This window comes from Panonychus citri, unplaced genomic scaffold, assembly GCF_014898815.1.
Source record: "Panonychus citri isolate SS breed McGregor unplaced genomic scaffold, ASM1489881v1 Contig00011, whole genome shotgun sequence".
NCBI classification, from domain to species: domain Eukaryota; kingdom Metazoa; phylum Arthropoda; class Arachnida; order Trombidiformes; family Tetranychidae; genus Panonychus; species Panonychus citri.
Window position 1 is genome coordinate 1 of NW_026515416.1, and position 101,252 is coordinate 101,252.

Consider the following 101,252-nt stretch of genomic DNA (forward strand, 5'->3'; position numbering starts at 1 on the left):
AAATACCTGCCGTTTTCAGGTTGGCACACTGAAAAGAACAGTTGCCAGGTAACTTTAAATAGTAAATATTTCTAAATAATTAAATTGTTAAATTATTAATCAACTTCCAAACCAACACACACAAGCAAACTGAAACTCAATCAACTTACAACAACATCAACAAGCAAATAATAGTCCCTTATTTGTATATCCAATCAACGGAAATATGAAATTGAGAGAAAGAAAATGATTTTCTTTTTAACCTTCCTCTTTCTACAATTTTCAAATTGTTAATTAATTAGAGGTCATAATTACTGATAAATTAGCCAATTCTTCAACAAATTTGTCTCTTTCTCTTCTTTTAATGTGACAATTTGTTAATCACCATCGTCATTTTTTCTGGTCAACATTAAACTGTGGTCAATGAAGTTGATAAGTTGGTCAAGCAAGGACTCGGCTTTTGGTTTCAAGTTTCGTAGTGAAAAAAATTATGATTAAGATGAGGTTAGTTGATTTTGTTTACGCAATTTCAATTTACTAATTGTTTCCAATTTTTTCTCTTAATTTAGACTGGTTGTCACATTCTACAATTATGGTTGATCAAATGTGCCAAATTAATTCATGTTAAGAAGCTGGTTAAAAGTGGATTAACCAGATAATCTGAGTTACCACCTAAATTAAACTAATTACCTGGAAAATGAATTGATGGTCTTCTAAAAGTAAAATTTTGACAATTGGACAAATTCACATCACAATAACAACAACAATAATTGACAGAAAAGGGCAATTGATTATTATGCTCACATCATCAAGATTATCACATTGAGAAGGGGAAATAACAACAACAACTGATTACCGGAAACAAGAAAAAAAAACCAACAATTAAATTACTCGACTCACATACAAGTGTGAATGTGAAAATTAAATGTAGATTAAAAAAATATTGTCCTAAATTGTATTTAATCATACAATTGTTACGTTTTCTACCTTGATTGTAATTGTTAATATCTGACCAAAGAAAAGCTAATTAAGCAAAAATAATAATAAAGTCTGTAAAAAAAAACAATAATAAATTAAATTACTAATTTAAAGTGACAATAAATTCTTAGTTGATTAGACTTAATTGATGTTAAAGTTTTTCTGTCCCAAACAATTAACAAAAATCCACATTCAATATGAACAATTACAGATGATTAATTTTCACCTTCGCAATCAAATACATCATTTAATTACGAAATGTAAGTTACAATTTAAAATTCCCCCGTTTAATTGTTACCTGATTTTCATTTGATTGTTTAATCAATCGTAATAAGTTGTAAGTCATAACCGTGATTTAAATAATTTCAACACAATAAAGGGTTAGTGATGTGCGATTGATAGATTTTCCAATAATCGATTGTGACGCAAATTCTTCATCAAAATCGATGATCTTCGATTTCTGTCGAATAAAAAAAGACACAGGAAAAGAAAGAGAATCAGAAAAGAGGGAAACAGTTCGATGGGAGGGGAAGTTACGATGGAAAAAGAAAGAGAAAAGAAAGAGACTGAAAATCGATTTTTGGTTCGCAATCAGCGACATCGAAATTTCCTGCGATCATTGATGATAATCGTTAATTTGATGATCGAAAGCAACAACAACCGTTAGTTATTAAACGTTCAACTGTCAACCAAGTCACCTTGTCCTCCTGTATCATAGTTGTTTGTTAATTGTGATTAACCTAATTCAATGGCTTCGTTACTTGTCAAATCATCAACAGGTAAACAACGATCACCAATTAAAACGAAAGACAGTGTTGAGATAGTCCAAGAATGGGACAGTCAATTTGATAAACAATGGAACAGCATGAAAGATGATTTAGTTCAACTAAATCAATTAGCTGATAAGTTAATTGAGAACAAGGAATTGGAAAATGCTGTTTACACCGTTCTAGATGATTTCAAGATCAGTGAGAAGGTAAGATTTGATTTGATTGGTAATCGTTTTCTTGTCTGAAAATAATCAAATTTGTTTTTCTCTCTATTTTCCTGAATAGCTTTTGGAAAGTATTTGTAAATGGATTTACGCTTACAGGTCAAGTAAATGAGAAATTACATCAATATGTACTTAATTATGTTCCAAGTTTAATGTGCCTTCTATTACAATCGAGTGTAATTCCCACCGAGGGAAGGAAAAAGTACAAATGTGTCGAGGCGAGTTTACTAAATATCTATAATAAGGAGATTGTCGATGAAGAGGGAAAACCGAAAAAAGTGACCATGAGAATTCCCGATCTGAGTAAACCATCAATCTATCACAATACACCTTTGAGTACTTCGTCACCGGGACCTGCTAATCTCACCGAACAGACTTTGAAATTTTTGGAAACTTCGTTACCCGATAAGCCGATTCCAACTTTTGGACCTTACGAACAGGTTGAAAGGTTACATGCAAGTAACCGAAGTAAAACAATGACCGTTCTGGTTCGAGTTTATTATCAAAATTTAAATTATGTTAGTAAAAATTCATGGAAGGTCATGTGTAGGGTCGCATTGAAGTGAGTCCTCTTTTTTTTGTACCTGCGATTTTCATGTTTCATTTATTTTGTGCTAACGAAATGTTTTGTTTTTTTTCCAGATTGTTGAAAATGAGTGGACCAAGATCACCCTCTGAACAAGCTCATGCCCTTTCCGTTGCTAAAGCGGCCGTGGCAGCGGCAGAGAAAACACCTTCAGGCGTAATGACACTTAATGAAATGTTCGGTGTTGGTTTGGCTCGAATTCAATTGGAAAGTCCTTGGTTCGTTGAGGTGCTTCGTTGTGTCTATGTTTTCCTCTATAACGGAATAACTGACCTTGGTACGAAAGTATTACAGCAAATTCACAATCGAGCGGTCAAAGAGCTTTGGACTGATGTTTTGTTGGTCAGTACAAATTTTTGTTCGAAAATTTATTGAAAGTGATGTTCAATTGATAATAATTGTTTCTTTTTTCTATCATTTTCAGATTTCAAATGCTATGATTCATTCATTTAAAATTGACCCTAATCCAAATGCCGATACTGAACCCGATCTTTCAGGTAGTCGAAGTGATGTTCGATCGCCAATATCAACTATTCTTACTGCGACAGCTTCCAATAAAACGCCAACAACAGCGGCGACTTTTAAACCTTCAAAATTGCCTGAGGACATTCCGATCGTCGGTGGTCCAACTCCAGAATCTTCAACTGCCCCTGAATCCGATGAATCGAGAAGTGCAACTTTATCACCCGCTTCTCGACCAGCGTCTTCCATGAATAGAGATTAAATGAGCTTCATCAATTTAATTATTTCATAATCTCAATTGTCAAATAGTCTTTACAATCATAACAATTTTAACTGTTCTTTTATCAAGTGTTTTTTAATCAACTAACTTTTCTCAACTCAACTGATTAAAAAAATTTTTATTCTTTCAAAATAAACAACCAACACGAAATGTAACTTGTTTCATTGATCAATGTCCAATCCAATCGATTGGTAATTGATCATCTCAATCATCACTGAAAACTCTTAGTCGATTTACCAATTGATCAAAATTATCTCGAAAGATTTGATTGTTTAATCAGTTGCAGAAAGTCACAGACTTAGTCCATTATTATTATCATAATTATCATTTAAATCAAACAATCAAAAAGTATCTCATCTCCTTTTGAACTTTTGCTGCTTCAATCAGTAAATCAAAACAATTTATTTTTCACTCATTAATTTAAATGCATTCAGGAATAAAGAAGAATGAAAGAAAAAATTCAAATTCTGTTTGGAACATTAATTTCTTTTTTAATTCTAAATTAAATTTAGCTGAATTATTTTCTTCATTTTAAATTCTAAGGTTGAGTTTAAGGTTCGAGATTATTGATCTTTCCCTTTTCAATGTTCTCTTTCTTTTTTTCTTTCTTTTTCATTCTTTTCTATTACTCATCTGGATCAAGTGATTGTCAATATTATCCTTTTAAATTGTCGATTCTTTCACTTTTTGTGCTGATTACTTTTCTTTTTCTTCGTTAATTAAGTAAATTCTAGTAGATTAAAGTTCCAATTTTATGTCTATTAATCATTTCTTTCTTTGATTGGTTCATTTATCTTTGTTTGGTCAATTGTTTCTCTTTTGGTTTTCTCATGCAATCTCATTCTACCTGTTCTGTGTTGTTTTGTTTTCTTCTTGATTTGATTTTTGATTTATAATCTACTTTTGATTGTTTTTGCTAATCACTTAGTTGGATTAATGATCTACTTGAATATAAAATCGCATTTCAAAGGTTAAAAAAAGGATGGAAAGAAAAATGGAGACGAAGACCAATATAGATTCTTGTGAAGGAAATGGATCATCAACTTTACCTTTCTTCATGTTCATCATCATTTACAGCAACAAATTCCATTACCAGTATTACCACAGTTCCAACCTCAGCATCAGTGACAAACTGTAATACCTCAATTCCAAGTATTATTGTAAATTCAAGTTCTATTACTCATCCTGATTATAATTCATCAATTAATCGTGTAAATGATGGCCAATCTAACCCAAGTGAAGAGGATCTAAGGGAATGGACTAGAACATATCATATGAGAACTCTGAATTTACTCAATTTCCCCACCAATGCATCTTCAAATCGAGTTAGCTATCGTAGTGTTATGAATAGAGCTCGAATTGGTATTGTTACAGGCGCTGCGAAATCGCTTAATGTACTTAGACAAGCTCTTCAGAACAGTATCAATAACGAGATAAACACTATTCTACAAAAATATATTGAAAGATACTTTAGACCTTCAATGACTAATATTAAGAAAAATTTCGGTGCTAATTCAGGTAATTCATCCAAACCAACTCATATGAGAATCAACCATTGAAATTTCTTCCTACAACTTGATTAGATTTCAAAGTTCAATATTGATTATCTTTTGTATGTATTTCTTACATGGATCTTTGTTTTCTCATTTTCTTTAGTTTCGGAACAACATCTTCAAGCTGCTTGTCGAGAAATTCTTGAGGAAGCTAAAAAAATGTACATTGGTAGTGCATTAAATGCTTGTAGTCCTCTAAATGGTGAATTAATTGAAAACGGATCAGATTATGAGAATAATGTTACAGCTCCGGTTACAAAGAAACGTCATCATGGTGATAAACGTCAATCTCACCCGCAAATCGCTTCAATTTTAGACTGTGAATCAGATTCAGAAAGTAATTCACAACATCATCTTCGTCCGCCTCCAATTAAACGGAAAAAATTGAAAGGTTCATCTGGGGTTGGAAAGGCTCGATCATCGGGTTTCGCCAATAGATTACACTTTAAAGGTAATTCTGGTTTCGATATTAGGAGAGAGGGACCTCGATGGGAATCAAATAGGTTAACCACTGAGACTAAATTTGTACTTGGATCAAAGGCCAACAAAGCTTTAGGTTTTGGTGCTACTCGAGGTCGTTTATATACCAAACACGCTGATCTTTTCCGTTATATTGGCGATCATGATGATAAACATTGGCTCCATGAACATGGGTTAATGCCACCGGCTGGAGGTAAAGCTTACCTGATAATTAAAGAAGATATTGAGAATCTATTAGAATCAGATGAATACCGAGGTGCACCCGGAGTCGACGGTAATTCCATGGGCTGTGGATTCACTGTACCAGAGGCAATGATCCTGAAAATGAGACGAACCATGGACGCGATGAAAAACGAAAGTGAAATGATGAGATCGTTGAATGAAGCTCGTAAACCTCATGTTATACCTCGAGTAACAATAGAACCCGAGCCAATTGGTGAAAATTGTGATGTCTCATCAGATGTGGCGAGTAACAATTCCAATGCTGGAGGTTTAGATGATTATGAGGTGGAAAATGAAAGTCGTGAACCCTCACCAGTCGTTCATCTTGATTATTTAAACTCAACTGTTGGTGTTTCATCAGCTAATGGATCACCTTTTTCATCCCTTTTACCAACCGATTTAAGTCCTAATCCTGAAATGTTAATCTCTCAACTACCCACTGACCTCAGTTTAACGTGAATTATTTAATGAAAACAAAACATTTATCATCTTATTTTCTAATTTAAATGATTTAATAAAATCGACAATTTAACTCTCAATTGGATGTGGCGCCTTTTTCCAACTTGTCAGATCTTTGGAAGAGCAAAAAAAGTAAACAAAACTTGAAACATTTCGGAAGCTTTTCAATCAATTGTTTCACTGATTTTCCATTGAATAAATTATCTTATTGGTAATTTATTTCTCTTCTCACAACAATTAGAACCACCAACATTCGAGCAGATTCTTAATTGTGAGCTTTCTGTTGATCAGAAGAGAAATTAACTGATTGAATCTTGTCCGTTTCTTTGCATCTCATTTTTTTTTGTTCCAATTTCTTGAAGATAAATTTTCTATTCTAATTGTTTTTTTTATTCGATTTATATTATTATTTTTAATTGTTCTTTGTGTTCGTTTATATGTAAAGATGGATTCTCGTGAACAAATGAATGCGACGATTCAATCAACTCTTCAATGGATTATCACCAATTACAATGTGAATGAAGAATCAATAGGAAAAAGTAAAAAGCTTCTTCATGGTTTAATTAATCAACTAGATGATCCTAAATTATCAATTCAAAGATTGTACCTGATTTATTCAATTTGTGAACAATTGGGTGATGATGAGGATAAAGCTGTTAATTTTTTAGCCACATTGTTTCCAGTTCCATTGAGAAAAAATCTTGCCTCTTTCATTGGACAAATGGTTTCACTGGCAATTGGCCTTAATAGTAAATCACTTCACAGCTTCAACAATTTACTTGGATAAAGAGCAAATTAAATTAAGTGATTACGATATTAAACAATTACCATTAAATCTGGCGGAAAGTAGTCCATCTTTTGCTGCTGTTCTAATTGACAAAGGTTTCTTCAATTCTAATCAAAGTTCAACCACATCAAATTCACCGGAAAGAAAATGATCTCAACCCATTTACTTACTAGATGGTTAATATCTCTAAATGAATGTAACAATCAAAAGATCATCTTTAATGGTCAACCTTTAATACGCTATTCACTTGTTGGTCAAGGAAAGGAAATTTGATTTACATTTTCACATTTTAGAATCAATTGAAAATAAGAAACTTCAACAATTATCAACACCATTTGTCATCGATATTGCAACTCTATTATCTAAACGTGGAGATGATGATTTAATTTCTAAATTTGCTCATGTATTAATTATCGGAGTTCAAAATGGTATTTGTAATGCACTTTCGTCTAATCAAATGCGTAACAAATTGATTGCTCTATTTCCAAACAATTTACTAATCAAAGCTTTGGTCAATATGAAGATTAAATAATCATGGACACAATCAAATCATCCAATCAAATTGAAACCTTTCACAATTGACACCATCTCAAGACAATCGATTATTTCACCTAATTGTTTCAACTACATGCATATTCATTATTTTTCTTTATTCTATTAATAATTCATTTGTTTAAATAATTAAAAAAAAAATAATTGAATAGAAATTGTTATCATAATGAACATTTCGATTGATTAAATTTCTTTTCCAATAGATGGCGTTAGTTGTTATTCTTTTTTTCTTATTATTGGTTCGTCTTTACACCGATAGAGGGAAAACTGAGAATTGTATTGAGTTTATATTTTTTTCTGGATTTAATTTCTAGGAATTGTAAGATAATTTTACTTTGACAATTAATTTAAATTAATTATATTGTTTAATTGTATCTCATTGTGTTTCTATTGTGTAAACAACTTGATATTATTTATATCGGATTAATCCAATTACTCGGTTAACATTTAAAAAGGTAAGTTTTGTTTTCCTTCTCTATGATTCCTCTTTTTTTTTCTTCTCTCCTTTTTCTCTTCATCTGTCTGCTTTTCTCTCTCTCTCTCTCTCTCTCTTTTCTCTTTTTGCTTGAGGAGGAGTTGAAAGTGTGTATGTTGTGTAAAGGGGAGAGAGTGAGAGGTGAAGAATAAGAGGAATAAGAAAAAAGATGAGAAAATTATGATGAAGATATGATTAGAATTTGTCAATTTTCTAGATGGAACAAATTTTTCTATTCTAATTTTGGTTAAATTTTGTTCGTTAAATCAATGACAGTTTTTGGTTAACATTCTACCGGCAACCAACTTGTTTTCTTTATCATTTTCCTTTCTCTCTCTTTCTCTCTTTTTCTAGTGAGATTTTTACCTTCACATTGAAACGGTTTGGGTTCCCTTTTGATACTATTTTCTCTAGAGTTAATATCTTTGTTTACTATTGCATTTGTACCTTTTTTTTCTCACATAAAATCATCTTCATCTTGGTAGACAATTTTGTTATGTTTAAAATGAATTTCTGCTCATTGAATAGTGAGAACAACTAATAGAAGCCATTTTATGATTTTCTCCAATTTCAAGATAGATAAGAGAGTCTGTTAGAGAATTTAGTGAGCCAAAATATTTACTCATTTTCTTATTTTTCCCCTTCTTTATCTAGATCATATATTCAACTAATTATCGGCTAATAACTTGTTAATGATAAAGAAATTTCTATTTTTTGGAGAATTGAAATTACATAATAGTCTATTCAGCCTTCCGATATTCATTTGAAAGATTTCATTGTGGTTAGACAGGAGGAGCTAATGAATTTGGGATCACTGATCTTTTCCTTTCCTGTGCTTGCTCTCTCTCTTTCTTTCTCTTTCTGCTTTTTTCAAATTCTCACTCTTCTCTTTCTATCTTTCTTATTCTCTCTCTTATATTCACCTATCTTCCATTATTATTGCTGAATGGCAGCCCCATTAATTGTTTGGTTTTTTGTCTCTTCTCATTACTCTCACTTCTCTCTCTCTCTCTTCTTTTTCCTTTCTTTTCCTATCTTTCTGCATCTCTTTCTTCATTCTCTTTCTAAATTTTTGTTTCTCTCTCTCACACACTCTCCATCTTTCTGTTTTTCTGTCTACAGGCTTAAGGAACAAGTTATTATTGCATTACCAATTTTTAATACATCACTACATTCTCAACCATCATTACTATTATTATTATTATTTATGGTATCAAATCAAATGTAAATTGTGGTAAATTGTAAATTGTCAATTTAATTATCATAATTTAATTGGATACATGGTTCTTAAAGAAAAACAGTTGATAATTTAAGGTGAAATATCTAATGTTTACATTGCCGGTCTTATTGTGTAAAATGTTTGTATGCTGGTTGAGTTGTTTATCAAACTGAAGGTATTGATTTCCCTATGTCAATGGGCGATTACCAATTACTTGGTGATGGTTTTGGTAAGTAGATTATCTGATTGGTTGCAATCAATTGTTATATGATAATGATGATGATTATGAGAATGATTATGAGAATGATTAAAACAATCTAATAATGTGTTGCATTCTCTAGGATACCATCCAGGTTATGCGCCAACTGGTAACCCATCAAATAATAATCCCGGAGGCCCGAACATGGAGCAACCCCCTGGACCAAATAACGCGGCAATGGCCGCAATGATGTCGTCAAGTGCCATCGGAGGTAGTCCTGGTTATGGAATGATTCCTCCACATGGTGAGTTTCTTTCTGTTTCTTAAATGTCACCATTTGAGTGACTATTGAGTTTGTCTATTAGATGAAATGAATGGATTACAATGGAATTTTTGTACTATAGAACAAAAGCTTATTATCCATTTAATTGGTTTCAATTTATATTCAACTGTCAGTCATTTGATGGATCAAAGAATAGAAATAGAAACAAATATCCAATGAAATGTTTTCTGTCAACTTTGCGAGGGATTTTTAATTCATTTTTTATTTTTTACTTTCTCCTTTTCACTTTTCACTTTTCACTTTATTCTCTCAGGTGCTCGTGGTCATGGGCTACCTCAAAGATCTTTGCCCCCTTTTGGTGCACCTTTACCTATGCCTCCAGGTTCAGTACCTTTGGGTGGTCTCGGTGATGCGATGAAAGTTCATGATCAGTATGCAAGTAGTGGTTTTCCTGGAGCAAGTTCACAATCGGCCATGAGAAGTGGTCACTATCCTCAGCATGATTCTCGTTATGGTCATCCTAGTAGTGGTTATCCAGGTGTTCCAATGGGAAGTGGTCCTGGTGGTCCATCATCTCTTGGACCAATGTCCCAACATAATGGAGGGATCGGTGTGCCTCAGTCCAGTTTAACATCGTTACCTGGTTCCAGTAGTTATCAAACTCGTGGTCTAATGAGTGGTTATAATGATCAAAGGATGTTGTCACCGATTCTAGGACCAGGTTCTGGGAGTCCATATCCAGGACCTTATCCTTCATCATACGGACCAATACCAACAGGAGGACCTGGTACAAGATTATGGCACAATCAAGGAATGAGTCATTTGCAACAGCGACCTCCTTATGGTTATAACACTAGTGGAGTGGGTCCACCACCTCCATCTTCACTCGGACCTCCAGGACAAACAAGTAGTTCTCGTAGTGGGCAAGGACCACCTCCATCTCCTTTCGGGCCTGGTGCCAGTGATTATGGCTCATTGCATTCACAGCAACCAACTAAGCAACCTCATCAGCCTCCAACACAACAACAACAACAGCAACAACAGTCATCACAACAGCAGCAGCAACAACAACAACAACAACAATCACAGTCACAAGCTCAACCCACGAGACCATATTACAGTACTAGCAGTGGAAGGTGGGAGCACAAAGTTCCTCATTGACTAGTTTCATTCCATCCGAACCTCCATCACCATATTTAACATCTTCTTATAGTCAAAATATAAGTGCATCACAAGGAAACTCAACATCATCCTCATCATCCAGTGGTAACAATGGTGGCCCTCGACAACCTCAATCTCAACCAGGACCACCTTCTCATTACACATCTTTAGGTTACCCTGGTCCTGGTCCTGGTCCTGGTTCTGGTCCAACGGGAAGTGGTGGTGGTGGCAGCGGGTCAACAAGTGGAGGAATGATTGGTTCATCAGGTTCTAGTAGTAGTAGTGTCCCTCCAGGGTCAGTTAATTACCCAGGACAGCAATATCAAGGATACAGTGTTAGTCAGGGGTATAGTGAGACTTCAAGTCGGCTTTCACCTTATACAATGAGCTCTGGGTCGACAGGAGGTCCCAACACTGGACCCAATAGTCCAGGGTATCGAGCGCCGTTCAGTGCAGCATCTCTAACTAGTATGTCACCTCGTCGACCAACACCAACACCGCCTGCAGGGTCACCGATGCCGCCAACATCACGGACACCAGATCGAGGGTCAACTACGATTTCAACGTCAGGTCCAACAAGCAGTTATCCAAGTTCGGGTTCATTAACAAGTCCTAGTGGTCCAGGACTTTCGCCTGGTAACAGTTCAAAATCCAGTGGATTAGCTGGTCCACCAGGTTCATCTTCGTCTCATAATGCATCGTCATCATCATCATCTTCATCTTCACAAGTCCCACAGTCCCAATCATCTGCATCTTCATCCACATCTCATGGTCCCTTATCTTCACATCAATCAACACCAATTAATAGTCTTCAACAATTGGAACAAATGGTCATGCCTCACCTTAACTCTTCTTCTTCATCCTCCTCATCATCTTCAACAGCAGCAAACAGCAGTAATAAAATCAACTCAATATCTTCAATAATCTCATCGACACCATCGTCATCATCATCCAACAACAGCGCTTCCAATCCTTATTATATGTCAGGAAGCAGCAACAATAATATTCATGGTTCACAGAAAGCAGATCAACAACAACCATCGAATTTGTATCCTCGATTTCCATCCCCATCTTCAGCCTCTTCTGGTCCAGGAGGTTATTATGGAGGGAACTCGGGATACCCTCAGAGTAATTCATCATCATGGAGACCACCACCCACCGGGTCAACCATCAACTGGCCCAGGGTCAAACTCCATGTCCAATACTCAATCTCAATGGCTTCTTCTGTCCCTTATTCACCAGCATCTCAAATTGATCAACAACAACAACAATCATCTCAAAGTAAAGAGGTTCCATCTCCTGGTTTATCACGATCATTAAGTAAGTCACTTGTTTGACAATTGATTTAATTGTTTCTACTCGCGCTCTATTAGTCAATTAGTTATTCATGGTTTGTGATGACATTTAATCAATTAGATTTCAAGATTTCAACATTTCCAGATTCAGGGATTAATAAACAAAATGTCGTCATTGTAAAATAATTATTATAATTGGTCGATAAGTGAGGTGAAAATATTCAACCTTTGAGTTTAAATAATACAATAGTAATTATTGATTAGTCTGGAAATTATAATTGATGATATTTACGTAATAAGTTATAACTTTTAATCGATTCTTCAGTTTGTCTTGTTCATTTTATTGATAATTAGATCCTTATTTTCTCTTTTTCTTTCTTTCTTTCGATCTTTCTTTCTTTATTTTATTTGTTTCTATTTCTATTTCTTATTATCATTATCATTATCTTTTTCTTTTTCTTTTTGTTTCTTCTCTCTTCTCTCCTTAGCATCAACAACGTCAAGTAATAATTCAAGCTCAATGACTGGACAGCAATATTCAATGTTCGATAATCAAGCATATTCATCAAATTCATCTTCCATTGATAATTCAAATTATCAAAGTCAATCAAATCCAAAACAAGATCTTGTTAATAAGAATGTCATGTCTCCTCGAACACCAGGATCCAATCAGCAATCTCAACCAATGTCACCATTTAACTTTAGAAACATTGATGCAAATAAGACTTCGTCTTATGGATCTCCACAAATCACCAAGGATGACAGTGGATCTGAAAGTAAAAGTGATAATGGAAAAGCACAAAGTGATGGATCTAATTCAAATAATATTTATAGTGTGTTAACAAGTCCCGCCAACGCTGGTGGTGATAATAGAAGTGACAAGACGAATACATCATCAAGTGAACTGACATCGAGATCATCACGAGATGATCTAAGTGCTCCTGGTCCTGGTCCTGGTCAGTCGACTGTCCAGTCAATGGATCCTGGACAATATCATTCAAACTACATGTCAGGAGGTCCTAGTGAATCGAGTTACAATATGAGTCAACAACAGTCTCAACATCAACCTCAACATCAGCATTCACAACAGCAACAACAACAACAACAGTCTGATGGTTCTAATATGTACTCTAATCAACCTGGAGGTAATCAATCACAAGGAAATTGGGATTATGGTAGTGGATATAATCAAAGTTATGATATGAATATGACAAGTGACTCGAGTATGAATCAGCCTTACATGGGTCCTGATTCAATGATGTATAATCAAAATTATAATCAAGGTCCAGGAATGGGACCGATGATGTCTAATCAAATGAATCAAAATGAATATGGAGGTAACAGTGATATGAATCAATCTCAACCTTATGATCCTTATGGAGATACATTTGACCAAGAGCCACCAATAGCCAAAAAGAAAGGAAAAGGTCGTCCAAGGAAAGATCCAGCCGAGCCGAAGAAAGAAAAGAAACCTCGAGCTCCTCGAGCACCGAAAGGAGCGGGTTCAAGGGGCAGAGGAAGGGGAGCAAGAAGCTCTCCTGAATCTCGTATGGGAGCATCACCTTCAATGATGTCCGGTCCAATGACACCAAATTATGATGGATCTTATTCAATGGGAAGTAATCCAGGTGACATGTATTCATATCCAACACAAGGTCCTGGTGGTCAAATGCCAATTGACCCAAGTATGGGTGGAGGAGGAGGAGGACCAATGTCTTATCCACCTCCACCACCGCCATCATCATTACCACCTCATCCCTCGCATGGTTTGGGTCCTCAAGGATCTGATATGTATGGACAAATGGATAGTCTTGGTCAATTGCCTCCCCCCGATTTTCAGTCTCGTCCAGATATTCCAAGTGAAATGATGTATCCACCACCGCCATCTCATGATCCTTCAAGGATTCCGGGAAACGATCCGTCGGCTTATAAGCCGATGCCACCAGAAAGTTCAATTCCTTATGACTCTCAACTTAATCAACAACAACCTGTTCATCCTTCTCATCCCTCTCATCCACCACCACCACCACCTCCACCTCCTCAATCATCGTTACCATCACAACCAATAAGTGAACACACTGACTCGATGCAACAGCAATCACATCTTCTCCTCCTCCTCAACAACAACACCAACCGCGTGAGCAACAACAACAACAAAAACAAGAAGATGCAAGTTTAGAGTCAAGTGAAGAGCAAACGGACCAACTTGGTGGTTTGTCCTCAGAAATTCAGCCCGAAAACAGTTTCACCAAAAGTGTTCACGATGAAAACATTAATCAATCATCTTCATCGGAGACAATTGCAAGCACAACAAGTAACGATGGTCAGACGGAGAGACAAATGACAATTTAAATATTTTCGTGATCCTAGTTTAACAAGTGATAACTTTTATGGTATAACTGGAGATGACAATTCTCTTACTCAACCTGGAAACATTAATCAAACTGAGGTACAACCCGAAGCACAAGCGTTGGATGGACATGGAATTGAACACTGCAAGTTGAGTCTTCTTTTCAACCACTACCACCGCTTCCGCCTCCCCTCTTCAAGGAGCGACACCACAGTTACTATCACAAGCACAACAATCAACTCAATCAGAGGATTTTTTATCCAATGAAGTTGTATCATCATTGGGGCAAAATTTTCCAAATCAAACTTCAACTCCTCCTCCGCCAGTTGAAGTGCCTCAACTTCTTCCACCTCCTCCAGAATTACCCACCACACTATCTGACAATACATGTGACGATGGTGTAGTTATCAGTAAGATGGAGTTTAATGAAGAACAGACTCCCGCAAGTACTCCCGTCAAAAGAAAGGCAAAGAAACGCAAAGCCAAAGAGCTGAAAGACACGGTTCCTTTTGACGAGGGTCCATTCATGAGTGAGGGTGGACATCAGACTTTTTTCTCGGAAGATGGTCAAGAAAACAAGAAAAAGAAACGCAAGAGAAAAAAGAAAGATGAAAACGTAGTTAAAAGTGAAGATACAGCTGTAGAAGGTGGAGAAATGGGCGAAGTAGGTGAGGGAGGTGGAGAAGGAGGAGAAGGGGAGCCAGAGAAGACGAAAAAGAAGAAGAAAAAGAGAGTCAAGAAGAAAGTGGTCGAAGAGGAAATTCCCCTGGAATACCCAGCCGAAGATACGACTCTTCCCTCGGAAATGATCGGAGAAGGAGGTGAGGGACTACCTGAAGATACAACGATCGACGGTGATACAACTTTAAATACCACCGATGGTTCAGCAAGTAAATCAAAAGGCAAGAAAAAGCGACCCAGCAGAGCGAAGCCCAAACTGAAAGATGGATCTGGTAAGAGTAAGAAAAAGTTACCGAAACTTGCGCTTAAATTTGGTAAATCAAAGAAGCGAAAGCGACTGGGGTCATCTGATGCTTCGGACATTGAAAAGACTCCACCACCATCTCCAATCGAAGATCCTTTGGCCGACTCACTCAAACGCCGATCAGCTCGTAATACTAAGCGACAAAAGTACACGGATGATATTGATCTTGATCTGTCAGAGGAAGATTCAAACAGCGCTGAAAAAGGCGAAGGGGCAAGTGGCGAGAAGAAAGTTTTAGATTCTCATGTTCAAGTGACCAAAATCGCCGAAGATACGATGGTCGTGGATAAGATCATGGCCTCGCGAATGGGCGAGCGGGAAATCGAGGCAGAAGATGGAGAAGAACAAATTGCCGAAGGACAAAAGATCAAAATCGAAGAGTATTATGTCAAATACAAGAATTTATCTTATCTCCATTGTGAATGGAGAACTGAAGAAGAACTGGAAATGGGAGATAAAAGAGTGAACCAGAAGATTAAGCGATGGAAACAAAAGAAAGAAAGTGAAATCGACATAAACTTTTTGGACGATGAACCATTTAATCCTGATTATACTGAAGTTGATCGAATCCTGGATGTACAAGAGATCGAAGAAACCATCGAAGAAGAGGTTGAAATCGGTGAAGATGATGAAGATTCCGAGATGATACCAAAGTGGAAATTGTTCCAGTTTTAATGAGTGAAAAGAGTGAAGGTGATCAATTGAAAGAAGGTGAAGATGCGAACAAAGTTCATAAATCTGAAACAACCATTGACACCGAAGTGACGATCGCTCCTGTAGAAATTATGCCAGAAGCTGATGAATTATCATCTAAAATCGACGGTGATAATAAGTCAGATGAAGATCAAAAGACTGAAGTGAATTCTGAAACTGATGAGAGTGAGAAACAATCATCAGAATCAGAGACTAAAGTTGATGCAACTTCTGTTGAGGAGAAAGACGAAGACATCGAAATGAAAGATTGCAAAGATAAAGATGGTGAAAGTTCAATCAAAGAAAAGGACGAATCAGAAATACTCGAGAATCTCGAAGAGCCATCGAAAGATAGTAAAGATGTCAAAGATGATGAAAATGGAAATGGAAAGAACAAAATGGATTCGGTCGATGGAGAAAATGACGAAAAGAAAGATGTCACTGAAGAGTCTAAATTGGAATCAGACGAAAATAAATCAAACGAAGAAGTGAAAGACGAAGAAAAGACTGAAGCTTCTTCTGAAGTGGAATCGAAGCCTGTGATTGTTAAACGCACAAAGAAAGTTCTGAAGAAAAGAATAGTTCGTCATTATTTAGTTAAATGGAGAGCGTTACCTTATGAAGAAAGTACTTGGGAACTAGAGGATGATTTGGATCCATTGAAAATCGCTCATTTCTGGAAGTTCAAAAGTCCACCACCAAAAGATAAATGGAAACCAAAGAAGAGACCAAAGGCCAATGAATGGAAGAAATTAGATTCTTCTCCTGTCTACAAATCAGGCAACACTTTACGAGAATATCAATTAGAAGGAGTCAATTGGTTGATGTTTTGTTGGCATAATGGGTAAGTCATAATTTCACAATCATAATGATGATACTGAGTAATTGCTAATGTTTACTTTCATTTCTAATTTTCTAATTAATGTTTGTCATGTTTGTTTCTGTTTGCTTAGACGTAATTGTATTCTCGCTGATGAAATGGGTCTTGGTAAAACCATTCAGTCGATATCTTTTGTGTCCGAAATGTTCCGATTCGGGATAACTGGACCTTTCTTAATAATCGTGCCTCTTTCAACGATTGGTAATTGGCAACGAGAATTTGAAACCTGGACCGATCTTAATGTGATCACTTATCATGGCAGTTCTGCGAGTCGAAACATGTTACAAGAATATGAAATGTACTACAAAAAGGAAAACGGTGAAAGATATGAAGGTTTCTTCAAATTCCAAGTGATGATCACAACCTTCGAAGTGGTTCTAACTGATTGTTTGGAACTTCGGAAATTCATTGGAGAGCTTGTATCATCGACGAAGCTCATCGTCTCAAGAACCGAAACTGTAAACTTCTTGAAGGTTTGCGACTCTTAAATATGGAACATCGAGTTCTCTTAACTGGAACTCCCTTACAGAACAACGTTGAAGAACTATTCAGTCTACTGAACTTCTTGGAACCAAGTCAATTTGCATCTTCGGAATTGTTTATCGCTGAATTTGGTGATCTCAAGACGGAAGATCAAGTCGATAAACTGAAAGCTCTTCTTAAACCGATGATGTTACGTCGATTGAAAGAAGACGTAGAGAAGAGTTTGGCTCCCAAAGAAGAGACCATCATCGAAGTGGAACTGACCAATGTCCAAAAGAAATACTATCGAGCTATTTTGGAAAGAAATTTCCAATTCTTGACCAAAGGAAACAGCAAACAAAATATTCCCAATCTAATGAACACCATGATGGAATTGAGAAAGTGTTGTATTCATCCTTATCTCATCAATGGAGCAGAAGAATCAATAATTTCTGAATACAGACAAAGTAAACCGGACTCATCGTCACTTTTACTCGATGCTCTTGTTCATGCCTCAGGTAAACTTGTGCTTATTGACAAACTGTTGCCTCGTCTGAAAGCTGATGGACATCGAGTTCTCATCTTCTCCCAAATGGTCCGTTGTCTGGACATTTTGGAAGACTATTTGGTTCAGAACAAGTATCCATTTGAACGGATCGATGGACGAGTTCGAGGTAACATGAGACAAGCAGCAATCGACAGATTCTCGAAACCAGGTTCTGATCGATTTGTTTTCCTGCTTTGTACTCGAGCTGGTGGTTTGGGTATCAACTTGACCGCTGCTGATACTGTGATAATCTTTGACTCTGATTGGAATCCACAAAACGATTTGCAGGCTCAAGCTCGTTGTCATCGAATCGGTCAATCGAAAATGGTTAAAGTGTATCGACTAATTTGTCGCAACACTTACGAGAGAGAAATGTTTGACAAGGCCTCATTAAAACTCGGCTTGGATCGAGCTGTTTTACAATCAATGAACAGTAATGCAACGGTGAGTGAAAATGGACTATCCAAAAGTGACGTTGAAGATTTACTCCGAAAAGGAGCTTATGGAGCGATAATGGATGATGACAATGCCGGAGATAAATTTTGAAGAAGACATCGACCAGATTTTACAACGACGAACGCAAATCATCACATTGGAAAGCGAAGAGAAAGGAAGTACCTTCTCTAAAGCGACTTTTGCTGCCTCTGAAAATCGATCGGATATCGAAATCGATGATCCAAACTTTTGGGAAAAATGGGCCAAAAAAGCGCAGCTTGATGTCGAAGAAATTACCGGTAAAAATGATTTAATTGTCCAAGAACCAAGACGAAGAACACAAACGAAAAGGTTTGGTCAAGATGAGCAAATGTTGGAAATTTCTGATGCTGATTCAGTGACGAAGACGAAGAAAATGTTTCGAATCGGACTCGTGGAGGAAGAACCAAATTCAAACTCAAGAAAGGTAAACGAGGACGAGAACGAGACGACGAATTCATGGAAGACTTTGCTCCAGGTAATTGGACTAAAGCTGAATGTTACCAAGTCGAAAAGGGTTTACTTTGTTATGGTTGGGGTCGATGGGACAAGTACCTTGAAACAGGAATATTCAAGAGACACATCACCTTACAGGATGTTGAACATGTCGCGAGTGATAATGTTACAATGTCTTCAAAATGTGCGAGGAGATGATAAGAGGAAAGAAACATCTTTTATTGGGAAATAATCGCTCCAACTGATTACAAGATGGAAGAAGGTAAAGGTAACAAGTCAACGACAATGGCCGAAGACGAGAATCAAGAACCATCTCCAAGTGGGTCTAAAGAAGATCAAAGAAATCAAAGAATCAACAACAACAATCACCTCCTGTAGTTCAGCAAATTGTGCAACCAATTGACTCTTCGGATCCCTTTTCAGTCTATGAATGGGCCAAAGAAGATTTTTTCAATCCCGATCTTTTGTTGCCGGAAGACTATCGAAGTCACATCAGTAAAATTTGTAACAAAATTCTGCTTCGTTTCAAACTGTTGTGGTACTTGAAAACCGAGATATTTGGTGATCTTTGTGAACCAATCAGCAAGGAATCTCTTGTAGAAGCTCCTTTCTCTCCGCCAAGTAGGGATGGTTACCCTGGATTACCTGGTTGGTGGGATGAAGATGCTGATAAATCCTTCTGATGGGAGTATTTAAACATGGTTACGATCGTTACAATCGAATGAGACTAGATCCCGCCTTGTGTTTCTTGAGTCGATGTGGCCCACCCGATGGAACTGCTTTGATGGCTGAATTAACATCGGACGATATCAACAAAGAGGAAGAAGATGAAACAGAAGCTCCTGAAGGTGTTTCTGTCAATGAGTCGGGAGTGAATGAAGAGCTTAAAGCGAAAGAGTCGAGTATTTCTGGAGAAATGGTCAATCCTTTCCCATCGTCTTCTGACCTTAACAAGAGATTCCGAAATCTCATCTCGGCCTATCAACGTAACGTGAAGAAGCAAGAGCGACTCGAACGCAGTGCTGCTGTTTTGCAAGAGAAGAGACGAGAAGTGGCTCAGAGAAGATGGTCCAAGAAAGATGACTCTGATTTCTATCGAACTATCATCTCCTATGGTGTCGATTACAACAAAGAGACTGGTCAATATGATTGGTCTCGTTTTCGACTCATGTCCAAATTGGACAAGAAATCAGATGAATCTCTTACCGAGTATTACAAGTCTTTCTTTGCCATGTGTAAAAAGGTCACCGGTCGTCCTCTTACAGACGAAGAGGAAAACTACAACTACCTCGTTGATCCAATTTCAGAGGATAAGGCAAGTCGAGCTCTTGCTCGAATTGAGCTTCTTTGTAAAATTCGCGAAGAGATTTTACCTCATCCCGAACTCGATGAGAGACTTAACTTGTGTCAAATGTCAATTGATCTTCCTGATTGGTGGATTTGTGGTCGACATGATAAAGACCTTCTTGTTGGTGCTGCTAAATATGGTCTCAATCGTTTGGATATCAATTTGATGAACGATCCTGAGTTATCATTTATGAAAATCTTCCGTAATGATGAAGCAGAGGCAAAGACTAAAGTTGAATCCAGAAGAGATACAACACTTGAAATCAACAAGATTGAAGCGAAGCCAAAGGTTAAAGAAGCCAAGGTTGAAAAGCAAGAGGAACAACTGAAAATCGAAGAGATCGAGAAGGAAACAGAGATCAATTTAACCACCGAAAAGTCTGTTGTTGAAGAAACAGCAACAGATGAGAAGATCACTCCAGCTGAAGTGAAAGAAGAAGAAGGAGAAGGAGAAGTTGACAACAAAGAAAGAGAAACAACCAATGACTTAATGGAAGAATCTAAAGACTCTGAAACTAAAGAAAAAGAGTCAACCGAAGCTGAATCGATGGAAGTTGATAAGATTGAAGAACCAAATGACAAAACACCTACCAAAGAAATCGATGACGAAAAGGAAGAAAAAGTCAACGAAGAAGTGACTGATATGAGCTTAGATAAAGACGAAAGTGCAAAAGATCCTGAAAAGGAAGAAAAAGAAACTTCAGCGTCAGAGAATGAAGAAAAAGATCCTAAAGAAACACCAAGTACTGAAGATAAGGACGAAACCTCAGTCGAAGAAAAAGCTGAGCAAGAGTCAGAAACAGTTGATAAAACAACTGATGATGAAAAGAAAGAAGAAGAGAAAGTTTCAGCTGGAGAAGAAGAAGAAGAAGACAAAGAAAAGAAAATTAAGGACGAAACCAACGAAGAAACTGTTCTACCCGGCGAAGAAAAGTCAGTTGAAGAAACTGAAGATGAATCTTCAAAGATCATCGATAAAATAAGTGAGGAGTCAACAGCTGATAAAGAATCTTCTGAAGATAAAACTAAAGAAGATGAAGTCCCTATGGAAACAGAGAAATCAGTTGACGAAATCAAAGAAACTGATGAAACTGTTGAACAAGAAAAGGACAAAGAAAAGTCTCCAAGTGAAGTTGAAAAAATGGATCAAATTGAAGAAAAAGAACAAGAACAAGTAGAAGAAGAAGAAGAAAAGACTGAAAAAGAAAACAAGGATGATAATGAAGAAAATGGAAAACAATCAACTGTGGAATCCGAGGAAGAAAAACAAGAACAACAAGAATCCAAGAAAGAAGAAGAAGAAGAGGAAATAAGAGAAAGTAAGATCGAAGAAGATGATGAAAAATCCATCGAAAGATCGAATGAGATCGTTAAAGTGGTCGAAGAATTGAAAGAAAAGATTGCCGAAGAATCTCCATCAAAAGAAGAAGGTAAAAGAAAATCAGAAAGAGTTGTAGCTCGAAACACCCAAATGGAGATCACGATTATCAAGAAGGAAGTGTCGCAAATGGACTCGAAGGCTCCATTGGTCAATTCAGGCAGCATTTTAGAAAACGATGCTTCTTTCTTCAACCAATCGACTGACAATTTCGCAAGTCGAGGTTTCATTCGATGGCCAAAAGAACGAGTGTTAATTGTTCGATTGGAACAAATTTGTCACTGCGTCGATAAAAACGATTGGCCTTTCGCTAAACAAGCTCTATTCACAGCTCTTGCAACTGTACCTTCAACACCAAGTATTGCGACTGCCGATAGTTCACCGAGAGCGGCATCTCCTGTGAGCATTTCCAGTATGAGTAGAGAGGCAACTCCACAACAAACACCCGACAATACACCTCGACATGAGTCAGTTTCACCTTCACCTGATCCATTTATGTTTGATGTCGCTAATGCTTCTGGTATGATTGATGCCGGAGGGCGACTTCGATCTCGAGGTAGACGACGAAGAGGTCGCTATGAAATGGAACATCCGGAAAGAGCTAAACTAAGAAATTTACTACAACAATCGGACAATAATATTCAATCCTCAAAGAAAAACATGACTCCCAATATGAGCTCCATGATCAATACTCCTCCTCTGTTGCCACCATTGTTTTCAATGTCACTTCAAAACTTCCGAAATGAACTTGTTAATGAGGATAAAGGTTCATCTCTTTGATGAATCGATCTCATGGTTCAGAGGGTCGAAGTAAATCTCATTCTCACTCTCACTCTCACTCACATTCTCACCATCATCTTCCAACTGTAGTTCATCCATTCGCTTCATCATCATCGATTAAAACACCTCTTGCACCACCCATTTCCGATCTTCCAAATAAATCGTCTTCGAGCAAATCTTTGGGAGCTCCTCCCGCTGCTCACTCAGTTTCCAACACCAAACGAATACCAAATCTGGACACCGTTGACCTGCGATTCACTAAGCCTGTTCCTGGAATGCAACACATGAGTCCAGGATCTAAACCTTTAGCAGCTCCTGATAAGGTTGTTAAACGATCATCAACACCAGTGTCTCTTTCATCGGTACTTGACCTTAGTGGTCCAGTAAAGAAAGATTGTAAAGATGATGATCCATGTTTAACATCACCCACTTTCGGTAAAAAGGGACAAACAGGTAAACGTACTGGAAGACGAATTGATGATCTTGCTAATAATTTATTACAAAGAAAGAAAATGATGCAAGAGAAACAAGATGATCCTGTGCCTGAGAGTAAACCAACACCATCACCTCGGGACATGAGGGCAAGATCTGAATTGGATAAAGTAGAAACTCGATCATCTACACCAAAAGATCGAACTCGAACTCCACCCGCCGCTCATTCCTCATCTCGATCATCATCAGCTTTATCTGCATCTCTTACTCGAGACTTATCAATGAAACCTCCAGAAAAGACAAACTTCCCACCACCGAAAGTCAATCCTCCTCGTTCTGGACATAGAGAATCATCTTCATCTTCCTCTTCATCCTCTCGTCAACATCACCACCAACAATCAGTATCAGCTGATATCGCTGGTAATTTAGGAAAGGGAAGCTCATCTAAAATGGATAAAGCTTTTAAGGAAGATGCTGTACAACAATTAAAGAAAATCCTTGCTGAAAATCCCGAGTTAATGAACAATCCAACCTTTGCCTCCGCCGCTGCAATATTATCTGGAGCATCGCCTTTAGCTGCAAATGTGTTAACTTCCACTTATAATCAAAACAAACTACCATTAGTTTACTCGTTGTTTTCACTCATTAATTTTTCATCTTCACTTTATAGACTCAGTTGTTGGAGTTACCAGATAGTAAAAAACGAAGCTCTCGCCGTTCTAAGCCCGATAATACACCCCAACAATCACTACCGAAAGTGCAGCCGATTCAACAACCTCCTCCAGCTTCATCCTCATCTTCTCATTCTTCATCTCTGCCAAACTTACAAAATTTGACTGAGAAGAACACATACCATTGATAAACAAACTAAATGGAAAGAAGGTACGTAATTAATGTTTTCCATATTTATATTTGATTAATAATCATCATTATTCTTTTGATTTAGCTCACTGGATCAAAAGCTCCAACTCTCAAAAATTACCTGATTTTCTAAAAAGAATCCAATGTATGAAATGGACCCTAAATGGGCCGCTCTACTCAGAGAAAACCTTCCAGCTCTCAAAGCAATGGTAAGTCACTTTACTCATCCCTTTTGTTGATTTATCTCAATTTTACTAAATTTTCATGTGCAATTTGAATTATCTTTCAGTCTTCACAACAAGCACCTAGAGATCCACCTCCAACAATTCGAACTCGAACAAGTGACCGAAAGGCTGGAGAAAGTAGTAGATCTAAACACAGTGATTCGGGTGTTAGTCCACGAAGAGCAACAGCCGCCTCTCTATTGGCCAATCAAGCAGCATCAAGTTCTGCATCTGCATCATCAACAAATACACCATCAACTAGTTCTAGTTTTGGATTCCGCCTTCATCATTAGCTCCATTTAATATCAACCTAATTTACTAAACAGCTATGCTTTCCAAAAGTTGTTGATGGATCCAAATAGTTACATGTCGGCAGCCGCAGCGGCAACTAATCCCAGTCAATCTTCCTCAAGTTCCCGTAATAATAACAGTGTCTCAACTTCATCGACCGCAACATCTTCCACCAGTTCAGCTGCCAATGCATCGCAAATGCTTTTCCCATACCCTGGACTTTCAAACATGGGACTAACGAGTTCATTACTTGGTCTTTCCGGTCTCAATTTCCCTGGTTTGGGATCTGGTTTCAATCCGATGTCCATTGGTGACTTTGGGGGAAATGAAGGTAAAAGACGGACCGAGGATCGAGCAGTCAAGAGAAGGTAAAAGTGGCGGTGGCTCCGAGAAATCAAGTAGCAGTCATAAAAGTAGTAAAAGCTCAAGTTCCAAAATCAGAATCAGAACCAAAGTCAGAGCCAAAATCCGAATGCAAACTTGGGACTAAATCCGAGTTTGAATTTGAATGATTTATCCAATGCGTATCGATCATTTCCCTACCTCTTTCCATATTACAATTCCCTCGGACTCGGGAACATCCCAATGAGTTCCCCTCATTTCGCATCTTTAGCGGCGCAATCAGGACTTATGAACGGATTAGGTAACATGCCAGGATTAGGCACAACCGCATCTACCTCAACAACAACAACATCTGCTTCAACCTCTTCATCACATGCTTCCAAAAGGGATATCCTCTTCTTCCGGCCACTCCAGATCTAAAACAGTTCAAACTCATCAGCCAATGTAAAAGCACCTTCATCGTCGTCATCCAAACACTCAAAAGCTTCTGCATCACCCTCGTTGTCCATGAAGAGTCCACCTCCTCCCACTTTACCCACTGCATCCACTTCATCATCCAGCATATCAACACCTAATGCCCACCGGCGGATCGTCAATGGCTCCTCCATGAGCGGAGTCTCGGGTCTCGAGACTCTGATGACGAAAGTCTGAAATCTCTGATGGGACAAGAAGACGATGAAGATGATTTGAACGGTGAACTTGAAGATATGCATGAAAACCTTGACACTGACACCGACATGGACTCGGGAGCAGATCACGATGGTGCCAATAGAAGAGGGAAACAACGGCGGTCAACATCTTCGGCGTCGAGCATGAAATCACCACCGACTGTGAATAAGGGAAAAGTGAAAGCAAAAGCTTCCAGATATTTGATTAGATTAACAAACGGAGGTGATAATTTGTAAACAAAAATCTGTGATAATTTTCATTGTGAGCAACAAATGCTTTTTTTATCGACTCTCTGATCATCATGATTACCATTGAAGGCGAATTCAGCATTTAAAAGGCTGGACAATATCTTAATCTCCTCACGACAACTTTAACTTGTTTAACAATTAACTAATTGCTAGTGAACTCGAATATTATTATTATTACTTGGGTAAACAACCAGAGCTGCTCAAAAACCAAAATCAACTTAATCATCGTTTATCTTTGCCCTTTCCTCTTGTTCATAACAATTTTTATCTTAGTGTTTCAGGATCGACCATTTGATTGCATCTCTTAACCATAACACATCCCAACCTGTAATCTCATTCATATTTAAATCATCTGTTATATTGGACATTTGCGAAATAATCTGAAGCAAAAGAAACGAAAGATAGATAATGTTTCATTTGTACAGTCTTTTTGCTAAGAAAAGATGAAAAATTGATTCTTTCAAACCTTTTTGCCTAATTATGTTAAATTCAATTCTACTGAAAGTTCTTAACTCGACCTTTTTTAAGTTGTAACATTATCTCCATTTCGATCATCGCTGCTGTTGTAAATCGCTCTCTCACCACATGATCATAATCATAATCATCCTCATCATTTCCTCTTTCTCTCTGCCCTCTTCTTATTACTCTCCAAAAGCATGACACCATTATTATTATATTCTGACCATCCAATATCAAATTTAATGAACATCGGACATTAATGATGTGTTGATCAATTGTTAGATTGAAGATAAGGACCAATCGTCAACTAATCCAATTGTTAACTAACATTATGTCTCGATCAGCATCTTCATCCTCATATTTATCATCCTCATTATCATGGAAAAATATTCTCATTTGCATAATCATCTGTCATTTCTCATTTTATCCAGTATCACCACCACCATCATCACCATCATCATCATCATCATCATCATCCTCATCCTCATCTTCATCATCATTTTCATCGACAACAACATCAACATCTTTAGAACCCAAAAAGCAACAATTGAAAAGCCCCAATTTACCATTTGCTGGACATTTTTATTTCTTCCCTCACCTCGAACCTTTTCTATTGCCGTGTTTAATTAATTATCTCTGATTGATATATAATATTGCTTGTTTTTTTCTTCTTTCTTTTATTTCCATCCCTTTGTCTGCGTTCAACTGACGCAAACAAAAAGATGCGGCAAATGATCGGCAATAATCCTTGTCCATCCCAAGAATCAATGATAATTTGTCCAACTGTCCCCGTCCCAATCCACCAGCAATTGATGTATAAATACAAATCTCTTGACCACTTCTACCAAGAAAACAATGTTCCATTGGGCCTAATGTATTTCATAACAACAACTAAAAGAAAACAAAATGACGCAACAACAATAAGAAGACATGAAAAAGAAAAGAAACTGTCACAATCTCAATCATCATCTTTAATCAACTACCACACCCACTGTCAAATTTTCTCATCCCCTTAATCCCCTTGTAAATCCCGTGACTATAAACTGAAAATAAAACTTGCACTTAGTGTTTAAATTTAATGTCTCCATTTTTGTCTTAACAATTACAATCTCGGGTACATGTAAATCAATTGAAGATAATTTGTTTATAATAATTAAGAAGATAAACACAAGTAACTCGACAATTAACAGTCGATCGGACAACCGTCGGTCTATCGGCTCGTTCAAAATTAGACTTGACTAGTTCAAAATAAGTTCCATCACTTAGAACCAAACACCGAAGTCGAGGACATTTCAAACGAATCGCATCAACCGCTTTGCTTGATCGATCTGAAAACCTAAGCGTCTCCGCGTCCCAACGGGCCTCGTACCTTTCCAGATTAGGACAGTTATTAGCGATCCCGTCGATCAGTGAATCAATGTGGACCTTTGATTGTACTTTTTGACAACAACCTTCGGGCATTCCCATGACCAGAATCCTGGAGAAAACGAAACAGAAAAAAGGTAGCAAAGTAAATCATCAGCTGAACGAAAAATTAAAAGAAAATTTCAACAATAAATTAATACTTTATGTTCTTGATTAAAGGAGTGACCGTTGTCCAGAACTGTTCAGTTAGATGAGGAATCCCAGATAATTGGAGTCCACGTAAATATTGACCTTGAATCTTAAGGAACTGAAGTAATATCTCTTCCGATAAATTGGTATTTCCATCAACATCGAATGCGATCAAATTTTTAGTTGTTCCTCTTTCCATCATTTGACCTAAAACAAGGTCATTGAAACCATCTTGTTGTCCAGCGCCCAAATAGCGAAGACCCTGAATTCTGGACAACACATCAATCAAACAATCAGTTGATAATTCACAAGCAGTTATATCCAATTCTTGGAGATTTGTTTTTTCCCATTCAACGGCTTTAACGTGTTCATTTTTCAAACCTAATATCAAATTGACAATTTAGCCAAACAATTAACTCTCATTATGATCAGTACTCTCTTAGATTGATTTACCTGTGTGTTGCATCAGAAGACATTGTAACCTTTTACATCGTTGAAGTAAAAGCTTCAAAACTGATCCGGTAAATTTGGTACAAAAATTAAGAGAAAGACACTCCAATTGAATACAATTGGAACTGAAAGCTTCAACGTGAGAATCATCAACGAAATTGATTCCATACAAATTGACAATTCGTAAATTGGGTACAGCGCTTTTCAATTTGTGGATGTTGATCACTTCGTAAATTTCCTCTTCCTCCTCTTCAACTGCCTTCTCGTAAGTACCAATCAAGTGTAACACTTCAAGTCCATTGATGAAATTGTAAATCTTTCTCATAAAACCCTCCATGAAAATGACCTCCGACAAACAGATACACATTGTCTTCAATTTAGTTGGAAATGAGTGAAGATCATTGAAATCATGCAATTGCATAGCAGTTGAAAAATCTAATAACATGTGAGTTAAATTGGGACATTTGTTGGCCAATTCATGGAGAACCGTGTGAGTAATTAACTCCATGGGTAATTCAATGTACTTTAAAGATGGACCTAGAAAAGATTTCAAGAGGAAAACAATTAGAAACTTATTATCATAATCGATAAGATTTGTTTGGCTAATCGAATTGCAGAAAATGCAAGAAGCAAAACTAATCAAAGATCAATTTACATTGGATTTTAACACTTGATTAACACTCAATTAAAAAAGAAAGTTAAGTTTTTCCTTGACAACAATTTACTTTTTCACTCAATTGTTTGAGATTAACAACAAGTGAAAATTAAGCTTAATCCTCACAATTAAGATTTAAAACATTGTAAGTATCAATTGAAAATCATGGGAAAAAATTAAAACCTGATTTACCTTAAAAGGATTAACAATTTACTACCTTAATCCCAAGGAATTAGTTTTAGAAAACTTTTATCCTGATTGATTGAACTTCAAATGAAAATATTGCCATTGGGAATCTTGTTGGTAAACAATTGAAAAGTAATTACATTGGTAATTAAAATGGACAATCAACTCTCATTAGTTTGGAAAACAATTACAATAACAATTGACTTAATTATCACGATAATTAAGCAAAAGTTACAAAATAAACAATTGATTCCTGGGAAGTGATTAAGGAGAGAAAAGTAACAAGTTTGATTGGAGAAAATGTAAACAAATCAAGAATATGACCAATTAAGAGATGAAAGAAAGATGATTAAGGACAATTAAAGAAGATAAATTGTTTACCAAATCGAATGGAAATCAAAGCAAGAAGAGCTTCCATTGAGTTTACATGGAGACCAGAGATTTCCGGTCTCAGAGAAACATGAGACCAGAGCCTTGAATCGCACGAAATGATTCGCCATTTTTTACACACTCGACCGATTCGAGCGATTTCCCGATGGGGAAGGTACGAGAAGATCTTCAAGAGCACTTTATCTGGAAGCTTATCAACTGTCTAATTAAGGGATGGAAACAATTAATCCACAAGAGAACAATTAACTTATATGAAACTCTTACCGTTTGATGATGAGCTTGAAGAGTTCCGTTTCTTGTTGCTGATCCCATTTGCTGATTGTTATCCTTAATGTTGAGCAAAGCGGCCGAAGAGACATCTTGTATTCCTGCCCACATTTTGATCAGCTCACAATTAACTAATTCACACAATCACGATTGTCTCACTTGTATTACTTTTCCTTTTGCAAGCGAAAAAGATTAATAAAAATTATTCTATTTATAGTTAATTTCTGTTAACTTGATTGACTTATAAACACCTTAATCGTTTGGGTTAATGGTTAATCACTAATACAAGTTGTTAATTTAATTCTAATTGTATGAATAACAACAGATTTAAACATCTTCTTCGTCTAGTTAATTGTTACAACTGAAAGACGAGAAAGAGAAACTTGTTACCTAAATTTTACTTTTCTTGGCGAGTCTCTCATTCCTCTGAGTCTCTTTACACAATTAAGTGTTTTGAGTTTTCGAAATTTTTCAAATTCTATTATTAGAATTTTCCTCTGATTATTTATCTATCATCTCTTTCTTTTACTGGTTGTGAACTATTTTATGATGATCAAGATGAAGAAAAGAGATGATGGTTAAGGTGGTTGGGAGGTGATTAGAATTTTACATTCGACAAGATTAACAATCTAATTTCTTTCATTCTTTTGGTTTGAGTTGCCCGATGGAAAATCAATTGAGATTTCGTTAATCGTTGTATATTAAGAATTTAATTTTTTTTGTTTCGCTTTTGAATCTGGATTATCAGGGTGATCTTTTTTTAATCTTTTTTTCATATTGGATTTTTGCTGTAGTTGGTCATCTCAGATATTTCCAATGGAGAGAGAGAGAGAGAAAAAAAAACAATGAACGTAACATGATTCCATTTGCTTATGATGATGAATTTTGTTGCTTTGTTTACATAATTTGGTGTGAGTGTGTGTATGTGGTGAGTGTATTTTATGAAATCAACGAAAGAAATGGGAAGATATAAAGTATTTGGCAGAAGGGGAAGAGAGAGATAGAGAGAGAGAGAGGAAGAATATTGGAAGGAAAAAGGAATATAGAATAAAGAAAATAATAATAATGATGATATGAAAATGTGAGATGTGAGTGAGAAAAGAGAGACAAAAATAAATATGGCAATCAGATCAATTGGTTCCAAGAAATTCATTTTCGTACTCCGTTAGCATGTAAGCCAGGTTGTAACGACGTTCGTTATTTGTGTAGAAACTGCGAACATGACTTTCACTTTTATTACCAACTATTTCAGCGATAGCTTTAAAATCTTTGCCGTGTTTTCGAACTCCTTGAACGGCTAATAGAGCTTCCTCATTGGTCCATCGAGCGTTAATTCTTTGGGATGGCTGAGTGGAGAAAAAGTAAAACGAAAAATGATATTGAATAAATTGATTATGATAAGAAGCAAGTGAAGGTTTAAATAGGATGTTAACGGTAATCAATAGAATTGGAACTGGAAAAAGTAGGATAACTTACCGAAACATCAAGTCTCTTTAATGTATGAGCAGAATTAGTTTTGGTTTTGATTTGACTAATATGCGCTTTTAAGTTTTGTACATTTCTTTTTAAATTTACAATTTCATTGCTCAGTGATCTCAGGAAAGCTTCACCCTGATCTGGTGGACCATTAACAATTGTCATCAAATCGTCAATGTTAATTGACATACCACGAGGAGGTTTACGTTTACTTTTCATTAAATTGGGTCGACTTGATCCAGAAGGATCTTGTTTCCTTGTGGTTATATTTTTCATTAGACCAGTTCGTCTCCAGAAAGAATAACATGAACGACATAAGACACCTTTTGAAGTATTGTGAAACTGTCCACTAGCTGTTGTAGCACAATTGGAGCATCTTGTTTTACCATCGGGATTATCTTTAGTATCTCCATTGTTACTAAACTCATTTATTGATTCATTTTCATTGTCGGATAGACCATCTGAACCAGCTTCACTTCCATCTTCTTTCTGAACAATAAACCGGCGAGCTTGTCTGTCCATAAGGCTAGTTCTGCTCCTTGTTTTCTTCCATGAATAATAATATTTAACAAGATTGGCAATCGACTTGTCTGGTAGCTAAAAGATGCGTAAGAAGTTGGATGTTGACATTATTGACAGAAGGAGGGGGGAGAGGAGAGTGAAGAGAATGAGGTTCACCAGTAGAGGAAAGAGAAATAAAAAGCTATTAGACTCGAAAGTTTGGTGAAAATAATGGTGGAAATGAAAATTTACCATTTGTTTAATCTTGTGGAAGTGTTTATCATGGAATTGAAATGCTTGCTCGAATAACACTTTATCTTCAACCGACCAGTCATCAGGCAAGGGAGTAAAATTTGGTAGGTCTGCAAGTGCAGTTTCAAGATTATATTTATGCCAACATAACATACCTAAGGCTTGTTCAATTTTGTAATTATACTTTTCAAGACAAATTTGGATAAACTCGTCAAGCTTTTCAGGAGGAATACCATTAGATGGAGACCAGATAAGGACGGCATGTTCAGGCTCATATTCTGGTGCAGGTTTGGGTAGAACGGTTGAAACCTCTGGAACAACAGCCTGATATTCACTTCCAACCCTCATTGGATTTAACATGAAAGTCTCCATTTTGTGTGGAATTTAATTTAACTGTTCATTAAATTAAAACAACAAAAACAACAACAAAAGAAAAAAATTTTAATATTATTGTTTAGATGAACATTTGGTTGAGAGAAAGAAAATGATAAAATTAAAATGGAGGAAAAGAACAAAATACGAAAATTTGGCTCCATCTGTCGGCCGTTTCACGGGCTAAATTCTAAACTTCAAAAGCGCGTAAAATAAACTCAATGAGCAAAAATTCAGGAAAAAATCATTTTTAGAATAGAAATTCAAAGCTCAGTGTCAAGTGGAGTGTCTCTTATGGAATTGGGAAAATAAGATGTTTTGAATGAACCAATTAAATGAATTGGGTTGTTTCTATTTAGCTGGGAATTTGGTCCTTCCAATTGTAACATTTAATCAAATACTTGACACTCTAATCATTTGATTGATTATAATTTATTTATTAATTATGATTTTCACCTTTATCTTTAATTGTTAAATCCTTCATAGTAAACTTAGCTAAGTTTCTATCATTTATAAATTTGTAAGTGATTAAAGAGAATTTAATACAATCAAATAATTTATCAATTTACTCTTTTATTCATTATAATCGATTTTGAGAAGTTACATTTCGGTATAAGTGTAATGACAAATGTTCATTTGTTTTGGTAGGTAATCTTCTTGTTAGGATCATAAGGTGGTCGTAGATCAGGTTGTGGCTTCGAGAGCTCATCAAGTTCCGCTTGCTCTTTAGGACTCAAAGTAGTTGAAGGTGTACTGGGTGCGGAAGTACCTAAGCCAGTACCTGGAACATATTGGTATTCTCGACGAATTCGATGATCAGAAGAACCTGCACTTTTTCCAATCAACATGGAAACAGTTACAATCACCATGACGAAGATGAAACTTGAAAATTGGAAAACTTTCATTATTAGATTTTCTTTAACTCGATAACAATTAAATTAATAGATAACAATTCACTATTTTCTTCTTATATCACTGATAAATTTAAACTGATAATTTAACAGTGGAAAATTCACTTTTTATACTAAACTTTTCTGGTAAATGATCAAACATTTATCCAAGTGCAAATAAAGTTGATTTCCGTGAGTGAGTGTTTCCGTATCCTAAATTAATTAAACGTACCTCTATTCTAATGAGATAATATCTGAAATAACACCAATATTTAATCATTTGCAGGTAACAAATTAATTGAACAGTAGGTGCATCTTTGTAGGGCATTTATATAGTGACTTTCCCTATTCTCGAAATCTTTATATGAAGATTATGATATGGTTTGGTAAACTAACTACAGTAAAAACAATACATCAACCATAATAATCAATGGATAATTTTTTTCTTCGCTATCAAATTAATATAATCATAATTATCCAACATTCCGGGAGTAAAGGTTAACCAAAAGGCTTCTAGTAATTTAATACCAAAGGAGTATGATGACCAGTAGTGGACAAACACAATAGGAGTGAGAAAATTTTTCCAAAAACTAATCTTAAATTATTATATTCTCATAATAATAAAGAGATGATGATGATTAAGGAGAGAGAGAGAGAGAGAGAGAGAGAGCAATCAACCAGCCGAAAGGTAAACAAGTAATTCAGTTAAATTGCAAATGTTTCTATGAGTAAATCAATCGAAAAAGTTAATCAAGTTAAACTTAATTCTGTTATCAATTAAAAGGATATCCGATTAGACGGAAACACAATAAGTTGATTGTTAACCATTGGCTTTGAAATTATTAAGTAAATCCTGTGGATATTAAGATAATAACAGGAGAAAAAAAGTGGTAAAGGGTCAAAACAGCAAAGAGCAAAATAGCAAAATTTAAATCGATTAGATTGATAAACTATATCGAACAATTTATAATAATAACAAATTAGCGGCTGAGTCGAAATTCATGTTACTGATTAATGTAATTAATTAACGTAATATTTGGTTTGTTTTGTTTTGTTAGATTAGGTTAGGTTAGGTGTCACTCGTAAACGGGTCTATTAATGAAAAAAAGGCCCGGAGGGCCTAAGACAATCAAACCAAATTTGACACTTATCACATGCCTGATCTAATCCAAGTCATATTTTTCTGTTCTCTGACTCAATGCAGATAAAAATTTGAGTTTCAATGAAAATCGTATATCACATCTAATAACTAAATTTTGCTATTTTGCCCTTTGCTTATTTGACTTTGCTGTTTTGTCTTTTGCTTTTTTGCTTTTTGCTGTTCTGACCCCAAATCATTTGATAGCGAAGAAAAAAATTATCCATTGATTATTATGGTTGATGTATTGTTTTTACTGTAGTTAGTTTACCAAACCATATCATAATCTTCATATAAAGATTTCGAGAATAGGAAAGTCACTATATAAATGCCTACAAAGATGCACTACTGTTCAATTAATTTGTTACCTGCAAATGATTAAATATTGGTGTTATTTCAGATATTATCTCATTAGAATAGAGGTACGTTTAATTAATTTAGGATACGGAAACACTCACTCACGGAAATCAACTTTATTTGCACTTGGATAAATGTTTGATCATTTACCAGAAAAGTTTAGTATAAAAAGTGAATTTTCCACTGTTAAATTATCAGTTTAAATTTATCAGTGATATAAGAAGAAAATAGTGAATTGTTATCTATTAATTTAATTGTTATCGAGTTAAAGAAAATCTAATAATGAAAGTTTTCCAATTTTCAAGTTTCATCTTCGTCATGGTGATTGTAACTGTTTCCATGTTGATTGGAAAAAGTGCAGGTTCTTCTGATCATCGAATTCGTCGAGAATACCAATATGTTCCAGGTACTGGCTTAGGTACTTCCGCACCCAGTACACCTTCAACTACTTTGAGTCCTAAAGAGCAAGCGGAACTTGATGAGCTCGAAGCCACAACCTGATCTACGACCACCTTATGATCCTAACAAGAAGATTACCTACCAAAACAAATGAACATTTGTCATTACACTTATACCGAAATGTAACTTCTCAAAATCGATTATAATGAATAAAAGAGTAAATTGATAAATTATTTGATTGTATTAAATTCTCTTTAATCACTTACAAATTTATAAATGATAGAAACTTAGCTAAGTTTACTATGAAGGATTTAACAATTAAAGATAAAAGGTGAAAAAAAGGCGGACTAAATACGGTAACAATAACAAACGGGAAAACCTAACAATCAACAAAACAAAACAAATGATTCATTTGCAATGAAAGAAAATTTGTTCTTATTGATGAGATAAAGTCAAAATAATTTATTTTTCACCATCAGATGACAATGGATGAGAAAAATTCGAAAAACAATCAGACAATTTTAAGCTGATTCTCAATTTCAAGTCGATGTTTTAACTCGATGGTCGTCATTTGCCTCCATCTGTTGAACAATTTACGAAACAGTTCAAAATTTAAAATTCTTTTTTTCAAGGTATACGAGCTTTTGACTCGTGATTAAAAAGAGCTAAAACTTTTAGAAACTTTTAATTTAGCCCAGAAGAAGAGCCAAAAGATGAACGTAAATATCAAAACCAAAATATCTGAGATATTATATCTCCGCCTTCGCCAATCAGAAACAGAAAACAACATTACAATTTAGAGTATCTAGAGACCTCAACTTAACTCTATGACATTTCACCAAGTTTCCAGTAAGGTTTTCTTGAATTACTTTTTTTCGTTTTTGAGTATTTAGACCTCAGACTCGAGTTTGGCCGATAATCAATTGAAACACCATAACTCCATCTGTCGGCCGTTTCACGGGCGAAATTCGAAACTTCAAAAGCGCGTAAAATAAACTCAATCAGTCAAAATTCGCGAAAAAAATTCTTTTTTCATTAGTGATCGCAAGTTTATAATTTTTTAGAATAAAATCAGAAGAAAAAGTTCATTTTTGTTGGAAAGGAATAAATCGATTACGGTTGAATAATACTTGAACATTATCTTGATCATCAATTGGAGCGTTGAAATGTTAATTTCCAATATCCTCTTGAAACAGAATTTTCAATGTTTTTGTCAGTTGTACGTGATTTAAGGGAAATAAATACAATCAAATAATTTATCAATTGTCTTTTTTATTTTTATAATCGATTTTGCGAAATTACAATTAATGACAAATGTTCATTTGTTTTGATAGGTAACAATGTTTAATAACGATCTATTCATTTACGAAGTAGATCTGCTGAACTACCGTAAACTACGGATGCCGACTTAAGTTGTTGGAGTTGGAGGTAGAGTTGTAACTTCATCTTTGACAATACAACCAACCTCCTTAGTACCAGTACCAGTTTCCAAACACTTTCTAGCCCCTTCAATATACGCGTTCGGAACTGGACCTTCTCCATCAGATGTTAGAGTAGGCATCGTTGGTGAAGCAGTTGGAGTTAAGTCCTTTAAAAATGTAACTGGGTTTTCACGACGACTTCGACTGTTATTAATAGATTATCTTTCACGGTATAACAATCAAATACAAAGATAACAATTTACTAGAGATGACAATGAATTGAACTGATAATTCAACGTTTGAAAGTTCACTTTTTATACTCAAAATTTCTGGTAACTGATCAAATATCCACCATGCATTGAATAATTTTATCAAACTAAACAAGTTAATTTTTAATTAACAATTCATTTGTATTTGTTTAAATGTTACAGCAATTGGTTAAAAAGGGGCCATGTAATCAACATGAGTTAATTGTTTTTCTATTAGTTTATTGGTAAATGTCAACTTACAGCATTTGTGACTCACACAGCATTTTTCAGTGGCTTTCACCGAGTTTTCATTTGGTTTAATCAATCCGATAGATCGCACATTTTTCATGATGAGTTTTCATTGACTTTCGTAAGTTCGATATGGATTTGGATTTGGATTTTCCATAGAAGTGGAGTGAGTGTTTTCACCGAGGGATGTTCAGGTTTACTTTATGAAATAGATGCTCAAGATACTTAATGGTCTGAAAATGCGATAATTTCCAATTCAAAGGTTTATATTGGTCAACCAGATCTTAATCGTATCATTGTTTTCCATACGCAACAATTAAACGTTGTCCATGTTATTGGAACTGACCCAAGACCTAATCATCTTTGGCTGGTTCGAGGAGAAGTTGAAGATCGCATTTGGATTCTTAATTCTGGAACAGGTAAAAATGATTATTATTTGACGTTTATATCGATATTTGATTTTCTATTTGGTTTTTATTCAGACGATTTAATCGGAGGTAAAATTATTAATTCTGAACCTGAAAACTTTGGCTGGGATTCAATCTCTCGAGATCAACAACGACACAATAGGAAAACTGTCTAAATAATCCGAATAACCCAATCAGGCCGAAATCATAATGTTATCCATCTTCAACCGATTGATGGTCATTTTGATTTATAATCTTTTCAACCAATTCTTGGTCAACATATTCCACAATTCATCAAGTACTAGTCCAGTATCAACAACAATTATTGTCCAAAAAGTAACATCAAGTGGTAAGTTTCGCAATTAATCGATGATTAATTATTTCGACTAATCAATTAACTTTATTATTTCATTATTTTCTCCAATCAGGTCTAGAGTTTCTCTACGTTCGAACTACTCTTTCAATCGTAAATTGCGATTTCGTTTGGAAGAATGGAAACTATGACGCTCTTCTAGCATCAGGAACAATTAATCGTGAAGATTTACTCTATTTATCTCTAATTGATGAAAGATTTGAATTAATCAGTGGCATCGGTCGTCCTTCTAAAGGGTAATTAAACTAATCGAAATGAACTATTCAATTTTTTGATACTTTCTATGACATTATTGGTCTAACAATATTTTCTAAAAACTTTACTCTTAATTGTTAACAATTTAGATCACATAGATCAATGGCCGTTTCCAGAATATCATCAATCGGAGCAATAACATCATCGGAAAGTGTATTTGTCGTCGATCTAAATAGTAACATGGTCCAATGTGAGACTCAAGAACATCGTCAAGAACCATCGGTTATATTGTGGACTTAAAAGTCACAATTAACAAACGTCCAAAAATTTTAATTTCTCAATTAGTAAACAATTTATTAACCAATTGCGGTATAACCCTGACGAGGAAAAGTGATTAACAATAACAGTGGTATAAGGTTAGGATTGAAATCTCCTGAAATGAATGATAATCAAGTTTTACAAAACAATTAATCATCTGAGTAACTTTGATACTTTCTAATCGTTCATTGAACATATAATAAGTTTTTAATTTAATTTAATCACAATCACAATGATAATAATATTAATTTAGTAATAACTGATTCCAATATTTAAAATTGTGATTCAGCAATCAAATTGTGGTCAATGTTTTTAGTTTAATTGCTTTACATCTTAAGGATGATCAATCAATTGATTGGGGAACATTAAAATTGTATATTTTTAATTCAATCTGAACAGGTAACAAATGTGAGTAAGACAATTTAAAATTAATCATGTTAATCACCAACAAATAGTTAATGTTGATGATCAAACATTTATCCAAATGCAAATAAAGGTAATTTCCGTTAGTAAGTGTTTCCGTATCCTAAATTAATTAAACGTACCTCTATTCTAATAAGATAATATTTGAAATAACACCAATATTTACTCATTTGCAGGTAACAAATTAATTGAACAGTAATTGCATCCTTTTAGGATTTATCCAGCGACTAATTTGTGTTTGATACTGTAAGTTCTGAAGTTTTTCATTAATATATTGAACAATTAGTACTAAGATCGATGGTATTATTTTCACCTCTTGTTCAAACTAAAAGCCTAACTAAATGGAAAAGGTAAGCAAATAAACCAATCAACTAACAATTCAATTGATTAATTTTCTTTACGAATGAAGCTCAGAGCTTCAAGCTCTGTCGTCTAAACTCTAACCATTCTATTCTTAGGTCTATCAGTCTCTCATGGAAATTTTTTTATTCTAATTACCCTTTAGAAGGGATGCCACCGATGCCACTGATTAATTCAAATCTTTCATCAATTAGAGATAAATAGAGTAAATCTTCACGATTAATTGTTCCTGATGCTAGAAGAGCGTCATAGTTTCCATTCTTCCAAACGAAATCGCAATTTACGATTGAAAGAGTAGTTCGAACATCGTAGAGAAACTCTAGACCTGATTGGAGAAAATAATGAAATAATAAAGTTAATTGATTAGTTGAAAGAATCAATCATCGATTAATTGCGAAACTTACCACTTGATGTTACTTTTTGGACAATAATTGTTGTTGATACTGGACTAGTACTTGATGAATTGTGGAATATGTTGACCAAGAATTGATGATTTGGTGATATAAATGGTTCCAAATCTGGCCACATTGCCTGTGGTTAGGTTAAGTCTGAGTCTAGGACAAGCTTAACTACCTTCTCAAGTCGGCGTCCGTAGTTTATGGTAGTTCAGCAGATCTACTTCGTAAATGAATAGATCGTTATTAAGCCTTGTTCAATTCATGATTGAAAATGAAGAAGCAAACTGATAAATCATTCCTATGTAAACTGATAATCTAACTTTTGAAAGTTCGCCTTTCATACCCAAAATTTCTGGTAAATGATAAAATAACCAACATGAATTGAGTGAATTTTATGAAACTGAGCAAGCCAATTGTCAAACAAAAACATCAAATGATTATTTATATTTGTTCAAATGTTACAACAATTAACTTAATAGGGAACCATAAAATCAACTTTAGTTAACTGTTTCGCTGTTAATTTCTTGGTAAATGTCAACTTTATAGTGTTTTGAGTTTAAATTTGGTGACAAGGAAAAGGCACTTACAAAAACCCTGTAACCGAAATTGATACAGCCTATTAACATCATCTGATTGGATACCTTTGAGTTCATAATTAATTACCAAATTAATTTTGATCTAATCTCTCAAGAGTCTATCGGAGGCTAAAAAATTCGTCGGATCGACTCTTAACAGAATCTTTTCTTGTTCTCTAAAAGTTTAGAAATGATCACGAAACAGTTTAGCTTTAAATCGGAAAATGTCCAATTTATGATCAACTTCCGTATCTCGAGCATCCACTAGGTAATCAATGATCATTGCAAGCTCTCCAGCTGATAAATAATTCTTCCTGCTGGACCTTTTGTCATTTTCTTGGTTCAATAGCTCTAAAACTTTGTGATGAAACTGAAAAAAGTTCTATTTCATACTCAACATTTCAAGTAATTGATCAAATATTTATTCAAGTTCAAATAGAGTTTATTTCCGTCAAATAGTAGTTCCGTATCCTTAAACATGTGTGAAAATTATTATGACGTGTTGATAGAAAACAATATTTGGTCATTCGCAGGTAGCTCATACCATGAGTCTCCTGAGTAAACAGAAATATGTACCATCGATGCTAATTATCACAGTTTTATGTAATAAAGAATTGAAATTATTGAAATTTATTTACAGAATTGGATAAATTATAATCATGTTAACTGTAAATTATCAGCAAATAAAATTCAGTTTGATTGTTATATGAATGAAAGGATAAATTTCAATCAAAGTGCAATTCGTAGTATTTGATTACTGTTGATGTAGATAGTGAATATTGACTAATAGATCAACGTGATTTTAGATCAATTAAATGCTACAAAAATAAATGCTCATATTTTTAAAGAGATTCAATCATCAGGTAATAATTTAGCTCCATTGATACCACGAACGGATACTTTTTTTGCCCTAACCAATCGACCGTTACCTGGTTTACAGGTGAAATACTGTTTACCCTGAAATTTTGATTACAAATAATTGAAACCATAATGAGTGAGTATTAGAGCTTGATGATAATTAATTGTTACTATTGAATTGAAACTAAATTGATACAAATAAAAAAGACCACAAGTACTTGAATTGTGTTTCAATTGATTGGAAACTCATCATGATTACTATTGTTGATATAAGGTAAAATTAAAATAATAAATTTATTTATTTTGATATGGAATAAATAGTTGATCATTTAATTTAAAAGTCCAGCAAAAATTAAATCAAATTGATTCTTTCAACAATTCATAGTTAAATTTGAAAATTACTCTATGGAAAACTTTAAAGTTACTGTAAATTTAAATTCTGTAACCATACAAACACAGAGATCAATGGTTAGATTAGATTGGTGATCGATTAGAAAATCAAATTGATCAAATACTAGCCGGATACAATTTGTTCATCCAAATTTGAAAGACAATTGTTGAGCTGCAATCGTTTACAATTTGATGAATCAACTGAAGATGAGGTGAAAGATTAAGTTGATTTTAGGGTAAAGTTCATTCATGTAAACGTAATGTGGACTTGGATTTTTTTCTTGGGAAGTTTTTTTTTCCTCCAAACAATAAGTTGCACTAATGTTGATAGTAATTTTTGTTTACAATTAAGGATTTAACAATTAAAGGTGAAAAAGGGCAAAGATTTCATTGTTACATTTAATAAAATTTAACTTTTCTCTAAATGATGTTAATAACTAGGTAACCAGAAGTTGAGTCATTGAAGTGCTCATCAAAATCACCTGAACACAAAACAAATTGAACTAAACAATCAAAATACAACAAATGCAAAACAAATTAATGAAAGTTAGGTTCTTATGGATGTGCTAAAGTCGAAATAGTTTTTTTTCACCATCAGATGGCGACAATGGATGAGAAAAATTCGAAAAACAATCAGACAATTTTAAGCTGATTCTCAATTTCAAGTCGATGTTTTAACTCAATGATCGTCATTTGCCTCCATCTGTTGAACAATTTACGAAACAATTTAAAATTCTTTTTCGTCAGGTATACGAGCTTTTGACTCGTGATTAAAAAGAGCTAAAACTTTTAGAAACTTTTAATTTAGCCTAAAAACAAAGCCAAAGGATGGAAATAAATATCAATACCAAAATATCTCCGCCTTCGCCATTCAGAAACAGAAAAATAACATTACAATTTAGATTAACCAGAGACCTCAACTTATCTCATTTTACAGGACATTTCACCGAGTTTCCAATGAGGTTTTCTGGGAAAACTTTTTTTCACTTTTGGGTATTTAGACCTCAGACTCGAGTTTGGGCGATAATCAACAAAACACCGTAAGTATTAAATCGTATCTGTTAGTCGATTAAAACTTTCAATGATTGACTTGTTGAATCAATTTCGTTTAATCATAATGATAATTTCCTTAATTAACAGAATAATAATAAAAAAAATACTGACAAAAGTGCAAGAAACAATTTATACAGGGCGTAACAACCAAATATCCGGACTTTTGACGCTTTACCATTTCTAGGCTATTTATTACGTCAGAGTTTTTTCTTCGCGATTCAACAGAAAAAATGTGAAAGTTTTGTTGTGTTCTGATTCAGAACTTTTCCATAAAGCCGTTACCGAGCAGTGGCCTCTTAAAGTCGGAAAAGTGGTACATTTAGATGCAAAACTTTTTTCGAGAAATTTTTTCTGGCCATTTAAAAGTTCTTTAGTATTCAAGACAAAAAATTTCATTTCAATGCACTAGCTGGTCTGGAATCAGTGCCTATTTGTTTTATTCAGTAGCCTAATTGGCCTTATGGTAAACTTGTTAAACGACTAACGATGAAGATTAAATTGGCCTAAATACTAATTTCGGCATCGGGAATTTACTAGGACTCAATTTCAAGACAATCAAAAAAGGCAAATAATATCAAATAATTGTTGTTTTTTTAATTTACAATAAATTTTAATTTCATTCGTTTACGGCCATGGCATCGATGCTAAGTACCAATTTTTTTCTTAATCAGTTTTTTTTATATTTTTACTCTTTTCTTTTTTCTATTGTTTTTTATATATATAGAGCTCGGTAGCGATGGGCGCCGGTGGTCTCACCCCACCAAGGGATGAGAATTCCTCCGATGAGGATAGCCCAATCCCCCCAATTATTGACTCCGATCCAGAGGACACTAGAGATGAAGAAGAAGATGATGATGAGGTAAAAAATTTTTTGCATCCAAACTTTTTGTTACAACTTTTTTAGTTAATTTTTGCTTTTTTTCACTATTATTTGTATTTTTTGCTTCAGGTTGCGAACCAAAATCATGTTTTGAGCCCGGATTGATATTTCCATTCAATTAAAAAGATTAAGGGGTCTTATTTAAAACGAAACCCTGAAACTGATGAAAATAAGTTGACCTGTGGATATTATGTGGATAATAATGATAATCAGAAAAAAAAATCAGAAAGAGAGAGAAAATCGAGGGAGAGAGAGAGACCAATCGAGAGAGAGAGAGAGAGAGAGAGAGAGAGAGAGAGAGAGATTTAGAAAACGAGAAAAATATTATACTTACTTGTTATCACCAATAACTAAAATCGTAGTTAGTTAGAATTGAGGAGCATTCGTACCATGTGTTGAGTCAATGCTTATGATTTTTTGTCCGTATTTGTTTAACATGAAACATTGTGTCTCATTCATTATCGTAAGCATGAATTGATTGTGACCTTTCTCGTATAATAATACTGGGTTATCCGGCAGTTCCTTAAACTGTTCCATCCACATTTCGACGCTCAAAATATCATCAGAATGTTTTTTATATTGCTTAGTAAATAAAAAGATGCTTCGATATTTTGGATGTCATTAGCCGTAACAAGGTGTTTTCTTTCTAATTTAGATTCGAGTGAAGTTCGTATTCGTACGTTTTTTTGTGTCGACCTAAGTTAGATGAATTGATGAAAGTCCTTTCACAAATATCACACAAAAACTTAATAGAATCACAATTATCCATGATATAATTTAATCTAATTAAATTTCAAATTTAGAAACAACTAAAAACATTTAATTAAAGCAAAATATAAAAGGTGAATAGGAATTTATTGGTAACATCCTGATGGATGCAATGAGTTAACATTTAAGCTACAGGGTATGTACTGTAGCTCCTCCTGTGGAGGAAAGTTGTTCCAGACAACTTCAGGGAGGGAAATTACAATAGATTTGATTTACTAATTATTAGGTAAAAACAAAAGAAAATTTATAAATTATATTAATTGACTGGTGGTTAGTTTGATTGTCCAAAGGTCCACTTTGATGATTGTAAATAAGTACCAAGGGTTGAGGTGGAAGTGGAGATGAGGTCCAAATAAGTTTAACTCATTAGGTATGATACAAAGAAATGGAGAAAATAAAATTAGAATTTAAATCTTTTAAAATGTGAAAGCAATTATTTTGATTATAAATGTGAGGTAATTTTAATCAATTTGTTTAACTGTATTTAAAGTATAAAGTTTAAAGTATAAAGTTTAAAGTATAAAGTTTAAAGTATAAAGTTTAAAGTATAAAGTTTAAAGTATAAAGTTTAAAGTATGAGTTAGAGAAAAGAAAGTTGTATCAAATTACCAACAAAACTTACCAAGAGAACAGAAATGGTTGAAGTTATTACGACGCAACAAGAGTCTCAGTTTTAAGAGTAACAAAAAACAACTGAAGTAACTGTTGAACTATCGTGATTTCGGTACCAACTTGATCCGTGTGACAAGATAAACAATAATAACATGAAATTAAATTTTAAATTCACAGGTAAAGTTAATTAAATTAAAGTTTATCAGGAGCGATAAAAAATTTTCATATTTTTTAGGAAATACTATTGATTAATTCTGCCATCTATTGGAATAAATCATAATCATGGAGATTTAAAGATGCGGTCAGAATTGCGGCTTACGTAATACGTAACAAAAACTATACATGTGATGAGAACCATCATCTGAATCTATTCTGAAAATTCGGTAAAGATTGGACCAAAATTACGATCGCTATCGTTCCACGAAATTTTGACTTTTCTTCGCTCAGACAAATATCAAACATTCCGGGAGTAAAGGTTAACCAAAAGGCTTCTAGTAATTTAATACCAAAGGAGTATGATGACCAGTAGTGGACAAACACAATAGGAGTGAGAAAATTTTTCCAAAAACTAATCTTAAATTATTATATTCTCATAATAATAAAGAGATGATGATGATTAAGGAGAGAGAGAGCAATCAACCAGCCGAAAGGTAAACAAGTAATTCAGTTAAATTGCAAATGTTTCTATGAGTAAATCAATCGAAAAAGTTAATCAAGTTAAACTTAATTCTGTTATCAATTAAAAGGATATCCGATTAGACGGAAAAACAAAAAGTTGATTGTTAACCATTGGCTTTGAAATGATTAAGTAAATCCTGTGGATATTAAGATAATAACAGGAGAAAAAAAGTTTTCCAACTAATCATTTACAATTAGAATCATAATATATATTGTTAATCAGTTAACAATACATGTTAATCATAAAGATCCAATGAAGAAAAAAATACTATTAGGGTGTTCAAACATGACCGGGTCTCAGTTAATTTCTATCATCCCAGAAATTATATTTTTATTTCAAATTGATCAGCAACTAATTCTCATTGGAAAATTCAGATAAAACGATAATCCAAGATGGCGTCCAATTTTGGCGCTATTTTATATAAAATAGGTCAGATTTTCGTTTATCTCGATTTCAATCTGAAAAATATTCAAAAATTTCTGTTCGAAATTGAAAATTTTTTCTTCTATGCTATTCTCAACTCCATGAGAGTCTCATGTAAAAAAATCTGGTTCGAATCTCAACCGGATGAAATTTTATAACAATTTTAATCGAAAGGGGGAAGAGTTTTAATCAGATTGAAATCATGCTTTTTGTTGAACCCATGTTAAATTTCCATAGAGAAAAAGGGTAAAAATTGACCTTTTTTTGGTCTCAAAATTGATCGCCAAAACGGATTTTGTTCAAACTTCATTTTCTTGATAAGTAAGTGAGCTGATTCGTTTGCAATAGAAATTAAGTTTCCGAAGTGACCGCAATCGATTGAGACCCGGCCATGTTTGAACACCCTAATAATTGATTACAATCAAATTTAATTTTGATTCTCACTGTTTAAGATGGTGAAAGGTTCACATGCTGTGCCATAGGTTATTATACAATACCTAATAACTGAATCTCAGTTTTTTGCTTCATGTTGATTAAATCACTCACACCAAAGGCAATTACTAAACCAAATAATCATCCATTTATGCTCATCGGATCTTGTCATCATCATTATTATCATCATTATCATCATCAGTCAACCTTCATTTACAAAACAATTGCTCAACAATACCAACATTTAGCTGTCGTTGGTAAATTTTCACAATGTCAACATCCAATCCATTGTCTTGTAACTTACAATTTAAGTTTTTTTGTCTCAACTTTTATATATAAATTCAACTCTTTTGCCTCCCTCATCATCATCTTCATCATCCCTCTATTCATCATCGTGACCCTTTTTTACAGTTTAGATAAACAAAATGTTATAAATATGTAAGGTCAACAACAGTGTAAAGATTCAAGATTTACCATGATATCATCAAAATGTCAAGTCAAGCAAAAGGAGATTCAGCTCCATCTGTCGGCCGTTTCACGGGCGAAATTCGAAACTTCAAAAGCGCGTAAAATAAACTCAATCAGTCAAAATTCGCGAAAAAAATTCTTTTTTCATTAGTGATCGCAAGTTTATAATTTTTTAGAATAAAATCAGAAGAAAAAGTTCATTTTTGTTGGAAAGGAATAAATCGATTACGGTTGAATAATACTTGAACATTATCTTGATCATCAATTTTGGGAGCGTTGAAATGTTAATTTCCAATATCCTCTTGAAACAGAATTTTCAATGTTTTTGTCAGTTGTACGTGATTTAAGGGAAATAAATACAATCAAACTATTTATCAATTGTCTTTTTTATTTTTTATAATCGATTTTGCGAAATTACAATTAATGACAAATGTTCATTTGTTTTGATAGGTAACAATGTTTAATAACGATCTATTCATTTACGAAGTAGATCTGCTGAACTACCGTAAACTACGGATGCCGACTTGAGCAGGTAGTTAAACTACAGTTGGAGTTTGAGGTAGAGTTGAAGCTCCACTTCCTTTGGTACAACCAATGCGACCATCTCCATAACCAGTTTCCACACACTTTTTAAGCGATTCACGGTCCAACTCTTTAACAGATTTTAGAGTAGGCATCGTTGGTGAAGCAGTTGGAGTTGTTGATAAAGATAAGCCTTGACCTTGAGTTGTTGGAGTTGGAGGTAGAGGTGAAACTTTGCCTGCAAATAAACTTGATTCGGTACAATCAACGTTGTTAGTATTGTCCAAACACTTTTTATCCGATTCACTATTAATGTCCGAATCTGAGTCTTCTTCGTCAGATTTTAGAGAAGGCATCGTTGGTGAAGCAGTTGTAATGAAATCTGCACTTAATGTTGGGTTTTCACGACGACTTCGACTGTTATTAATAGAAGAACTTTCACTTTTTCCAATCTGCATGGAAATAGTTACAATCACCACGATGAAGACGAAACTTGAAAATTGGAAAACTTTCATTATTAATAGATTATCTTTCACGGTATAACAATCAAATACAAAGATAACAATTTACTAGAGATGACAATGAATTGAACTGATAATTCAACGTTTGAAAGTTCACTTTTTATACTCAAAATTTCTGGTAACTGATCAAATATCCACCATGCATTGAATAATTTTATCAAACTAAACAAGTTAATTTTTAATTAACAATTCATTTGTATTTGTTTAAATGTTACAGCAATTGGTTAAAAAGGGGCCATGTAATCAACATGAGTTAATTGTTTTTCTATTAGTTTATTGGTAAATGTCAACTTACAGCATTTGTGACTCACACAGCATTTTTCAGTGGCTTTCACCGAGTTTTCATTTGGTTTAATCAATTCGATAGATCGCACATTTTCACGATGAGTTTTCATTGACTTTCGTAAGTTCCCAATTCATTTGGGTTTTCCATAGCAGTGGAGTGAGTGTTTTCACCGAGGGATGTTCAGGTTTACTTTATGAAATAGATGCTCGAGATACTTAATGGTCTGAAAATGCGATAATTTCCAATTCAAAGGTTTATATTGGTCAACCAGATCTTAATCGTATCATTGTTTTCCATACGCAACAATTAAACGTTGTCCATGTTATTGGAACTGACCCAAGACCTAATCATCTTTGGCTGGTCTGAGGAGAAGTTGAAGATCGCATTTGGATTCTTAATTCTGGAACAGGTAAAAATTATTATTATTATTATCATTTCACGATTATATTGATATTTGATTTTCTATTTGGTTTTTATTCAGACGATTTAATCGGAGGTAAAATTATTAATTCTAATGGCGAAAATTCTGAACCTGAAAACTTTGGCTGGGATTCAATCTCTCGAGATCAACAACGACACAATAGGAAAACTGTCCAAATAATCCGAATAACCCAATCAGACCGAAATCATAATGTTATCCACTTTAAACCGATTGATGGTCATTTTGATTTAGTTTATAATCTTTTCATACCTCAACCATCAACGGTTGAAATACACAATTCACACGGCAATTCAAGGTAAATTGATTTGGTTTGTTTACGATTTTAAGAAAACTCAAATTTTATATCAATTTATCTTCTTATTCATTTATTGTCTATAGATTTGCATATGTTACCCATTGGGATGAAAGGACTTTAATTAAAATTGACATGGAACAATTTCGCTATGTAAAAACAATTAATCTCGCTGATTGTCAACCAATTAACGCTGTTTTTACTGATTATGGTTTAACCATATTACAATGTCAAACTCCAGTTACTCATCAATTGAATGGTCAATTAATTTTGGATCAATTAACTGATTCAATAATAAGTTATAATGCTCACATCAAAGCTCATCATTCATTTATATCACCAAGTCATCAATTCTTGGTCAACTTTGATACTTGGCTATTATTGTTGTTTGATCGGTTTAACTGTTTACCTTTTCCATTTAGTTAGTTTTTGAGTTTAAACAAGAGGTGAAATAAATGCCATCGATGTTGATACTAATTATCACAGTTCTATCTACTTTTATCTATTTGTGCCACCGGGAAGGATATTAAGGGTCACCAAGAATATGAATCATTCCTGCTCCTCGAACAACAATAATAAAATTCAATTTCGAATTATCGAAATTGAAATTTTGAAAAAATTCATCATTTATTATATTTGACTGATGGAGCTTTCAATGACGTTTGAAACTTTATTCTAGAACCTACCATTCTTGAGATGCTCACTTATTTTCGGTGATCCGATTTTAAAACAAAGAATCAAATTGAGAAATCATTAAATTTTATTCACTCATTTGTAAGATCATTTAAAGAGAATATACAATTTTGTGATTGATTGAAATTATATTTAAATCAAATTTATTATTGTGATAATGAATACAATGTATAATTGAATTATATCTAAGTTGGAGACTTTCATTATTAGATTTTGGTTGACTTGATAACAATTAGACGATGAAAATTCATCAGTGACGAGGAATTTAAACTGATAATTTAGGGATCAGTGTTGAATTAAGTCTCAGACTTTAGTAGTCTCTTGAATCCTTCCTGATTCCGAACCATCTATATGCTGTCCTGGTGGATATGCCTGATGATTACTGGGAGAAGCACCTTCGCTTTTTCCAATCAACATGGAAATAGTTACAATGACCATTATGAAGATGAAACTTGAAAATTGGAAGACTTTCATTATCAGATTATTTTCACTGAATAACAATCAAATACAAAGATAACAATTTACTAGAGATGACAATGAATTGAATTGATGATCTAACGTTTGAAAGTTCACCTTTTATACTCAAAATTTCTGGTAAATGATCAAATATCCAACATGAATTGAGTGAATTTTATGAAACTGAGCAAGCCAATTGTCAAACAAAAACATCAAATGATTATTTATATTTGTTCAAATGTTACAACAATTAACTTAATAGGGAACCATAAAATCAACTTTAGTTAACTGTTTCTCTGTTAATTTCTTAGTAAATGTCAATTTTTATAGTGTTTTGAGTTTAACTCAGGTGACGAGGCAAAGGCACTTACAAAAACCCTGTAACCGAAATTGATACAGCCTATTAACATCATCTGATTGGATACCTTTGAGTTCATAATTGATTACCAAATGAATTTTGATCTAATTTCTCAAGATGACATAATTTAAGTCTATCGGAGGCTAAAAATTTGTCTTGTCGACTCTTAACAGAATCTTTTCTTGTTCTCTAAAAATTTAGAAATGATCACGATACAGTTTAGCTTTAAATCGGCAAATTTCCAATTTATGATCAACTTCCGTAACTCGAGCATCCACTAGCTAATCAATGATCATTGAAAGCTCTCCGGCTGACAACTAATTCTTCCTGCTGGACCCTTTGTCATTGTCGCGATAATTAATAGCTCTAAAACTTTGTGATGAAACTGAAAAAAGTTCTCTGCATTTCAGGTAATTGATTAAATATTTATTCAAGTTCAAATAGAGTTTATTTCCGTTAAATAGTAGTTCCGTATCCTTAAACATGTGTGAAAATTATGACGTGTTGATAGAAAACAATATTTAATCATTCGCAGGTAGCTCACACCATGAGTCTCATGAGTAAACAGAAATAAGTGTCATCGATACTAATTATCACAGTTTTATGTAAATAAAGATTGAAATTTATTCACAGAATTGGATAGATTATAATCATGTTAACTGTAAATTATCAGCGAAAAAAATTCAATTTGATTGTTATATGAATGAAAGGATAAATTTCAATCAAAGTGCAATTCGTAGTATTTGCTTACTGTTGATGTACATAGTGAATATTTACAAATAGATCAACGTTGATTTAAATCAATTAAATGCTGCAAAAACAAATGCTCATATTTTAAAGAGATTCAATCATCAGGTAATAATTTAGCTCCATTGATACCACGAACGGATACTTTTTTTGGCCTAACCAATCGACCGTTACCTGGTTTACAGGTGAAATAGCGTTTACCCTGAAATTTTGGTTACAAATAATTGAAACCATAATGAGTAAGTATTAGAGCTTGATGATAATTAATTGTTACTATTAAATTGAAACTAAATTGATACAAATAAAAAAGACCACAAGTACTTGAATTGTGTTTCAATTGATTGGAAACTCATCATGATTACTATTGTTGATATAAGGTGATAAATTCATTTCGGTCTGGAATAAATAGTTGATCGAATAATTTAAAAGTCCAACAGCAATTTAATCAAATTAATTCTTTCAACTATTAATAGTTAAATTTGATAATCACTCGATGGTCAACTTTAAAGTAACTGTTAAAATTTAACTTCTGTAACCCTACAATCACAGAGGTGAGAGATTAATGTTTGGATTAGATTGGTGATTGATTGGAAAATCATAATTGATCAAATACTAACCGGATACAATTTAATCATCCAAATTTGAAAGACAATCGTTGAGCTGAAATCGTTTACAATTTGATGAATCAACTAAAGATGAGGTGAAAGATTAAGTTGATTTTAGGGTAAAGTTCATTCATGTAAACGTAATGTGGACTTGGATTTTTTTCTTGGGAAGTTTTTTTCCTCCAAACAATAAGTTACACTAATGTTCATTGTAATTTTTGTTTACAATCAAAGGAAAAAGGTAAAAAAGGGCAAAGATTTCATTGTAACACTTAATAAAATTTATCTTTTTTCTAAATGATGTTAATCACAATATAACTAGAAGTTGAGTCATTGAAGTGCTCATCGTAATCACCTGAAAACAAAAATAAACTAAATTACGGCAACAATAACAAACGGGAAAACTAAACAATCAAAACAAAACAAATGAATGAAAGTTACGTTCTTATGGATGAGATAAAGTCGAAATAGTTTCTTTTTTCACCATCAGATGGCGACAATGGATGAGGAAAATTCGAAAAACAATCAGACAATTTCAAGCTGATTCTCAATTTCAAGTCGATGTTTTAACTCAATGATCGTCATTTGCCTCCATCTGTTGAACAATTTACGAAACAATTTAAAACTCTTTTTCTCCAGGTACACGAGCTTTTGACTCGTGATTTAAAAGAGCTAAGGATTTACTAAATTTACTAATACTAAGGATGGACATAAATATCAAAACCAAAATATCTCCACCTTGCCAATCAGAAACAGAAAATAACATTACAATTTAGATTAACCAGAGACCTCAACTTTTCTCATTTTCAGGACATTTCATCAAGTTTCCAATGAGGTTTTCTGGGAAAACTTTTTTTCGTTTTTGAGTATTTAGATTTCAGACTCGAGTTTGGGCGATAATCAATTGAAACACCATAAGTATCAAATCGTAATTGTTAACCGATTAAAACTTTCAATGGTTGACTTGTTGAATCAATTTCGTTTAACCATAATGATAATTTCCTTAATTAACAGAATAATAATTACAAATACTGACAAAAGTACAAGAAACAATTTACATCAATACAAGTTGAAAAATTAAATGAAGAGGAAAATAAAAGTCCAAGTTAAATGCTCACAAATTAGTTAATTAATAAACTACAATATATAATCTTTATTGATTTCCCAATTAAATTTACTTGGATGGTCAAAGAATCTCTCACAATGGTCAAACAATTAAGAAATTACCTCACCAACATGAGCAAATTATATTATATGAAAACTATTATTTGATTGTGACCAAATTAATTAGAACATCAATCAAGATATGGTTTGGTAAACTAACTACAGTAAAAACAATACATCAACCATAATAATCAATGGGAAATTTTTTTCTTCGCTATCAAATTAATATAATCATAATTATCCAACATTCCGGGAGTAAAGGTTAACCAAAAGGCTTCTAGTAATTTAATACCAAAGGAGTATGATGACCAGTAGTGGACAAACACAATAGGAGTGAGAAAATTTTCCAAAACTAATCTTAAATTATTATATTCTCATAATAATAAAGAGATGATGATGATTAAGGAGAGAGAGCAATCAACCAGCCGAAAGGTAAACAAGTAATTCAGTTAAATTGCAAATGTTTCTATGAGTAAATCAATCGAAAAAGTTAATCAAGTTAAACTTAATTCTGTTATCAATTAAAAGGATATCCGATTAGACGGAAAAACAAAAAGTTGATTGTTAACCATTGGCTTTGAAATGATTAAGTAAATCCTGTGGATATTAAGATAATAACAGGAGAAAAAAAGTTTTCCAACTAATCATTTACAATTAGAATCATAATATATATTGTTAATCAGTTAACAATACATGTTAATCATAAAGATCCAATGAAGAAAAAAATAATAATTGATTACAATCAAATTTAATTTTGATTCTCACTGTTTAAGATGGTGAAAGGTTCACATGCTGTGCCATAGGTTATTATACAATACCTAATAACTGAATCTCAGTTTTTTGCTTCATGTTGATTAAATCACTCACACCAAAGGCAATTACTAAACCAAATAATCATCCATTTATGCTCATCGGATCTTGTCATCATCATTATCATCATCAGTCAACCTTCATTTACAAAACAATTGCTCAACAATACCAACATTTAGCTGTCGTTGGTAAATTTTCACAATGTCAACATCCAATCCATTGTCTTGTAACTTACAATTGAAGTTTTTTTGTCTCAACTTTTATATATAAATTCAACTCTTTTGCCTCCCTCATCATCATCATCATCATCTTCATCTTCATCATCCCTCTATTCATCATCGTGACCCTTTTTTACAGTTTAGATAAACAAAATGTTATATATATGTAAGGTCAACAACAGTGAAAAGATTCAAGATTTACCATGAAATCATCAAAATGTCAAGTCAAGCAAAAGGAGATTCATTCAAAAAAAGGGATGATGATAATTATGATGATGATGGCGATGATAATGTTGATGAGTGTGTGTGTATTAAATACACAATTAGTTTAAATGACGGATAACAGATAAGTTGAGACAGAAAAAAACAATCAAGAGTTGGTCTTGAATAACATTGAAATTGAATGAATAACATTGAAGCCTTGAAGGGACAGTAACCATATTTGTATATATTGGACTTGATTTTGTAGAAAAAAAATCATTATCTTCCTTGTCTTCTTGCTTGTTGACAGTTTTGTGTGATGATGCGGTGGTAGATGATGTTCCATATGATGATAGTGGTGATTATGATAACATATTATTACACAGAAAAAAAAGGGAAACAAGGATTCAAAGGCTTAGGAAGGTGATAAAAGGCAAATACACATATGATAATGTTTACAGATTAACAGATTTTTGGGAAACTCATCTTTTTTTAGCATCATAACAATTTAACAACAAACTTGGTACTTGAAACTAATTGACATTTACAATGGATATGGATTAGGTATGGGGAGGGTGAAGGGAATCATCATCTTCGTCATCATGACAGATTTCAGTGTGTTTACTGTGATTATTTGTTTTCTAACATTAAATTCATTCTGAATTCATTTTCAATCCAAAATCAGATAACTTGTAAACTATAAAATGCTATAAAAAAAAGTAACAGAATTTAAATTGTTTGTTTGTAGAATCAGGAAGATGATGAAGATAAACACCAGAGAGAGAGAGAGAGAGAGAGAGAGAGAGAGCAAGAACAGTCAATGAGAGTGGGAGAGAGACAAGATGATGAGAAAAAAGATGGATGATGAATTGGAGACAATATGAGTTGTTGGTCTCTGTGTTTTTGCTTTTGAATACAATTCAGTGTATTATGATTATTAAAAAAAAGTGATACTAGAAAAAGAGGAGGAGAAAGAGAGAGAGAGAGAGATGTTGATGAGGATGATGAGGAAGAAAAGATGGATGAGAAGAACAAAAATAAAAGCTTAATAAAAGGTTGGTGAAAAAAAGTATAACAGTTAAGTGACTTAACTTATTTTCTGTTTTATCTCAAATTTTCAGTTTCACAGACTTAATATGATTTCTCTGTTTTCATTTTTTCCACCATGGTGTATATATTTATATACTTATTAAAAGTTTTAGCTTTAAGATGATGTTGATTTTACCACTTAAAACTAAACAAACACACAAGAAACATTGAAATTGATATGAGATTTTGATTCACTATTTGATTATTATTGTTTCTCGTGAGAGTGAAATCGAGAGATCCAGAGGTAAATAGGAAATGGGAGGTTGGTGGTAATAGTTTATCGTCATAGTTTTGTGTCGTGATGATGATGAGACAAGAGAAGATGAAAATAATCCCAATTAAACTAATTTGTGATAAACAATTTAGATGCACGATTGAAAATACAAATTCACCTTGATACAGATTAAGTGGATATTAGTGTGTCTGTAAGATTGACCACAATCATTTACCAATTTAACACCAGTGACAATTTACCACGAGAATCATGTTGACCATTTAAAACAGACTTTATGCTTGACCCAACAAACAACAATTTAATGATCCAGTTGATTGTGAACACCTTTATTTTCACTTTTCCTCCAGTTTATATATAAATTAATGATCATTTTACCATCAACAGCGTCTTATCATATGGTTCCTGTAATCCAATGGGTTTTGTTACCAATCTTTCAGGATAATTTTTCATTCCTCATCCATTTCACTTCAATTGATCATGATGATGACGTTGGTAGTTACTTTTGATAGTATTGCCCACGATGATGATGATGATGATGATTGGTGGTGATAACTTGTCCACCAAAATTGATGATAAACTGTGTAATAATCTTTTGTTATTTTCTTTTTACATTTAATATTATCCACCATCCAATAGATTTGATTGTTGATTTGGTGACTTTAATATTCATTCAATTTTCTCGATATTGATGATTCACATTCAGGTCATTTTCATGGCTCATGTTTGATAATCTTGACTCTTGTTATCAAAACCATAAATACTCAATCATTCCCGTGAATAAGGCTTAAGGGCATCAATAGTTTACTATGGGAAGAAAAGAAATAATAATATTAGATTAACCTTGAAAAAAAAGAAAATATTATATTCTAATAAAATTGATTGTTTTCCTGATAACATAACGGTAATCATAAAGTATAAATGTTAACAATAAACGTTGACTATTTACCGTAAATTGTAACAGTCAATCCAATCAATTGTATCTTCATCTCTCACTCTCTTTCTATCCTTCATCATCTCAATAATAGATTATTATTACTCAAATAGTGAACAATTTAACGTTTACAATAAAATATTAAACATTGAATAATATTGTGTTACTTTTATGTGTAATCATCTCTATCATCATTGTTTTCTAAAGTGGAGTAAATGATGAGGATGATGATGATTATATTGATAGAAGTAAAAACAATAGTGTTAAAGGAAATGGTAGTTAATCATTTGTTTCACCAGAATTAATGATAAATGAATGAAAAATGTAATATAATAGGCGTACGATTAAACTGGTTGAACACTTTGATTACTGAGAATAATAATTTATCATTAAAATGTAAGTAGAAACAAATTGAAGATCGGAAATGTGTATAAACTATTAATAAGATGGGAGATGAAGATGGAGCAAGATTTCATCAAAGAGGATTTAGACTGAGAATTGTATTCATTTAGTATTGGGAGAGTTATCATCATGATCATCATTTTCAATTTTTTCTCTCTCATTTCTAACATAACAGAGGTAGAAAAGCTCAGAGACTGTTATTGTCAAATGAATTAAAAAAGTATCTCTTTTCATTAGAAAAAAGAAAAGAGAATTGAATGGAAAATGATGATGATGATGATGGGGAAGAAGATTCATTGGCTTGGAATGATTTTCCATAATGATAATGATGAAATAGTGAGTGAGAGTAGATGATGAAGGTGAGAATGATAAAAGGATTGAGAATCAAGATCAATGATTATGAAGCTTAATACTAAAGCTTAAACATTTTTTTCTCTCCATCATCATGGCGAATCCTTTTGTTTCCTTCTCTTCCTTATTCATACTCATTTTTTCTTCTCTCTCTCTCTCTCAGCTCATCTCATCTACATCCTCACACTATCACCTTTTTTTATGAATACATTCATATTCATACAATTTTACTAGTAAAATAATTCCAAACAATAACAATACCATAAACCATCGAGCATATTGTTTTCTTCTTGGTAATTGTATTTAGAATCATCAATCCGTTACTCTGAATAACATGGAAACAGGAACATCGATGAATAAAACCAAATGGGTGAGCGAGACAAACACATAGACAAATTCAGAAGAAAAAAAAATCCATTTTCTATATAAAACAAAAGAGAATAGAATAAAAATGATTTAGAAAAAGAAAAATAAAACAAAAGAAAAACAAACGCTCACCAATGATAATTGTTCCAATTAGAACAAAGCTAAGATCCAGATAGAATTAAATTCACCAAACGAAGAGATTAACAATCAAATTAATCAACTAAAAAAGAAACCAATTAATTAATTAATCAATTAAAAGAAGAAAATTAAAAATTTGAAATTCAAATTTTGAATTTCAAACCGAAAACGATACTTGAGATCAGGACTAAGATTCGTTATCTTTTTATCGATATCGATATTTTCATTTTCTATTTTGATTTTTTTTCCTTTTTTCTTGTTTCTCTCTCAACAATTAAGTGATTGTTTAGCCCACATCTTTGTTTTTTTCTCTATTTTTGTCAATGGAAACAATTAGTACTCATTACATGGAATAAGTAGAACAATTAATTAGTATTGTGATTAGTTTATTATGAACCGTGAAATTGGTACCAGTTATTTTGGTGCTAATGTGTTTCTACTTGATTTAGTTCATGTGACAAGCTACTACAAGTTACATTATCCTCCACAACTATTACATTGTAATTTTTTTACCTTCAGGATATGAACAAATAGTGAGTGAGAGAGAGAGAGAAGAAAAAGCTTCATCTTCTATTTCTTTCTTAGCCTCATCATCTTCTGTTTTCTTATCTGCCTCCTCCTCCTCCTCCTTCTACCTTTTACCTTTGCAATGGAAGGAGGAGTTGGAAGAATATACTTTCTCTCTCTTTGAGGCAGATGAGAATAGAACTATGATAGAGATGAAGATGGAGATGATACTGATGATAGAGATAAAGATGAACACAATGTTTTGTTTTAAAAAACAGAAACAAATAGAGAGTAGAAAAGGAAATCAACCTTCTCCATCTTAATTTTAATCCACACACATAAACTTGTTGTAAAAAAGAAAAGGTAAGTTGTTTTCTCTTTTGTTTTCTTCTATCCTTTTCTCTTCTTCTGCATCTTTAATCTCCTATTCCATCTCTCTCTCTCTCTCTCTCTCGTTTTATTTAACCAACAACAGCTCATTACAAGAATTAAATAAGGAGCGGTTCAACCAACAACTATTACAATTAAGAAACTTGTAATTGTTTAGTTAAACAGTAAGTTGTATCAACTAATCATCAGTTAAACATACACACTCACTCCTAACAGTTAGTTAACTCTCTTCACTATTGAAGTCAATTAACTGTCAATCATACCCCAGATTGCAAAGAGAGAGAGAGAGAGAGAGAAGTGGGAATGGGAGTGGAAAAGATGAAGAAGAAAAAAAAACAACAAGCAAAGAGTTAATTCCTAATTCAATTAAAATTTGCCAGTGAAAAGAACAAAAAAAAACACAGAAAAACAAGCAAACCTCATCAGTGTTTTCTAAATTTATTTCCTTCTCTCTCTCTCTCTTTGTAATGATTAGATTAATTTCGTTAAAATTATTCTCTCCTTAAAATTAACTCCATTATCTTAATAAACACAATCCACTTTCATTACTACAATTAAATGACAATATTAACTATCACCTTTTGTTTTCCACCATTAATAACACATATTAACTCCACTAGAAGCGAAACAATTTAAAATGTTTATTAACCTTCATCTTAAATCATAATTTTTCTTTCTATTCTTTTTCCATCCATGTATGTAAATTAAACATCTCTAGAATTCACTTTCTCTAAGATCAATTAATTTCATATTATAACTTAAACGCCTCTTAAACTAGAGAGAGAGAGAGAAAGAATTATTTTCAAGTTCTTTTTTTCTGTTCTTTTCTCTTAATAATAAAAAAATAACTTCTTTTTTTTCAGCAAAAAAAACTCAAAATTTTCATTAAACTCCAACCTGGGAATCACTGTAATCATCATCATCATCATCTTGGTCTTCTCTATGTTGGAAATTATCATTATTACAACTTCTAGTTATCATCATCTCCTTGAGGGCAATGTGATGGGACGAGCCAGTTTCTTATTAGTTAATCTCACATCATCAAGTAAAGGAAAAGGTAACAAAGGTAAATAACAAGAAACATTAACAAATTACAATTAATTATTACTCTTCATTAAGGAATCTCCTCCTTCTTTAAGGAAAGGTTACCTTTTGCAAAAAGAGGAGGGAAATTTGATATTTCTTTACTTTTCTCTCTCTCTCTTTGTAATGATTAGATTAATTTCGTTAAAATTATTCTCTCCTTAAAATTAACTCCATTATCTTAATAAACACAATCCACTTTCATTACTACAATTAAATGACAATATTAACTATCACCTTTTGTTTTCCACCATTAATAACACATATTAACTCCACTAGAAGCGAAACAATTTAAAATGTTTATTAACCTTCATCTTAAATCATAATTTTCTTTCTATTCTTTTCCATCCATGTATGTAAATTAAACATCTCTAGAATTCACTTTCTCTAAGATCAATTAATTTCATATTATAACTTAAACGCCTCTTAAACTAGAGAGAGAGAATTATTTTCAAGTTCTTTTTCTGTTCTTTTCTCTTAATAATAAAAATAACTTCTTTTTTCAGCAAAAACTCAAAATTTTCATTAAACTCCAACCTGGGAATCACTGTAATCATCATCATCATCATCTTGGTCTTCTATGTTGGAAATTATCATTATTACAACTTCTAGTTATCATCATCTCCTTGAGGGCAATGTGATGGGACGAGCCAGTTTCTTATTAGTTAATCTCACATCATCAAGTAAAGGAAAAGGTAACAAAGGTAAATAACAAGAAACATTAACAAATTACAATTAATTATTACTCTTCATTAAGGAATCTCCTCCTTCTTTAAGGAAAGGTTACCTTTTGCAAAAAGAGGAGGGAAATTTGATATTTCTTTACTTTTCTCTCTCTCAATTCTTCATTAAAATAGTAATAATAATTATAATCATTTTTGATAATGATAACTTTGTATTGATTAAATTGATTACAGTTCACAGAAAGTAAAACAATTGGAAAACATGTACCAAGAGTTATCATCATCATTAATGATTAGAAGAAAAAAAAATATACTCAGAGTTATTATTATTATCGCCGATAAATCAAATTAGCAAACATTAATTAACAGTTAATATCAATTTCTCAATTGTAACCAGAAAACAACAATTAACATTATAATTGAACGATAACCAATCCTTGTGTTGTTTTTAAGTGTTCCAACTCAAAACAACAAGAGAAAAACAAACTTCAATCTAATTGTTAACAATAGTTAATCATTTTCAATTTTTAATTTAAATTGTCGCACCCTACACACTAGACAATGATATTAATTAAAAAGAAAGATGATTGAATGAAGATGATGATGAAAAGAGAGAGAGAGAGAGAGAGAGAGTAACAATAACAAGTGTGAAAAAGATGATGATGATGAGAAGAAAAATAGAAAGAGAGATGAAGATGCAAATGAATAGTGTAAAAGATGAATGAAGGATGAAGATGATGACGAGGAAAACAATGCTAATAATAATAAGAGAACGGAAATTAAATAGAGATTCTTGGTTAATCAATTAATTAATCAACATAGATTCTGATTCTTCTCTAATTAAATTTTCTCCAACCAAACCTTATCAAACTCTTCGTTTTTTTCATTCGTCTTTTTTTTCTCATTTCAAACATAACAAAAAAAACATCCTCATCTTTTATCTTCATCATCCCTGATTCCCTCTCCATCATCATCATTCAATTCCCAAAACAATGAATGTATATAAAAAAAATCATCTTATCATGTCTCCAGTTACACTTACACACAATTGTCTTCAATTGAATTGATTTGCAACATGCAACAACATTGGATTTGCAATATTAACCCTTTGATTCTCATCATACGTTTCTCTCTCTTTCTCCCTCTCTCCAGTGAGCGGTGGTGGTAATGTTTAGATGTCTGTGCATGTGGATCCAAAGGGATAATACTAATGAATAGAGTATGAGGACAAGACTGATTTCTTCTTGCACATCCCTGTAAAATTGGCGGCGTTTGTTTCTGACAATCTCATTTACACTCTTGGACCAGTTTAACCTCCACCCCTTGATAGTATTTGATGCTAATCATTTCAGAAAATTCAATACAATCACAACAATCAAAAGGGAAAAGATCAGCAAACCAATTCAACAATGAAATATCCAAGTTACATAAAAAAAAACAACTCACACATCGAGCGGGAGACATTAAATGCTGATTATCAACATTCATATAAATGGACGTGTTATCATTGGGATTTTTTTCTCTCCACCTCTCATTCTGCACACTTATTAATTCCTGAATGTTTTTCGGCAATTGATAACCTTGATTATTGCAATGGATATCGTTTAATACTGCAAATATATTTATGCATTTGATTGTTAACAATCAAACAAAAGGAGTTGTATTAGTTTCCATTGCATTTTGACGCTTGAAAGAGTTGATAACATTTACAAAACAAAGCATTAAATGGTTTCACTGGGTTAGTATTTTTTTTATTACAGCAAAAGGGTTACATAAATTGAGGAGGATGAAAAAAGGATGCGGATGAGGAGGAGAGCCAAGGATTTAGGATGATGATGGGGATAAAGGTGATTGAATTGATTCAAATAATTTGCAATTATGTTATTACAATCATGATGCTTTCTTGATTCTTAGGTATGTAGAGTGTAAAATATTTTTGATAATAATTTATAAGTAAAAACTAAATTTCAATGATTTTAAATTGAATTGGGAAAAATATTGTTAATGTTATTACTTATCATGAAGCTTTTCAATCAATCAATTGAAATAACCAATGAAGTGAAAGAAAAAGTTAAATTGATTGTAAATTGATTTGCATATTAACTCATTGTTTTCACAACCATACTCTAGACGTGCTTATCAATACAATCTAATGATAATTGTGAATGAAAAAGTTAATAATGCAATTAACCGTTACTTTTGATCAATGACTTTTAGACTAATAAGTTTTCACGTTTTTCTTGTTATAAATCAAAACAAAGGTTAAATCAAAGTGGATCCAAATATATTATATGTATGGAAAAGACAAAGAAGATAAAAAAAACTTAAACAGTTATGAGCCAAGTGATGGTAAAACCGAGAGAGATGGAGGATAAGGATGATAATGATGAGTATGAAGATGATGATGATTATGGAGGAAAAGTGTATATGCAAAATGAAAAAAAAAGGTAAGTGACATAAAGTGTGTTTGCATACCATTAGATTTATATACAGTTACTTATGATAGTTTATGAGTATTTTTTGTACTTTACGAGTTTGTGTTGTTTTTATCAACTAAACAGAATATTTTCCTCTTCTTTTTATCATCATCTGGGAGGAGATGATAGATAAATATCATTTGAAGGTGGGTTAGGATGATGATGATGATGTTGCAATGATATCAATTGATGTTGCTCATTTTATGAGCCATTTGAGGCTCAATTTGAAAAGGTAAACTTTTTTTACTAAAAAAGTGTTTGCAATTGATGCTTAGGATGAATATGATGGTGTTGATGATGAAGAGAAAGAGGAAGATGATGATGATGATGATAAAGATGTAAAAATCTATTGAATCTGAAATTTAAATTTTCTCTGTATCTTTACTTACGATTTATTTATAAATGATCATTTGACTTTTTCTTTCTTCTTCTGCATGATATTCAATGTTTCATGGGTTTCATTTAGATTATCTCATCATCATATTTTTCATATGATTATTATTACTATTTGAAGTTATGTAAATGATGATGATGATGATGAAGATAGTCATGAATGAAACATTTGTAACATGTAAATGTTTCATTCATTTTCCTATTCAATTTCATGCAACACTGAATAGTTACCATGGGAAAAATATATATAAATGTTGAAACAACTATCAAGACTCTCACCTTTTGTTGTATCATGTAACCTCCTCCATTAAGATTAATAATAATATAATGATAGTTCATGGTAATCATGATGTTATCATGAGAGGGGAAGAGGGTGAAGAAAAAAAAGTAAAACAATAAATAATCAGAATTTTTGAATTCTCGAGAAAGTAAAAGGTTCTAATGGAATCAAAAATAACGATAACAATTGAATCTATTGTGGGTGTTGGTTCAATGAACAATGACTTTATCAGAAAAGCTTCATGAAGATGATGAAGAAAAAGATATTATGTAATAAAATATGTTGATGAAGATGCTGATAAAAAAGGATGAAAGGGTGAGCAGGAAGAGTTGGAAAAAAAAGTGAGAGATGCAAATCATTATGATGATAAGGGAGAGAGAGAGAGAGTGATGAAGATAATCTGAAAAGTTGGAAAGATAACATTGGAAATGAGAATGATGAAGATGAAATTGATGATGAATATGATAATAATGATGACTAAAGATGAAAAAGATGAGGGAGTAATTTTTAAAGATGATGATGCTAAATTTGTCATTGGAAAGTCCTTGATGATGATGATTTTTTTTTCTTCTTGCAACTCCATAAGATTGATGTCTTTATTAATTGCTTTAAACCAGAAAAGTTAACCAAGTCTAAGGAGAAAGTAGGAAGAGGAATCAATATTAAGTAATAGTGGGTGGGAAGAGTGAGGTGAGAGAAAGAAACAGTGAGGAGGGGAGACTTGAAGTGGCAATGGAAAATAATCTTCCTCATCCTTTCCTCTTCCTCTTCTCCCACCATCATCATCATCACCACCACCATCACCTCATCATCATTCAGAGGAAGATAAGATTGAGTGGAAAAAGAATGAGTCCTCTCTCACTCACTCACTCTCTCTCTCTCTCCTTTTCTCATCTTCCTCTTTTTAAATGTAATAACAACAATAACATTTAACTAACTCATTTAATTGCAATATATTATTATTTTATCATTACCTTAACTACTACTCAATAATATCAAGATAATTACATTTTAATTACATTATTATTAATAGTTAGTAGTGCACATTAATCAAGATGATTAACAAAAATAAAAAGGGGGAGAAACAAAGATTGATCCAAATAATAGATTAATCAATTTGATTTTAACTTAATCAACAATCAAGAAGTTGAAAAGTTTTCCAATTCAACGACAAAGGAAAAGGAAAAGGGAAATTTAATTGTTAACCATTGGAAACTGATGGAAACACAACAATTTATATTAAAGTAAAATGATATTCACATAAATTAGTATCTATTTTGTCACTTTTATTATATTATATTTGAAGATAATATTATTACTCCCATAAGAATCAATTATTATCATGATTATCCCATTTACAGCTGATTGTTAATGTTTACAGAAAACAACAAAGTAATATAATAAAAATGATGATTATTTTTTGCTGGTTTGTTGATAAATAATATAAGAGACAACAATCAACAATCAACTAATAATAATAACATTTACTTTAGTTTTTTTCCTTATTATTATCATTCAAGGTTTGATTATTGTTATTATGATGGTGATGGTGATGATTATGATTATTTTATTATCACACATGAGGATTGAAAAGTTGATTAGCCATTAAAAATGTTATTAAATCAATAGTTTTGGCCCAGTGAATTAAGTTATCATTGATTGTTAATGATTATCTGTTTATGATCAATTGTATCATAATTTGGGTGTCATAACTGATTTAATATCTTTAATTGTGCTCATTAGGTTTTGCTTTTTAAATTATTGCTCTATTATTATTATTTACGTTGATTGTGATAATCATTATAACGGTAATTTGATATTATTCATCATCAGTTTAGTAGTTGAATTTTTTTTGATAATGATTAGTGTTGGGACTTTTTTTTTCAATTAGATTTAATTGTGTGGGTTTAATTTATTTGATTTAGTTTTTAATTTGAGTATTCATTGGGTTTGTGTTGATTATACGAGATGATAATCTAACTGATTGTTGAGATTTAAGTTGGTCATTAGTTAATTGTGAGGATTAGCATTTTTTGTTGTTGTTGTTGTCTGGTTGTGGATGGACATTGAATAAAGGATGATGAGGGTAATGCTGATGGAGGATAAAATTGTTGACAGTTTTGTTGATTGAATGTTGATTGATGTGATATAACAACAAGATGTGATTGTGAATGATGATGAGAGAGTGAGAGGGAGGATAAAAAAGATGATGAAGGGATAGTGTTGATTGAATGGACAATTTGTCCAGTCGAGGAATGAAATCTATTCATGTGTTGACCAATGGATGAGTGGGGAGAGCTGAAAATCAATCGACGAGTGAGAAGCATAAAAAAAGACCAAAGATGATGATGAAGGAAAAAAAAGAAAGTGAAGATGATAAACTTCTTCCGATGGTTTAAGATGATGAAGACAGAAAATGTTTCCTTTCTCAGAACGATAACATGTAGAGAGAGAGAGAGAGAGAGAGAGAGAGAGAGAGAGAGAGAGAGAGAGAGAGAGAGAGAGAGAGAGAGAGAGAGAGAGAGAGAGTAATAGTGATAAAGGAGATGATAAAGTGAGATGATGATGTAAAGGAAAACCAAAGATGCTCCCTAATAGTGTAAACAGTATTTTCTGTTATCTTGTCTCCTCATCCTCATCATTTTCCTCCTTCACCATCATCACACTTCATCCGATAGTTGTTGTTGGTCAACAGAATGAGAAAAAAATAAATATTATCTCAAGTCCATTTAACTTTATCATCTTCATCCTTTCTCTCTCTCTCTCTCTCTCTTTGTCATCTCCACCTTACTTACTTAACTCTCATCCACTCACTAGGAAATTGTATTGATGATTGATGACGAAATTGGTAATTGTTTCCATGGAAACGAAAGATGAAAATTCTACAAACGATTTCGTTCTTATCGTGATTTTTTTTCTCTTTTTTTTTCGCTTATCATAATTCTCAAAGTGATCATCAAATTGACTAGAAAGTTCTCACTGATTTAGAATAGTAAAATTCTCTCTCAAGGTGAATACGAAACAATTAGAATCTCATCTGATTGCCACTCCCTTTTATCCACTTTCTTTGGAACAAAATTTTTCTCTTTTCATTTTGATCAGTATAATGTAAGAAATTAATGAAAAGTTAATTAACAAATTGTTTCCAAAAGTGAAAATTTAATTTATTTCCTCTCGATAATATTAAATAGTCTGAGAAGTGAATTGATTAGTTGATTGAACTTATTAAAAGTATTTTAATCAACAAATTTAAAAAGTGAAATAAAAAGTTTAATGAGTTTTAACGATGAACGAAAAAAAGTCTAGAAAATGATTAACTTTTTGAATGAATGAACTAAATTGTTGCTTGTTAATTGTTTTCCATTGAAAAAGGCTACAATTGATTTCGGATGAAATCAAATATCTTGAGGGACCAATGAAGATGATGAAGATCAGGATGAAGATAACCAAAAGTAAGAGAAAGACGAGAAAAGGGAAGGAGGAGTTTTTTGCATAAGAAAGAAAGAAAGAAAGAAAGAAAGAAAGAAAGAGAGAGAGAGAGAGAGATTTAAAGGGAATTACTTAAGAAAATGGGAGGAGCGAGAAAGTGGGTGGTAAATCAGAGAGCGTTGTAAGAAGGAGGTTACATCTTGTATTCGGAAGGTATGATTGGAAGAGAAGAGAGAAAGAAAAGAAAGAGAAGAAGAAAATTATTCTTTTCTACCTGAAAATATTTGGAACCAAAAGTTTTCACCAGAATTTTCACTTTCTCTCTTGTCCACTTGATCATTTACAATTCAACGATCCGATCAAACAATTAGAAGTAATCAAATTAAATGTAATTCAGTTCAACGTGTATCACAATTTATAAAGTATCAATGGTTAAGATTAAGGTGACTTATGATGATGAATAATTTTCCATGAAAAAGATTCTGATATTTGTGTTTGTTTCCATTCAGTTTTCTCATTCATAGTAAATTCATTGATGGAAAATTTAAAGAAGAAAAGAACTTTCTTTTTTCTTTTATTCTTTCTCTTTTTTCTTATTATTGTTTGTGTGAATGAGATGATGAAGCAGATGAAAAGAAGATTAAGAAGAGCAAAAAAAATCGAACCCATTTTCATATTGTACTTACTTCATCATCTTCATCCTCATCTTCATCATCTCTTCCTCAGGCTCTTAAAATGTGACAATATATTAGGTTTTTTTTCACAAATAATCAATCAATGTCACTTTGAATAAATATAATGTGATGCTGATCTTAGTATATTTTTTATTAGTGATATTATCATCCTCATCATCATCTTGATGATAATCATCATCTTTGGCTGTTGCTTATTATTAGATTTGATTGTAACTCCATTATTATGAAAACATTTTCAATAAACAAAGAGTCAAACCCAAATGAATGGTAACCAGAGGCTTCAATTACAAACTAACCAACACATTCAGTGAGAGAGTGAGTTAGAGAGAGAGAGAGAGAGAGAGAGAGTGGGAGGTAAACCTTTTTTATCATCATCATCCTTATTTTTTATCATTATTGCATAAACTGTATGATTCAATCAAATGTAATCCATCATAACTGATGATATACAAATGATTTCAAATCCATAGCCGCTGTTATTGTAAACACTTCCAGTCATCATCAGCACTTTTAACCCCAACCTTAATCTTCATCCTCATCCTCCCTTGTATCTTTATCCATGATGATGATATTCATCTGTCCATTTATATCTGTCTACTCTCTCTCTCTCTCTCTCTCTCTCTCTCTCTTGCTCATCCTTTGCTCTTCATCTTTGAGGCAAAAAGAAAGAGAGAAGATAAAGTTATGCAAATTATCATCATCTTTCACTTTCCATTTTTTTATCTTCCCTATCCTCATCATCATCATCATCATCATTATCATCATCTGATAAAACTGCTCATTCTTGTGTCCATTAACAATGAATAAAAAATTTTCTTATGTAAACATAACATCAACTTAACCTTGTAAACGATTTTATGACTTTTTATCCATCATATTTCCGCATCCACCTTATCATCCTTTTCTTAGGCTCATCATCATAATGGTTCAATTTATCATCTTTATCTTTATCAATTTTTATTTGTTGACAATCAAAAAATTAAAGTTGAAAAAAGTTTACATTAACTTTTTACCATTTGATTAATATACTCATTTACAGACAAACAGCAGCAACAATTAACATCTAATATCAACTCTCCAGATATAATGATGATTATTATTAAATTTATCATTAATGAACTTTAAATCTCCTTTGTGTAACAATAACAATTAAACTTGAATTTAAATAACCATTTTAATTACAGCAATTGAATGTGGTTTCCACCATAATAATGAAATTGAAAAGCATCATTATCATCATCAGGATAGTCACGGATTATGATGATGAAAATATGATGATCAGGAAAGAAAAGCAAAAACTTTTTTCATCTTACTATTAACAATCAATTCAATTGTTCAATATATCAGTTTATTACTGATGATGATAAGTCACATCCCATTGTTATCATCATAACTGATTTAGCACAAAGGTAAACTTAATGGTTATAACTTGATGATGATTTTGATTCAGGTAAAGTAAAAAGTTTTATTCATGATGAAGATGAAGACAAGGATGAGGATGAGGATGAATACAAAGACTGACAGATTGCGTGAATAAACAACAAGATAAGCAACGAACTGATGATTATAATTGATATTCATTAATATGATAATTGTTGTTGTTACAATTTGGATCTGAATCACGTTTTCATTTGATAGAAAATGATTTAATTTGATTACCAAGTCAATTGTGATTCTATCATCATGATTATCAAGATGATCAACAATTGCTCTAGTTTTGTTTTCATCAATCGTTGACAATCAATGGTTCCTGATTCTATCATCAACTTTGTCGTTATTCTTGAGCATTTGATTAGTGTTCAAGTTCAATTTGAAAGTCTCGAGTTTTGTATATTCATATTATCTGAATGATGATGATGATGATGAGGAGGATATTGATGATTCTAAGGATGAAGATGACGAGGATGAGAATGAGAATGAGAATGATAAATGATTGATAGGCTTGTTTTTCTGCTTACTTTTGAAAATGTTAGAAATAGAAAAGAAGATGAAAAATTGTAAATTCTTGACAATCCAATGTTCAATTCAATTTAATCATAAGGTAGAAATTGATTTTCAATGGATCAAGAATCTGAATCAATTTCATCTTTAATCATCTCGATTACTTCAGCTGATCAGGATGATGAACGATGGGAATAAACATTTCCGATGACAATCAATAGAAGGCAAAAAATATTTATCAACAATCAACAGAAAATTTTAATTACTTTAACATCCATGATATTTGATCATCAAGAATCAATTTCAATTCATCATTCATGATGATGATGGTGATAAAAGTGAGATTAAGATGAAGATGAAGATGAAACTTTTACAATCATTTCAATTGGTTTTCAATGTTTCCCATGAGAGTGATCAAGATATTGATGATTATCATGATAATCTTGACAATAATCATCAATAATTAAAACTAATGATACAATTTAGGCAAAGAAAATAAGATTTTTTTTCGTCCTTCTCACTAAATCAAATTAATATCAATTTTAATTCACGATAAAAAAAAAATGATGACAATTTAAATTATCTCTCAATTTTTACTCCACAACAATTAAAATATATTCCGTTGATTAAGATGACAATTAAAGTGATGACAAGAAAACAAAAAGTGTCAAAAAAATGATTACTACACAAACTTAATTAAATTAAACTTGTGTGTGTGTGTGAGTTGGTTAATTATCATATTCATTAATTTCATTCATTAATTGTTGATTCTCAATGGGGTTATAAGTTTTTCATGAAAAGGCTTAATTGTATTTTAATAACAATTGGGTAACAATCAAGACAATGGGAAACCTATTGTCTCAATACAAATGAAACTTTAACCGTTGTCACATAATAACAATCAACTAATCATGATTAATTTAATGAATTTAATATTTTGACACTTTTTTCATTCATCCTTGGGAGTAATAATAATTATCAATATGATGATGATAATATGATTCAGTTGTATTAATAATTAGATTTTATCTTTGATTATTCATTTGATTGGTAGAAATGAATTTTTTTTTGATTCTGTTTTGATTGTTACAAATGTTTATAAGCCTTCAAGTGTAATCAACAATATTTATGTATAAAAAACAAACACCATTACATGGTAACCCATTTTCATTGTTTTCCTGTTTTAATTAATTAAAAGACTGTCTTTGTCATCAAATTAATTAAATTTTCCTGGAAAGATTTTTTTTCATCTTCATCTTCTGTGTGTAACTGATGTGATCCTTAGCATCCTCATCCTTTTGCCACCATTTTTTTTACTCATATATGTATAAGACAGTTTAACCCTTTTACCATTGAATGTCATCACGCTATGAGGATGATGAGGATGATAAAAATGATGAGGAATATGATGAAGACCTTTGAGCTTTTTTCTCACTCACTCACTCTCTCTCTCTCTCTCTCTCTCTCTCTCTCTCTCTCTCTCTCTCTATCTTTCTATTCATTTCGATGTAACTTTTATACATGTTAACCTTTTGTGGTCTCAACATCTCTCTCTCTCTCTCTCTCTCTCTCTTCATTTTCTCTTCCTTATCTTCCACCTCCACCTCCACCTCACTTTCACTCACGATGTATGAAATAATTTGTATTATCATCATAAGTTATTATTAAAATATTATCATCAGATTGTTACAGTTTTTTAGGATAATCATTTTTGCCTCTTTCTGTTTCCTTAATTGGATTGTTTAATTTACCCCAACAATTAACCAACATCATCCAAATGAGCATTAAACAATCAATAGCTTGTGAATCATTTTTTTTGCATCATCACAGTGTATATATGCTAATACAAAACCAATTATATTGAATTGCTGATGATGAGGATGCGGATGAAGATGAGCAAAAAACCAAGTTGATTTTTTTTTATCATTTCCATTACCTTACTATGTAAACTTTGCTGCTCTCATCCTATTGTACACAAAACAAAAACAATATTGTTGTTGATTAATATTAATTTGATTGAGACTAACTCACACAACTAATTGGCAGAAAAACAGTAAATGATTAAGTTGATTATTTTAGGATTTCCATGAGTTTCAACAATAATCAAGATAATAATCATCTTGATGATTAATTTACTTTACTTTTGCCAATTTTCATCTCGAATTTGAGTTTTTTTTTTCTTGGCAAAGTTTTACAATCAAATGTGTAAATATTAATAGTATCATTTATAAATCATGATTATAATCAATGAAAATAAAAGTTGAATGAACTATGCAAATTGTTTACAAAACAATTAACCAAATCAACTGTAACTTACTAATTGTCATTGATCGTGATAATTAATGCAAAACATTTGAAATAACAATGAACTCGCAATGATTGTTAATATAACCACTTGTTGATTTTTAATTGTTGACTTTTAATTGTGTTTCTTTTGTATATTATTGTACGTAGTTACGTTATCAGAGAGCGGGTGTGGTGGGTGACATTCAGAGGGAGAGAGAGAGATGACCATCATCATCATCATCATCATCATCTTCTTCATCATCACGATTCAATCCATTGCCAAATAAAGGAAGATGATATAAAGATGAGGGATGATGATCAGTAAAATGTTGAACTTTACAGAATTGAATATGATTAAATAATAAGAATCATCGATTATCATGATGATCATTATGATGATGATTAAAAAAAGTCTTCTAATGATGATGATAAATTGATAATCGTAGATGTTGATTTCTCTTCCTTTATTGATTTAATTGTGAGTTCGCAGATGATGATGACGATGATGAGAGTTTGATAAATTAAAGTTGGAAAAGTTTTCGAGCAAAAAAAGAGATGAGAAACTAAATTAAAATTTGGAAAAAACATTTTAATTGTGACAATTAACTAAATCAAAGTATCATTATTATTAATCAATAATCAATTGGCAATTAGCTGACCTTTCACAATTCAATTTAATTGTTACGTTTTTAATTGTTTGTGGTTTTTTTAATATAATATTTGCATGAGAAATTTGTCTTCTTATTAAGTTAACTAATTAATTAACTAATTGTTGGTAATTTTGTTCATATAATAATAGTAATAATAATTATGATACTTAATTTGAATGTTTCATGATTAACTGATCAACTAATTAATTGGTAATAATTAATAATACATGTTATAAGTAGAGATAACAAAAAAAATCTAATCAAATTTTGTCGTATTAATTTGTCTCTGGGATAATATGAAGAGCTTGAGTGAGATAATTTAGTTTGAGAGTTAATTGTTTTCGGGATTAGATTTGATTACAATTAATTTAGAAATAGAAAAGAGAAAATTTCCAATAGTTGATTGTAGTTAATTGTTATCAGTTACAATTAATAATTTAAATTGTAACAGTTATACAAACAAGCACAAGTTTCAAATTAAGTCCTTATTGTTTTGTTGATGATAATTGTGATGATTAAGATCATGATTGAGTTTTGTTTTTCTGCTTAATTGTTGAAGATGATTATTTACAAATTGTTGTTAATTATCAGTAAAGATGATTAATGAAGATAATAAAGAGAGAGAGAGAGAGGAGCGGGGGAGTTGATTAACACTCAACACACAGAAAAAAAAGAAACATTTTAATTGTCACAATTTAAATTGTTGACTTAAGATGAAGGTTTAAAGTGTTGAACAATTTAAAATCTAATTGCAATTAGAGTTGATGATAATTTAATCTCTATCTGATAAATCACCACCGGAAGAATCGTTGGTTTTAATGTCTTGATGGCTCATTGGTGATGTGTTTCTACTTCCGGGTTCTAGTGGTGAGTTTGGTGGTGATCTTGAAGTTGACCTTCTTGACCCATGTTGTTGTTGTTGTTGTTTGGAACTGACCTCATGATCAGCTGATGTTGGTGATGAGCGATTTGTTGTTGTGGGGACTGTTGTTGTTGTTGTTAATGATGATGATGTTGACGATGGTGGTGTTATTGTTGCTGTGAGAGTTGTTGTTGCTTTTGTTGTCGGTGATGATGATGATTGTTGTTGATTTGGTTGTTGATTGTTGGAAGATGATGAGTGTCGTAAGGTTGGTGATAATTGTGAAGACGATGAAGAGGTAGATGATGATGATGATGATTTTTTCTGCTGTTGTTGTTCATGTTGTTGATTTAATTGTTGCTGTTGTTGTTGTAATTGTTCAAGATCATTTTCAATCTTGCGACGATATCGTTTCTCTTTCTTGTATCGCTTTTGATATAACACTAAACACAATTAGAATCACAGAAATAGGAAAGCAAATCAATGATTAATCACAATTAGCAAATTTCTTTCACAATAAATTGAAGGAAATCACAATCAAAATCAGTTAATTATCTTGTAACTTACATCTAATTTTGGACTCTTCATTTAATTGTCTTTCAAGTTGATCCTTTGCTTCACGTTCCCGTTCAACTACAGCTCCAAGTTCAGCTTTTAATTCAGCTAAACAATTAACAAAATTAGGGGAGAAAGAAAATTCAAAAGTCAACAATTAGCAATTAATCAGTAATAGAAATTAAAATCAATCAAGTTTTCACCGTATTGGGAAAAAAATCTCAACAATTAAAAAACACCAGCCATTTACATAGAAACAAAAAATTAACTCAAACAATCAGCAGCCAATTAACCACAATTAACAGGGTGATTTAAATACCTGTGCACACGATTAACACAAACAAATTGTTAACTATTAAATTTAGATGATAACAATTAAGTTAGTTAATGAAATTAACGCTTTTTTTGTTCATTCGGGATTGAATTAAATGATAATTTTGTAATGCTAACTCACTTAAGGTGTTAACATGGTAAATAAATCAAGGAAATTACAATTAATTTCATGAGATTACATGGAAAGATATATTTTCATGATCGGTGTATGTGATTCATGGGAGGGAAAAGGTAATCCCAGCACATGGATGATACAAATATGCTTATTCATATTCATATGAAACCTCATGAGATTTGATGAAAAGGATTAGGAGATGAATTCATACCAAAAGATTTGAAAGGTTATTAATAGTTCAGAGATCATGATGAAATTGTAAATCAGAATTTGAATTAGTGGGGGAAAAAATTTCTCTCTATCTTTCTAATATTTAAAATTGTTAAATTTCTCAACTCATCATGATGGATTCAAGATAATTCATGATTATGATGATTGAATTTATCATGTTTATATTTGTTCAACTTTTGCAAACTCAATGAAAATGAGAAACTTTAACTTCAAGTAATCATTTATAATGGTAATAAATACATGATTATGATGATGATGCTCATGTATAGACTCAAAGTGATGGTGAGGATGAGGATGATAAAGATGATGTACAAATGATATATAGGATAAAGAGAGAGAGAGAAAATTTTCTTTAAGAAACAAAAAAAAAGAAACCAAAGAGACTTAGATTACAAAGAGATAAATGTATTTATTTATATACAACTTTTCTTATAGGAAATCGTGAAGAAAAAACTGTTTCCGTTTTGATGAGAGAGAAATGAAAGATGAGGGATGAAGGATGAGATGGAGGAAGGGGGTGGATGATTAAGACGATAAGATGTGAATAAGTTTCGATGAAGGTAATTCATTAGATGTTTATTATTATTTATCATCATTAAAACAATAATATTATTAACTAGAAGTTCAAATGATAATTATAATGATGATGGAGATGAAGATGATGAAGATGATGAAGATGATGATGATAATGATTCTGCTAATAGATGGTTAAATTGTATTCGCCTGAGGGTGATATTTGTGATGAAGAGGAAAAAGTGAAATGATAAGAAAATTTTTCTACCTGAGATTTTATCCTGAGAGAGAAAAGTTTTTTTTTTCTTATTCTATTAAAAAGATAAACTAATTTTTGGATTTAATTTCACATTTAACATGATAAAAAGCGTGAAATCAATCCAATTTTCACGGTAATTTGTTTCTCAGACACGATTTGCTGGAAAACTATGATTAACAATTAACTTTAATTGTTTCAATTTGATTTTGTATGTACAAGAGGGATAAAAACAAGTCTCAGAAAACTCAATCAAATTAAATTGTTTGTTAAATTATTTCTGATTGTTGCCTATTATATTTATCATGAGATAATATTATCAGCATGATATGTATTCAATTAACTATTATTAAATTGTTGATGATAAACAATTGCTATTTGTGTCAACAAATTTTCAATGCTCATCAAAATTACTTGATTGCTGAGAAAATTGAACAATTTGATTTACAAATTGAATTTACAATTAACATGAATGGAGAAAGTTGAACAAAAAACTTTTTTGTTTACTTTTTTTCCTCGAGCTTTTCAAATGTTCAAAAGTGTTTTATTTTCAACTTGAAGTTAAATCAGTTTTATCATTGAGATATATTGGTCAGTTATGGTCAGTTTTAGAGCTGTGTGCTTATGGATCCATGTCAAGTTTATCAATTTCATTTACATTTGACTTTTTCTATTCTTGGGAAAATATTGTAAACATGGAAATGCCTTTTACTTTAGTTAATCCTCAAAGGAACTGACCTTTTGATGGTCCATTGGTTTGTATTGGTCATCTTATCAAGCTCTCTCACTCTCTCATGTTAATATCATGTAGAAATATATATTTTATTTTTATCATCAGGTGACATAATCGTATGAGTTGATTGCTCTGTGATATATGGTCAATATCAAGTTCATTGAAAAACAAAAGGTTTTAACTTTTCTCTTTGTTAATATCTTCATGATGATTACTTTTCGTGTCAATATTTGGCCTTTACTTAACTCCCTTTTTATCCTCTTCTGGATTATCCTCCTTTTCTCTCTCTCTTATTATCATTTCATCATCTCCAAGGAGATTACGAGGGATTTCAAGTTATTTATATCGAGATATGTTTCCATATTGTACCTTGAATTGAGCATTTCTTTGCCAGTCAATTGATTTTCATTGTTGTTTCACAATAAAAACAATCAATTCAATCTCATCATAATCATGCTCATGAAAAATTATCTTCCCATGAAACTATTCAGATATATACTGATGATGATCCATGAGAAAATTGAACCTGATGAAATAAACTATCCAATGGTCAAAATATATATACTAGTTTCTTAATCTCTTCTTGATTGACCTTTTGGTAAGTTTGTCAACTTTAAGGTCATCCTGAGGGAGTTTCTAATGATGATATTATTGAATATCATCACTGAGAGAAGAGAGAGAGAGAGAGAGAGAGAGAGAGATGAGGCTTATCATCATTATTTCCAGAGGATCAGATGTAAAAAAACAGAAACACAAATGATGATGTGATGATGATAAAAAAAGAGGTGAAAAAAACCTCGGTGTGTATATTGAAGAGGAGGAGGAGAGGTTGGTGAGTGGGGAGGATGAAAATTGAAGCTGATGATGATGATGATGATTCCCTGTTGATTCACTTTCTTTTAGCTTTGTCTTGTTACCTCTGCAAAAGCCACAAAAACATCATCGAGACCCAATATCCTCATGAGGATTAAGAGAGATAGAGAATAAAAAAAGTATCAGATTAATGAAAAATTATGTTTCTGTTAACAAATACAGAGAAAGAGAAACGATCGAATATAAAAACTACACTTCCTCATCCTCATCCCTATCATCATCCATGATATTTGTCTCCTGGATTCCATGTTTCCTTTTACATCATCATCTCCCCTCATGATATTTGTCATCCTCATCCTCTCTCTCTCTCTCTCTCTCTCTCTCTCTTGCTAACTATTTGTCAGTTTAAAATTGATTTTGCAAAATGATACTTGACTTTTGTGTATCCAAACCTAAACTCATTGAGAGAGTATTAAATTGTCCTCCTTTGTCATCCCAATCTTCATGGTCATCATGATTTTATCGTGATTACTGACCAAAAAGTGAGCGAAACAAACAACAGGGAATCAAGAATGAAATTTTTTCAGGAAGAAAAAAAAATGTCACCTCTTATTTGTAATACATTATTACCCATTATTATCAGTCACCATAGGGAGGAGGATGAGGGAGATAATGTTCATGGTTGTGTAGGAAGAGGGTGGTCAAGGATGATAATGATGATAGTGTAATGTTGACATAAGTTAAGTTATTTGTTTGTTGTCAGGTTATATAAATGTCACCATTATATTGACCAGTTCTAATGGTTACTTTTTCTGTTAATAGCTCATGAAAAAAAATATGAGTTTCCAGTTTCACATTCTGAAAATTGAACTTTCTCTCAATTGTTTTCTTGTCAAACTTAAATATCCCTAATCATTAATATATCACAATCAACAATCAACAATTTAATGTTTCCTCTTTTGTAATAAATAGTCAAACAATTTAATCGTTTCCAAACTCACTCTTACAATTAACAATTAAATAACAGTTTACAATTGAACTACAACAATAATAATAATAATCATCATTATTTTCAACAAAGAGACTTGAAAAGTAATTAATTTATTAATCATGATCAACAATCATGATACATATATAAAAAAAAGTGAAACTTTTATCCCAATTGATTAATAACAATCATTTTTCATTTTCAATTGTTTCCACTTAATCATTATGATTGTGAAAATAAATTGTAGTTGATGATGATGATGATAAACAATTAATCACACTTTTAATTAATGATCAATGGATTCTGAATGTAAACTTGAAAAACTAAAGTTGTGACAATTAAATGATTAATTGTGAAGTGATTAACAATATAAATACTTAGTTTTTTCCTTGTTAATTGCAATTGAGATTAAATTTTTTACTGAAAAGTTTTTCTCATTGCAATTATCAAGATAAATCATTTAGATTAATGAATCAAAGTGAGAAACAATAGAGATTCATTGATAACAATCAAGGTGAGACAATTGTTTCCGCTGTTAAATTGTAATAAATTAAGAGAATCATTAATTACTCCAATTGATGATGATTGAATCAATTAATTGTCATGAATAATTAAAGGTTAAAAATTCAACAACTAATCATAATTTTCTCTCAATGAGTCAGTCAATTGTTAACAACATCTAAGATGTTCAACTCAATTGCATTGAAACTCATTCAAGAACTGACAAAGATAATAAATATCACCATGAAGATGAAGATGATAAAAATGATGATGATGATAATATACAGTTGACTGAGAAAACCAGAATTTGTTTCCTAATATATTGTAACTGGAACGATTTCCATCAATCAAAATATGCCAAATTAAATTGATCGAACCCTTGGCTCGAATCAAAAACTCGAAATTCAAAAAGTTCTAGAATTTAAATCTAATCATGAATTGGAAATTTTTTTTCTCAATGTTTCCCAAACCAAATGTTTTAAATATCATTATAAACTTTAAAAGAGTGAGTTGGTAATAATATACACCATGTATATTTGGATTCAGGGAGTTACTTTTTTATGCTTCTGTTGTAATTTGGTTATGGTAGGGATGCGGATGATGAGGATGATAAAGATGAAGAGTGAGCATATAAAGGGTATGAATGGATTAGCATAAGCAGTGAGAGGAAAGCAAAAAAAAAATGATTCAAAGCCTCGGATTCAAATGATGGATGAGGATGATAATCAACTGGAAAGGTAAAGAGGTTAAGATGATGAGAAAGTGAGTATATACTCTCCCTGTTTTTCTAACTCTCTCCCACCCACAAGAGAATGAGAGAGAGAGAGAGAGAGAGAGAGAGAGAGAGAGAGAAAATTATTCATTCCCAATGAATCAATATGATGAATTGAAAAAAATGATCACTAATATGAATTTGATTCACTAATTCATTCATGATATTAATCATTAGAAATTAAATAATTGTATGAATTTGTGTTCATGAATATTTCCAATTTCAATTGCCATGAGTTGAGATTAACCAGAACGAGGAAATCACTCCTATTGAATTTCCAATATTTCCAATGATGAAGGTAGATGAGAAAAAAAATTCTATTAATATATAAATGATAACAGATTAACACTTGGAGAAATTATTTAATCTCTAATAGTTGTTGTAATATTTTCATGGAGAAAATCACTTCCATTTAATGAACAGTAACTTCAAGTTCTCATCTGAGACTCGATTTCATCAAGAATTCATAGAGATCATCTCATAATCATCATTAGAATAAGAATTTTTTTCTTCTCATTTATTTAATCGACTTTATTCATTTTTTTCATTAAGGTAACTGAACCTTCTCTCTCTCTCTCTCTCTCTCTCTCTCTCTCATCATTATCATCATCAAGTTAATTTAGGTAAATGCCTTGGGATGAAGATGAAAAAACGAGATTGTTGATTTTATATGAATTAAAATCATGAAACCGTATAGAAAGTAATTTAATCCTGATGAGAATTAAAAAGTTAATTTTTTGACTTTGTTAAAATGGCCAACAGAGGATCGAATAGAACTTTTTTTTAGAACTCGAAAAAGAAAAAGATGCAAAAAAATAAAGGATGAGCTGGGTGGGAGAAGATGATGAAGGAGGAGGTGAAAATAGAGGGAGGATGCTGGAGAAACGAGGAGAATGATAAAAAGGATTAAGAATATTTTTTCTACAGTTGTAATTATAACAATAATTTGAGCTGTTTAATTTACGCTTCCTTTGGATGCTCAGATTGATGAGACGTAGCGAGTGAGAGAGAGAGAGTGGGATGACGAGGATGATAATGATGATGTGGATGAGAAGGTGTGAACACACATCAATTATTATTATTATTCAAATGAGTGAGAGATGAGGTTAATCTACCAGAGACAGAACAATTATAAGAGATAATCTTTTGAATTCTTAATGAATTTAGTATCATCTTTGGTTATTCATCTTCCACCACCATCGACCCACCTTAGCACTCTCCATCCTCCCCCCACCTCTTCATTTTTTTCCTCTCATCTCATCTCTTTCGAATTTCTGTAAATATATTTTTCCAACATTCTCCTTGGTTACTTTTTCAATTTCAACATTTTTCTCCTCTTTTCTTTTTAATCTTTTACTCTGATTCTGATTCTCTGACTTTACAACTTCTTTGCTAATGATGTTTAACCAAATTCAAAATGATTCAGATGAAATAGAGAATAAAAAAAATGTTAATCATCTAAAAGCTAATTAATCATAAGGTGTTAAAGATTCTGTGTTTTAATGAATATAATGTAAAACAATATGATCGACATGGAAAAGTTAAGAATATTTAATTTATCTCCTCATTCTGATGATGAATTATTCACATCTCTTGGAATAAGAGAAAAGTTTTTAATGCGATTAAAGTTACAATTAAGAAATGATTAGAAGTGAGTAAAAGATTGATTCTAAATTGCGAACAGATAAATTACTAGCTAATTGTAACAATCTATAAGCTGCCAACTTCTAATTAGTGAGAAGATGAAAAAAAATCAGAAAATCTTAATGTTTCTCCATACTAATAATAAGATAGAAGTAGAAATTAAAATGATGAGGTTGATGAGGATGAGGAAGATAAAAACAAAGAATCAAAAGCTTTGTATATGAAGATGAAGATGAAGATGAGGATGAGATTTGTTGTGGTTCTTTAGAGATTTAGACAATCTGATCTTTTGAGATGAAGAAAATGAAAATTAGAATTGGAAAAACATGAGATTCCTTGATTAGAATTTAAATTGCAACTTCTTCTCATTTATAGGATGTATAAAAAAAGATGATGAGGATAATCATGATAGGGATGATGATGAAGATGATAAGGATGACACGCAATATTTCAATCCAATTAACTAAATTTCCGTAATATTAAAATGGTCAAAATGCAAACCTCAAACCAATCAAATGTCAAGAAATTAAATTGATGTAAAAATTGAGATGGAAACAAAAAAAGTTCAATTTTTGATCATCATCTTTATCTTCATCATGTAACTATTAAACTGACTGTCAGAGGAAAAAATTTCAATGGTTTTTATCATCATCATCATCATGATAATACAATAATAATATTGCAAAGGTAAGCAAAAGGTATTGCATCAACTATGCAAATGTGAAAAGTTTTTCATCTTCATCCTGAATATCAAGTTTGTTTCGTTATAAACTATCAAAGTGATCAGAATTATTATCAATTTTATCATAATGATAATGATAATCATCATCATCATCATGAAGGAGGAGGAGGTGGAGGAGGAGGAAGAAGATGAATCAAGATGATAATTTCATCGTTTGATTGGTTGAAATACATTTAAAATAACAACTCATAGAACCGGATATAATAATGATGATAATGCATTGATGATGATTGATTGATTAACTTAAATTAGGTGGAGTCAGCGAGTGAGCTTTTATTTTGATTATAATTGTAATGACTAAATGATTATATCATCATCATCATCATCATTATCATCATGATGCCATTGAAATTGAATTGAATCTGTAATGGATTAAGATGTGAAAGGAAATATATTGTAACCAATATCTCAGCGAAAATCTTAATCCATCTAATTATTAGTAATTCTAGTTTTACATTTTCACTTGATTATAATAATTAGAGTAAAACAGAAACGGAAATGATTAATTTTTGTTTGACTTTTTTTTTTCTTATTCGACGAAAACGAAAAAAAAAAGTTTTGATGTTTCCTCTTTATACTCATATATTTGTTGAAGCAAAAAAGTTTCTTCATTATCATCATCTGATCAATCATGTTGACTTGATTATTGTTGATTGTTGACCTTCATCATCAACAATCAACAGCGATAATTTTTGTCCCTTTTCTGTCCATTCAATATTATTATTCAGCTCATTTGCACATTCCAATGATAATGTAATAATATTACATTGCAATCGATGTTACAATCCATCAACATAAGTAAACCATCAACAATCAACATCCCAAAGCAAATCAGTTGACAAGTTACAAGTTGATTTCGTTGCCTTTTTTTCATACTTGTCAACAATCAAATGTTTGTTGTATCAAAACAACAACAAAGTTACAAGTATATTTTTCCTGTTGGTTTGTTGATTGTTGGTTTAGATTGAGTTTTTTTTTTGCGCCAATGGAAAAATTTAAACTTGATTGATTTTGAAAATTGAGTTAATTAGTCTTGAGATAATTGTTTTGTTTTTCTTTACCTTTCTGTTGATTTAATTGACTTTGCTGTTGCCTTGCATTATGTGCCGCTATTGCCAAAAGCCCTTCAATGTTACGTAAAAGTGTTTCAAGACAGTGTTCAGGTTGAGGTAGTGATGAAGATGATTGTTGATTATTATTATTATTATTATTATTACTATTATTATGGTGGTGGTGATGGTGAGATGATGAAAGGTGGGTTGACCCAGAAGATGATGAAAGGGTTGCACCTCCTGTAGCCATGATTGAGGTTGACCCACCACCGACACTGACACCACCAGTTAAAAGTCCCATTGGAACCGTTGAATGAGTGGCCACTGCAATTGGTATCGGAATCGGTGATCCCGATGACGTATTGTGATTGGGAGTTGATATTGTCCCATCGGTGGGTATGACACGTATTGATGATGATGTTAAACCTGATAAGTTGAAAATTGATCAAGAAAAAAATCAATCAATTAAGATTAAGATTGAAGTTGATTAACAAAATAAAAAACTACCACAATCAACACAAATTAAACCAGAAAACAAGTTTCCTAAGCCAAACCCATGAAAGTGAATCAAAAAACATCCCATTAACTTTTGATTGGACAAAATTAAAAATTAAATCAACACAAGAGTTAATAATTCAATTAGCTATAACAGTTATAACAATTAACTTAACATTTAGACCTTTAAATTAACTAGACTCATGTTAAAATGCCAAACCTTAAAATTAACTTGAAACTTATCAAGTTTAATTTGTGTCCAATTAAATTATCATCATGATTATTATTGAACCTAAATTAACATGATTAGTGGTTTAACTTTTGATTGTGAAGAGCAAAATTTTTTTCCAAACAATTAACTTACCATTGAAACTGCTACTGACTGGATTATCACTATGATTACTATTACTAGCATTTGAATTGATATCATCTTCATCATCTTCTTCATCAGTTGATTCATCATCCTCTTCATCCTCGTCTTCATCTTCATCTTCATCACGATGACCACTTCGTCTTCCTCTTCCTCCTCTACCTGAAAGGTTTAAATTGCTGTTGTTATTTAAATGGTTATTACGATGATGACGAGATGATGATGATGATAAACGATTATTATTATTATTGGTTGAATGTGAATTACTAATTGTTGTATTGTTAATTGTACTAATACTTAATGAATTGTTGCTGTCTCGATGATGATGATTACCAGAAGATGAGGATGATGAATGATTATTAATACTGTTACTATTAACAGTACTTATGGTCAGTAAACCATGAGATCCACTTCGTGATTCCTTTGAGTTATGATGATAACTCGAACTACGATTAGAACTATTTCTCGAACTTGTATTATTATTATTGTTATTATTTGTGTTATTATTATTATCGTTATCATCGATTGGACTACCGATAACTGTAGTAATACCTGAACCATTAGCACTTCGAGAACTTAAATTAAGTGCTGATCCAGTTGTAAGTGTTGGTGTTGATGAGTTGTTGCTGTTATGATGATTACCATTGTTACTTGAATTGTTATTATTGTTGTTATGTGATGAGGTTGATGAGTTGTTATTATTTGATTGATTATGATTTTGAGTTAATTGTTGATTTCCTGATTGTTGATGATCTCGTTGACGTTGCTGTTGCTGTTGTTGTTGTTGCTGCTGTTGTTGTTGGGATAATTGCAGTAAATAAGCAGCAATCGGATTTATTTCTCCATTTAGATCACCGTTTGAATTGTTATCTCGTTGATTTGATGATCCAGTTCCATGATAACTCGTTAATCCTCCAAGACCAGGGGGTGGACTTGAAGAGGAAAATCTAGAATTGAGAGTGAGAGTGATAATAGAAATGGTGATAATTTTCATTCAGTGAATAGAGAAAAGTTGAGAAAAGTGAGTTTTTGTTTGAATGAGAAAAAAACAATTAACTGACTGATTAATGATCATGATAACAATCAAGAAATTCTAAACTGTTATTACTTAATCAAAACACCAATTAAACCAGTAAGGGTAATTTAAGAAGCCATCAAGTTGATGATTGGGTGAATATTTTCATAGAGAAAAAAAAACAATAGTTGTATGTGAAAATTTTCAATTCTCCCCTGAAAATAGTTAATAAACTCAGAAAGAAAATCAATTCATTCAATTTGTTTTTCTGTCTCTCTATCTCTCACTGATGAGAAAACAAAATTAACCAAGATAACGATAATAACGGTAAATATCACGAGAGCATTATTATTGTTATTTGTTTGATAAAAAGTTGAGTAAACAATATAATCATTAACATGATATTATCCTAATGCTAATAGGTTATAATCTTATAAATATCATGAGCATTCATATTTATAGATATGAATCATGATCTTAAATTAAAGCTCATGATGATGAAAAAATTTCGTAAGGTAAAAATATAATAATAATCAACAGCAACAATGATAAGTATATGATATTATTTGGAGTAAAAGTTTACAATATTATGTGAGTATGAATTTGAATGCTGTTTGTGTATATGAAAGTTTGCAAAGCGGGGACATTGAAGGAGGTGGAGGGAAAAAAAGTTTTGTTGATCTGAGTTAATTTAGGCTGACATAATGATTGATGATGGTTTTAACACACACTTTTGTATCTCATATACACAGAGTGAATGAGAGAGTGAGAGAGCCAAGCAAATGCATTTAGATAAAGAGACTCACATATAATAATAATACAATGAATGTATCAGAGGCAATCACAGAGGAAGAGAGAGAGAGAGAGAGAGAGAGAGAGAGAGAGAGAGAGAGAGAGAGAGAGAGAGAGAGAGAGAGAGAAGGAAAGAGAAGATGAAGATGATAAAGAAATTGAGAAGATGGAGAAGATGATGAAAGAACAAAGAAAGAGAGTGGGAGAGAGAGAGAGAGCTAGTAATTAATCATTCTTCTTGGTGACAACAAGAAAGAGAGAGAAAGAGGAAGAAGATGAAAGAATTGATTTCACTTTTACTCTACTCTTTTTTTCATAATCTCTCTTTCTTTTTTTCTTTCTTTTTTCACTTGTTAATCTCCATCTACTTCATCATCATCATCATCTTGCTTCTTCATCTGCATCTTAACCCCTTCTTTTTGCTTATTTGCAAAATTTTACGCAAGAAGCAGCAAAAACTAAGGTAAAGGTTTGAAAATCCATTGAAATAAGTCGAGGTTGAATGTTTATATTATCTAATTATACTCCTACAATCATCATCCAATTTAATTACAATTAACTCAATTGCAAAGAGTAATTAATCTGCTATTAACTAAGCTAATTGCATTTATCATCTTTGTGTACAAATTGTCAACTATTTGAGATCCTTGTCATTTACAGCTGATTCTGAATCACTTTTCATCTGTGGTTGTTTTTGTTTACTAGATTTTCAATTTTTTTCTACCTTGAATTGCAGTTAATTGTTACTGTTGATTATTATTATTGATTCATGAATATCATGATATTGTTATATTGTTCAGCTTCAATTGATTTCAAGTAACACAAACACTGGAAATAAAATAAGCTATGAATTTATTAATGCATCAGTTGATTTGCAAGAGTTGCACTTAATGTTGTTCATTGATGCCTGGTATTCAAAGATGATCATCATGATGAAGAGAATGAAATTTTTTTCCAAAGAAACTTTTCTATCTTCATTTCTACTTTTACACCATCACCACTGCCATCATCCTCATCATCACAGATCATCCTTCATCCTAGAAAATAAGATATATTACCTTTTGAAAAGTTTTCTATTGAAAAACTGAGAAATTATATTGAAAACAGAAAATGCTGATGAGTAGAAATTCATCGATTCTCATCTATCTGAATAAGAGATGAAAATTCGATTCGAATATTTCATCATTCTTACTCAATTCTCTCTCTCTCACCAGCTCTCTTTATTGAAAGAAAAAAAAATCGTTTTTCTAGTTATTTTTTTCCTCTCTTGTTTCATCATGATGATGATCATCAGGTGATGATGAGGATGCTACTGGATGATATTTCATCTCATCTTAAATATAATTAATGATATCATGATGTATGTGTATTGCATTTCAACTGTGAATGTTGATAAATCGATAGGAAATACGAGAAGAGATCGAGAGCAAGTTTTTTCCTATCATCGAATTTAATTTTCGATAAAAAAATGATTTTTCTCTTCGAAAAACAAACATAATCATAAGTTTACCATTAATATGATTAAATATATTGAACGAGACAAAAGACAAACACAAATCAAAACATCAATGTTTTGATAGAAACAAATTGTTATCTGTTTACAATCAAAGCGGTAAGAATAGTAAACTTATCACTGGACAGGAAGAGGAAAGATGAGGTGAAGATAAGAGGAAGAAAATCTAGAAAACAGGGAGAGAAAGGAGGAAATAGAGAGCGAGAGAGTCAAGATAATATTGTTTTCTCATCTTTAGAACTTTTGACTTTTCGAATTGAACATAAATAAATGAAGAAAAATTCTGATTCTCTATCATATTCAACACTATTCTAATCTTAACCCATTCCCTGGATGTGAGTCTCTTCCTCCGCATCCTCATCATAAAAACTGTATCATTGAAAGTAACCAAATGCATGTTAACAAGTATACATATTATTTTCACCGAGAAGATAAATTACTCTCAAGGATGATAAGCCAAACCATAAAGAAAGAGACAAAGAGACAGAGGATGATAATGATGATAAACAGGAAGATTAGATAAATGAGGAAAAGGGTAAAGTGGGACATTTAATAACTAATATATTATATTAACCATAGTAGGGACAAAAAGCTCGACTTTTAATCATGATATTGTTTAAATATTCATTAAACTGTCCTTCATCATCTCTCCATCCTCATCCTCATCTTTATCTTCATCCTCATCATTAGCATGAAACATATTGGGGATTTAATTTGATACCAATTTATCTTTCCCATAGAGTTTATAATTATAATTGTTTCTTTGTCAATGATATCTGACCATTGGCTAATTATCATAGCATATAATTACTATTCCTCCTCCTTCAGCAATCAGTTAATTATCACAACTATTTCACTATATCATCATAATTACTTGATTAATTAATCATTCTCAATGTAATGACATTTGGACTTGAGCAACAACAAAAAAAGTTTCAGAAGTTTACAATTTTAATATTAACAATGTTTCATTAATTTATGATAAATTGTAACTTTAATTAACTGAATCAAGTAATCAGAGTATTTTTTTTCTCAATGTTGATTGTGAATCATAATTTTCACACAAAAAAAAACCTTCAAAATATTGAAATTAACTGAGCACTATTATTAACATGATTAATTGATTTGTCATCTAATTGCTGATGATATTGAATGGACAATATTGTTTTTCAAAGTGAGAGAAACTTTTTTTAACTCATTCAAAAAGTTTGTTAGTTCAAGAAGGTTGATTAACATGCTGAATAATTTACTTATTTTCTATTACACTAATTACTGTTGTAATTAGTACGTTGATTAGGAATGATTATCGTCATGTTTACATGAAAAAATCATTTGAAAATCATCAAGAGAGACAGACAGAGATTCTGATGATAAGAAGATGCAATTATCATCATCATCATCATCATCATCATCATCATCATCATCGTCATTATGATTAGTTGATCAGCATCTTGAATGTAAATTGAAAATCGGGCAGAGTGACAATAAGATGATGATGGTGATGATGATGATGGATATTGTAATCAGTCAATATGCAAAAAATAGTAAAGTGATGAAAGGATTAAATAATGATAATGATGATGAGGATGATAAGAGTGTGAGGATGAGGATGATACTCATTTTGCAATGGGGGAGTTGAAGCAAGATTAACAATTGATGAGAATGTTAATTGATACTAAAGTGTAAAATAATGTTGCAAGGATGATTGATATCACAAATGATAAGGTGTAATAGTTTGTAATTAGGGAGCAGGAAGATGATGATGAGTAAAAAAAAAGTCATCATCATGTAAAAAGCATTGAAAGAGTTGAAAATTCTGATAATGAAGATAAAATTGTTAAAAAGCATAAGATGTTAACATTTAAGTATTAGTTTTGCAATCCTTTTGTCACCAGAAAAAAAGATGAGGATAAAGATGATTCGGGTGAGAGAGAGAGAGAGAGAGAGAGAGAGAGTCAAAATAATGAGAGAGAAAATTTTTGTTTTTCTCTCAAGGCAGAAACTCAGAATTTCTCATCATCATCAGAATTGGATCACTTGAATTTCCCATAGATTTTAAAAGGATCAGAAATTCATAGATATTCATTTATGTAATAGGAAGATGATGAGAGTGAAACTATCTTCTCTCTCTTAATTTGTGAGATGATGATGATGGAGATGAATGAAAAACTTTGTCTTCATTGCTTTTAATTATATTAACGAGTGTTTGAATGAGATAACAACAAGAGAAAAAGAAAGAAAAAAGAGAAAGAGGGAAAGAAAAAAAAGAGAACTTTTCCAACTTATCTTCTCTCTCTCTCTTTCTCTCATCATCTGATCATCTTTCTTCCCTTTTAACTCTTCTCTGTCTCCTTTTCATCAACATCCTCATCATGGCGACAGAAGAGAATGATTAATGACTTTGAATATTAGAGAACCTCCTAAAACACATTCCTTAAAAAAGGAATCTTCATCTTCTGCCCACCCACATCCGTCTCCTCTTCATCTTCTTGCTTCCTTCTTTTCTCATCCTCATCATCAGTATCTTCTTCATCTTCTTCATCATCAGTATCTTTCTGTTCATTCAAATTCATTCATTTAAATTTAATCTACAGAAAGAAAAAAAATCTAAATTAAAAGAAAAAAGTTTTCTCTTTCTTTTCTTCTTTACTCATATTATCCAGTAGAAAATTATCATCCTAATCATCCTCAACTCCTCCCCCATAATCATCTCTCATCTTCAATCTCAATTTCCGCATCCCTATAATAAGATTTAATATTCGATCTTTTTTTTCAATCTTAAAAACTTTTCTTCTTTTTCTCTCTTCTCATTTTATCTGAAAAGGAGATTCAGAGTTGGAAAATGTCACTGCAACTCTATACAACTAATTTCCATCCTCATCACCAAGAGAAAAAAAACCGATTCCCAACCCCCTTTAGCATCCTTATCATCCTCATCTTCATCTTCATCCAGATAGATTACAATGAATCTTTTTTGTTATCATCTTCTTTTATCATCAATGATCTCTCTCGGTTTCTCTCCTTCTCTCTCTGTCTTTCAATTTTCGTTACAAATTTTAGTTCACAATTTTCACTTCCTTATCATCCTCATCTTCATCTTTAAAATTCAAGGCATCAACTGAATTCTCAATGAACACACACTAAGAATCCAAAAACATTGAGACTTTTACTATCATAATGTCACATCTTTTGTCTTACTAATTATTCACTTTTCCATCACCACCACCATAACCATCACTCTCTCTCTCTCTCTCTCCCCGCATCCAACCTCCGCCTCTTTAACGGTTCTCCTCTTCATCATCTTAACATTTTCATCTTCCTCCCATTTTCTTACACAAGTAATTTGACCCTTAATTTGGTCAATTACAGTTCATTTTGTTTGTTATTTATGTTTAAATCAATCATTTTAACAACAACAACAGAAAAACAATGTTAATCTTTGTTTATCTTTTCCTAGTAAGATTTTTTCCTTGTCTCAAAGACTGAAACTCATAAAGACACACAAATGCAACTTGATCATCATCATCATTAATCATTAAACTAAATTAACTCTATACATAATTTTATCTTTGGAGCAATTAATTCATTCACAATCAATCTTGACTAAATTAAAGTGATGATGAAGATGATGATTTGAGAGGGAGACATATAAAGACAAAAATAAAGAGAGAGTGAGGGAGATTCAAGAATCACAATAAAAATCAACAAAAAGTTTAATTCATTGATTATCTAAGATTAACTAATGATAATGGATAACATTGTAATCTAATCATGAATTCAAAACTTTTCATGATACAATCTAAGTTTATATTGAGATTAGCAAGATAAATATCTCATGAAATATCATAACAATGAATTCTGGTTTTTGATTACCATTAGTTTAATATCATTAAACGTTAATCATGTTCATTTGATATTAAATAATAAACTTTATGAATTTAATGAGTTACGATCATGATAAAAACATGATCATCAATAAAAGTACCTTGAAAACTGTAAACTCAACTCGGTGAAAATAATAGTATCATGTACAGTTCCCATGTAGATATTATCAGATAACTTTTTTGAGAAAGTTGAAACTTTTTACTATTCTTTTAAAAAGTTAATTTACTTTCTCCCTCTCTCATCATGTTTATCATCATTAGTGAATAAATATAAATATGATTAAGATTTGATTAGTTTTCTACTCAAGATTAAATTACAAATGAAAATTGTTCATATTTATATCCAGAAAAAAGAGATGAATATTTTTCATTGAAATGAGATGAGGATGCTAATCTTTTTTTTTACAACTTTTCTAATTAATTTAATTGTTTTCTGTTTCAATTTTGCTGTTTTCTTACCTTGATGTTGGTAAACCAGGTAATCCAAGGCTGCTGCTGCTGCAACTAATTGTTGCTGGTGTTGTTGTTGACTGGTGGGTGTTGATGCTGATGAAGCACCGAAATGCTGGAGGAAAGGAAAGCTATAAGATGATGGTGGGAAGAAGAGGATCAGAGAGAGAGAGAGAGAGAGAGAAATTCAATTAAATCAATTGGAAATGATACTTGTTGATATTCAACTTGATTCGAGGCTTTGATCGATATCGATTGTTGTAAATTTGCAACGATAAACGATTCGTTTGGTACGAGCGATGATTGAACAGTTTTTGGAATTGCGAATAGAAAATTTCTCATTGAGTTTATTGGATTTTTGGTTCTCTTTTATATGTATTTCATGAGAAATCATGATTCATGAAGATGATGATGATCATGGAAAAGAAATAGTTTCCATCGATTCAGAGTAAATATCATGAGAAGATAATGATAATTTCTTTCATTGAGAAAATGACTCCACCCTTAGTTTTCCCCTGTAAGATTTTTCTCTCTCATTTTCATTCTTATCATGAGATTCTGAGGGTTCTGGTGAAGAGGAGGAAAGATTTTAATGAAGCAGTTGAATAACACATATAAAATGATGATAATAATAATACTTGAATATATGTTCAGCTCAGAGCTGAAAACCCGCCTACATGATGAAATGAATAAAAACTCATTCAGTTGAAATGAATTGTTATACATGCGTATTCAATATATAACTATGAAAGATTCATGATAAAGTATTGTGAGTCAATTCAATTCTGAGTCGGACCATGAGATAAGAACTGGAATAAGCATGAAACTATCATGAAGGAGTGACTATTTTTATCATCATTTCTGTGTCATCATCATCATCATTATAATAATAGTTCTGAAATAGAGTTAAATGGAAATGAAGAAAATAATAATAATAATAATTCAATGACTTCCCCATGAAGATTCAGTGGATACATGATAGCTGGGGAAAAAATTATTCTACTGAGCATGTTATTCATCTCATGGATCATTCTTGAAACCATTCAGAGGCAATTCCTTAAACTCATTCGATTCTCAGGGAATATATATATCATTTATAAATTCGCATTTATAGGATCATGAAAGGAAAAAGTTCAGAGAGAATCATGAGTTGGAATAAGAGAGAAATAGGAAAACATTGGAGTGAGACGAAAAGAAGGATGATGAGGATGGAGAGAAGATGGGAAAAAAGATGGAGGAATAGAAATGGAATTGATAGTTTCGTTCCTTCTCTTTCTCTCTCTCTTTCATGTGGATTCATGGGTGGAGCAGATTATTATTATCATGAAAGAAAAGACATTCGTTGACATGGGATTGGCTCAGAACTTTTCTTCTGTTCCATTTTATTTCTCCTTAAGATCTCTCTTTCTTTTTCCCTGAACAGAGATGAAAACCAATATCATTCCTATCGCCTCATCAAAAAGTTCTAGAATCGACTCAGAATAAGAGATGAACATCATTTCCCTTTCAGAACTTTTTTTTTACAGGAAACATTTCATGAAATGTTATCACTATCATTACTATTATCATCTCCATCTTCATCATCTTCATGCTATTCAACTGTAATGCAAGGAAAATATAAAAGTTCTGAGCAAGTTCAATTCGTTCAATTGTTATCGTTAACTTTTACATCTTCTTTTCCTTTCTTTTGCCTCTTCCCTCATTTCCTATTACATCCTAACGACAATTTCGAGTTGAAAACCTTAGCATTTATTATATTTTTCTAGTCCTATATTAGAATAGAAATAAAAACATTCGATATTCATTATATATACTCAAAGTTCTAATATATATAGAAGTCATAATTCTGAATCCTTGGTTCGTATGAATATGAAACCAATTGTATTTTTTTGAGTCAAATTAACATTTGAATATTCATGTTAATTCAATGAGCTTAAGTGACGATTAAAACTCAACAATTAATGTATGAATTATGATCCAAGTTAATTTAGTTAATTTAATCCAATGTTAATTAACTTCACAAGGAATAATAATTTCGTTTTCTTTTCAATTCAACTCTTATCGAGGTCACTTTAGGCTGGACATTAGCTCACTCTCTCTCTCTCTCTCTCTCTCTCTCTCTCTCTCTCTCTCAGACTATCATTAATTTCATCATTTTCACCTTGAAAAATGATGGGGAAAAATTCATCTAAAAACTTTTCATCTGCTTTCATTTTCTAATAATTAATTAATTAAGGGGAACCCTTTCAATTTAATCATCTTCAATGAACTGTCATCATCATCTGAAGACAATCAACTTTAATTGTCAACGTTAATTATCACAACTGATTGTAAATCATTAAGTTATTTACCTGAATAACCATTAGCTGCCAACATCGCTGCGGCTGCTGAAGCCGATGATTTATTCCCGTTTGAATTATTAGCCGGTATTTGTTTAATCTCTAAAGCTGTTTAAATGAAAAAAAAGGAAAGAAAATGACAATTAGTTAATTGTTTGGACAGTTGATTAGGTTAAGATTGAGATTATAATGTAAAAAAAGAAACAACAACAATTAATTGTAATCAGAATTGATTATCATCTTGATTAACCACAAATACTGAGTAAAGTTCAAAGCTAGAAAATGTTTGATTTTCAATAATAATCTGGAGACAAACAATTAAAGCTAATTTATAACAATTACAAACACCAATAATCAATCAATATGTAACAACAATCAACAATAAACCACAATTAATCAAATCACAATTTATTTATTATCATAAATCAAATATTTATCAGCAAAAAAAATATAATATCAACAAATGACAACAATTAAATGTAAATAAGAGCACGAGCTCATTTAGCCACGAGTTAATTAGTCAAAATCAACAGAAATCTAATCAAGACAAACAATTAATTTACAATTAATCTTTAACAATCTAGTTGAAAAAATAAACGTTTAATTTAAACAATAAAAAACTTTTTCAAACAATTAATTTGTTCAAGTCTAGATTAAAGTTAATGATTATTGAGAAAAAAGTAAGAAAAAAACAACAACAATTGTAATCAAAACTAATTCATCATCATCAAAGTTAATCATGATAATAACATGATAATAATAAGGATGTAATTTTGATGGTTGTTGATTATGATGATGGGCTTGATTGTTAACAATAATACCAATTTAAAATATAATGATAACAATAATAAACAACAATCAACAAGAAAACAACATAAAAAAAACCTGATGAGTTTTCAAAATCAACATGATTGTTAATCATTGGAAAAACAAAACAAAAAGTTTTGCCTTTTGAGGCAAAAAAAAACTTGAATTTCTCATCATCATCATCATCTTGTTGAATTTATTGTTTTGTATATTTGATTTGTATATTCCCACCTCCTCCTCCACCTCTTCCTCCCTCATCCCACCCTCTCAACCTCTTAGGATGGGCTAGAAAAGTTAATGATACTTACATTCAGCTCCGTAGTCTGCATCATCAGCGTATCTTGGCTTCTTACCCGTCGGTGGGAATCCCAGGTAGGGCACTGAATTACCTTGTTGACTGTGGGGAGTGGTCGCTGGTATGGCCGTTGGAATCGGACTGACCATTCCACTTTCTGGACTTCGTTTGGGTGGACGACCTGGTCGACTAATGTAAACAACAAACATAAACAAGAAACAAAAATATAAACATAATTATATTGAGCAACAATGACAAGTTGATTAGTCCAATTAAAATTGTTCAATTAACTCTCAACGATCATTTTTTTAATCACAATTCAATTGTTTTGTATCATTTGCTTTAAATAATTAAATTTACATTTAGTTTGTGATCTTAATCAGTTTCTAATAATTTAATTATTCAATTTTTCTGCTTCATTACAATGTGAAAATTGTTTAATTTTGTTATGAAAATTTCAACTTTTCCAATTGATTGTAATTAAAACTAATTAATTACCAGAGAGAAAGACAAAGATACTATGTGAATATGTAATGGAAGTTTAATTGTTAGCCAAGGTTAATGAAATTGTGAGAACAATTTTTCAAAATTTTGCAAGTTTTCTTTCAAACAATTAGTTGATTATAATTAACCTTGAACAATTAAACATGAAGTTTTCTCAAAAATGAGTTATCATGTTGAAGACAAGTTTCTATGTAAAACTTATCATAAGAAACATCAACGTAATAATTTATCATCACAAGAATGAGAGATAAGTTTTTAAAGATCAACAATAAGCTGCTGATGATGAGGCGTAGGAGGAGGTGGAAGGTGAGAGTGGGAGGAGATGAAGATGATTGAACCATGGAAAGACTGAAAATAAAGGTAGATGATGATGATGATGAATTTACAATTGGCTAACGATGTTAATATTACCTTTTCTATTTATCATTGGTATAAGTGGATGACCGTTCCAATTGGATGAATACATTACTATTATTATCGTAATTGTTTCTCTCTCTCTCTCTCTTTCTCTTTCTCTAAATGATATTTAGGGTTATAGGTTAATCGTTGTTGCTGGTTGTGTATTGTTACCCTATTATCATAATTATTTGACCTTTGGTCAAAAAGTTGTGGTCAAAGTTGTTAAAAAGTTTTTTCTCTTTATGTGTAAAGGTTAATATGATTTTCTTGGTGAATTGGATTAGCAACTGATCACCAATTACTACTGGATCTCAATTACCTGGGCTGGACTTTTGAGTTTTAAGACCAGGCCACGAGTACGATGCGGGAATGATGATGATGATGAAAAGATAATCTTATGCTAAATTGGTCATTATCATCTATAACCATCATCGTCTTGACCATTTATCATAATTTGTTTTCCTTTTTTTCCCCCTAAATAAGATGATTGATTCATTGAGAGAAAATCAATTACCGTTACAATTGGAAGGAGATACAAACAAATCATGAAGATAAATGAGATGAACAATTGAATCACGAAAGATACAATTGATAAACTAAAGGCTTTGAAAACAAAAAAACGATATCAAGGTTAGACTAATTGTTGCAGGTATAAATTATCACCAGGAAAAGAGTAACAATTAACCTGAACAGGTAACCCAAAAATCATCCAACCAATGCGAGAAAAAAAGTCAACTAACTTCCTATGGAAAACAATTAACACCAAAACTAATTGAATAACAATAAACAATCAAACAGAATCAAATCATGGAAATGACCATCATGATAATTTTCAACAAAATTTTCCCAGAAAATAAAACATGACAATCAAATATTAAACCACATCATCATTAACATCATCCCAACATCTTCCTCTCCATCTTCCCAATCTTCTCTCTCTCTCTCTCTCTCTCTCTCTCTGGCTTATCCTCAAAATTTCATCCTCATCATATCAGTTATCATTTAATTTCATAATACTTAATGTAGTCAATGTGTTGTGCTCACTCTGTACATACTTACCATTCATTTAACACACAAACACACACACACAATCATAGACACAAAGTCAACAGCATAACCCAATTTACAGTGTAAATATAATATCAACCCAAATGTACATATGACAGCGCAACATTTACCTTATCCAATGGTTCATTTTTTATCATCAAACATAACGGTACCTATTAAATGTAATAAATATATATGATAATCATCGGCCAATATAATGTAATTGTCAGGGTCTAGAACTTATCAAGGGACCAGGAAGTACTTCGTCTTTTTTTTGTATTAATACAAATGTCCATATCACTTTACGAGATATTAGATTAATATTATTATTAACATTTAGAAATGGGTACAGAATAAACAACAATACGCCAATATGGCATTTTTCACATTCGATTTTTTTTTCTTCACATTTCTAAAAAAAAAGTTCTAATGGTTTCCTAACCTCGAATTTGTTTCCAATTCTCCTCTTGGATCCATTTCGATATTCACAATTGGACCTTTCTCTTTCCCTCCCTCTCTCTCTCTTTTATCATTGTCGATTCGACAATTATGTTGATCACTTTTTTTGTTCCCTCTTCGGATACTAACACACTCGATTTAATTGTTGTTTGGTTCTATCGGTCATTTATTGTGATCGCCGTGATTATCATCATAATAGAAAGTAAACTGTGAACAAAATTGACGATTTATTTTTATTCGATAAATACATTAGAACTTTTCTTTTCGAATTTGTATTTTCTTCTTGTTCCTTTTTTTTTAACATTCACTTCTCACTTATTATCATCACCTTATCAATTGATTTAATTTGATTTGATTTGATTGCTGTCGATTTGGTTATATTATCATTATAATGGTTGGTGATTGATTCGCAATTTGTAAACAACTAAATCAAAATGAATTTTAATTTAGTTAATTTTGTTTCGCTTGGTAATTTGATGATTGACTTTTTTTCATCATCATCATCATCATAATCATTGTTAATCAAAAGGCCGTTTGACAATTAGTGGCAACAATCAACTTGATTGTTGTCCCATTTAAATAAAAAAGTTGATTACTTTGTCATCTCATTAATAATTATTGTGGTTGGTTAATTGTTCAATATCAATATCAAAAGTATAACTTGTTTATTACTTTGATAACCACAAAATTTATTGATTGTTACAATTAAATTAAATTATATATCACAATATTAACGTTTTTTTTATTGATTGGTTTGATAACAAATGATAATAATAATTAACAGTAACTAACACAATCAACAAAATAATAATAATAATAAAAGGCTAACCAATAATAACAATTTAATTTCAATATGATCAGTTGATTGTTTGATATTATTATGATTCCAGATTATGATATATAATCAAACTAATAACAATCAATCAATTGTTTATGATACAATATGAAGAAAAAAAATCATCACAATTTATATATATTGAGAAAACGATATAATCGATTATTATTATTTTCATTTTTAATTAAATGTCAAGACAATTACAATTACCTAATCAATAAACTAATCAAGGCTTCGATATTAAGTTAATTGTTATGATAAAAACTTACACTTGAACAGTTAACAACACAATCAGGTTAACAATTAAAACTAACTACCAAATGATCATATAAATCAACTTGATTTTTTAACCCTGATTATTACATGTAAATAACAATTGTAAACAATTAACATTAAACAACAACAATCAAGAAAATACAAAATTCAGATTCAAATGATTAACATATGATAATAGATTTCAATTGATTGTAAACGTAAAGTAATTTAATTGTAACCGTTGGTGTAAATTGTTAACATCATTTACAATAATTCAATTCAATTTTCATATATTATTATTGTTACTTTTTTAGATTTGGTAAATTGTTTATTTCCTAGAAGATGATGATAGTGAAGAGGAGGAAGATGATAATCATTCACATCATCATCATCATCGTTTTTTGTTGCAATTGATGAAGGAGGAAGATGATGATCATCATTTATTAGGGTTGCCTAATATTTGAATCTTTGATTCTCAGGTTATTGTATTGATATGATGATCAATATGAAGATGAGGATGAGGATAAAACATCAATCATATTGCAATTTGAATCATTTACATTGAGGAGGACAGTTTGTGTTTGCCTGTTGTTGTTGTTGTTGTTGTTGTTGTTGTTGTTGTTGTTTGCAATTGGATCAAGATCTACATGTAGTAGTGTTTTTTGCTGGAAAAAAAGTTTGCAAAGTTTTTCAGCTTTTCCCTTAATAGTAAATTGTAATTGCTTATTATTGTGATCGTATGTCCTTTCCTATGGTAAAAAAAAAGATCGAGAGTCTTGTCTAACCTTCGACAAAGTCCATTGTGACCATTTTCTTCATATTCTAGTCTCTAGAATGATGGATCGATACTGTGATCTAGTTTGAGATGCAATTTCATCTTGATCCTCAATCGACATTGTCACACAATTGAAATACTCACACACATTCATCAAATACGATAAACTTTAAGGTTTGTCCAGTTTTTTTTCTTCATGTATTCAAAATAATTTCAATTGTCTCTCTATTTATACAATTTGATTGTAATCAATAATCACATGAGAGTCATTTTGTTAATCAATTGATTAACAAAGTAACAGTGTGATTGAAAATTGTCGATAAATATTTTGCAATATCAACAAGTTAATCACACGTCTTATATATTGTAATATATGTATGCTAATTAAAGATAATCAAAACAATTAGATTAACTTTGTTTTTTCAAGAGGTCAGGAATGATGAAGCTTAATCTCTATTAATAAATTGAAGATTTAGTCAAGAAGTTTAATGAGATATCAATCAATTGATTGTTGTTGAGATAATCGAGTTGAGAGTTAATTTTGCTTTTTCTTCCAATTTGATTAGTGTGTTTAAGATTAATTGTAAATACGATTTGATCAACTTACCTTGCAGTTGTACAATCTTTGAAAAGTACATCAAAATCTTTGGTTGATAAAAGTTTACATCGATTGACACCCGGTTGAATAGCACCAAGTCCTCGAAGGATACGAACTTGTTCAACATTACACACAATTGGAACAATATCCAATCTCTGTTTTCGAGCATAATTTGTTTATTGTTATTTTCGAATCAGTATTAGTATTTTGAATATTCGAATGTTTTGAAAAAATATCAACAATTCTTACCTTTAATTTAGTGTATACAGTGTGTAATCCACCGACGAGATGTTTGAGAAACAGTTCAAATGCTTGAGGTAAACAGAGTAAATACTCACAGGGTGTCCGATTAGCTGAGAGAAATGCTGCTAAACGGGCACCTCGATATTCAATAATCCGACATTCATTTGTTGCTATGAAAGGTGAACAAGCTGATCCATGATGAGATCCACTTGATCCATGTGATCCTTGACCCAATGAACCAGCTGATTGATGAGTAGGTGAATAAAATGATGAATAAGTTGGAAATGTTGATGAACCGAGGTTATTATTTGAACCATTATTAGAACCACCACCATTACCTGAACCATTACCACCACCACTATTAGAACCAATATTATTATTATTACCTCCTCCTCCTCCTACAACTCCCACTATCCCTTGTTTTGAACGATTTGATGTGGTGAGATCATTAGGCCCTGAATGCTGAGAAGAATCTGATTCAACATCAGATCCACTTGATGTCGGTGATAAACTACGTCGATAAACACCCGAATGCATTTGAAAAAGTCACAATTAATCAATGAGAGAGAGAGAGAAAAGAACAATTTCAAGAAACAATTAGAACACTTTTTTTCTTCTTCTTCAATTCGACTTCGGAATAGAAACGAAACTCAATTGGTGATCGATGGTGATTATTGTCGAGATTGATGATCGAGGGAAATCACAAATGAAATAAATTATGTCTCAATTAAAGATGAAGATTAGGATACATTTGATTGAAGAATTGAGAGAGAGAGAAGTTTATGTTTGCTTGATGATGAGAAGATGAGATTTAATGTTTAGTATGTAGATACGAATGAGAAGTGAATAAAATTGAGGAAGAAAAAGTTTTATTTCGAAATAAAAAAAAGTTCTACAAGTCGAAATGAAGATGAAATGAAGACAAATGAAGATCTTTTGTTGACTGCAAAGAGCAAACTGATTATAGTTCTGAAAGAGCAATAGACACTCTCAGTCCCTCCCACTTTTCTTTCTCTCTTTTTCATCTTCTTTTCATCTTCCTTTCATCTCTCTTTCTTCTTCATTTCATCTTCTCTCTCTTTTTCTCTTTCTCTCCCTCTGATTTTTTTTCTTCAAATACTTTCATATGTGTAAGTATATCTTTCCAATTGCAGTTCTTTCCCCCCAGCTCACTTTTCTCTTTCTCTCTTCCTCTTTCTTTTCTGTGAGAAGTGAGTAACTTTGGGAGAGGGAAGAGAAAAGAGAGAACGAGAGAAGGGGGAGAAGGGAAAGAAATGAGAGAGTCTCTTTCAGAGAGATGAAGTTGAAATGAACTGAACAAAATTCTGAGCCTGATCATCCGATTACATGAATTCATCTTTGATTGTTTTCCAATTAAATCAATTTCTTGCTTATCATTTGTTAATCATTTTGTATTTATTGTTTAATTGTGCTAATCAGTTAATTGTTTTGAGATGAGAAGACAAAATCAGCGCCATCTTCCGTTGGCAATTTAACTGTACGAGAATAAAATTTTGATCGTATCACAATTAATGTTGACAAATATCAACCATTTAAATTGAGATTAAGATAATCAAAATAATTGAACTTTAATTAGTAAAAATTTTCTCTTCTACTTAAAGATTAGTTAAAATTTACAGGACTCTGTTCATGGTCAAAGCAAAAGAGGAAACGGAAAGGATGAGGATAAAAAGTAAAAATGAATAGAAATGTTTTTTTTTCGATCTCTCTTTTTCTCTCTCTCTCTCTCTCTCTTTTACACCTCATCCTCATCATCTTTATCTTCATCAATTGTAATAATATAACAGATGTAGTCTCCATCTATTTAAAAGTTTTCCCTCTGATTATCAATCATCATCGTCTTTTTTTCTGATTGCTCTTTATCCTTATCATCTCATAATCATCTTCCAAAATCATATGTAATTCTAATCTTTATTTGCTTTGAATTTACTTTCTCTCATCATCATTATCTACCTTTTGATTTGCCTTTTGTTGTTGATTCCGTTTACATCACACTTTCAGGCATCCTTATCATCAGCATCCCAGTTGAATCGCATCCTTTTTTTATCAATTGATTCCTTCATCATTATCATCATCTTTATCTTCCTGTTGCAAAATCAAAGGCAAAACCACAATACTCCTCTCATCTAAACTAACCAAACCATAT

The 101,252-nt window shown here is 32.1% G+C and overlaps 6 protein-coding genes, 4 long non-coding RNA genes and 1 pseudogene across 11 annotated transcripts; 7 read left to right on the forward strand and 4 right to left on the reverse strand.

Annotated features, from left to right (window-relative positions):
* Window positions 1-376: 376 nt before the first annotated feature.
* LOC128390781 (uncharacterized) lies at window positions 377-1,081 on the forward strand. The gene is made up of 2 exons (XR_008325696.1): window positions 377-483; window positions 549-1,081. It is a non-coding gene; the product is annotated as an uncharacterized LOC128390781 (long non-coding RNA).
* A 525-nt stretch (window positions 1,082-1,606) lies between these two features.
* Window positions 1,607-3,418, forward strand: LOC128390771 (hyccin 2-like). The gene is given in 5 exon segments (XM_053350535.1): window positions 1,607-1,933; window positions 2,013-2,059; window positions 2,061-2,513; window positions 2,594-2,879; window positions 2,962-3,418. Coding segments are annotated over 5 exon segments (1,314 nt in total). The 5' UTR covers window positions 1,607-1,705; the 3' UTR covers window positions 3,262-3,418.
* A 498-nt stretch (window positions 3,419-3,916) lies between these two features.
* Window positions 3,917-6,073, forward strand: LOC128392504 (deoxynucleotidyltransferase terminal-interacting protein 1-like). The gene is made up of 2 exons (XM_053352534.1): window positions 3,917-4,797; window positions 4,936-6,073. Exons 1-2 carry the CDS (start codon window positions 4,311-4,313, stop codon window positions 5,991-5,993), a joined length of 1,545 nt encoding a protein of 514 aa, XP_053208509.1. The 5' UTR covers window positions 3,917-4,310; the 3' UTR covers window positions 5,994-6,073.
* Window positions 6,074-7,621: 1,548 nt separating this feature from the next.
* LOC128391692 (chromodomain-helicase-DNA-binding protein 7-like) lies at window positions 7,622-26,290 on the forward strand (annotated as a pseudogene).
* A 608-nt stretch (window positions 26,291-26,898) lies between these two features.
* LOC128390466 (F-box/LRR-repeat protein 7-like) lies at window positions 26,899-29,715 on the reverse strand. The gene is made up of 5 exons (XM_053350187.1): window positions 29,342-29,715; window positions 29,069-29,279; window positions 27,850-28,383; window positions 27,408-27,777; window positions 26,899-27,319 (listed from the first exon to the last, which is right to left on the reverse strand). The coding sequence occupies exons 1-5, from the start codon at window positions 29,453-29,455 to the stop codon at window positions 26,968-26,970; spliced, it is 1,581 nt and encodes a 526-aa protein (XP_053206162.1). The 5' UTR covers window positions 29,456-29,715; the 3' UTR covers window positions 26,899-26,967.
* A 320-nt stretch (window positions 29,716-30,035) lies between these two features.
* LOC128390472 (REST corepressor 3-like) lies at window positions 30,036-32,065 on the reverse strand. Its single transcript, XM_053350200.1, has 3 exons — window positions 31,574-32,065; window positions 30,821-31,417; window positions 30,036-30,690 (listed from the first exon to the last, which is right to left on the reverse strand). Exons 1-3 carry the CDS (start codon window positions 31,943-31,945, stop codon window positions 30,475-30,477), a joined length of 1,185 nt encoding a protein of 394 aa, XP_053206175.1. The 5' UTR covers window positions 31,946-32,065; the 3' UTR covers window positions 30,036-30,474.
* A 4,794-nt stretch (window positions 32,066-36,859) lies between these two features.
* Window positions 36,860-38,097, forward strand: LOC128390035 (uncharacterized). The gene is made up of 4 exons (XM_053349709.1): window positions 36,860-37,066; window positions 37,130-37,403; window positions 37,483-37,663; window positions 37,772-38,097. The coding sequence occupies exons 2-4, from the start codon at window positions 37,265-37,267 to the stop codon at window positions 37,920-37,922; spliced, it is 471 nt and encodes a 156-aa protein (XP_053205684.1). The 5' UTR covers window positions 36,860-37,066; window positions 37,130-37,264; the 3' UTR covers window positions 37,923-38,097.
* A 9,656-nt stretch (window positions 38,098-47,753) lies between these two features.
* On the forward strand, window positions 47,754-48,713 carry LOC128390027 (uncharacterized). Its single transcript, XR_008325563.1, has 3 exons — window positions 47,754-47,997; window positions 48,070-48,325; window positions 48,409-48,713. It is a non-coding gene; the product is annotated as an uncharacterized LOC128390027 (long non-coding RNA).
* A 4,885-nt stretch (window positions 48,714-53,598) lies between these two features.
* Window positions 53,599-57,232, reverse strand: LOC128390795 (uncharacterized). The gene is made up of 3 exons (XR_008325706.1): window positions 57,081-57,232; window positions 56,844-57,003; window positions 53,599-55,702 (listed from the first exon to the last, which is right to left on the reverse strand). It is a non-coding gene; the product is annotated as an uncharacterized LOC128390795 (long non-coding RNA).
* Window positions 57,233-59,628: 2,396 nt separating this feature from the next.
* Window positions 59,629-62,312, forward strand: LOC128389812 (uncharacterized). Of its 2 annotated transcripts, XR_008325510.1 has the most exons (3): window positions 59,629-59,770; window positions 60,902-61,663; window positions 62,011-62,312. It is a non-coding gene; the product is annotated as an uncharacterized LOC128389812 (long non-coding RNA). The 2 variants fall into 2 exon arrangements; XR_008325508.1 differs by lacking the exon at window positions 62,011-62,312 and having other exon boundaries at window positions 60,902-61,735.
* Window positions 62,313-72,672: 10,360 nt separating this feature from the next.
* Window positions 72,673-100,086, reverse strand: LOC128391703 (myb-like protein D). Its single transcript, XM_053351647.1, is given in 10 exon segments — window positions 72,673-73,205; window positions 73,330-73,425; window positions 82,020-82,436; window positions 82,870-83,822; window positions 90,539-90,569; window positions 90,572-90,663; window positions 92,883-92,976; window positions 93,984-94,159; window positions 98,852-98,997; window positions 99,092-100,086. Coding segments are annotated over 10 exon segments (3,069 nt in total). The 5' UTR covers window positions 99,623-100,086.
* Between the last annotated feature and the right edge of the window lie 1,166 nt (window positions 100,087-101,252).

Bases quoted from the DNA above. Each gene is read 5' to 3' on its own strand.
- LOC128390035 (XM_053349709.1), top strand. From the start codon at position 37,265: ATGTTATCCATCTTCAACCGATTGATGGTCATTTTGATTTATAATCTT. The intron at 37,404-37,482 runs GTAAGTTTCGCA...TTCTCCAATCAG, and splicing joins CCAAAAAGTAACATCAAGTG to GTCTAGAGTTTCTCTACGTT. The intron at 37,664-37,771 runs GTAATTAAACTA...TTAACAATTTAG, and splicing joins ATCGGTCGTCCTTCTAAAGG to ATCACATAGATCAATGGCCG.
- LOC128390472 (XM_053350200.1), bottom strand. From the start codon at position 31,945: ATGGAGACTTTCATGTTAAATCCAATGAGGGTTGGAAGTGAATATCAG. The intron at 31,418-31,573 runs GTAAATTTTCAT...CGCATCTTTTAG, and splicing joins TCCACAAGATTAAACAAATG to CTACCAGACAAGTCGATTGC. The intron at 30,691-30,820 runs GTAAGTTATCCT...TTCTCCACTCAG, and splicing joins TAAAGAGACTTGATGTTTCG to CCATCCCAAAGAATTAACGC.
- LOC128392504 (XM_053352534.1), top strand. From the start codon at position 4,311: ATGGATCATCAACTTTACCTTTCTTCATGTTCATCATCATTTACAGCA. The intron at 4,798-4,935 runs GTAATTCATCCA...CATTTTCTTTAG, and splicing joins AAATTTCGGTGCTAATTCAG to TTTCGGAACAACATCTTCAA.
- LOC128390466 (XM_053350187.1), bottom strand. From the start codon at position 29,455: ATGTGGGCAGGAATACAAGATGTCTCTTCGGCCGCTTTGCTCAACATT. The intron at 29,280-29,341 runs GTAAGAGTTTCA...TCCCTTAATTAG, and splicing joins TTCAAGCTCATCATCAAACG to ACAGTTGATAAGCTTCCAGA. The intron at 27,320-27,407 runs GTATTAATTTAT...CGTTTTCTCCAG, and splicing joins CCTTTAATCAAGAACATAAA to GATTCTGGTCATGGGAATGC.